At 40.0% G+C, this 121,896-nt stretch overlaps 1 protein-coding gene across 2 annotated transcripts; it reads left to right on the top strand.

Annotated features, from left to right (window-relative positions):
* Window positions 1-18,400: 18,400 nt before the first annotated feature.
* On the top strand, window positions 18,401-120,043 carry LOC140481263 (short transient receptor potential channel 4-like). 2 transcript variants are annotated; one of them, XM_072577169.1, is made up of 11 exons: window positions 18,401-19,004; window positions 71,852-72,256; window positions 77,185-77,703; window positions 92,389-92,725; window positions 99,118-99,257; window positions 100,948-101,270; window positions 108,380-108,575; window positions 109,143-109,349; window positions 109,475-109,516; window positions 114,508-114,597; window positions 115,203-120,043. In XM_072577169.1, exons 2-11 carry the CDS (start codon window positions 71,879-71,881, stop codon window positions 115,956-115,958), a joined length of 2,988 nt encoding a protein of 995 aa, XP_072433270.1. In that variant the 5' UTR covers window positions 18,401-19,004; window positions 71,852-71,878; the 3' UTR covers window positions 115,959-120,043. The 2 variants fall into 2 exon arrangements, with proteins under 2 accessions (XP_072433270.1, XP_072433271.1); XM_072577170.1 differs by lacking the exon at window positions 18,401-19,004 and adding an exon at window positions 20,764-21,072.
* The last annotated feature ends 1,853 nt before the right edge of the window (window positions 120,044-121,896 follow it).

Below are 121,896 nucleotides of genomic sequence, written 5' to 3' on the forward strand. Positions count from 1 at the left end.
ACTTAGAACATTAATTAAAGATTGTGACTTGCTATTTGTGTTTTATGGTATTGACCAAGGCAGTACAATGACTTAGTGGTTAGATCAATTATGTTCAGGGACTCTCTAGTCCGAGGTACAGACAGACATTTCTGTGGCCAGTAGTGAAAAATCAGAATGGTGTGTTGCTTCCCTGGTACCAGGATCAAGGATGTCTCAGATAGGGTGCAGAATGTTCTCAAAGGGAGAGGGGCCAGAAAGAGGTCATTGTCCACATTGGAACCAAGGACATAGGAAGGGAAAAGGTCGAGATTTTGAAGGGAGATTACAGAGTTAGGCAGGAATTTAAAAAGGAGGTCCTCAAGAGTAGTAATATCTGGATTACTCCTGGTGCTACAAGCTAGTGAGGGCAGGAATAGGAGGATAGAGCAGATGAATGCATGATTGAGAAGCTGGTCTATGGGAGAAGGATTCACATTTCTGGATCATTGGAATCTCTTTTGGGGTAGAAGTGACCTGTACAAGAAGGACAGTTTACACCTAAATTGGAAGGGGACTAATATACTGGCAGGGAGATTTGCTAGAGCTGCTCGGGAGGATTTAAACTAGTAAGGTGGGGGTGTGGGGGGTGGGACACAGGGAGATAGTGAGGAAAGAGATCAATCTGAGACTGGTACAGCTGAGAACAGAAGCGAGTCAGTCAGGTCAGGCAGGGACAAGGTAGGACTAATAAATTCAACTGCATTTATTTCAATGAAAGGGGCCTAACAGGGAAGGCAGATGAACTCAGGACGTGGTTAGGAACATGGGACTGGGATATCATAGCAATTACGGAAACATGGCTCAGGGATGGGCAGGACTGGCAGATTAATGTTCCAGGATACAAATGCTACAAGAAGAATACAAAGGAAGGCAAGATACGAGGAGGAGTGGCATTTTTGATAAGGGATAGGATTGCAGCTGTGCTGAGGGAGGATAATCCCGGAAATACATCCAGGGAAGTTATTTGGGTGGAACTGAGAAATGAGAAAGGGATGATCACCTTATTGGGATTGTATTATAGACCCCCTAATAGTTACAGGGAAATTGAGAAACCAACTTGTAAGGAGATCTCAGCCATCTGTAAGAATAATAGGGTGGTAATGGTAGGGGATTTTAACTTTTTGAACATAGACTGGGACTGCCAGAGTGTCAAGGGTTTAGATGGAGTGGAATTTGTTAAGTGTGTACAAGAAAATTTTCTGATTCAGTATGTGGATGTACCTACTAGAGAAGGTGCTAGACTTGACCTACTCTTGGGAAATAAGGCAGGGCAGGTGACTGAGGTGTCAATGGGGGAGCACTTTGGGGCCAGCGACCATAATTCTATTAGATTTAAAATAGTGATGGAAAAGGACAAACCAGATTTAAAAGTTGAAGTTCTAAATTGGAGAAAGGTCAATCTTGATGGTATTAGGCAAGAACTTTCAAAAGCTGATTGGGAGCAGATGTTCGCAGGTAAAGGGATGGCTGGGAAATGGGAAGCCTTCAGAAATGAGATAATGAGAATCCAGAGAAAGTATATTCCTGTCAGGGTGAAAGAAAAGGCTGGTAGGTATAGGGAATGCTGGATGACTAAAGAAATCGAGGGTTTGGTTAAGAAAAAGAAGGAAGTATATGTAAGGTATAGACAGGATACATGGAGTAAATCCTTAGAAGAGTACAAAGGCAGTAGGAATATACTTAAGAGGGAAATCAGCAGGGCAAAAAGGGGACATGAAATAGCTTTGGCAAATAGAGTTAAGGAGAATCCAAAGGGTTTTTACAAATACATTAAGGACAAAAGGATAACCAGGGAGAGAATAGGGCCCCTCAAAGATCAGCAAGACAGCCTTTGTGTGGAGCCACAGAAAATGGGGGAGTTACTAAACGAGTATTTTGCATCAGTATTTACTGTGGAAAAGGATATGGAAGATATAGAAAGTAGCGAAATGTCCATATTACAGAGGAGGAAGTGCTGATGTCTTGAAATGCATAAAGGTGACTAAATCCCCAGGACCTGATCAGGTGTACCCTAGAACTCTGTGGGAAGCTAGAGAGGTGATTGCTGGGCCTCTTGCTGAGATATTTGTATCATTGATAGCCATTGGTGAGGTGCTGGAAGACTGGAGGTTGGCTAACATGGTGCCACTGTTTAAGAAGGGTAGTAAGGACAAGCCAGGGAACTATAGACCAGTGAGCCTGACATCGGTGGTGAGCAAGTTGTTTGAGGGAATCCTGAGGGACAGGATGTGTATGTATTTGGAAAGGCAAGGACTGACTAGAGATAGTCAACATGGCTTTGTGCATGGGACATCATGTCTCACAAACTTGATTGAGTTTTTTGAAGAAGTAACAAAGAGGATTGATGAGAGCAGAGTGGTAGATGTGATCTTTATGGACTTAAGTAAGGCGTTCAACAAGGTTCCCATGGAAGACTGATTAGCAAGGTTAGATCACATGGAATACAGGGAGAACTAGCCATTTGGATACAGAACTGGCTCAAAGGTAGAAGACAGAGAGTGGTGGAGGGTTGTTTTTCAGACTGAGGCCTGTGACCAGTGGAGTGCCACAAGGATTGCTGCTGGGTCCTCTACTTTTTGTCATTTACATAAATGATTTGGATGCGAGTATGAGAAGTATAGTTAGTAAGTTTGCAGATGACACCAAAATTGGAGGTGTAGTGGACAGCGAAGAAGGTTACCTCAGATTACAACAGGATCTTGATCAGATGGGCCAATGGGCTGAGAAGTGGCAGATGGAGTTTAATTCAGATAAATGCGAGGTGCTGCATTTTGGGATAGCAAATCTTAGCAGGACTAATATACTTAATTGTAAGGTCTTAGAGTTTTGCCGAACAAAGAGACCTTGGAGTGCAGATTCATAGCTCCTTGAAAGTGGAGTCGCAAGTAGATAAGATAGTAAAGGAGGCGTTTGTTATGGTCAGAGTATTGAGTACAGGAGTTGGGAGGCCATGTTGAGGCTGTACAGATCATTGGTTAAGCCACTGTTGGAATATTGCGTGCAATTCTGGTCTCCTTCCTATTGGAAAGATAGAATATAGAACATTACAGCGCAATACAGAGCCTTCGACCCTTGATTTGCGCCAACCTGTCATACCAATCTGAAGCCCATTTAACCTACACTATTCCATGTATGTCCATGTAAGATGTTGTGAAACTTGAAAGGATTCAGAAAAGATTTACAAGGATGTTGCAAGGGTTGGAGAATTTGAACTACAGGGAGAAGCTGAACACGCTGGGGCTGTTTTTCCTGGAGCGTCGGAGGCTGAGGGGTGACCTTACAGAGGTTTATGAGGGACATGGATAGGATAAATAGACAAAGTCTTTTCCCTGGGGTGGGGAGTCCAGAACTAGGGTGAGAGGGGAAAGATATAAAAGGGACCTAAGGGGCAACCTTTTCACGCAGAGGGTGGTATGTGTATGGAATGAGCTGCAAGAGGAAGTGATGGAGGCTGGTATACTTGCAAAATTTAAAAGACATTTGGATGGGTATGTGAATAGGAAGGATTTGGAGGGATATGGGCCATATACTGGCAGGTGGGACTAGATTGGGTTGGGATATCTGGTCGGCATGGACAGGTTGGACCAAAGGATCTGTTTCCATGCTGTACATCTCTATGACTGCTACCTCACAGTGCCAGGTACCTGGGTTCAAATCCAGCCTTGGACAACTGTCTGTGTGGAGTTTGCACATTTTACGTGTCTGCATGGGTTTTCTCCGGCTGCTCCAGTTTCCTCCCACAGTCCAAAGATGTACAGGTTAGGTGAATTAGCCATGCTAGATTACCCATAGTGTTCAGGGATGTGTAGGTTAGGTGCATTAGTTAGGCATAAATGTAGGAAAATGGGTCTGGGTGGGTTACTCTTCGGAGGGTCCATGTAGACTTGTTGGGCCAAAGGGCCTGTTTCCACACTGTAGAGAATTTTGGATTCTAAGATTGATTGGCTGTTGAGAGGATGCACAGAAAGCTTGTGGAGTTTCAGCTGTTTGCACCTACTTTGTGTAGGATTTACACTAATACAGGCACAGACAACATGCAAATAGCCAGTCCCAGGAGACATCCATGTATCTCCCTCTAGAGGCCAGAGGTAGCTGTACAATAAAGTCTGGTAAAATTTGGGACATCTAAGGGATTGGTGCCCTTCACTGCAACTGGCCTGATTTTCAAACTGGTCATTTTGTGTACAATAAATCAAGCTTCCTGCAATTAGGAGTAAATCTTACGATATTCCTTCTTTTTATCTCTCTCTCTCTACTGGGATTGTTCCTAATTCTGAAGTAGGGGCGGCCAATGATTGATACCCAGTAATGATAACAATGGCACTCCACTATTCACATCTTGTCAATTGAAATGCTCTTGTGTCCGTCATGTTTGTTTCCTGCTAGCTAGCCAATCTTAGATTCTTGTGAAGCATTCTCTCTGAACCAGGAACCTTATTTTGTGAATAACATTTGGTGAGGCACCTTATCAAATGTATTTGGGAAATCCAAGTGGACCTCATCTACAGGTTTATTCACACAACCTGTTGGTTTCTCAAAAAATTCAAATAAATTAGTGAAGCACAATTTCCTTTTTCACAAAACCCATACTGAATCTGCTTGATTGCATTGAAATTTTCTCAGTGATTTCCCTCTGACAGTTGTTCATCTAGTTGTAGTTCTGCCTCTGTCTCATCAGTACTTGAATTACATTCACTATTTTCCAGTCGGTTGGGATATCTCCAGAATTTAGGGAACTATGGAAAATTAAAACCAAAATCATCCAGTTTCTCAGCAGCCACTTCTTTTCAGACTACAGGGTGAAGTCCATAAAATCCTGGAAATATGTTAGCCTTTGGTTTGAACAATTTTCTCAATCCCCTTTCTTCATAATTGTGATTGCTTTCCATTTCTCCCTTTCACCCCTTGATGCCAGTTCCTATACCATAGATGCTAATTGTTGCAGTGCTTTGGGTTGGGTAGGGCACTGCTGGCAGCTCATCAGAACCTGCCATCCTGTTGGAGTGAGTTATCATTCTCCTATTGTAATTTTACTTTTCCACGTTCTCTCTACCCACATGCACATTTTAAGTTGAATTTTGAGTCCTTGGCTTGTCTGCTGCATTTGTTTCTCACAATTTGACTGAAACTACCTTCTAGTATAAAGATTTTCATAATCTCTATCCCTAATTTGCTTCTCTACTCTTAAGGGACTTTATCTTGTGGCAAAGCTGTCAATATTCACTATTGTATCAATTGAAATTGTCATTTAATTAAAAACAATTTCTAGTTTCCACACGTAACAGTTAATATAGATGTGAAAACTGGTGAAGGTCTTCTTAACTTATCTACAGTGTTTGAAGATGGAAATCATTTGAAATATCTTTGATTGATATGAAATTCTACCTTGCCAAACTTTTCTTGCTACTGTTATCCTTGAAAACATTTGGCTTTAATGAATTAAGTTTACAATGCTGCACTAAGTCAAATTCACTTCTAAACATCATCATTGGTTTTGAACAACTAATTTCACATTTTTGGAATGTTAAGTTTCTCCAAAATGATGGACATTATATCAGTTGTCTTATGCAATAATTTCTTTTTACAAAAGAATTGATTTTGAAGTTTCACTGGGTGTCTTAATTCATGGATTTGTAACAATATTAACTGTGTCTCCTTAAAATCACTGAAGGATGAAAGATGATGAGTGAATTTTCCTCTTGACTTGTTGTCTGTGAGAATTCTGCAATGTAACTGGCTGCTTGTCATGTTTGATTGGCATCAGTATTGCTAGACAGCAGAAATAATCAATAATTGCTATTTGAAATCAAGTCAATGTCAGGAAATGTGAAATTCATACCAAATGGATCACTATGACTTTGTTGAAGATTTTTTTTTGACTCAGTCTTGAGCACAATCTCTTCCACACTCTCCATACCTTGCTGGAAAAGACCATTTTAAATCAGGAAAATGTGGTGAAAGATCCTGTAAATTAACAGACATCAAATTAAAACTTTTCTGCTTGTGTCCTCCTGGTTCTGCCACAATATTGATCATTTCTCAGTACTGCTTTCACAGTGTTGTTGTTGCTGCTGCTCTTGGCTGTGGAGATAATGATGGTGTCTCCTTATCTCTACTTGAGCTCCAATCTCCCGGCTCCAACACCCTTTCCCTTGCAATTTTTCACCACAGCTCCCTACAATTTTGGAAAATCTGTTGAAAAACTGTGCTGTCCCTTACCCACTTTCAGCCACGTCCTCCAATTTTAGCAAGCTCTGTTTTCAGAGCTGCTCTCAAATGCAGAAATCTGCCACAAAATGCAGAAACATACTAGATTCTTAGGGGGCTTAACAGGGTAAATGTGGAAAAGTTGTTGCCCTTTGTGGGAGAGTCTCAGACCAGAAGGCATAATCTCAGAGTAAGGGTTCACCCATTTAAGAAAGAGATGAAGAGTTTTTTTTCATCAAAGGGAAATGAAATTGGTAGAATTCTTTAGCAAACAAGGCTGTCAAAGCTCAGGTATTAAATTCAATCAATGCTGAAACAAACAGGTTTCTACTCAGTAAGAGAATCAAGGGTTATGGGGATAAGGCAGGGATAGTGATTGGAACCATGGCTATGTAGATCTCATTGATTGAGAGACTCTTGACTGGAGTTGTTAACCTGGCCAATCAGGGAGCGCTGGCTGACAAATTTAAACAGAAGATTCAGAAGTTCTCCTCAGTCCATAGTCTGCCTTTGAGCTAGCTAGTCACAGCCCATTTACAGTGCATATGTGAATAAAGGCTGGTTGTTTGATGGGATACCAGCCTCTGTGCAATTATTTCAGTGGGGATGAGAGAACACAGTACTTGTCTGAAGGAAATTTGCTTGCAACAGTTGTCTTTGAGTTGGGGTAAGTATTTCTAGCATCATGCCTTTATTTGGAAAGCTTGAATCATTCAAACCTGCAATCGAAGTCTGGGCCCAGTATCTATTTTTTTCAGGGCAAAAGACATTGCTTTTCATCTCACCGAATGAGTAATCCTTCTGACAGGTTGCTGACCCAAGGCATTTTTGGTTATTATAGGCTTAACTTTCTCCGAAGAATTTGACACTAAAAGCTGTCAAGAGTTGACAGATTTAGTTAAGGAATATTATGACCCTAAACCTCCTCTAATTCTGAGACACTACCAGTTTTATTCGGCTGTTCAAAAACCAGGGGAATTCGTATCGAGATGTTTGACAAGACAACTGGCAGAGGCAAGTGATTTTGGGTTAACCCTGAATGAGATGCTGAAAGACTGTTTAGTATGTGAGATTAATGACGTAACCATGCAAAAGCACCTTCTAGCTCAAGTCTAGTTGAGCTTCAACAGACACTACAATTGGTTTAATCACTAGAAATTGCTGCAAATGGAGTACAGGATCCACTGGGCATTCTAATGGTAGTGGACCCCCTCACATGTCCAACTGAGCTTGGGGAACACCACTTGCGAGTAGGCAATTGGAAAGCCTTACTCAGGGCATATTGCAAGTGGAGGGACCCTAGATCAGCCCACAGCAAAACCCCACAATGATGCTGAGCCTCTGCAAAATGGCTAAAAAGTTCTTCAGGATACAGGCCAGTGAGCCATTGTAATTGCTGCCGGTATATAGACTGAAGACAGCAAATTAGTCCTATGAGGCCTAATGTGTGAGCGAGAGAGAGAGCTCATAGACTAGTATTCAGAAGAGCGCACGCCCTAGAGAGTCTATCTACTTTTGTGTTGGAACAGTTAAATTGCTTAGCAACATCCAAATCAGAAACAATTGAAATTAATGTCTTGTTAAATGGTCGCCCAGTTCTCACGGAGGTCGACACTAACAGAGCTGTATCAGTGGTTTCTGTATCAGTGGTTGCAGAACCACTCTTTAACAAGATTCATTCAGGGATCCAACCCTTACGTTTGTGCAAAATCTTGGCCAGACTGAGAATGTATGCTGGGGAACTGTTACAAATTAAGGGTATGACTTCAGTTCTGATCTCCTATGAGAAGCAGTTGGTGCAGTTAAAACAGATTGTAATGACTCAGGGCCATGCCTATTGGGGTGTAATTGGTGGAGAAAGAATCATCTAGATTGGCTCAAAACTTTTTGATTACAAGATGGCTGCCTGAGCGAAATTCTAATGAAATATTTCAGAGTTTTTGAGGAAGGACTTGGGACTATTAAATAGCCAAGACCACTTTACAAGTTGATCAGAGAATAATTCCCCAACTTTGAAAGGCCTGCCTAGTGCCATATGCCTCACGAGCAAAGATAGAGGTGGAAATCAGGAGGCTGGAAAGCGGAGGAATCATTAAATCAGTGCAGTTTGTGGAATGGGCAGCAGCGGTCGTACCGATTGTGAAGTCTGACAGCTCAATTTGCCTTTGTGGGGATTTTAAGCAAATGGTAAAGCACTTCTCGTAGCTGGATAAATACTCAAGCTTTCACATAGGGGTCTTGCATGCAAAACTGGCAGGGGTGCTGTTTTTCATAAAGCTGGACATGAACCATGCCAACATGCAACTGCAACTAAATGAAGAGTCCCAGGAGTATGCCACCACTAATACCCATAATGGTTTGTACCAATATACAAGACTGCCTATTGAGGTATCATCAACCAGTGCCCTTTTCCAGTGGACAATGGAGAACATTTTATAAGAGCTACCCCAAGTTGCCATTTATCTGGATGAAGTGCTAATAACTGGGAAGACCAATAAAAAGCACTTGGAGAACTTGGTTTCTCCCAAGTGGGTGTACACCTTTGAAGGGATAAGCTGTGTGTTCCAGGCACCCCAAGTGACCTACTTGGGCTGCGGAGACAACAAGATCAGGTTATATCCATCGGGAGATGAAGTGAGGGTGATCAAAGGTGCCCCGGCTCCCATGTCTGTACCGGAGCTGAGGCCTTTCCTTGGGTTAGTGAATTATTACAGAAAATTCATACATGTCCTGCCCTCCATCTTGGCACCCTTACACCTACAGTTGAAAAAGGGTCAGCTTTAGAAATAGTCACATAGCCAAAAACTAGCCTTTAGGGATATGAAGCAGCTGTCATCATCTAAGCTGTTGGCACACTACAATCTCAAGCGAGATGTGGTACTGTAATGCCTCTCCAAATGGTATTGGGGTAGTGTTGGCTCACAGATGGCCCAATCAACAGTGTATGCTTCCTGGCTTTCGGACGATGTTAAATGCAAATACACCCAGATTTAGAAGGAAGGTTTGGCGGTCATCTTTGGTATGAGCAAGTTCCAACAATGCCTTCACAGATGTAAATTTGTCATAGTAAGGGATCACAAACCCTTGCTAGGGCTACTTAAAGAAGACAAATTTGTGCTGCCCATAACTTCTGGTTGAATTCAACAGTGGGCTCTGATTCTCAGTGCTTACCCATTACCAGTTGGAACACCATCCGGTGGCAAATAGAGACAGGCTACCAGTGGTGCCACCCTGGAAAAATGCATTCTGTTTTCAAATTTTCTGGACACCCTTCTCATCACTGATGACAATATCTGACTGTGGACACAGAAATATTCCATTCTGGCAAAACTAAAACAGCTAATGATGTGGGCAGAAACAGAAAGGCTATCACTACCAGGAATAAAATTTGCTCCATATTACTATATGGAGCAAGAGTGATTGGCCTGAGTAAAGTTTGCTGCCAGATACCAGCTGAAATCCAGCAGGGGATCATCTAGGGGTTTCCAAAATTAAGATATTGGCAAGAAGTTCTGTCTGGTGGCCAGGATTGGATGCCAACCTAGCTACATTGTTGAGGCAGTACCCACAGTGCCAACAAAGACAAGAATTACCACCAGCAATGTCCCCACATTCGTGGGAATAGCTGGGTAAACTCTGGATTCAGTTATATGTTGACTATGTCAGTCCTATCATGGGCTCAATTTTGCTGGTCATTTGTGGATGCCCAATCAAAGTGGTTGGATATGCATTGACTTCATTTGGTAAACTCAGGAATGACAGTTGAAAAAAGTGAGCATCATTTGTAATTCCCAGATGAGATGTCACTTGCCAGCAGGAATTTGAGTAGTTCCAAAAATTGAATGGCATTCAGCATGTTCGGACGGGTCCATACTATCCATCGTCCAATGGTCTGGCAGAAAGAATGTACAGGGATAGGTCCAGCAGAATTGCTAATGGGGAGAAGACTTTGCACTAGGTAAAACCTGTTATTCCCGGATCTCAGCTGGGTGGGGGATGGGGGGAGGGGAGAGGTGGTGAAACAGCAGCAGGAATGCCAAGACCATCCACACGCCTTCTCTAAGTGAGAGGCACAGTTCACATCAGTGGATGAAGTTTGGTGCTGGAGCCACAGAAAAGACCTTGCATGGGTACAAAGTGAGGTTGACAGGAGGCCAGGTCCTGTCACATACAAAGTTTGGGTAGGTGAGGCACTCCTGACCAAACATGTGGATCATCCAAAATCATGCGCACAGGGCAGGAGCAAAGCACACCTGACCCCTCAGAAAAGTCAGAAAGACTGTCAGAAACTGTGGGTTCTCTGCCTCCATCTAGCATTGAGGAAGCTTCAGAATCTGAGATGGATGCAACCTTGATACTGTTACTGCTGGAAAAAGAAGGAAACTCTCCCAAGATGCTCCAGGTGCAAGAGATGGGCTACAGCCTGGTACATGCTGCCTGAATCTGAATCCGAGTCAGAGGAACCGGAGCTGGAGCAAAAATATCCCAGGAGAAGCTACAAGAGAAAGAACAGGCCTACATACCTGGACACAGGGGGTGGAGGGATAATCTGATGGGAACAATGGCCAGATGGATCTAATTGATTATGAGATCCTTGATTGGCCCAGTTTAACAATCCTGATCAGGGAATCCTGGATCACAGATAGAAACAGAAAATGCAAAAGGGTTCCTCAGGCAAGGAACTAGTTTTGAGCTGGCTGATCATAGCCCATGTACAGTGCACATGTAAATAAAGGGTGACTTGGTGATGGGATACCAGCCTCTGTGCAATTAATTCAGCAGGAAAGTGGAGTTAAGAATTATCAGATTGGCCAGGATCTCATTAAATGATGGAGCAGTGAAGCATACTTAATGGGCCAATTGGCCTACTAATGCTCCTATGTCTTATGGTCTTATAGAAACTCCTCAAATAAGAGACACCCACCAAATACTGATAGGACCCCTGATGATTCAGCACATTTGATGCTGCATTCCACATTTCTTTGTGCAGCTGTGATCATGCAATGTAATGCAGCGCCAGTACTGTGGCTAGTGATTTGACGTAATAATTGTCGTACAGACAAATTTGAGGCGGGCCCTGAGAGACCCAAATCCTACTTTGTAAAACTACTAACCATTTTGGTGCAGTTCCCAGCTTTTGAGGAATGGAGAGGTTTTTTTAAAACTCCCTCATAGCCTCAGAAAAACTCCTCTAGCTGTAGTCACAAGCTATGCAAACACTCAGTCCTAGTCACACAGAGGAGCTTCACTGCAGAAACTGATGCTGGGTAAAAACATTATATACTGCACAATTAATAGAGTATTCTGTTTGACCCTTTTTGGACCAAAGTGGATGACCTCACATTTAAGTCCTTTTTAGAATAATTGAATCATAAATAGATAATAGTACACAAAGGAGCAATTCAGTCTGTGATGCCTATTTACCATAGTTTTGGCTATCCACTTCATAGATTAGTATTTCTTTGCAATTTTATGCTTTCATCTGAGCCACCTACAATGCCACTTACCTCTGTTCCACAGGCAAATATGTGGATTTCTATCACATGATCTAAGTCATCAATAAATACTGCAAATAGTCAAACCCTCCACACAAACTATTTTGGGACACCACTGGGCACATATCACAAATTGGAATGCTTGCTCATTATCCCTTCTCACTGTTTCATCATCTGACACAGCTAATTTCTGAGCTAGGTTACCATTTTGTTAATAATGTTACCAGTTTTAAAAAATAGTTTTGGCTGCCACATACAATATCAATAAAGTTACCAAATATGACAATCAGAGACATATGTTGTGTAACAAGCACTGTTGTAATGATTAGACTTATTGCAAACTCTGAATTAATTTTAGGTGGTAAGGTCAAAGCAACACCAGAAATCATTATGGAGATCTTGGTCTTTTTCAATCAAGGAATAATCAGCCTTTCAGAGTCATAGAGTTATACAGTATGGAAACTGCTTCAGTCCAACTTATCCATGCTGTCCATCTCGTCCCATTTACCAGCATTTGGCCCATTCCCCTCTAAACCCTTCCTATTCATATGCCCATCCAGATGCATTTTAAATGTTATAACTATAGCAGCCTGCATCACTTCCTCCTCCAATACACACACCACCCTCTACATGAAAAAGGTATCCCACAGGTCCCTCTTAAATTTTTCTCCTCTCACTTTAAATCTATGTCCTCTAGTTTTGGACTCGCCCACCCGAGGAAAAAGACCTTGGCTATTCACTCTATCCATGCCCCTCATGATTTTATAAATATCAGTCAGCCTCCGACACTCCAGGGAAAAAAAAACCCAGCCTATTCAGCCGCTTGCTATAACTCAAAACCGCCAGTCCTGGCAACATCCTCATAAATCTTTTCTGAAATCTTTCAAGATTGACAACATCTTCCCTATTGCAGGGAGACCAGAATTGAATGCAGTATTTCAAAAGTGGCCTAACCAAAGTACTGTACAGCCACAACATGACATTCCGCAACATGCACTGACCAATAAAGGCAAGCATACTAAACACCTTCCTCACTATCCAGTCTACCAGTGACTCCACTATGAACCTGCACCCCATGGTCTCTTTGTTCGGAAACATTCTGCGGGATTCTACTCTTAAGTATATAGGTTCTGCACTCATTTGTAACAGTACACAGTTATCTATATTAAACTCCATCTGCCACTCAGCCCATTTTATCAAAGTCCTCTTTTACTCTGAGACAACCTGTCCACTACATCACCAATTTGGTGTCATCTGCAAACCTACTAACCATTCCTCCTAGATTCTCATCCAAATAATTTATATAAATGACAAAAAGCAATGAACCCAGTACTGATCCTTGTGGCACAGCACTGGTTACAGATCTCCAGTCTGAAAACAACCTTCCATCACCACCCTCTGTTTCCTACCTTCAATTTTATATCCAAATGGTTAGCTCTCCCTGGATCCCATGTGATCTAACCTTGCTAATTAATCTACCACGTGGAACCTTGTTGAATGCCTTGCTGAAGTCCATATAGACAATGTCTGCTGTTCTGCTTTTATCAATCTTCTTTGTTACTTCTTCAAGAAACTCAATAAAGATAGTGAGACACGGTTTCCCATTTACAGAGTCATGTTGACTATCCCTAATTAGTCTTGCCTTTGTAAGTACATGTAAATCCTCAGAATCCCCTCCAACAACTTACCCACAGCTGACTTCAGGCTTAACAGTCTATAGTTCCCTGGCTTTTTCTTACCACCTTTTCTAAAGAATGGCACTACATTAGCCATCCTCCAGTCTTCTGACACCTTACCCACGGCTGTCGACGATACAAATATGAACACTTTTCAAGATATCACTAATTTACTTTTCCAAGTTTTCTAGCTTCCAAGTCCTTCTCCACAGTAAATACTGACACAAAGTACTCATTTAGTACTCATTTAGTATCTCACATATCTTCTGTGGTTCCACATCTTGACCACATTTTGATCCGGAAGGTTTTGTAAAGTTCACCCAACTCCCCAAAGCTCATAATGAAAAACCCCACATTAAACTATAAAGAATTCCCTTCCTCAGCACAACATGCAACACCATCTATTCTGTTCATAATACAACTAACTGCATTAAACCGTGATACAGTAGAGAAAGAAGCCATTCAATCAATTGTACCTGTTCTGGCTCTGTGTTAGGAATTATCGAACTAGCCTCTTTCTCCTTCACTTTCCCCATAGCCCTGTAATTTGCTTTACTTTGATCATTTAACCAATTCCCTTGGGAATATTACTATTGAATTTGTTTCAACCATCCTTTCAGACAAGTGCTGGTCATGGGTTTGTAGCAAAAAGATTAGCAGTTCTAATACTGATTGCTGGCAAACACCACTACTCCCTCAAGTACGAAAAATAACTATTTATTACTTCCTCTGCCATAAGAATTTTGTATCCATGCTGCCAAAGTTCCTCTAATCCAATAGGGTTTACGTTTGCTACCAAGCCAACCAGGTGGTACTTGGCAAACATCTTTTGAAAGTCCACAGTTGTGACATTAACTGCACAACACCGACCAACTCTCTCTGCAACTTTGTGAAAAATCAGTTGTAGATAAAGGGTGAATACTCAATATGTAAATAGTCAACTTTCTTCAGCATTGACGTGAAAGATCACATGGTAATATATTCAAAGAAATTATTCTATGTATAATCTCATATTAAGCTTTTGGTGTAAACTATTAGCAGCATATTAGATAATGAAGTAATATTCTCAACACTTAAGACTTAGCAGCATTTCTAGATCCTTACCCTGGCACAATTTTTTTCTGAGACCCATCACCATACTAACAGATGGTGATAATGAGCGACCAAACCAGCAGCAGCAGAAATGCAGCCAGAACAGCACTGATAGAAAAGCCAGCAACAACAGGTTAGAGCAATGGGAAGATGAAGGAAAAACTCTATGACTGGAAAACAACCATAAGTAGAGTGATGGCAAACACAGGACACCGCAGGAGACAACTTGAGTAAAAGAGAAGCCATGGAACAAACTTTCAGGCAAGTGGAATGCCCAAACCAAGCTGAGAATTGATAAAACTGGTGTAAACAGTTCATCAAGTATAGGGATGCTTTGGGAGTACTGGCTAAACTAAACACAGACCCTTCTCGACGTAAATGCTGCCGACTGCAGGTGACTTTTTTTAATGAGGCAGTGAATAAGAAAACAAACCACCACAAATGAAGATATTATGGGCCTTCTGATGCTTATTTTAGCCTTAGATAAAGTATAATCATGGAAAAGATGAAAGTTCACAAACGCCCACAAAACCCTGATTAGATTACTTACAGGGTGGAAACAGGCCCTTCGGCCCAACAAGTCCACACCGCCCCACCGAAGTGCAACCCACCCATACCCCTACATCTACCCCTTACCTAACACTACGGGCAATTTAGCATGGCCAATTCACCTGACCTGCACATCTTTGGAGTGTGGGAGGAAACCGGAGCACCCGGAGGAAACCCACGCAGACACGGGGAGAATGTGCAAACTCCACACAGAGAGTCGCCTGAGGCGGGAATTGAACCCGGGTCTCTGGCGCTGTGAGGCAGCAGTGCTAACCACTGTGCCACCATGCCGCCCTGGAGTATAGATTCCTCACCAATGTCTTGTATCAATTAGCAGATAATTGTGAATATGGAAACCTAAAAGTTAATCTGATGAACTGCATCATGGTTTGAAACTTGGATGAGACCATTTTGGATTTTAACAGCCAAGGGAAAAATTGACATGAGTAAAAGTGGTGCAATTAGCAAGGAAAGCAGGTGAGAGAAGACAGAACAGAGTTGCTATTTGCAGCAACAGAGAGGCTTTGTGCAGAAAACCAACTGAGACAGTATAGTTTGTGGAACACAGACATGAAAGTGAACCTAAGCTGAAGCCAGGAAACTGAAAAAAATGTTGATCACCATTACTTTATATTCTTGCTGCGGCAGGTAAAGTTCCTTCGGTGTAAACGTTGTCCTGCCAAAAATATGGAGTTGTTATTCCAACAAGAGGAGAGAACATTTAAAAGTATTTGTCATAGCAAAGAGAGTTAATTGCAAAACCAACAAGAAAAACCCCCCTGAATAAGTAATGTTCAAGACAGAACAGCCTAAATGCAGTTAAATAAAATTCTTGAAAGAAATAACCAGATACAAGGGAAATTATTAGACAGCTGAAATAAAAGTAAATAAGTATGAAGTAAACTTCAAGACATGCAGTTAAACAGGTGTATCGTGCTTTTAGATACAGAAAAATGGCAAAAAGAAGACTTCTTCCAGCCATTCACTATTCAGCTACAGAGACCTGGAGGCATTCCACATGAAGTACAAGATCTCTTGACTGCAACACCATTATATAAAGGAAGAGAAATCACAGATAGCCTGTACATGATTCAAATCAAGGGTCTTCATAACTAAGCAGAAAAGTTTGTACAAAATTACAAATCATTTATAAGATCAAGAATTAGGAAGCAGAAGAAAATAAAACTGATTCAGAATAGAATTCCCAGAAGTATTTGATGGCCTTGCAAATCTAAGTAAAACCAAGCAGTTCAGATTGAGATCAGATGCTAAAGCAATATGTGCTTCTTCATTCCAAGGAAAATTCCACATCAAATTATTAAAGATGATAAAGCATGAAATTGAAGTAATGTTACATTAGGAAATGATTTCACCAGTGACAAAACCAAGCTTTGATGTTTCATGGTACCACTATCAAAATGAAACAGATCACATGAATTCATGCAGACCTGCTAGAATTAAACAAATAGTGGATAGGAAGAGCCACCCAATGGCACCAATGGTTGAGGTCTGGTGAAGCTAGCAAAAAATTACAATTTTCATTAAACTTGATATACATAGATCGAGAAAAAAGCATTAGCAGCTGCAATGTCATGCATTAACATGTTCAGATTATATTTTAGTGTTGAGGTTTACCATTGAAAGAGATCATAAATAATTGGTAACATTGCTCATTGCCAGTGAACTGGTGAAAATGCTGGTGGAGGTGCAGAGATTTCATTTAGTTTTAATGAAGTACAATACTACAGTCCAGTATGCCCAAAGAGAAAACATTAGCGTGAACACATTGCCAGGTATTCCTCCTCAACAAGCAGCTCGTGGAGACAAAAACTGTTATTAAGAAGTGGTGTCTTGTACTTCTTCAACTAAACTAACAAAGTTGAGAAGAAATTCAGAAATCTCAGAAAACAGATGAAAGGTGTGTGCAAATTTGGCATTGATGAACAGCCAGAATATATTCTAAGTAATCACATTTTCAAACAATACTTGAAACAGTGAAGACATCTTAGTGACGTAAATGATATGTTGATGTAAAATGAGAGATTAGTCATTCCTAGTATTCAATCTCAACATTATTCAGAGGTTTACACCAAGGTCACTTGGTCATTACAAGTGTCAAGATAGAGCACAAAGTTCTATATGGTGGCCAGAACTTTCATTTTAATTACACAAAAAATGCATAATCCACTATCATAAACAAAACAAACCACTTAGTTTCCTCACTTTCATCCAGATTGTGGAAATGTCTCACCATGGTTCTTTTTGAGCTATGGGAAAATATCCCTCATCATTATCAACTATTACTCAAGATGCATTGAGGTCCAACATTTGCATGGACTTATCGTGGAAGGTGTTATTACCTTCCTCAAGGATTTTTTAAAAATGCATTGCATTCCACATATAGTTATTTCAGATATTAACCTATAGTTTGCCAATTAATGTTTCAGAAGCTTTGCAGAATGCTATAGATTTGTGCATATCACCAGACCATCTAGATACCCACAGGCTAATGGAGAGGTTAAGAGTGGAGTGCTTGTTGAAGAAAAAATAAGATATTGATTTATTATCTTGCACCACAAAACACGGTCACACAATTTTTTTCTTGGCAGAAGACCATAGTTTGAACTCATTGCTTCATACCAAATATTGTGGTAATAGCTAGACAGCTAGTTCAAAAAAGGTAAAAGGTGTATTAGACAAATCAAACAGAAACTACAACCACATTTTAGACATTGCAGTATGTATGAATCTAAGATCAGAATCATGAAGGCACATGGAAATGTGGAAATTTCCTGGAATTTTGGAAATCCTGGAAATGAAAATTTGGCCAGAGTTCAGATCTCATAGAATTGGTCAACGTACATAGCCTCAATGGTGTAATTAGTTAGCAGAAATTAGATGAAAAATATTATCAACGAGTCTCTCTAGATCCTTGCCTGGGGCACAACCTCTCACCATGATAACAGATTAGTCAACACAACACTGTTTTCAACACACCTGTGCTGATATTCACTCGTTAGTCACTAAGTTTCTCAATTGCCCCTCAAGAGTTCTTGGCTGCCCAAATTAAAGTGAGAAGCCTGCAGTTGCTGTGTTGGATCTTTCTGCTCCTTTTTTGGATGTAACATGCGCACTCCTCCCCAAGGGCATGTGTTTTCCCCAAAGTGGGATTCGGCGGTTTATTTTGGCTCTTGGAAGGAAGTCTTCCATCCGACGTTCTTCTGCCAGGCTGGCCGAGAAATCTGCCCGGCTCAGCACCCCCTCAGTGGAGGGAGGGGACAGAGAGAAAGTGGTGGAGGGAGTTCCCCTGGTCTTGCCGCCGCTAGTGGTGTCAGTACACGTGCGCATTGCCGGGGCTTGAGGGCGGGAAGGCAAGGAGCGAGCTGTCAGCCGGGGCCAGGCACCCAGAGAAGAGGGAGACAACTGCTGACTCACCTTACAACCAAGTAACACTACATCCCCCCCCCCCCCCAACCAACGCCGAATGAACAGTGAAGGCAGCTCCAGGCTTCGAGGAGGGTTCCTAACGCCTACGTTGGGTGCTGCTTTTTTCCTCCTTCTTCTTCAACAACCTCATCCTCTGTGTCTCCCCTCCTCCTCTGGCGAAAGTACAGATGAAGAAATTCTCACTTTGTGCGTCGCTTCGTTGGGTTTGGAATTACAAAACGCGATGATAAATGTTAAAACAATTGAAGTGCCCGACACTCGTGAAAATGTGGTAATGTCGTTTCGCGGGGACCGTGTGAGCACCTGAAGCGAGAGCTCCCTATTTACAATAAAGGAGTTACTGGGGGACAAAAAAAATGTTTCAAGGCACGGAAAAAAGAGCCGGCCACTAAAGTGTATTTTACGCCCCCTGAACAGATATTCGATTGTCAGGATGTGAAACATTGAATACTGTACCAAAAAAAAACAAACCTGTGTGTGGACACAAACATAACACGATGCGGCTTTAGAATACCAAGTAAGTGGTTATCTTCAGGTTGTTGTCTCTGCATTGTACAAAGTCACAAAAGGGCTGGGTGGAAATTGTTTGTTTTAAATAAAATTGTTGGATTCTGTCGCCTTCTTCGGACACTTTAGTATTTTTTTCTAGCGCATGTGCCCGCGGAGACCAAAGAGTTGTGTGAAATTGGGGGTTGGAGGTTCGGGAAATGGGGGAGAAAGAGAATTTCCATTGCATCTGATGTTTATGTTGAATGCCGAAATGCATTTTTCCCCACATTGTTCATCCTTAAATACCAGCCTTAGTTTATTACATTTTCCAGTTAACATACATTCCGCCAAAGGATTAGTTTATCGGAATAATAAATGTCCATTGACTTTATGTCGACATTTCACATACGATTAAACTATTATATCAGTGCGTCAATGTCTGCTGTAAGCTGTTATTGTTGGTGAAGGGCGCCACCGTTGGACATTACTGTATCCCGTTCTCAATATTTGCCTTTTTGCCTGCACTGGTAATCATGCTAAATTTGGGGATTCCGTTCAGTATGTTCAGTGACTTAACCAAAGAAGAACGAATGTATACATTATTTATAACGCAGTCCATTAAAATCGAACGACTGTGTCAAATCATGTGCATTTATGAATCAGTTCAGAAAGTTATGAATCAACAGAGGAAACATAAAACTGGACACATTGTGTTTTGAATTGTTTTGTAATATGACAGGATAGACATGGTTGGTAAAATCAAGGAATAACTTTTTGTTTTAAATGGGTGTCGCCTCTGTCAGTCTTTGCTAAATCGGATACATAGTGAGGAATACAAGGCTGTGTTGAAGTTAACTTTGTTAGCAGCCAGGTTCGTTGTTAATTCGTTATTGTATATCTGTTCCCTAAACACTGTCTACATGGGTCTTCCAAGAAATATTTTGCAGAGCCTCAGCGCAGTAACTCACTTCCACAGAACAAATTCATTATCGTGTGCAGGACAGAAGCAGTTTACTTGGGAACTGTACAGGGCTATCGTCTACAGCGAAGAAAGTATTCCAAATTGTTTATTCTTTTCAAAAAAACGCACAGTGTAGTAAATAGCTTTGCTTATACGAGGAGGCGGGGCGGAGGAAAACCACGGTGGGAATGAAATGAATCTATCTTTTGGATATTTTCCCTTTGGCAAACACTGAATCTTGAAGACAGAGCAGTAACGCTTGAAGCTGTCATTCCTAAACCTGGTTAGGTAAAATTTTAGAAACAAAAAAAAACAGAAATTGCTGAAAAAAAGACTCAGCAGGTCTGGCAGCATCTGTGGAGAACAAACAGAGTTAACGTTTCCGGTCCAGCGGCCGTTCTTCAGAACTGAAGAACTCTGATTTCCCACCACAGATGCTGTCAGATCGGAGTTCTTCCGGCCATTTCTATTTTTTGATTCTGATTTCAAGCATCCGCAGTTCTTTCGGGGTTTTTTTTTAAAGCCGGGATTTCGGCCAGCCATTGGACTTGAAATATCAGACGTGTGCTGGAGTTTAGCATTGGTTTTATCAAACAATTGAAGGATTTTGGTATTTAGCCTGGAGCCTGTTAAGGCAAAAAATCCATTTTGGAGCATCCAATCTCAATCCCCTGATGTAGTCCAATGGAAAAAAAGCTTAAGTGGCAATTAATGCTATAGGGTTAATATTATTACTGCGTAATGATAATGGATGAACATTTTCGAAGGACCTATTAACAGATTTTAATACCCTTTAATGTAATAGTGACGAAGAGTTCACTTTTGGAACGTGTTTGATGGTATCTGAATTCCCCTAAAAGCGTTGAGCATTTGTTGCCTAATGCCACTCCGTAATTTCTGGATTGCTGTGTGCTGCAGCACTCAGACTTCTACAAATCACTGTGCACAATTTCAGTGGCTTTCCAATAATCGCAAGGAATGTTTGAACTTAGCGCTGAATGTTACGGATGGCTGCTCATTGCTCGTTGCCCCAATTCTGAGACCCATTAGAAATTCAGAATGTTAGAATTTCGGATGTGGATCCGCAAATAACTCCGGTTTCTGCCCGACCGAAGTGGCCTGTGCATTCACGAAAGTAAGTGCAACATCTTTCTAATACCCCCCCCCCCCCCCACAACCTTGCACGCAAACTCCCAAAGAAAGCTCGATAAGCGGCGAGAGCGGACCATTCGTAATTTATTGCAATCGTTTGCAAATATAGGGGTGGAGATATCTACCCAAGTATAATTTCTACACAGCACGCTATACTGTATTTTATATTTTTTCTTAATTCGTCGAGGGAATTACTGCCATCCATTATAGATAAAATTTGCTTCGTGAAGCATGCGTTCAATTGAAAACTCATTTTGAGTACTTGCAGTCCCAGTTCTAACCGTAGCTAGCAGTGTAATGTATGTTTTCAACGTCAAAGGGTGCTACACCAGATGGCGGATACTCGCAAGTGTATGTGAAACCCTATATATCTACTCATAAGATACCTAGAATAGTAAAATCTGACAAACTCCTTCAAAATGGTTTCTGATTGTTTTTCGATTTTTTTTCTGAAAACTGAAATTAACTTTTCAGAATTGTTTAAAAACACACAATTGGCGATGACATTCACACTGCCCACTGGATAATTGTTGTGCCATTTCACGTATTCACAAGTGTTTTTTAAAATCTTTTGTCTCTCCTAAAAGTAGAGTTGGGTCTTTGTGTCTAGTGGTGACTCTGGGTTAAATTTGGATAGTGGAATCTGAGCATGTGCATTATGACTACTTGGCTAAATATAGCAATGCCAATGTCCTCCTTTGTCTGTTTGATTTTCAGTTTGGGGTCACCACAATGCCAGGTGATTAACCTCCCATATGTGTTCTTCTGTCAGCTGTTCATCTTTCTTTCTTGCTTTGTCTATGACTCTCTCTCTTGTCTGGCCTTAAGTTTTCTTCTCTTTCCAGGCAGTCTGATTTCCATGACTCATTTTGCCACATTACTCCTCTTTCTCTCTCTCTCTCTCACTTACCACAGCAGACAACCATACAATTACAAGTTTTTCTTGCTTCTACAACCTTCAAGGAAACTTGGTTAACCAAGGAAGTTAAGGATAGTATCAAATTGAAAGAAAATCGTACAATGTGTTAAAGAACAGTGGTAAGCCAGAGGATTATAATTGTTTGAAAAACCAATGGACCATGACCAAAAAAAACAGTAGAGGAAGAAAATAAACTCTGAGAGTAAACTAACAGTATTACTGACCTTCTTTAAATATGATAAAAATGAAGAGAGAGGTCAAAGTGAATATAGACTCCCAAAGAGAATGAGACCGGGGAAATAACAAAAGACAACGAGGAGGTGGCAGAGGAGTAAATACTTTACAACAGTCTTTATGATACAAGGCAGTAGCTTTCCAAAAATAATAAATAATCATATGACAAAATGGAGGAGGGCGAGGGGAAGGGGAAAGAATAAATGCAACAGCTCTCAAGACAATGAAAGTATTAGGATTATCAAGGCTGGGACGTACAGATGTTTAATTGTTCGGAACTCAAAGGTGATGGTAAAAAGATAGGAAAATGGAGTTGAAGGTTATCGAATCATCCATGATCACATTGAATTGAGGACCAGACTGGATGGACTGAATGGCCTACTTGACTGCCTGTGTGGAATTTGTATATTCTCCCCTTGTCTTTGTGATTTTTTCTGGGTGCTCCAGTTTCTTCCCACAATCCAAAGATGTGCAGGTTCGGTGGATTGAACATACTGAATTGCCCACAATATCCAGGAATGTGTAGGGTAGGTAGATTAGCCATGGGAGGTGACTCTGGATGGAATGCCCATCAGAGGGATGGTGTGGACTCAATGAGCTGAAAGACCGGCTTTCACGCTGTAGGGATTCTATGATTCAATATACTCCACTGTCTTATGGTCAATAATGGGGCTGAAGGCTAGTAAGTCCCCTGGACTTGATGGGTTGCACTTAGATTCTGAAAATATCCTGAGGAATTGTAAAATTGTGAGTGTTAAATAATGCGAGGGACACTGTGGGAATAAAAGTAAGGGAGAAGGACTGTGATATAATCAGAATCTTTGGTCGATATGCCACTTTTTTCAGTGGTCTGTTAGATTTCAAAATACATAAATCACCAGGGCCATATGAAATGTATCCCAGACTGTTGAGCGAGGAAATAACAGAGGCAGTAGCAATAATTTTCAATTCCTCTCTGGTCATGGTAGAGGTGCCAGAGGATTGAACAAAAGCCAATGCAATACCGTTGTTCAAGAAGGGAGATAACAATAGGTCAGTCGGTCTAAACCCAGTGGTTGGGAAACTCTGGAAGCAATTTTTGAGAAGATTTATACCTCAGGTTAATGACAAGTATGTAAGTTAACTCACTGAGCTGAAAGATTTGTTTTCATACGTTTCATCACCATACTAGGTAAGACCAGTAAAAATCTCCGATGAAGTGCTGGTGGTATGCCCAGCATCTCTATTTATAGGTCTTCGTTACTTAAGGTGGGTGATGTCATTTCCAGTTCTTTTTTTCTCAAGGGAAATAGATATGATCTAAATCAATGTGTTTATTGATGGAGTTCTGGTTAGAATGTTATGTCTGTATGAATTCTCGTTCATGTCTTTGTTTCACCTGTCTTTGGATGTGTGTGTTGTCCCAGTCAAAGTAGTGTCCTTCTTTGTCTGTGTGTATGGAAACTAGTGATAGTGGGTCATGTCTTTTGGTGGCTAGTTGGAGTTCGTGTATCCTGTTGGCAAGTTTCCTGCTTGTTTGCCCAATGTAGTGTTTTTTACAGTTCTTGCATGGTTTCTTGTAAATGGCATGAGATTTGCTGGTGGTATCTAATGCATCCTTTAGTTTCATTAGTCACTGTTTAAGTATGTTGATGGGCTACCATGATGCCAAGGGGTCTGAGTAGTCTGGAAATCATTTCTGATATGTCATATGTAAGGTAATATGATATGATATGTAATGTGATATGTAAGGTAAAGTGGCTATAGTTTTTGGTTGCATTGTATCTGCTTGTTTGGGTTTCTTTCTGAGGAATCGGCAGATTGTGTTTATTGGGTATCCATTTTTCTTGAAAACATTGTATAGATGTTTTTCTTCTGCTTTTTGTAGTTCCAAGATGCTGTAGTGTGATGTAGCTCATTGAAAGAAACAAACAGAGCTGCATCAAGACATTACTACAATGAGCTATGTCACACTGCAGCACCCTAGTACTACAAAAAGCAGAAAAATATCTGTACAACATTTTCAAGAAAAACGAATACCCAACAAAAACAATCTGCCAATTCCTCAGAAACAAACCCAAAGACGCAGACACAATGCAACCAAAAACTATAGCCACATTATCTAATATCAAAGCCATATCAGAAATGACTACCAGACTACTCAGACCCCTTGGCGTCTTGGTAGCTCACAAACCTACCAACACACTTAAACAGTCACTAATGAGCCTAAAAGGATCCATTAGATACCACCAGCAAATCTAACATCATATACTAGAAAGCATGCAAGAACTGTAAAAAAAAACTGCATTGGACAAACAAGCAGGAAACTTGCCAACAGGATACACGAACTCCAACTAGCCACCAAAAGACATGACCCATTATCACTAGTTTCCATACACACAGACAAAGAAGGGCACCACTTTGACTGGGACAACACACATATCGTAGGACAGGCAAAACAAAGACACGCATGAGAATCCTTAGAGGCATAGCATTCTAACCAGAACTCCATTAATAAACGCATCAATTTAGATCCTATCTAGCTTCCCTTGAAAAAAGAACCGGAAATGATATCACTCACCTTAAGTAACGAAAACCTATAAATAGAAACGCAGGGCATACCATTAGTGCATAACCAGACACTTTCACTGATGACATTGCCTAGTATGGCGACAAAATGACTGAAAACAAACCTTCCAGCTCAGCCGGCTAACTTACATACTTATAATTGGAAGTAATTCTGAGGGATAGAATTAATCTCCACTTGGTGAGACAGGGATTAATAAAGAACAGTCAACCTGGTTTTGTTAAGGTGTGGTCATGTCTGACTAACTTGTTTGACTTTTTTGAAGAGGTGACAAATGTGTAGATGACAGCAGCAATTTAGTGATTTGATTTAGACTACTTGGACTTCATCAAGGCTTTTGATAAGGCCACTCTTGGGAGACTGATAGCACAGCTAAGAGCCCATGGGATCCAAAGAAATTTGGCAAATTGGATCTGGAATTGTCACAATGGCAAGAAACAGAGAGTGAAGCATGAGCATTGCTTTTGTGATTGGTAGCCTGTGTCCAGTGGAGTGCTACAGATATCAGTGTTGTGGCTCTTGCTGTTTGTGGTACATATATAAATGACTTTAGATCTGAATGTAGGAGGGTTGATCAGTAATTTTGTAGATGACACAGAAGTTGTTGGGATGATAATAGTAAGGATGATAGCCTTAGATTACATGAGGATACCGACAAGCTGATCAACAGCAAATGAAATTCAATCTGGATAAGTGTGAGGTGGTGGAATTGGGCAGGACAAAAGTGCAAGGGAATAAATTATAAACAGGAGGACCGTAAGAACTGAGGATCAGAGGAACCTTATGTGTATGTCATCCAGGCTCTTAATAATATAATCAAGCAAAGTCAGCATGATTTCATGAAGGAGTAATCATGCCTCAAAAAAAAATTGCATTTCTTTGAGGAGGTAACAATATTTGAATGTACAAAAGACATTCATTAGGGTTTCCTTTGTAAAAACGAAGGATAACTCAGGATATATTATGAGAGATGTTAGAAATCATGAGGGTATGAAAACCAGCATAAGGGCACTTTACCTGAATGCTCGTAGCACTAGTAACAAGGTTGATGAGTTAACGGCACAAATCATTGCAAATGCATACGGTTTAGTAGCCATTGCGGAGACATGGTTACAGCATGGTCAAGACTGGGAGTTAAATATTCAGGGGTATCAGACTATTCGGAAGGACAGATAGGAAGACAGGGGAGGTGGTATAGCTCTGATATTCAAGGACGACATCAGGGCAGTGCTGAGAGATGATATAGGTTCTATGGAGAATAAGGTTGAATCCATTTGGATGGAAATTAGAAATTCTAAGAAGATAAGGTCGCTGATAGGCATAGTTTGTAGGCCACAAAATAATACCATCACACTGGAGTGGGCAAGAAACAAAAAAATAACTAAAGCCTGTATATATGGTACTGCAATTATCATGGGGACTTTTAATCTACACGTCAATTGGTTGCATCAGTTCAGTCAGGGTAGCCTTGAGGAGGAGTTCTTTCAGTGTATCCGCGATAGTTTTTTAAAACAGTATGTAAGGGAAACGACAAGGGAGCAAGCTATCCTAGATTTGGTCCTGTGTAATACGACAGGAATAATTAATGACCTCATCATAAGGGATCCTCTTGGAAGGAGCAATCACAGTATGGTTGAATTTAAAATACAGATGGAGAGTGAGAGATAAAATCCAATGCCAGGGTCCTGTGCTTAAACAAGGGAGACTACAATAAAATGGGGGAGGTCTTGGCTAAAGTAGACTGGAAGCAAAGATACTGATTAGTGGTGCTGGAAGAGCACAGCAGTTCAGGCAGCATCCAACGAGCAGCGAAATCAACGTTTCGGGCAAAAGCCCTTATTCCTGATGAAGGGCTTTTGCCCGAAACGTTGATTTTGCTGCTCGTTGGATGCTGCCTGAACTGCTGTGCTCTTCCAGCACCACTAATCCAGTGTTTGGTTTTCAGCATCTGCAGTCATTGTTTTTACCTGGAAGCAAAGATTGTATGGTGGGGCAGTTGGCGAGCCATGGACGACTTTCAAAGCAATTTTCCAAAGTGCTCAGCAAAATTATATTCCAGTGGAAAAGAAGCACTGTAGGAAAAGTGATAATCTGCCATGGGTGTCAAAAGAAGTAAGGGAAGCTATCAAATTGAAACAGAAGGCAAACAAAGTGGCCAAGAACAACTGGAAACTAGAAGATTGGGATAACTTCAAAGGTCAAGAGAATGCCACAAAAAGAGTTATAAAGAAAAATAAGATAGAACATGAGAAAAAACTATCACAGAATATAAAGACAGATAGCAAATTTTCTATCAATATATAAAATGAAAACAAGTGGCTAAAATAAATGTTTGCCATTTAGAGGATGAGAGGGGGCATTTAGTTATGGGATATGATGAAATGGCCGAGGCATTGAACATGTATTTTGTATCGGTCTTCACAATGGAGACACTAATAACATGGCAGTAATTGACAAAGAGACGAAGGTAGGTGAGTCCATGAAAAGATCAGCCATGATCTTATTGAGCGGCAGAGCAGGCTCGAAGGGCCGGATGACCTACTCCCACTCCTATTTCTTATGTTCTTATAAAGGTACAGTACGCAAGGCTGTTTTACAAGATAAGGGCCCATGGTGTTGCAATAGTATATTAGCTTGGAATAGAGGGTTGGCTAACTAGTAAAACAGAGTAGGAAAAGGGGGGGGGGGGGGGGGGGCTATTTTCAGGATGACAAACATGTAACCAGTGGAGTATCACAAAGATCTCTGCTCTGGCCACAATTTATTTTAATGCTAGGTCAATGATTTGGATGACGAGAGTGTATGTACTATTGCTAATGATACAAAAATAAGTGGGAAGGCCAGTGGCGAGGATTTACAAAGATTACAAAGGAATATGTAAATGGATAAAAATCATGGGAGATGGAATATAAATTGAGAAATCTGAGGTTATGTACTTTGACAGGAAGAATAGTGGAACTGAATATTATTTAAATAGAGAAAGACTGCAGAAATCTGAAGCACAGAGGGTTCCGGGGGTCCACCCTTTCTGCAAGAACCACAAAAAGCTAGCATCTAAGTTTCACAGGGAATGGGGAAGGCAAATGGAATGTTTGTGTTTATTTCAAAGTGAATGGAGAATAAAAGTAATGATGTCTGGTGAAAACAAAGAAGATGCTAGTCAGACCACACTAGCAATAGGGTGGCATTGTAGGGTAGCACGGTGGCTTAGTGGTTAACATTCCTGCCTCACAGCATCAAGGACTCAGGTTCAATTCCAGCATTGGACAATTGCCTGTGTGGAGTTTGCATGTTCTCCTCATGTCTGCTTGGGTTTCTTCCCACTGCACAAAGATGTGCAGGTTAGGTGGATTGGCCATGCTAAATTGCCCTGTACTGGCATTAACCATGGTAAATGCAGGAATATGGAGACAGGGTGAGGGGACTGTATCTGCGTGGGATGTCTTTCAAAGGGTTGATGCAGATTCAATGGCCAAAATGGCCTCTTCCCACAGTGTTGGGAATTTATGATTCTGGAATACGAGACCAGTTTTGGCCCTGTGGAATGATATACTGAAATTAAAGACAATCGAGAGAAGTTTCACTAAGTTGTATCTGGGTATACAGGGATCTTCTGATGAGAGTCAAAGTTATAAGCACGAAAACAGATCTTTTGGTCCAACTTTTCCATGCTAGCCATATATCCTAAACTGATCTAGTCCCATTTGCCAGCATTTGGCCCATATCCCTTTAAATCCTTCCTATTCATGAACCCATCTAGATGCCTTTTAAATGTTGTAATTATACTCATCTCCGCCAAATCCTCTGACCTGCTGGTTCACTGGCGGGTCCATACCCGTGAGAGGTCCTTCAGCTGTCCCAAGTGCGGGAAGGCCTTCAGCAATTCCTCCTCCCTGCTACAGCCAACAAGCAAAACTACAAAATACCTTGCAAGAACTGTAACAAATGCTACATTGGACAAACAGACAAAAACTAGCTACCAGGATACATGAACATCAGCTAGCCACAAAAAGACATGACCCTCTCTCATTAATATCCTTACATACAGATGAAGATGGACACCATTTCAACTGGGACAACATATCCATCTTAGTACAAGCCAAGTAGAGACATGCATGAGAATTCATGAAAGCATGGCATTCCAACTGGAATTCGATCAACAAACACATTGACTTGGATTCCATTTACCACCCCCTGAGAAAAAGAACAGGAAACGACATCTCCAACCCAAAAAAACCTAACCACATAAATAGAAAGCAAGACATAACACCAGCACTTCACCGGAGGCTCACTGAATATATTACCTAGTACGGTGACGAAACATCTGAAAAAAAATTCCAGCTCAGCGAGGGTGGGTTACGCTTCGGCGGGGCGGTGTGGACTTGTTGGGCAGAAGGGCCTGTTTCCACACTGTAAGTAATCTAATCTAATCAAACTTACATCCCAAACCTGAACCTGATCTACAAATCTTCTCAAAACTTGCTAATTTATTAATAGTATGCCACCTTGATTACAGAAATATACTGTTTAGCAAAGTACAATTTATATTTTAATTTCAATAATAGTCATACAACATGGAAACAACCCCCTCGTCCAATTCGTCCATACCAACTAGAAATTCTAAATTGATCTCGTCCCATTTGCCACCATTTGGTCCATATTCTATTCATGTACCCATCCAGATACCTTTTAAATGTTGTAATTGTACCTGCCTGCACCACCTCCTCTGGCAGATTTTTCCATACACGAACCAACAACATCCTTTCTATAACAGGCTGAGCAGACCTATTCGCAGTATTCTAAAAGTGGCCTAACTAGTGTCCTGTACTGGCCTCAATGTGACATCCACGTAATAGTTTTGCCGTTTCTGTGGCAATCAGCCAATCCAAAAAGGAATATACATTTCTCAAATCTTATGATCTCTTGCATCTTTTTTCAAAGAAAGTACTTTGCATTTGTTTGTGAAAGAGAAATCCAATGCAATAGGAAGGCATTTTTCCCTGGAAGGTCGGAGGCTGAGGTTATAGAGGTTCATAAAATCATGAGAGGCAGAGATAATGTGAATAGACAAGGTATTTTGTCAGGGTAGGGGAGTCCAAAAGTAGAGGACATAGTTTTAAGGTGAGAGAGAAAAGGTTTAAAATGAACCTAAGAGGCAACTTTTTCATGCAGAGGGTGGTACATTTATGAAACAAACTGCCAGAGGAAGTGGTGGAGGCTGGTACAATTGTTGTGGCATTTACACTGTATAAACTTTAGAGACTGCATTAAGCTGGAAGAGAGTGAGTGGGGTCAAAGAGAATGGAAGAGAGGGAGAGAAAAAGTAACAAAAAAGATTTTTTTAAAAATTAACCAATACTTGAGACTGTTTAATTTTTATCCATGTTAATTGGCTGAAAAGATATTTGCTAATTGCTATCTTATACCTAGTTAAAAATCACACAAAACCAGGTTATAGTCCAACAGGTTTAACTGGAAGCACTAGCTTTCGGAGTGTCACTCCTTCATCAGGTGATTGTGGAGGGCACAATTGTAAGACACAGAATTTATAGCAAATGTTTACAGTGTGATGTAACTGAAATTGTACATTAAAAAATACCTTGATTGTTTCTTGAGTTTCTCATCTGTTAGAATGACCATGATAGTTTCGCTTCTTTCATTGTAATGCACAGAACTTAAAACCTGTTGGACTATAACCTGGTGTTGTGTGATTTTTAACGTTGTACACCCCAGTCCAACAGCGGCATCTCCAAATCATAATTTATACCTGTGTGACATGATGTTAATTAATTACACTGACAGAGGGAGAGATAGCAAAAGTACTAATTGTCATGCATTATTTGAAATGAGTGAGGGTGTAAGCACAGATTTGAAGGTTTTGAGTCTCTATCTCTGAGGCAGCAGGCCTGTAATTCCAATCCCACCTGCTCCAGTTGTTTGTTGTAATGTTTCTGAATAGGTCAATTTAGAAAAATCTAAGGACAGTTCCAGCAAAAAGCCACCGTTAGCTTTATGTTGGGAGGCAGTAATCTCACTGGATTAGTAATTCCAAACCTCATGCTAATGTGCTGAACTCTTGGCTTTAAATCTCGCCATGGCAGTTAGTGAAATTTGAAATTGGTACAAAGCTGGTGGGAAGAGGTAATATCAACTTAATAGCACAATTCGTAAAAAGTGTGCAGGGCAGAGAGACCTGAGGGTGCCTGTTGTAGATCTTCAAAGACAGTGGGAGATATTGAGAGAAGCAGTGAGACATCTTGAAGTCCAAAAATAGAAGCATTGATTACAGAAGAAGGAATGATATGCTGAACCTCTATCAAGCTCTGGTTAGGCTTTGACTACAATATTGTGTCAAGTTCTGGTCATAGCACTTGATGAGACGTGAAAGGTGTCAGGTGATGTAGAGGAGATTTAGCATATTGCTTCCTGTGATGGCATTTTAGCTACAGGCTTAGACAGAAGGAGCTAGTGTTATTTCCCTTGGAGGGACTGATAATGTTGAAGATGGGGGAGGCTGCAGAAGAAGGTGGACCAGCTTGGAAAGTGGGCAAAGAAGTAGCAGATGGAATTCAATGTCGGAAAGTGTGAGGTTATGCACTTTGATAGGAATCATTGAGGTGTAGACTACTTTCTAAATGGGAAACGATCCGAAAATCTGAAACACAACTGCAATTAGGAATCTGAGTTCAGGATTGTTTTAAAGTTAACATGCAGGTTCAGTCGACTGTTAGGAAGGCGAATGCAATGTTAGCATTCATTTTGAGAAGTCTAGAATACAAGAGCAGTGATGCACTACTGAGGCTGTATTCGGCTCTGGTCAGACTGCATTCGGAATATTCTGAGTAGTTTTGATTCCAACCGATCTCATGAAGGATGTGCTGGCCTTGGAGGGGTTCCAGGGGAGATTTAAAAGAATGATCTGGGAATGAAAGCCATGTCGAATGAAGAGTGGTTGAGGACTATGGGTGGAGTTTAGAAGAATGAACGGGAATCTGATTTTGAAACTTACAGAATACTGAAATGCCTGGATAGAGTGGAAATGGAGAAGATGTTTCTACTAGCAAGAGAGACTAGGACCTGAAAGCAAAGCCTCAGAGTGAAGGGATGACCCTTTAGAGCTGAAATGAGGTGATACATCTTCTAAGAGGGTGGTTAATGTGTGGAACTCACTGTTGCATAGGAAAGTGGAGGCTAATTTGTTGAGCGTGTTGAAAACAGATATGTTCTTGATTATTAAGAGAATCAAAGGCTACAGGGAGAAGGCGGGAGAACGGAATTGAGAAGCATACTAGCCACGGACAAATTGCTGAACAGATTTGATGGGCTGAATGACCCACTCTGCTCTTCTATCTTATGGTCTTTAGTCTTGGAGCAAGGGAGATTGATACCAGACTGAGAATGGTATGCAAGATTATGACAGATTTTGAGAAAGTATACAAGGAAAAAATTTTCCTATTTCAGATGCCAAGATCAGTGATAGGGAAGCACATTTGAGGTTTTGAGCAAAAGATATTTGGACCATGAAGAGGAAGAACCTGCTTATGCAGTGGATTGTAATGACCTGGAAATGACAATGACTTGGAACTCTCAGGCCATGTGGGTGTGGAACCAAAGATGATTGGATTCAAATTACAATTAGGTAGGCAATTAAAGTAAATCTGCAGGAATAGAGTAGGAAATGGGACTAATTGTATTGTTCTTCAGAGAACTAACATTGTATCAATGGGCCAAATGGTGGCCATCTGTGCCATAATGACTCTCTTGAAGGAACTTGAGCCCTTCTCCCCCATTGGATAATTTGATGGTGGGGTAAAATTCTTGCAGTTGGATGGGCAGCTGACTTGTGGGTACATCACTGCCCTCTGGTCTCCACTGATTAAGTTCATGGAGGGAAACTCAAATACAGCATTAATTGAAGCCATGATGTAGTTCATGAATGTCCTCTTCAGGTCCTCAATCTGCCACTGTTGGTATTAACTCAGCACTGAGCACTTGATTAAGGGACGCAATATCCAGAATGTCAAGGTTCACTCTGAGGCACTGTGCTGGCACCTTCTCCCAATCTCCTTCCCTACATCCACCCTTAACAATTCCCATGTGACTACCGACCAAACTCCATCATTTACATGAGTGTGAGCTGAATTTTGATCGTATATAAAGACTGCAGCTGTAGACTGACAAATCTCTGGGACCCTGTGGGCTTCATTCTCAGGGTCTTTAAAGAAATGATAATGTGCGACAAGATGTGTTGATGTTAGCTTTCCAAATTGTATAAATTCAGGAATGCTTTCATCAGACTTAAGTCGCAAATATAACCATTTTATTCAAGAGGGAGTGAGACAGATAATAGGAAACTTCCAGCCAGTTAGCTTGAAGGTTCTAGTGGCTGAAGTGTTGGAATTGATCATAAAGGAGTTTATAGCGGCATTAAAAAACAAACTCAAGGTTTAATCAATTTATTAGACTTTTTTGAAGGAGTAACATGCACTGTGAATAAAGGAGGCCCAGTGTACTATATTTGGATTTCCAGAATGCATTTGATAAGGTGCCATATGAAAGGTTGTTGCAGAAAATAAAAACTCATGGTGTAGGGTAAATATTCACATGGATTGAAGATTCAGCTGACTTGCGGAAAACAGGCTGTGTGCATAAATGGGTCCATACCAAATGTGATATGAATGGAGCCTCTCACATGTCTGTGCTGAGGCCTTAACATTTTATAATTTAAATCAATGACTTGGATGAGGGGAGAAAAGACGTAGTAACTAGTTTCCTAGTTGAAACAAAGGTGAGTAGGAAAGTACGCTGTGTAAAAGACCGAGTTTGCATATAGATATTGATAGTTTAAGTGGATCAGCCAAAATATGGCAGATAGAGTATAATATGGGAAAATATGAGGTTATTCACTTTGCAAAGAAAAGCAGGGTACTGCTTAAATACAGTATGACTGTAGAATTCTAAGACACAGAATGATTTAGCTATTCTGGTGAATGAGTCACAAAACACTGGTCATACAGGACATTGGTGAGACCACATCTCAAATACTGTACACAGTTTTTGTCATCTTATTTAAGGATGTCATGGAAATTAAAGTGACTTGACTCAGATGCTAGCAAGAGCAAAGAAAATGCTTTATTAAAAACTGCATGCAGGGCCAATGCACTTGGCAGAAATGCCTCGTGTAAGGGCTTCGAACCAGATTCACATATTCTTCTTATACCATTCTTATCACCCACTCAAGGACAAGGGCTGGGAACATTTGAATCCTTGTTTTTTCCATTCCCTTGCTATGGACATAACTGTCTTTATGTTTTCCTTAGCTCAAATCTGAAATCGACTGCTCACAACGCCAGTTTGAATGTTTACAAAGTTCCGCAGAGACAAGCTGTCCCTCGATTGCAGACTTCAGCAAAGTTGCAAAGTGTCAGAAAAGTTTTAAATTTAGTAAAGCATTCTGTTTCAGATTTCAGAGTAAATGGATTTCAGAGTAAATGTTAATTTTGTTAATTTTCCATTACATAGGACAGATGTGATATTTTGGAGTTGGTTCAGTGGAAGTTTAGCTGATTGATTGATACCTTGTATGAATATGTTGCCTTGAGGATAGGTTGGACAGACTGAGCTAGACTCTAGTGGAGTTTAGATGAGCGAGAGGGGGTTTGGTTGTAGTCTGTAAGATACTGACAAGTCTTGGCAAGGTGGATGTGGATAGGATGATTTCTCTTATGGATACGCCCAAAACTAGGGAAATTGTTCTAAATTTAGTGGTTGTGGGATAGAGATGAGGGGAATTCTTTTTCTCTTAAGGATTGTGTGACTTTAGAACCCTCTGTCTTAGAAGGCAGTGGAAGCAGGATCATTTAATATTTTAAAAGCAGAGGTCTAATGATTCCCTTGACTGACAAAAATGTGAGATTATCACGTTAGAAGTTGGAACACAAATAATTTAGCCACAATCTTGTTGAGTGGTGGAGTCGGCTCAAGTGGTTGAATGGCCTACTTCTGCTTCTAATTCATATGTACATTCATAAATAGGTTGGAGGTGAATGGGTGAAGGACACAATGCTTGAGCAAGTACAAGGTATAATTTGTATGGAGTCCTTGCCAATAAGCAGGTCTTTTTCTAGAATATAATTAATGTAAGGGAACTTCCTCAAAGCTATGACCTCAATTTTACATTTTAAAGGCTGATAAGCATGTGTTAAGTCCGCTAAGGTTCGGTTTTACTGTTAATCCACTTCAAAGAATCCTTTTTGCTGTTTTCAGCCTCGATTTTTTTTTTACAATCTGAATTTTCTGTTTAATTTTTGTAAAATCCATTTTGATCTTTCTGATGCCAAATACACAGTGGAGTGGAGACAATTTCGAGGGTAAACCTACCAGTTTCCAGTTTGCAATGAAAGAATTTAACGGAGCTGTTATGTTACTTCTGCTGTTACAGTGGAAGCTGGTGTTGCTTCCATATTTTTCCAGAAGCAGCAATGACAACTTCAGGAGACACTTCCAATTAAGGTAACCCTGCTGCTGCTTCACTGAACACTCATAGTCTGGGGGAGGCCGGCACAGAGGCTGTAGAAACATTGCATTATAATGGGAACTCATTATAAATGTGCTGCATGTTCTGATTTTGTTTTATCTTTTAATACTTACTGTCAAACTCCAGACTTTATTTTGGCTGGAAGAGGGGAATTGCAGAGCCCAAATCTTCTATTTTATTCCAAGTTCAGCCAATTCTGTGGTCTGGAGAAGAGATGCATGAACAGTCTCTCTTTTCAAGTTATTTTCAGGTATTGCTTGCTGTATTTCTTGTAAAAAAAATTATAGGATGTGGGCATTCCTGGGCAGGACAACATTTATTGCCCATCCCTAACTGCCCTTGAGAAAGTGGAGGAGATTTGCCTTCTCAAAATGCTATGGTCTGTATACTACATTTGGGAAGGGAGTTGTAGGATTTCAATCTAGTGCCATTGAAGGATCAACAATTATAATTATTAGTCAGGATAATATGTGGCATGGAGGGCAATTTGTAGTGCTAATATTCTCTTCCATTTGTTGCCCTTGACCTTGAAGGCTGCAGGTTTGCAATGTGCTGTTGAAAGAGCATGGGTGAATACTGCGGTGTGTGATGTATCTGGGCCCCCTGCTGTCAATGTGTCATTGGACGAGGAATTGAAAGCTGAATGGGTTTGATTGGGGAGGGGCGGGGGGGAGGAGTCAAGCAGGTGGCTTTGTCCTGGTTATTGTCAAGCCTCTTGAATGTTCAAGAGGCACTCATCCAGTGTAGTGGAGATTTTACCATCACACTCCTGACTTGTGCCCTGCAATGTTGGACACACTTTGCTGAGACAGGATGTGAGCTTCTCGCTGCAGAATTCATAGTGTCTGTCCTCCTGTTGTAGCTGTCCTATTTAAATAGCTAGTACAGTTCAGATTCTGGTCAATGGTAACCTTTCAGCTAGTGATACTAACTGTCAATGGGAAGACATTTGAATTTTCTTTTGTTGGCAATGGTCATTTCCTGGCCTTGGATGATGCTTGCAAATTATCAGCCCAAGCCAAGGTGTACTTATAACTTTGATCTTGCTGCATATGAAGTCAGGCTGCTTCTGATGTAAGGAGCTGTGAATAGAGTTCAGCATTGCAAAACCATTATTAAACATCTCCACTTCTAATTTTATGTAGTTAGGAGAAAGGCGTGCGGAAATTATTAATTAACCAGCTGAAGAAAATTGGGCGAAGCTCATTACCCTGCAATATGCCCTGTGACTGAGATGTTTGACTCTCAATAACCGAATTTATCTTCTTTTAAGATCGGTCTGACTTCAACTCAGAAGCGGTCTCCCTGATTCTCATTGGCTCCTTTTTTCACTGTGGATTCTTCATACTGAAATAACTCTACCGAGACTGGTATCCACCCTTTATATACACGTGGAGAGAGCACTTCACACTGATCCAACTGGCACGGAGCCAGCTCTCAGAGCAAACAGAACTTTTGATATGCTTGTTAAAACAGGAGCAAGGGCTCCTTGATTGAAACCAGATTAACAGCACCAATCAGGGAACTAATATTCAATAAGGTCCATCTGGTTGACCTCGTTACAATCACTACAAACCTCCCCCTCTGAGTCCAGAGGCCAGGTCTTTTTTTTGTAGCTCCTCCTGGAACCTTTTAGCACCAGGTCAGTTTCCTCCAAGTCTGCCTCTGATATGGGCTGCACGTAACACACAGTAGCTCACCGCATGTGTCAGGAGTGTCTTGGGAGAAATTCATTCTCCTCTTCAGGTAGGAAAGGTGTCAAGGCAGTGACATCTGCCATGTCCATTTTCAGATTCTGAAGTATTTTTAATGATTGATGGAGAGGGAGAAACCATGGATTCTGGAATAGTTGGATTTGTGGTCGAGGGTCCTGTCATGTTTTTCTCCCGCACCATTTGCAAATTTGCAGCTTTCATATGTTCCATATGCTCATTCAGAAGTGTTGCACCTACCCAAACGTGATGCGTCACTGGGTATGACTTCACATCGATCGTGCCTCTTACCCATGCAGGGCCATTCCTGGGGTTCCTACACCAGACTTCATCCTTGAAGTAAACTATCTCTCTCGCACAACGAATTGTTGTGTCTGGCATTGGTCTTCCTGATACCATCTCACACCACCCCCAAGTGTTGATGTGAAGGTGCCAGGATGAAGGCCAGGTTATGTATGAACTTTCCATAATAATTCAGCAGCCCAAGGAAAGACCTAAGCTCTAGTACTGATGTGGGAGCTGAGGCATCTTTGATTGCCCTCTCTTTATCCTCCAACAGGTGTAACCCGGTCTTGTCAACTCTTTAGCACAAGTAGGTAACTTAGGATGCCTGGAACACAAATGTTTCCCTTCTAATGTATATGCCCACCTGGGAAGAAACATATCCAAGTTCTCTCAGTGCTCCTTATTGTTCTTCCCTGTTATTAGCACATCGTCCAGATAAATAGTGACTAGGGGTAGAGCTTGTAAAATGTTCTCCATCGTTTGTTGAAAAATTGCACAAACTGATGATACTCCAAATTGTGGTCTTATATATCAGTACAAACTTTGTTGGTATTAATTGTAGCATACATTTGGGAATCCTCACCTAACCCCATTAACAAGTATAGAAGGCTCATGTCCAGCTTTGTGAAGGACAGCCGCCCCCATCCACTATTTTTGCATATAAATCCTCTGTGTGAGGGATTGGGTATTTATCCAGTTGCAAGAAGTGGTTTGCAGTTTGTTTAAAATGCCCGTAAAGGCAAACCGACCCATTGTTCTTCGCAATCAGTACAACCGGTGCTGCCCATTCTGCAAACTGTACTGGTTAGATATTTGCTTCGCTTTCCTGCTTCCTGATTTCTGCCTGTACTTTTGCCCCGAAGGCAAATGGTGACCCTGCCAGAATCATGGGAATTGCTTTCTGGTCAATGTGCAAGTTGGCCTTGGCTCCTTTGATAGTCCCTAGATCTTCCTGAAAATCTTCACTCAGGCAGCCATTTCTAACCAAAAAATGTTGACCCAATCTGGGTGAACTTTTCTCAACTGATCTCACGCCATCAATCTTGGCCTGGGCCTTTTACTACAGTCAGTGCGAACTTAATCAGTTACTTCTCACAAGAAATCAGAACCAAAGTTGTACCCCTAATCTATGAAGGTTCCTTGATATAGGTTCTCAGTCTAGCTGAGGTCTTGTGTAAATGTAGAGGTTGGTGGCTAGAGTGAATTTTGTTAAAGACTGACTCTTCAATCACTGAGATGGCCGAGCTGATATTGTCCTCCATTAGTACCAGGTGACGATTTAACCAGATGTTTATTTTGATTGGTTTTAATTTGGATGCTGCTAAGCAAGTTAACTGTTCCAAGTCAGATGTAGGTGGACTTCCCAGGGTGTGTACCCTCCTGGATACTGGCCTAGGAGTTCTCTTACTCCATTAAGGTCTAGTGAGACTCTTTTGTTGTCTCAGGTCCACATATCAGCAGCAACTTTAGTGGCTTGTTGGCCCAGATCCGGAAAAAAGTTTTAACCATTTAGCTGAGACTTGGCTTTTTTTATTGAGGGAGAGGAGTTTGCTGTGGGCTGACAGGAGAGTAAGTTTGAGGGAGATATGCGTGGAAAGGTCTTTACGCAGCCAGTGGTGAGTGCCTGGAACACGTTGATGACGGAGGTGGTAGAGGTGGGCACAATAGCGTCATTTAAGATGTATCTAGACAGATAATGAATGGGCAGGGAGCGGAGAGATACAGATGCTTAGAAAATAAGCGACAGGTTTAGATAGAGGATCTCCATGGAGGGCCAAAGGGCCTGTTCCTGTGCTGTAGTTTTCTTTGTCCTTTGTTCTGATCTAGAGTCCTTCTGTTCAGATAGCCCTGAGTCAAACTATGCAATTACCTTTACTGAAGTGGTTTTCTGCAAGCTCAGTCAGACTGGCAAGGATGTCCACTCCCATTGAAATACCCTGCAACTCACATGATCTCCTTGTCACATTTTCCAATAAGAAAACCACTTGTAGTGACTGTTTGAAGTCCAGTTGGGCTTCAGCTAGTAGGTGCTTTTGCAAGGCTACATCATTAATCCAAAATACCAATGGTCTCTCAGCATTTCATCAAGCATTAAACCAAAGTCACGTGCCTTTGCCAGTCAACTTAACTTAGTCAAAAATCTCGATGCAGATCCCTAGGCTTCTTGAGTTGCCAAGTAATACTGATTGCTTATCAGAATTCCTTAACGAAATCTGTCAAATCTTGAAATGTTTTCATATCTGGTACCTTAGGAAAAGTTAGGCTCTTTTAACCAAACATTTTGTGGATCCACAAGCTGTCGGGAGCATGACTTGATGCTTTTCATCTGCACCAATGTCATTTACCCAGAAAAAAAGTCAAGGATTGAACAAGTCAAGCTTCCCAAATAACAGCATGCTGCCAGAAATACTTACCACAACTCGAAGATGACTTTTACAAGTGAATTTCTTCAGGAGCTTGCTTTTCTCTTGTCGCCACTGAGAACATTCCACAGAGACTGCTATTCCGGCACCAAGTCACCCTTTTTTTACACAAGGAGAGTGCTTGACACTGATCCACCTTCCTCAGAGAAAAGAGAACTTCTGACACTCCTCTTTATTTCTGTCAGCCAGGGCTCCCTGATTGTGACTGTTAATCTGGTCCAATCAGGGAACTCCTATTCTGTGAGGTCCAGCTGGCTGACCTCATTACACTGCTGTAATGTCTGGCTCTTGATTTTAATTTAACCTTTGTACTAGGCTCCCCAGCTAATAAGGTAAAAACAATGACTGCAGATGCTCCCCAGCTAATAGTTGAATACCTTGAAAATTTAAAGCAAATAACCTTTTCACTTTATAATTTCTAGCATATACAATCCTAGTTGAAGCATGATGTCAATCAACTTGTTAATTTAGCTCTTTCGATGTATAGGGCATTATTCCAATAGCTTTTAAAATTATTTTCTGTACTTGCTCATGAGATTTTAACAATCTAAGTGCACACATCTCTAAGTCTCTTTTGGAGTTCAAATGTTACAAGATTTTCACCTTGGAAGTAGCTCATTCTACTCTTTTTTTAGGTCACTAGTAGATTATCTCACAATTACGTGCATTTAAGTCATTTGTCACGTTCTTTTTTCCCATTCATTTAGCCTGTAAGTATTTCCTTGTAATTCTATGCCTCTACCTACAATACTTTCAAGTTGACCATTGGCACATTTTAGGTATGTTTCCCTCAAGCTAAACACCTAATTAATTAACAAATGTGATTGATAGTTTTGGCCCAATACAAATTCTTACAGGAAGCCACCAGTCACATTGGTACCTGCTCATTATAGTCTGTCTCCCACTACTTGGTTAATTCTCTAACCAGGACAGCCATTTGTCATTACCTAACATTGAAGCTTACGGAACTAATGTGTTGAGTAGTGAACTTTCTCAAATGCCTTCTGTAAGTCTATATTACAAACCTTACTTCTTCATAAAAAGGATGCCTTGCCCTTTACTAATCTATGCTGGCTCTTTATAATTTGCTGAAATATCTGAGTGTTCAGTCACTCAACATTTAGTTATGGACTCCAGTAATTTTCTGACAGTTGATTTTGGGTCACCTGATTTACAATGTCCCAATTTCCTGTTCACAATTTCCTTACATGGTGAAGTGACACATTTCCCAACGTTTTACCTAAAGGAACCACTTCCAAATCAAGAAACCTCAAGAACATTATACGTATGGCACTTACATTGTCCTTCAAAATACTGGAATGGAAATGATCTCATCCTGGGAATTTTGCCATTTTTGTGGATCCATATTTTCTTTATTACTAATACTTTGTGTATTTTAATTTTAATGGATCTTTGTTCCTGGTCACTTTTTTTTCCCTTAGTGTTTCCATCATTTTCACTTCTATGTCTTGTGTGACTATCAGCCCAAAATAATTATTCAGGTTACCTGCTATTTTCTTAATTACAGAGGACCGCATTGCAATTAATGATTATTGTTGTTCCTAATATAGTTGTCCAGTGTTTCATGTGTTGGCTTTTTATACTGCACTTTTGAAGCTGTCATTATCTGTTTTGTAACTTTTATTCTTTCTTGTATCTTTTCCGATTACCAGGACTTTTGGTGTTTTGCTATGCATTTTTGTTTGCTTATTCTTTTAGGTTTATGCTGTTTCTTGCCTCCAGTTGTTCATAGCTTTTTTATTTGCAAGTGGTAATCTTGATCCTTATGAATAGTAGCACGTTGTATTTTTGAAAGCTTCCCTTAGATTTTGTATTTTTTACCAATTGTGAGAGTTCCCCATTTTAGTATGGTCTGTCTCTATCATCACATAGGAGTCAGCCTTAACTAAATCTAGAAACTTAGGTGTTGGTTCTAAATGGGAAATGGCTTCAGAAATCTAAAGCATAAAGGGAATTGAGAATTGTAATTCAGAATTAGGGATTAGGAATAGTCAATTTGGCTTTGTTCGTCGGAAATCATGTCTCTCAAACTTGATTGAGCTTTCTGAAGAAGTAACAAAGAGGACTGATGAGGGCAGAGTGGTAGATATGATCTATATGGACTTCAGTAAGACATTTGACAAGGTTTCCCCATGGGAGACGGGTCAGCAAGGTTAGATCTTATCGATTACAGGGAGAACTAGCCATTTGGATACAGAACTGGCTCAAAAGTAGGAGACAGATGGTGGTGGTGGAGGGTTGTTTTTCAGTCCAGAGGTCTGTGACCAGTGGAGTGCCACAAGGATCAGTACTTTTCATAATTTATATAAATGATTTGGCTGTGAGCATAAGAGGTATAGTTAGTAAGTTTGCAGATGAAACCAAAATTGGAGGTGTAATGGACAGCAAAGAAGGATACCTCAGATTACAAGAGGATCTTGATCAGATGGGCCAATGGGCTGAGGAGTGGCAGATGGAGTTTCATTTAGATAAATTGAGGTGCTGCATTTTGGGGAAGCAAATCTTATAGGACTTATACACTTAATGGTAAGGTCCGAGAGAGTGTTGCTGAACAAAGTGACCTTGGAGTCCAGTTTCATAGCTCCTTGAAAGTGGAGTCCCAGGTAGATAGGATAGTGAAGAAGGCGTTTGGTATGCTTTCCTTTATTTGTCAGAGCATTGAGTACAGAAGTTGGGAGGTCATGTTGCAGCTGTACAGGACATTGGTTAGGCCACTGTTGGAATTTGCATGCAATTCTAGTCTCCTTCCTGTCGGAAAGATGTTGTGAAACTTGAAAGGGTTCCAAAACGATTTACAAGGATGTCACCACGGTTGGAGGATTTGAGCTATAGGGAGAGGTTGAACAGGCTGGGACTGTTTTCCCTGGAGCGTTGGAGGCTGAGGGGTGACCTTATAGAGGTTTACAAAATTATGAGGGGCATGGATAGGATAAATAGGCAAAGTATTTTGCCTGGGGTGGGGAGTCCAGAACTAGAGGGCATTCATTGGTTTAGGGTGAGAGAGGAAAGATATAAAAGAGACCTAAGGGGCAACATTTTCATGCAGAGGGCGGTACATATATGGAATGAGCTGCCAGAGGAAGTAGTGGAGGCTAGTACAATTACAACATTTAAAAGGCACCTGGCTGGGTATGTGAATAGGAAGGGTTTGGAGGGATATAAACCAAGTGCTGGCAGGTGGGACTAGATTGGGTTGGGATTTCTGGTCGGCATGGACGAGTTGGACCGAAGGGTCTGTTTCTGTGCTGTAAATCTCTAATTCTCTCAGGGTTAGCATACAGGATTAGTTGGCAGTTAAGAAGGCAAATGCAATGTTCGTCTTCATTTTGCGAGGAATTAAATACAAGAGTAGGGATGTTCTGCTGAGGTTGTATAAAGCTTTGGTAAGACCATATTTGGAATATTATGAGCAGTTTTGGGCCATGTATCGAAGGAAGGATGTGGAGCCCCAGAGAAGTTTGACAAGAATAATCCTGAAGAGGAAGGGCTTGTCATATGAGGAGTGGTTTATGACTCTGGGTTTGTTCTTGGAGTTTAGAAGAATGAGGGGGGGATCTCACTGGAACCAGTAGAATACTGAAAAGTCTAGATGGAGTGGACATAAAGATGCTTCCACTTGTAGGAGGGCACAGCTTCAAAGTGAAAGGACAACCCTTTAGAATTGAGATGAGGAGAAATTTCTTCAATCAGAGGATAGTGAATCTGTGGAACTCTTTGCTGCAGAAAGCCATGGAGGCTAAGTCATTGAGTGCCTGTAAGACAAAGCTAGATATGTTTTAGATTAGTGAGGGGATCAAAGGTTATGGGAAGAAGGTAGGAGAATGGGGTTGAGAAACCTATCAGCCACGACCAAATAGCTGAGCAGATTCGATGGGTTGAATGGCCTAATTTTGCTCCAGTGGCTTATTGTCAGTTTCATGTTTCTCTTTTTTTAACTGTACCAAAGTCAATTATGCTAAGATCACTATTGGGTAAATTTGCAGAAATGTTTAGATTATTAAATACATCTGACTTGTTTCTCATTACTAAATCTAATTTGACATACCCCTACTCTCTTGTTGGTTCTGGGACATGCTCAAGGAATGCTTTCTGAAATTCTGACCTGTGAGTGGGACAAGTTAGAAGCAAGAAAAAAGGCAAGGCAGAGATGGAAACAACCATAAAAAGTGAACTGAAATAGATAAGAAAGAGAGTCTTTTTTCTGACTAGCCATGCGTAATTCTAAGGTGGGTCTGCTAGTACCAGTTATTTATCAATTCCAATGTTAAATTGCATCTATGAATCATCAACCCAATTAATTGTAAAACGTAGGCTCTTCTGATTCTAATTACACTGTTCCTCAGTATTGTCTGCCTCCCATTTTTGAATCACCTACATATGCATGCCCTTTTTTACATGTGCTTTATATTTGTGTTGTTATGTTTTGGCATGTTTACTTAGTTTGGAAATGTTTGAGCAGGTGTAAATACAGATTGAATGCAGACAAAATAGGCATGAATTATTAGCAAGCTTATTGTTATTAGTTATCTATTATTCACTTGACAAAAGCTAATCACAACAGAGACCTACAAAATCATACTTTGTTAAACAGGAAGGTGTGGGTAACATGCATGTGTAACGATTCAATCTGTGGCCAGTGATAACTGGAAGCAGAGTTACACCAGCAATGTGGTAGCATCTTCAGTGAAATCAAATGATGATAAATGATAAAGGAAACAGGGCTTTTAGATGAAATCTCACCTGCAGTTTTATCCTTTAATCCAAATGTGTCACTAGTAACTATTTATTGAAATACGTTTTGAAAAAATTACCTTGCTTTGACAGAGCTCCACATTTCCAGAACTGATCAAAGGATGGTGCGGATTGAAAGAACCTTATTTCCTTGTTGCTTGCTCATTTCAGAAGTTCCTTCCTACATTCCTGCTCTCAAATCATAGAATTCATCTGTTCTTGCAAGGATTTTAAAGATTAGAATGACCTTCCTCTAAATCTTCACATCTCTAGTGAAAACAAATTCAGTACTAGATGTCTACTCTTATAACTTTGAGTTAACCTGACATTATAAAATGTTCAAAGAAAACTGGTATGCGTGTCCTGTTGGAAATACAAGTTGTTTGATGTTAAATAAAATATTCCAGACTGGGTCTCATTGGTGATGTAAAGAATCTGGAATAACTTTACACCTTATTAAAAATATGCAGAATATATCATAGAATCAGATATTACAGCTCAGAGCAGGCTCTTCACTGATCCGGACTCTGTATGTCCCACTTAATCCATCTCCTCTAATTTTGCTGTCCTGTCTACACACTTGTTTATATTTCTCTTTTTCACCAAATTTAAATAACTGAAAAGGCAGTTATTATTGATATTGCCTAATATTTGTGGGAAAAAATTGCCTACTCCAATCATCCAAAAGTTTTAAAATATGTCAATGAATTAGCTTTCTTGATAAGAGCTTCACATTGACTTGAAATTATACAGTAAAATGTCAACCCTTTATATGGAATTGAGGGACATCCATGTATCGTAGATATTTGTTTGGTTATTCCTTGTTCCTGTATTAATTATTAAACACATACATTAAAACCATCTGGCATTTTTTTTTAACTCAGTATGGATGCTCAACTAACTTAATTTGCAGGTTCACTTATTTTCTAAATACCAGGAAAACATTGGCATCCTTCAGTCACTTGACACGGTGCAGTTATTTCTTTGATTCTAATTTATATTCCATATGACCCTTGTTGGCAATTTTTGAGCAGATTTTTATGCCATGCAGGAGTGTTGACACTGATTCACATAGGGTAATTTCATTGTAAACTTGCAGTTGTTATTGGTGCCCATTTTCCATCATAAAGTTAAAAACGGAGTATTGTTTTGTAACACATTTTTTGGTGGGGGTTGTCAGGTGGGAGGATAGTGGTTAAGTATTCTGCTATCTTCCTGTCTCCACCCTAATGAAGCCTATTGTTGGAAAGGCCGTGTATGACTTTCTTGCTCTGCCACCAATGGAGGCATCGTTTATCCTTCCTTTGGAGGTAAGGATGAGATTACTGCAGGGACCATGACAACCAAATACTCATGTAGTTGCTTGTGGTTTCTCTGAGGAGTTAGGGACCTTGAGCAAAGGCACTTACTCCCTGTTTGGGGAACTTTGTATCAAAAGAAGGTGAAGCTGCTGAGACCCAGTTCTGTGTCCTGATTACCAACCCCTTTCCCTTAACCCCATTGCATGACTCCCTCAACCTGCCATTACTTGTGTTGTCTGGAATCCAGTTTGGGTTGAGTGGGGTATTGACAATAGCTTTCATATCCCCAGTGGTGTAGCCATTCAGTAGAGCTGCCAGCCTATAATTGATGGAATAGGTGGAACCTAGGTCCTTGATCCTGGACAAGGCTCACCAGTTAATTGCCTGAATGGTATCTAATGCAGTAGATCATTGCTAAAAGAGTCAACACAGGGCTCACATTCTCCTCCTGGCAGGTAACCTGTTGCTACATAAATCTTATTTAACATACACAATCTAGCGCCAGACTATCTCCTATACCTTACCCCCATTGCTTGCTCAACAACAGTGTAAACCCAGCAGTGCAATGATTTTCAGTATCTTCCTCCTTAAGTCTAGCAATTTTTTTTTCCTGTGGTAAAACAGTTCTTTTCCCAAATAAGATCAGAATCAAAAGCTTAAATAAAATAAAAAGATACAGTCTTTACACTTTGTTCCTTTTACCAAAGTAGACAATCTCACACATATACCATCTTCCATGCTTTTGCCCACTCAGTCAGCCTGTCTAAATCTCCTTGAAGCCTCTTTGCATCCTCCTTTCAATTCTCTTTCCTGCCAAGTTAGAAATATTACAGTTGGCCTGCACATCCAAATCATTGAGACAGTTTGTGAATAGCTGGAGACTAAGCAGTGATTCTTACAGTACCCTGCTGGCCGTGGCTTGCCAACCTGAGAATGATCCATTTATTCCTACTGTCTGGTTTCTGCCTGTTAATCAATCCTCAATCCATGCTAGTATGTTACACCCAATCCCAAGTACTTTGTTGTTTAGTAACCTCCTGCATTGGAATTTGTCCAAAGCCATCAGAAAAATCCAAATACAGCATATCCACTCATTCCCCTTTATCAACTCTGCCAGTAACACAATTTCCCCTTCATAAATCTATGTCAACTGTCAAATCAAACACTAAGTTTTCAAAGGCAGCATAATTGCTCAGTGGTTAGCACTGCTGCCTCACAGCACCAAGGACATGGGTTTGATTCCAGCCTCGGATGACTGTCTGTGTGAAGTTGGCACACTCTCCTGTGTTTGCAAGGGTTTCCTCTCACAATCCAAAGATGTGCAGGTTAGGTGAATTGGCCATGCTAAATTGTCCATAGTGTTCAGGGATATGTAGGTTAGGTGCTTTAGTCAGTAGGGGAATGGGTCTGGGTAGGATACTCTTCAGAGGCTTGGTGTGGACTTTTGGGCCAAATGTCTTGTTTCCAAACTGTAGAGATTCTACGAAATATCCAGAAATCCTATCCTTGACTATAGTATTTACACTATTACTGACATCACACTAAAAGGTCTGTAGTTCTCTTTTCTCTCTTCATCGTTTTATGAACAGCAGGAATATATTTGCATCCTGCCAATTTGCAAGTACTTTTGCTGAATTCTAAATTTTGAAAAATTATTCACCAGTGTATCCATTGTCTTTGTAGGTCTCTCTTTTCACTATTTCAGGTGAAGGTCATTGTGGCCTGGGTATTTATCAACTTTCATTCCCATTAATTTCTCCAAGACTTTTTTTTCTGATAATAATTTTCTTTTACTTCCACACTCTCACTAGACCCTAAGGTCTTGATTATTTCAGAGTGACTTTTAGTATTTATCTTTGTGTAGACACACACTAAGTACTTTGTAACTTCTTTTCATTTTTTCACATACCTATTGTATAATATTCTCTTTATGTGTGCAATTGACATACATTTGTATTTATTAATATTTTCATCTTTACACCCCTATAAAAGCTTCCAGAATTCATTTTATGTTTCTTGCTATTTTAATTTTCTATTCTGACTTTCTTTATAAATTTTGTGATCCTCCTATAGTGAATTCTAAAATTCTCCAAATTCTCAGCCTTACGACTTAGTATATCTGTAGCTTTCCTTGCTAACCATGGCTGTCCAGCTTTTCTTGTTGAGTATGTTTGCCTTAAAGGAATGCATAATTTTTGAAAACCTATCATTAATTCTTTAAGTACTAGTCACCTTCCATTACCATCAAATCTTTTTAATGTTGCTTTCTTATCAGCTAGTCAACATCTGCTTCACATCTTCAGAATTACCCATGTTAGATTTAAGACCTTAATTTTAGATTGAACTGCATTCTTGTTCAAATTTAATGGAAAGTTTCATTGTGTTCTTTAAAGGGTCTTTCACAACAAGATTATTATCTATCCCCTTTGTCATTGTATAATTCCAGATCTAAAATAGCCTGTAACCCAGTTGATTCCTCACAGTGTTACTCTAGAAAACTAGCTCAGCCATGTTTCAAGAACTCTTCCTCCACAGCGTGGTGCTGAAATGATTTACCCATTTCATATGTAGATTGAAGTCACCCAGGGTTACTGCATATCCCTTTCAGTTTTGTATTATACCATTGTGTTTTTTTATATTAGACCTAATATTATACTTAGATGAAAAGACATTTTAATAATTTAAAATAATTAACACATTTAATTACTGGCACATGAAAACAGCACATACATAAAAGAACAGTTATTAAGACTTAAAGATAAATGTATTCGCACTGTTCTGTTTTAATGCTGCTGTAAACCAAATAAATATTTAAACTGATTGCTTCATATTAGCAAAATCATAGAAGGGTTCTTGTAAAATACATTTTTCTGCTAGAATAAGTAAGGGTATGTAATCATTGCACCACTTTTGTTATTTCTAATATGTAATGGATCGAGGTGATCCACCTTGTACGAGGCAGGATTTATAAAAGGCCATTTTGTCCTATCAATGACATCCTGTAACATTGAATTATGGTGAAATATTTTCAAGAATCATTTAGGACAGAAGTATGGGAGTTAATCCATCGTGCCTGGACCATATTAATTAGAAAACTGGTTGGAACTTCCTAAAATTACATCCACAAATATAAAAATCAGTGTTTTCAAATATTTGAATAAATCTATCTGAGTGAAGCTTGAAAGACTTTATATCATATTTTACAAAACCATCTGCACTTTCTTGTTTTGTGAATGGATCTTTTTGAAGCACAGAGTCGACACTGTTCCTTATTAATTAATCCATCATGAAAATTAATTACTTTTGAATTTCGAGTCAATAGGAGTCACTACCTCACTTTTTAATCAAAAGTGATGGAGACATTTACAGTTTGTGATTAATGGGTAAATTCAATTCATTAAAGCCACGCTGGAGTGTTGAAATGAGTTGCTCTAAGAAGCATTATAGCCATTTTGTTTTGGAAATGTATTCATTTGTCATGCTTATGAAATCAAATTCCTAGTAAAGTAAATTAAATAACTTACAAAATTGGGATTTAGATATGTTTCAGCTGATTCAGACATGTTGTCGAGTAATTTAAATTTAGCAATGTGAAGTTACCAGTTTTCAGCTATACACGGGTAAACAAGCTGCCAATCCAACTGGAAAACCCATTTATTCTAAATGTGACTGCCTTGAAGAGGAAAAGTAAAATATATAATACCAGGTGTCTAACATGGTTTTAAAAATAGCAGTTTTGTATAGAAGATCGAGGATCTCTAAGAAATCAGAGATGGAAATTTCTAAACATTACAGTTGGTGACTTAAGGATGTCCTGATTGATTCAGTCTATTTTTCCCAAAGCTGCAAAGTATTATAGTTATGTCTTAGATATTTTACTGCTGAATCATTCAAATCACCTGGCTGAAATATCTCAGGTTTTACTGGAAATACAATTGCTTACATCCAAGAAATAACACACCCTTGCAGAGTCACCAGCACATGTATTTCTGTACAGGCTCGGGAAACCAGTTGGAAGCAACATAATTTCATGTTGTAAATAACTTCTGCAATATCCTCCATATCATGATAGTCCTCACATGGCGATAGTCACATGCACTGCCACAATTTTCTGGGAGATGTCATGGAATTTTAAAAAATAAATATTACAGCCGAAGTCTTATGGTCATGTTACTCTGACAACAGCAATGTATATACATGCAAGTGCATATATAGACATGCCTATAGACAATGTACACATTGCAACAACATTGATTGTTTCCCTGCCTTCATCATGCCTTAATCATGCAACAGCATTGCTTTCATGAAATGTAGCAGTCAGCAGAGGTAGAAGTGCTTACCAGTCCTGGGACCTTCCAACATTAATGCAGTGGATATCATATTTAAATTCTCGCAGCACACCATTTCAAATCAGCAAGCCAAGAACAGCGTATTTCTCCACCACCAATCCAAATGAGAAAGCTCACACAGGGAAATTGGAACCCCAGTTCATGGACAGGGACCTGGAGTTCCTGGTGGAGAGTACATGATGAGATGTTAATAAATACAAATAGGGCTCTTGCCACATAATAGTGAGATTCCCTTCCAGCTGTAAAAGCTTTTAAGGAAAAGTGAGACAATCCTGTCTCTCAGTGTCAAGAAACCAATTTCTCCCATTCTCATATCTTCTCAATTTTCTCACCATTGCTCTCATCATCAGACACTGGGAAAATTCTGTCAAATGTTTCAGCTGTGGCTTGTTATTTTTCAGTTGCTTGTGACAGCTTTCATGTTGCTTTGAACATTCCTGTGTATCTCTGGCAGTAATGTTTTTACAACTTTTCGACCTAAATTTCAGTTCCATACCTGACATCATGTTACAAGATTGCTCTGCTGCTGATATCACATTACAAGTCTGCAAGACAAAAGTCTGGTTTGTCCAGTGACTCTAACAAAAAAGACTGCAAGATAGATTGCCCAATCATTGCCTCTTAGTAAGGTTAGATGACCACAGCAAGCTGAGAGGCACATTAGCACAGTGATGCATTTGATTTCAAATACTGGGGGTCAGGAAGGCCACTAATTTCTTCAACTTGTAAATTAATTCATCTTTTGTTTCCATTCTTATTATTTTATTTGCCCACTCACTCAATCCTTCAACAACTTACATTTATATACATGACAATGTCTCCCCATGCAAGGCTCTGTTTCAAACTACCTTAAACTATTCTCTCCTGTTTATTCTGCTGCCAAATAGGGGACATTCATATCACTCAGCCCCAGCCCTATATTAGCTATTACCCAGACAGATATGTACTATCAGAGTTACTCGACGAATCACATGAAGCACAGAGAATGCATGGTGGCTCAGTGGTTCACAGCACCAGGGTCCCAGGTTCGATTCCAGCCAGTGTGGAGTTTGCACATTCTCCCCGTTGTCTGCGTGGGTTTCCTCCCACAGTCCAAAGATGTGCAGGTTAGGTGAATTGGCTGTGCTAAATTGCCCTTAGTGTTAGGTGCATTAGTCTGGGGTAAATGTCGGGGAATGTGTCTGGGTGGTTTGCTCTTCGGAGGGTCGATGTGGGGGGTTGCTGGGCTGAAGGGCCTGTTTCCACACTGCAGGGAATCTAATCTAATCGAATCATCGTGTAATACATAATGAAGTGAAGGGAATGCCAATGTTTGCTTACAAACTGCAGTGGCAGCAATGTGCCACTGTGAAGTCCAAATCTCTGGGCTCATGAACTGAAAGGACTCTAGATTTAACTTTACATTTGGCAGGTTGCACTTCCATTTTCTCGCTCTCTGTGCTTCAAGTGTTTCATCGTGTAACTCACCGCATGATCTGATAGTACATATCTGTCTGGGTAATTGCTAATATAGGACTGGGGCTGAGTGGTATGAATGTCTCCAATTTGGCAGCAGAAAAAAACAGGAGAGAATGTTTTAAGGTAGTTTGAAACAGAGCCTTGCATGGGGAGACATTGTCATATATATATAAATGTAAGTTGTTGAAGGATTGAGTGAATGGGCAAATAAAACAATAAGAATGGAAACAAAAGATGAATTAATTTACAAGTTGGAGAAATTAGTGGCCTTCCTGATCCCCAGTATTTGAAATCAAATGCATCACTGTGCTAATGTGCCTCTCAGCTTGCTGTGGTCATCTAACCTTACTAAGAGGCAATGATTGGGCAATCTATCTTGCAGTCTTTTTTGTTGGAGTCACTGGACAAACCAGACTATTGTCTTGCAAACTCGTATCAGCAGCAGAGCAATCTTGTAACATGGTGTCAGGTATGGAACTGAAATTTAGGTCGAAAAGTTGTAAAAAAGTTATTGCCAGAGACATAGGAATGTTCAAAGCAACATGAAAGCTGTCACAAGCAACTGAAAAATAACAAGCCACAGCTGAAACATTTGACAGAATTTTCCCAGTGTCTGATGATGAGAGCAATGGTGAGAAAATTGAGAAGATATGAGAATGGGAGAAATTGGTTTCTTGACATTGACAGACAGGATTGTCTCACCTTTCCCTGAAAGCTTTTACAGCTGGAAGGGAATCTCACTATTATGTGGCGAAAGCCCTATTTGTATTTATTAACATCTCATTTGGATTGGTGGTGGAGAAATACGCTGTTCTTGGCTTGCTGATTTGAAATGGTGTGCAGTGAAGATTTAAATGCGGTATCCACGGCATTAATGTTGGAAGGTCCTAGGACCGGTAAGTACTTCTACCTCTGCTGACTGCTACATTTCATGAAAACAATGCAGTGGAGGATGGTTGCATGATTAAGGAGGTGAACAGCAGAGAATTGTGTGAGAAAAGTCAGCAGGGTTCACAGTCAGAAACCTTCCATGAAATTCCCAGAAACTGACATGCTCAAAAGGCTCACCACCAACTTCTCAAGGGCAACCAGGGACTAGGAATGCTAGCTGACCAGTGAAACCCAGGTCCCAAGAGTGAATGCAAAATCTATTCTAATTTATTTTTCCATCCTTTGTCCATAGGCTCATATGCAATGGCATTACAACCTCACATCTAAATACTAAAGTGTTATGAGGGTTCTGCCTTACAGGCAGTGAGTTCCATTGGAAATCTTTTTTCCTGGCGTCCCCTCTAAACTTCTTGCCCCTTGCCTTAAATCAATGCCCCATGGACATTGATTCCTCCATCAAAAGAAAATGTTTCTTCCTATCTACCCACAATTTTATACATCTCAATTATGACTCCTCCAGTCTCTTCTGCTCCAAGAAAAATGACCCCAGCTTATCTAATCTTCGTAACTAAAAATCTCCAGCCCAGGCAACATCCTAGTAAAACTCCAGTGCATCCTCTCAAGTGCAGTCACATTCTGTCCTATAATGTGGATTCCAGAAGTGCAGATAATACTCTAGCTATGTTTTATACAGTTTCAATATAACTTCCTTGATATTAAAATTCATGCCTCAGCTCACAAAAACCTTAACCTCTTCATCTACCTGACTTGTTAGCTTAACATTGGGCATGCACACCAAGGTCTCTTTGATCTTTGGTTATTCTGTTACCTTGTCTGTCTTATCCAAGTCCATCATCTCACAATTATCCAATTGAATTACTTTTTTCACAGATCCCATCTGACTAGCCTGCCTATATCCAACTGTCATGTTAGGTTATCTTTCTCTCGTCCTTCGTACATTGATCAACCCTCCTACATTCAAGTCTAATGTGTGCCATTGACAGCAAGGACCCCAACACTGATCCCTGTGGGACCCCACCGGACACATTCTTCCAGTCACAAAAACACCCTTCCACTATCACCTTCTGCTTCCTGCCATTCACCCAAATTCAAATCCAAATAGCCAACTTTCCTTGCATCCCATGGGCTCTTACCTTCAATTTTGGTCTCCCATGTGGGAACTTATCGAAAGCTTTGCAGAAGTCTAAGTAGACTCTAAGTAGGCATTGCCCTCATTTACACATCTGTTTAACTCTTTTAAAAATTGAATAAAGTTGGTCAAAAATGGCCTCCTCTTAACAAAACAATGCTGACTGTTCTTGATTAATTCTTCTCTCCAATTGCAGATTAATTTTGTCCTTCAGGATTGCTTCCAATAGTTTTCCAGCACTGCATATAGGCTGATTGTCACTGATTGCCAGTGACAGATTCCTGGTTTACCCCTTATTTGTTTCTTGAGCAACAGGACCACATTGACTATCCTCCAATCCTCTGGTATCACCCCTGTGGCTAGAGAAGAACTGAAAGTTATTGCCAGTGCCGCTGCTATTTCTCCCTTGCTTCATTTACAAGACTTGTCTACTTTTAAGTTTGCTCAGCCACTCAGAACCTTGTCTCTGTGCTAGTTTATTTAAGTATATTGCAGTTCTTCTTCCTGATTTCTATACATACGTTGACCATTTCACTAATGAACACCGACATATCGTATTCATTTAGAACCCTACGTACGCCCTCCAGCTTCCAGAACAAATAACCACTGTGCCCCCTACACTTTCACTCGTTATTATCTTACTCTTAATGTACTCGTAAAATAACTTAAGAATTTCTTTTATTTCACGTGCCATTATTTTTTCATGCCCCTTTTTGCTCCCCTAATTTCCTTTTTGTAAGTTTCTTCCTGCACTTTCTCTACTCCTCTAGCACTTCTGTTTTGAGTACTTGATATCTGTCACAAGCCTCCCCTTTCCTTTTAATCCAATCCTGTATATCTCTTGATATCCGCAGTTTGCTGGATTGTTGTTTCCACCCTTTGTCTTTATAGGCCCTGTACTCTCTCTACATCCTTCTTGAATGCTAAGATTCAATGGCTGCTACATTTCATGTTCCAACTCTGATCAAAATGAAAGGTGATATGAGGTAAAACTGGCATTTTTCAATATGCAATGGCAAAGTTACAATCTTGTGACAGATTATCTTAACAAGCCAGAGTGACTAAGCATAGCTACAATCCTATCACTGATTGGGAGAAACTGTTTCAATGATTATTCTATGGTAAACCTCTAAAGAATGAAGAAAGGCAGATGACAGAAATTTTGAAAGCCCTGATTGCACACTTTGAACCCAAGTGAAGATAACTTTTGAAAGGTACCATTAAACAACCAGAGATGTTTTATTGTACAAAGAAAATCATGTCATCACTAATGAATTGAGAGGAGAATATGCAAGACGCTAAGGAATTCAGTCAAGTCTGAGGCACCTGAGAGATGTGCTCTACTGGATGAACATTAGCAGTGAAATGAAGGACCACATCAGTAAGTGCAATGCGTGGAATGAGTAGTAAACCACCGATGACATGCAAAATATCAGACAGACCATGGATAAAGCTGTAAAACTCTTCATTATCACAGGAACTGATTATCTTATCACCTGACCAGCTGACTTCAGTAACTATTGGTGAGATTGTAGAATGCCTGAAAACACACACATTCTATGGCATTCCTGACATTGTGCTGAGCAAGAGTGCTGCTCAGTTCACAAGTGAATAATTCAGCCTCCTCATAAATGATTGGGAAATAGAACACCGTACTTTCTCTCTACACTAACTCTGTTCAAATGAAAAAGATGACATGGAAGAAAGCAAACAAAACCAACACAAACATATAAAAGGCAAGTGGAGAAAAACATTCACTGAAAGCATGGAATGTAGTTCAACACCAGACTGATGTCACACTGCATACAAACTACTTTTCTAACAGCACAAAAGCAACTGATGCCAGTGATAGGACAAATCAGTACTGACAAGATCAAAGTGAAATGACAAAAAGCTAAATTTCATTTTGACATCATTGCCAGAGTTGAGCTTTGGCGAACCAGTCAGAGGACAAATCTTCAATGTTCAAGTGATAACCTGAGATGTGCATGGAGCAGTTTCATGTTGATCACTTGGGGTGGACGTGAACAATCAGATTTACTGTCGTAACCACAAGCACACGTAGACAACTGGAGATGCTGCAGAAAGAGGCTGACTCACCACTTGCACAACCCATCAATCACCCATCATCTTCAGAGATCCACAGTACCCAACAATGGAAGTGCAACAACAACAGCAGGTGCTGCAGTAACAGCAAATATTACGGACACAACACTCACCAGGAAAGGAATATCACGCAAATAAACAGCCAGTGACAACATTTACATACCAAGAGAAAACTAGCATGATTTAATGGCTACATGATTTAATGGCTATATGCAATGCATGTGCTGAGACTGATGAGAATAGCAGACTGCCAAAACATGAAAACAGTTGTATGAACAGTGGATAACTTGGGTATCTAAAAATGGAAGTGTCTTTGTACTTTTTCTGTATGAAGAAGGATATTTGTGATAAAATGCAACACCTTGCCCTCTGACTTGTCATAGTCATTTAACCTCCCCTGACAGGTTTATGGTGCTAGATGACTCCCTTCTGTCTGCAGAGGTTAATACCGGTTACATGTGACTCTAGATAGGGAAGTATGTTGTTTGAGGAATGTCTGAAAAAATATGTAGTAGAAAAGTTGTGATAAACCTGAGTACACTGGCTAGCATTCACTTTATGACTGTATGTGTGAACGTGCATTATGCAGAGATGTGGTTTGTCTGCTCTGAATATTGTCATAATTGCTGAGAGACCCAATTCTTACATTTATATAGCACATTTAATAACCTCTTGAGATTCCAAAGAGCTTCCCAGTCAATGAAGTACCTGAAGCATAGTTAGCTTGTTATGAAGTAGGTCAAAAACCTTGTCCTATTGGTAAGATAGGATGTCATAGAAAAGAAGGTCACTTGAAAAATGTGTGAGCACTTGACAGTGTTCCATATTATTAATTTGTGCTACAAGAACAAGGTGATACAAGTGCTATTAAGATTCATTAATTGAAAGGGAACATTTTGAAAAAGAAAGAAAATTGGCCCTTTATATAAGTATGCGCTTTCATAACTTCAGGAATGTCTCAATACTTCACAGTCAGTGAAGTACTTTTTGAAGTGTAGATGCTATCATGATGCAGATCATCACGGCAGACAAACATCATGGAACAGCAAAGTTACAGAATCAGCAGTGAAATAAATGACCAAGTAATTCGTATTTTTAAATCATGTTGTTTGAGGGACAAAAGTTAATCAGGATACTAGGAAATCTCCTCTACTCTTTTTCAAAGTACGTTATAGAAGCTCTACATCAGTCTGAGGAATAGATCAGGCTTACTATGTTGCCTGAATTCCTTCAGTACTTTACCAAAAAATCAATCTGAATTGTGTGTTCAGGACTCTGCACTACTACTGAATCCATCCATTTACATCTGCACTCCTGATCCAAAATTACCGAAAAAACATCCTGCATTTACAGGACTGCCTGCAATATCTATTTTCAAAATAATTATCTACATATAATTTGTTTTATTATTATTTACAGAATTGTATGTAAAACATTAACAATAAACTTCTGTTGAAACGTCAGTACTAAATCATTTATCCTGAGGTCTGTGCCTGGTGCTACTTTCTGGAATAGAGTAATTCATCATGAACTTCATTGTTTATCCACATCAAGTCAGACAGTTTCCCCGTCTTCATCTTAAGTGTAGCAGATACATAACATTGCATTAACATCCTTCCCCTTCTCATGTGCCAAACGTTCTTCCTGAAGTGAATTCGGTGCTTTTCATCCTTGCACATGATGCTGTATTACATCCCATGTTGAAGCAGGTGCTGCACTGAACATTACATCTTCCCTAAGGGATTCTTGAGGACAAAAAGGGATGGGCAATAACCAATTGCCATGAATGATTTATTTTAATTGTTAATAGTGCAAGAAGTTAGTCCCCGTTTAAGCCATTGTTTCGAATTCAGAGCATAAGTGACTTCTGACCAACTAAACCTTTGAAAATTAATGATTAGTTTATTGATCTTTAACTAATTAATAGGCATGGTGTTTTTGACATTTGTTTTTTGAATGGTGAATTAAATTTTATTCACTTTTATCCCACTTCAATGCTAAACTATGTTCAAAATATTCTTTGAGCTAACATTAATAAAACATTAATTTAAACACTTTTGCTGACAAATTGGACTCCACTGCTGTGTCTGCTGGTGCTGATGCTGGTGGTGGGAAAACTCCAGAGGAGGAATTTGGTAAGGAAAGCATAGCCTGGAAATTGCAAGTGATGTCTCCAAAATGGTGAAAGTGTGACCATTTTCAGCACTGGTAATGAAGTGGAGGAATCAACATGTGAATGAGCTGTGTACTGCATGTTTTGGGCATCCAATCTGTGCAGATAATGCCTCAAATAGGTGTCACTTGGAATGCTTGTGTGGGAAGGCTATGACCCTGTGATTACGCCATTTGTACTAAAAGCCGACCCACCATCCTTAATAGAATAACGAGCTGTAAGGCAGCCATCTGTGAGGCTACCTCCAGTAAAATAACTCTCCTGGTCTCCCTTTTGACAAGGATGCGCTTGCGACACTTGTTCCCAAACCCTGGGTATAACCCTGCCCACTGATTTCTGCACAATGGAAGCCAAGACAGGGACCAGATAAGGCTGCATTGCAGCAGAATTTTAGCAAGAAGCCACACTTGCATAATGAAAAGGACGGACTCCAATTTTTCCATGACGATCTATGCCACAGTGGAACTGGATTGTCCCATGATCCTTGATAGTGGTTGATAGGTCTGAAAAAACAACAAGCATCTTGGTTTGCACTTTCTTCAGAATTCTCCCCATTCTATGCCACCCCATTTCAGTCCTCTTCTGAGTCCTATAAAAAAAAGAGGTCATTTACAAACCTACCCTTTGGCACAAAAACTATCCTTTTCACTGGTCGTGCTACAGCCTACTCATTCCCACAGACCTGCCATGTGTTTCCTAAATTTACTGCCCTATAAATTATGACACCGCGAAAATCTGAGCTGGCAGTGGTGAATGTCAGATCAAACGATGAGGCTTCTTCATCAGTGGTGTGATGTTGCTATCTTGCCCATTGAGGCTGACAAGAAAGATGGTTCTGGGCTCTCTCGAATCAGAAAATCTGAACGATTACACTGCAAAAGGACTAGAGTCACAGGTCTTCAGCTTTCACTTCATGCCAAGTATCAGGATGAGAATAAGGTTGAGAAAGAATAGTAACAATCTGTGTTTTTCAGTGAGTCCAGATTCTGTTGCAGCCAGCTACACTTGCAGAATATCTGCCCCTCCATAGGTTCCCACCACCTTTGCTGCCTCCTTTCTATTGCATGCTACCTTGTTCTGCTACAGAATGAGAAAATTCTTATAGATTCAGATTATTGCACAATATTTGATATTGCCTTACATGGCTGAATAAATGGGTAGAGTGTTCAGCAAGAATGTATAGAAAGAGCTGGTAGCAACATTGGGATATGTGTGTTATGGAGTCATAGAGATATACAGCACAGAAACAGACCCTTCGGTCCAACTTGTCCATGCTCACCAGATATCTCAACCCAATCTAGTCCCACCTGCCAGCACCCGGCCCACATCCCTCCAAAACCTTCCTATTCATATACACATCCAGAAGCCTTTTAAATGTTGCAATCATACTAGCCTCTACCACTTCCTCTGGCAGCTTATTCCATACACGTAGCGCCCTCTGCGTGAAAACGTTTCCCCTTAGGTCTCTTTTATATCTTTCCCCTCTCATCCTAAACCTATGCCCTCTAATTCTGGACTCCCCCACCGCAGAGAAGAGACTTTGTCTATTTATCTTATCCATGCCCCTCATGATTTTGTAAACCTCTATAAGGTCTTCCCTCAGCCTTCAATGCTCCAGGGAAAACAGCCCCAGTCCGTTCAACCGCTCCCTATAGCTCAAATCTTCTAATCCTGGCAACATCCTTGTAAGTCTTGTCTGAAACCTTTCAAGTTTCGCAACATCCTTCCAATAGGCAGGAGACCAGAACTGCACACAATATTCCAAAACGTGGCCTAACCAATGTCCTTTACAGCCGCAACATGACCTCCCAACTCCTGTACTGAATACTCTGACCAAACATTGGTGAGGTGAAATGTCTGAATATAATTCCTGAACCCTGACTGCTTGGGACTATCGATGATGTTATGGTGCATTAAACAGCCATACAGATTGGTGGTGCGGTTAGTATGAGATGACATTTGAAGGTATGTATGCTGACCATGACTACCTGCATAATATAATTGAATCTTTTCTGGCAGTGCTACCAGGTTTTCAAGACCAGTCTTCTTGCATTGATTTGAGATGGTCACTTAATTCCATCAGCGACAGCAATAATGTTCTGAATTTAATGAGGGCATGAGGCCCGAAAGCCATCGTCAAAGCTATTGGCACCCCAGCCGATCTGATTGCCAGGGATCTGAGGGAATTATGCCCTCAGTCAGCACTGGGAACCTTGCTGCTGGGACTTCCAGCTCCACAGGGAAGATTTGATTCCAGGACTTCTCCAGAAGGGAAGACATCCCACCCCTGAGAGCTAACAGCCAAAAAGACTGTTGCCAGTAATACGATTGGATTTTCAACATTGTGAGGTGATCAGCATCAACTTTGATCCAAGTGGGATTCTGCTATGTTGCGTTCATGTACAAATCTATCATTAATTGAGTATTGTAGAGAATACCTAGTTATATATGTTCATTTTTTCCATTTAACAGTCCCTGCAAAGTACTTTGAGATATTTAAGTGTATAATTGCAAGTAATTTTCTGTGAGCATTTTTATGATGTTCTAAACAAATACCTGAAACTCAAAAATTAGTGCAATAATGATATAGGAATCTGCAAGCAAAGTAGTATTTTTTGTAAAGGTGCTGTAGCTTTGGCAGGATTATACAGTTGCTGAATGTTGCATATTGTGTGAAGAAGCAGCAGTGTGAACATCAAATGGCTCGTGGGTGTTAAGAGAAGCTGCTATTGATGGTGGAATGAAAGGTTGTGAAAGAGGTTAATGCTGCTGTCAGATATTACATCGGCAAGTCAATGAGTTCAGCATGGCATGGCACAGGGCAAGGAGGTCTAAGGCATAATATATGAGCACTGGCAAACTAGGTGGATTAAAGAAATTTCAACAGTAGCATTATATTATAAAACCTAATATTATAGCGATTAAGAGTCCTGAATTTCATTGCAGTTCTTGTTTTTTTATTTCTCACGTGAGGTAAATATTCTAGAATGTACTGTTCATCACTATGGAAAAGTTTTAACTGACTTTCAGCATGTTCTATGTCTGGATGCACACTTCTTTAAACATGATATGTTGAACACAATGGCTGGAAGTTTCCGGGCCCATTGGCGACAGGCAGTCATGTGAGAATGCACATAAAATGGTAGAGGAAGGTGTGGGTAGCGTTTGAAATGTTCCCATCACATTTTGCCAGATTTTGTAAAATTGGCCACCAGTTGGGAGGCTGATTGAGCTAAAAAAAAAGTTGTTTAAATGTAGCCCCAGCCACTTTCAACTCCAGAAGCAGCACCATATCTCTCCAGTATTTCAGCGAATAAAATTAAAGCTAAATGAAGAAATTTAAAGCAGATGCTGTGGTATCCCAAAGCTTAGTTCAAGAAGAATTGAGATTGGATAATATACCTGGTTATCTTTGGCATTTGTCTAACATCAGTATTGGTGGTGACTGTTTGATCATACTTTCATTCATAAAAGTTCAACCTTATAAAAAAAAGCATTAAAGGAGAATCATTATTTAAAATAGTTCAATGGTACAAGTAAGTGAAAATTACATTTACAGAACATAACAGAGTTAGTAGTATGAAACAATACAAAGATGCTAATTTGTCTGATTTTTACAGGTACTAACCACCTTAATATCTACTTAACTTCAGAAAACTAAGCCATACTTCTTGAAGATTCATGAAAATGAAAATTAAACTGTCCCAGTTGAACTGATATCAATATTCATAAAATTGATAAGTAGTGCTACAACAAATCTGCGATAATTGAATACTGTGATATCGCAAATTCTGTCAATAATATACTGAGTTCATGCTACTAAATTGATGTGGAATTTTAAATTTGTCACTTGAACTTGGGAATACTTATTGCCAGAACAAGTGAGCCATGTCATTTGTCAGTACTGCAGATCTTAAGAATCGATACATGATATTGGTATAAAGCTGTAGCTTTGTAATTTTGTTCCATGATACAACTTTTGTTTGTCTTTAACCCTTAAGTGATTTTCTTTCAGTAGGAAGGTCCAGTAAAAAAACACACAAAATTCTGTGGAGCTTTGCATTAAAATTATTGCTGGTTCTTGGTATTTAGTTTAATATTTAATGAATTGCAAGTTAGTAAATGGAACATGCAATAAAATCACTCAGGCTAAATTTATCACTGGGACAAAAGCAAGATACTAAAAATGCTGGAAATACTCAGCAAGTCTGTCAGGTTGATGTGCAGTATCCTAACAGCAGTTTCCTTTACCAGGAGCACATGAGAAACCAGAGGCCCACTGGACAGTCAATGCTATCCTGTGACTCATGGTTCTGATCTTTCCCCACCTTGGTATGTATATAGCTCACATTGGTATGCTACACCCATACCAATGTGTGTAGCAAACTTGGACCCATTCTGCCTTACAAAGTGTCACTGTTCAGCCCTTAGGGGTGATTAAGCAATTTTCATTTCAAGACTCATCATGGTCTGCTGCATCTTTCACATCCTCAGAGCAAAGCTTGATGAGCTTCAGAGGAAGGAAGGAGTTTACCATTAGATTCTCCTTTCCAACTGGGTTGTCTGTGATCAGCACACCTGGCTGCAGTGCCAGTGAAAGACATCATAATGCCCCATTCAAAATCAGACCAACACTGACAGCTTGACTCTTGCTGGCCAACACAGGACCCGCTTGGTTCCGATGCTAAATTAAAAGCTACCACAAAATAAACAATCTAAGCTACCATATATACTTGGATGAAAGCCATGTTTGTGAGATCAAACTTTTTGACAAACAGTAATGGGTTGACTGATGCATGTTTAATAGGGTCAGCAGGTTGAAGTCCATGGTAGGGTGAGAATTGCAGCATTAGGTGCTGTATCTATTTTGTGTTTATTATATTCAAGCAACTGAAAGATAAGCCGATTTATACCAATCTATAACATTTAACTACAGGCATCTACCACTTAACTCAACTGCACCTCAGTGTTTCTTTGCGTCAGCTCAAGTCCCCATGAAAGCCCTCCACCTGCTGATAATTAATTGCAACTGATATACAATTGACATCGTAGAAGGCTATTGTGCAGTGGTAGTACCCCTACTTTTGAATTATGAGGCCTGGGGGATTCAAGTTCCACCTTTCTAGAGGTGTATAATAGATTGATGAGTAAATAGGTACAATTGACATTGCGACCTTCCACGCATAGAACAGTGGAATATATTAGAGGTTCTGATTTTGATGCCGTTCAAATTCAACAAAGAAAATGATATGGCTTTGGATGGGGATATTAATTTTCCAATTGGCCTTTCTTCATCCTTGTTGTATGGAAAAAAGGATGATTAGGAAATACAAGCAGTTGGCAGACTATCAGGTAGGAGTGCGAGACTGGGAAGCTAGCAAAACAGCTCCCTTTGATACATTTCACCACTTCGAATGGCTCTAAAGGGTGGCATAGGGTGGAAGTATATTAACTACCTGCTCAATGGAAGACAGTAAGCAATTTGCATTCTCAAGGCCCCTTTAGGCAGGATTTGGGAGGGCTTTTAAGCAGCAAAGTGGCCTTCCACTTATCGCAGAGGATGCAAACTCTCCAAGGATCTGGCCCTTTGGCATTCTGGGAATTATTAAAACTTGATGTCCTGTTCAGTGAGGAGATCCTAGTTAGTAAAAAGTTTTAACACTGGTCATTCCCCTAACTGGGGATATCAGAAGCTGTGATGCTGTCCTTAATAAATGCTGAGTGTGAAGGCATGTAATCAGGAGACTATCCCTGGGATAATAACTCCTGCAGTCTGACTCCCAACCAGAATGGTCCTTGGATCACATTTGTCTCCAGTGTCAGGCTCTAAAAAGCCTCCATATTGTAGTAGACATTTGTTCCGTACATACAGAAATAGGTGCTTATCTCAGTTTGTATACCAAATGTTTTTCTTACTGTAATTTTTTTGAATGAAAATGGTTTAAAAGGTTGCGCTTCTCTCTGGAGGCTTTTGGGAGATGTATTCATTGTGGAATAGCAGCAGTTTGTTTCTATGAGATAGGAAGATTAGAATTTGTTACTCAAAGCCTCAGAGGCCAACCCATTCTACGTTATGAACAGGGAAGACTTTTGTTTATTGATTTGCACTTATTGGTAATGTCAAGCACCTTAGCCAGTATGTAAATGACTGACATTCAATACTCTATTAAGATGTTTCCACAATGCAACAATCCACTGTACGAGTCAATATTGTACAATTTATCAAGATGTCTGGTTGGTGATCAGGACAGTCATTCCCTCTGACACAATTAAGGTTTCCACACATACACAAAATGAAAACACATTATTTGGTTAATGTCAATACAAGAAATCTCACAAACAGGATGCAAGTGTTCTGACTGCAATCCTGTCCCCAGAATTGAACTAGTGAAGCCCGCAGAGTAATCCAGCATGACACTTCAGAAGCATTTCAGCTTGGCCTGGGTTCCAACAGGTAGTATGGGAAAGATATCAACTACCTGCTGAATGAATTAAGAAGGATTAGGAGGCTCACAAGCAGCAATGTGCCCTCCACCAACTGTAAATAAATTATCCAAATGATATATAAACTATCAAAGTCACTGGACCTGAAATGCTAACTCTGCTTTCGCTCCACAGAAGCTGCCAGAGCTGCTAAGTTCCTCCAGCAATTACTCTTCTTTTTTCCTTCAGCTTTCTTATTTTTTGTTTCGTTTGTCTTATATCAAGAATAATCGCAATGAAAAGGGTTTGCTACCTCAGGAAGTCAAGGAGATTGGCATTGAAGACCAAGAAGCGAAGCATCTTGGTCTCTGGGCAAGAGGATATTGGATTTGAAGGGGAGGATGGGGTTCAGGGCAACAGGCAGCCAGAGAAGCATGATAATAATTATCATTATTAAGTAAAGTTACTTGAGTCGTGTCTGTTCACCTGACCCTACCATCCCACTTGTTTTCAAAAATTAAGTATCGGTTTACCTTGACTACTTGCAATTATATAGTGCTTGCAACATAAGCATTTCAAAATTCTTCATGAAATATAAGGAACGGAATCTGGAGCAAAATAATGTGACACATAGACGGGTGCCAAATACTTTGGTCAGAAATGAGTTTTGAGGAAGTTGTTCAAGGAGGGAGGTTTGGAGAAAGAAACTTTCACGAAAGTGATTCCAGAATAAGAGTCTGAACAAGGTGAGACATTAAAACTGAGGTTATGTTTGTTCTCTCAGGTAGATGTGAAGGATTCTATGCCACTATATGAAGAACGAGGAAATTCTCTCTCACATCAATAATTACCATTTGAGCAACACCAATTCCCAATTGTTGTTATTTATGACCTTGTCTTATGCAAATTGACTGCTGGGTCTTTTACATTACAAAATTAACTCCACTTCAAAAGTATTTTATTAGTTGCAGAGCGTTGGCAATATCTCGATGTCGTAAAGGGTATTATGTAAATGCAAGTTCTGCTTTTCAACTCCCTCTCCACTCTCCAAATGGTGTAAATGAATATCCAAAAGGTAGAAAATATACCTGCAGTAACACCTGACTTTGGCAACTTCTGACACAATCTCTTTGATGTTTTAGTTCTTCTCTTTATAACATCAAAGTAAATAAATTATCTAAGAAAATTCCCCAATTTGGGAGTAAACTGTGCCTTGAGCAAAATTGAGTAAATCATAAATTACTTAATTCCCACAGAATTAAAATTATGAAAGAAATGTCATCCCTAATACACACACACAACACAGATACATCACACAAAGTTACTTGCTATGGTGACCTCTGCCTCAGGAATAATGTTGCAGTTTTGAGGCTGTAATCATTTTAAAAAGTACAGTGTGTCTTCATTGAAATATGGCAATTCAGAGAATAATTCAAAACATGCTCATTCCCTGTTGTGTTTCCTTAAGACCATAAGACCATAAGACATAGGAGTGGAAGTAAGGCCATTCGGCCCATCGAGTCCACTCCGCCATTCAATCATGGCTGATACGCATTTCAGCTCCACTTACCAGCGTTCTCCCCATAGCCCTTAATTCCTCTGGACAACAAGAACCTATCAATCTCGGCCTTGAAGACATTTAGTGTCCTGGCTTCCACTGCACTCCGTGGCAATGAATTCCACAGACCCACCACTCTCTGGCTGAAGAAATGTCTCCGCATTTCTGTTCTGAAATGACCCCCTCTAATTCTAAGGCTGTGTCCACGGGTCCTAGTCTCCTCGCCTAACAGAAACAATTTCCTAGCATCCACCTTTTTCAAGCCATGTATTATTTTGTACGTCTCTATTAGATCTCCCCTTAATTTTCTAAACTCCAATGAATACAATCCCAGTATCCTCAGCCGTTCCTCATATGCTAGACCTGTCATTCCAGGGATCATCCGTGTGAATCTCCGCTGGACACGTTCCAGTGCCAGTATGTCCTCCCTGAGGTGTGGGGACCAAAACTGGACGCAGTACTCCAAATGGGGCCTAACCAGAGCTTTATAAAGTCTTAGTAGTACATCTCTGCTTTTATATTCCAACCCTCTTGAGATAAGAGACAACACTGCATTCGCTTTCTTAATCACAGACTCAACCTGCATGTTTACCTTTACAGAATCCTCGACTAGCACTCCCAGATCCCTTTGTGCTTTGGCTTTATTAATTTTCTCACCATTTAGAAAGTAGTCCATGCTTTTATTCTTTTTGCCAAAGTGCAAGACCTCGCACTTGCTCACGTTAAATTCCATCAGCCATTTCCTGGACCACTCTCCCAACCTGTCTAGATCCTTCTGTAGCCTCCCCACTTCCTCAGTACTACCTGCCTGTCCACCTAACTTCGTATCATCGGCAAACTTCGCTAGAATGCCCCCAGTTCCCTCATCCAAATCATTAATATATAATGCGAACAGCTGTGGCCCCAGCACCGAACCCTGCGGGACACCGCTCGTCACCGGCTGCCATTCTGAAAAAGAACCTTTTATCCCAACTCTCTGCCTTCTGTTAGACAGACAATCCTCAATCCATCCCAGCAGCTCACCTCGAACACCATGGGCCCTCACCTTGCTCAGCAGCCTCCCGTGTGGCACCTTATCAAAGGCCCTTTGAAAGTCTAGATAGACCACATCCACTGGGTTTCCCTGGTCTAACCTACTTGTTACCTCTTCAAAAAATTCCAACAGGTTTGTCAGGCATGACCTCCCTTTACTAAATCCATGTTGACTTGTTCTAATCAGACTCTGCTCTTCCAAGAATTTAGAAACCTCATCCTTAATGATGGATTCTAGAATTTTACCAACAACCGAGGTTAAGCTGATTGGCCTTGATGATAGGGTTCCCCTAGTATATTTTTCCTTTAAATTTATTTTCTTTAAACACAAACAGAAGGTCCTATATCAAACAGTGTTGCTGAGAGTTCAGTTGGCACATTGTTTTTTCAAAATTGGCTTTTTGTTTGGACATTGCCTTTTATATAACTAAGTTTCTCTGACACACAGTTATTTTGTTCTGAAAAATCCAAATGTTTCATAGGTGATTGCAGGCTTTATTAGTGATAATGGGTGTGAATTGCTAACAGTGCTTTGATTTACCATTTGCCATCTTTGTGAAGCTATAAGGCATCTTATCATATTGTCTGGGAACTATTGAGTGATCAAAGATGCATTAAAAGCTTCTGCTGCTGTGTAGTACACAGCTTCATTCACCTTTTATACAGCCATTCCTGTCCTGAATGTTGAACAGTCCTGACCTGATCCAGCAATACAGAGTCGGAGAGCTATACAGCACAGAAATAGGCCGTTTGATCCAACTTGTCCACACCGCCCAGATAGTCTAGTTCCATTTGCCAGCATTTGGTCATATCCCTCTTAAACCCTTCCAAATCATGTACCCATCCAAATGCCGTTTAAGTGTTTTAATTATACCCACCTCCACTGGCAGCTCATTCCATACACATGCCACCCTCGGCGTGAAAATATTGCCCCTTATGTCCCTTGTATATCTTTCCTCTCTCACCTTAAAGCTGTGCCCTCTAGGTTTGGACTCCCCTAAACAGGGGAAAAGACCTTGGCTGTTCAACCTAACCATTGTCCCTCATAATTTTATAAATCTACAAGCCTCAATCAGATTCCGACACTCCAGCCTATTCAGCTTCTCTCCATAACTCAAACCCTCTAATCACAGTAACATCCTTGTGAATCTTTTCTGCACCCTTTAAACTTTAACAATTTTGCATGTGTTTACTGTGGAAAAGGACATGGAAGATAAAGAATGTAGGGAAATAGATGGTGACAGCTTGAAAAATGTCCATACTACAGAGGAGGAAGTACTGGATATTTAATATGCATAAAAGTGGATAAATCCCCAGGACCTGATCAGGTGTACCCTAGAACTCCGTGGGAAGCTAGGGAAGTGGTTGCTGGACCTTTTACTGAGATATTTGTATTATCGATAGTCACAAGTGAGGTGCCAGAAGACTGGAGGTTGGCTAATGTGGTAACACTATTTAAGACAGGTGGTAAGGATAAGCCAGGGAACTGTAGACTGGTGAGTCTGACGTTGGTGGTGGGCAAGTTGTAGGAGGGGATCCTGAGGGACAGAATGAACATGTATTTGGAAAGGCAAGGACTGATTGGGTCAATATGACTTTGTCTGTGGGAAATCACGTCTCTCAAACTTGACTGAGTTTTTTGAAGAAGAAACAGAGGATTGATGAGGGTAGAGCATCAGACATGATCTATATGGACTTCAGTAAGGCGTTCGAAAAAGTTCCCCATGGGAGACTGGTTAGCAACGTTAGATCTCATAGAATACAGGGAAAACTAGCCATTTGGATACAGTATTGGCTCAAAGGTTGAAGACAGAGGGTGGGGATGGAGGGATGTTTCTCAGACTGGAGGCCTGTGACCAGTGGAGTGCTACAAGGATTGGTGCTGGATCCACTACATTTCTTTATTTATTTGAATGATTTGGATATGAACATAGGCGTTCATATGAACATAGGTATAGTTGGTAAGTTTGCAGATGACACAAAATTTGGAAGTGTAGTGGACAGTGAAGAAGGTTACTTTGGAATACAACAGGATGTTGATCAGATGGGCCAGTGGGCTAAGGAGTGGCAGATGGAGTTTGATTTCGATAAATGCGAGGTGCTGCATTTTGGGACAGCAAATCTTAGCAGGACTTAATGGTAAGGTCCTAGGGAGTGTTGCCTAACAAAGCAACCTTGGAGTGCAGGTTCATAGCTTCTTGAAAGAAGAGTCGCAGGTAGAGAGGATAGTGAAGAAGGCATTTGGTATGCTTTCCTTTGTTGGTCAGAGTATTGAGTACAGGAGTTGGGAGGTCATGTTGCAGCTGTACAGGACATTGGTTAGGCCACTTTTCAAATATTGCGTGCAATTCTGGTCTCCTTCCTATCGGAAGGTTTTTGTGAAGCTTGAAAGGGTTCAGAAAAGATTTGCAAGGATGTTGCCAGGGTTGGAGGATTTGAGCTATAGGGAGAGGTTAAATAGGCTGGGGCTATTTTCCTTGGAGCATCGGAGACTGAAGGGTGACCTTATAGAGGTTTACAAAATCATGAGGGGCCTAGATAGGATAAATAGACAAAGTCTTTTCCCTGGGGTGGGGGAGTCCAGAACTGGAGGGCATAAGTTTAAGGTGAGGGGGAAAGATATAAAAGAGACCAATGGGGCAAATTTGTTATGCAGAGGGTGGTGCATGTGTGGAATAGGCTACCAGAGGAAGTGCTGGAGGCTGGTACAATTGCAACATTTAAAAGGCATCTTGATGGGTATATGAATAGGAAGGTTTAGAGGGATATGGGCAGAGTGCTGGCTAGTGGGACTAGATTGGGGTGGGATGGCTGGTCAGCGTGGACGAGTTGAACCAAAGCGACTGTTTCCATGCTGTACATCTCAATGACTCTAACAAACTTCTTACGGCTGGGAGACCAGAATTGAATGCAGTATTCTAAATGTGGCCTAACCAATGTCCTGTACAGCCACAGCATGACATCCCAACTCCTATACTCAATGCACTGAGCAATATAGACAAGCGTACCAAATGTTTTCTTCACTACTCTGTGTACCTGCGACTCCACTTTTCAGGAACTATGAACTTGCACCCCAAGGTCTCTTTGTTTGGCAACGTTCCATGAAGTGTATAAGTCCTGCCCAGATTTGCCTCACCATAATTGCCGCACTTCACATTTATCTAAATTAAACTCCACCTACTACTCCTCAGCCCATTTAATGAAGGCCCCATTGTATTGGGATAAATTTCTTCACTGTCCCCTATAAGTTTGGTGTCACCTGCAAACTTACTAACCATATCTCCTATATTCACATCCAAATAATTTCTGTAAATGACAAAAAGCAGGTAACCCAGCACCAAACCTTGCGGCACACCACTGGTCATAGGCATCCAGTCCAAAGAACAATCCTCTACCACCACCTTCTGTCTCCTACCTTCAAGCCAATTTTATATCCAAATGGATAGCTCTCCCTGGATTTGATGTGATCTAACCTTGCTGACCAGTCTCCCATGCAGAACCTTGTCAAATGCCTTGCTGAAGTCCAAATCAACAACGTCCACCACTCTGCCTTCATCAATCTTCTTTGTCACTTCTTGAAAAAACTCAGTCAAGTTAGTAAAACACAAATTTCCACACAGAAAGCCATGTTGACTGTCCCTAATCAGTCTTTGCCTTTTCAAATATATGTAGATTCTGTCCCTCAGAATCCCCTCTGATAACTCACAGGTCGATTGTTCCCTGGCTTTTCCTCACCCAAGATGACTGATACAAATATTTCAACAATGGGCCTAGCAATCACTTCCCTGGCTTCCCCAAATTTCTGAGATACACCTAATCAGGTCCCAGGGATTTATCCAACTTTATGCATTTAAAGAAGTCCAGCATTTCCCCCTCTGTAATATGGACACTTTTCAAGGTAACACTGTTTATTTCTCCAAGTTGTCCAGTTTCCATATCCTTATCTACAATAAACACTGACATGAAATATTTGTTTAGTATCTCACCCACCTCCTGTGGTTCCACATGTAGATGGCCTTGTTAATCTTTAATGGACCCTCTTCCTAGTTACTCCTTTGTGCTTAATTTAGTTGTAGAATCTCTTTGGATTCTCCTTAACCCCATTTACCAAAGCTATCTCATTTCATTTTTTTGTCCTCCTGATTTCCCTCTTAGTATACTCATAAAGCCCTTATACTCCTTAAGGGATTCACTCAATCCCAGCTATATATACCTGACAAATGCCTCCCTTTTCTTGACCAGAGCCTCAATTTTTTTAATCACCCAACATTCCCTACACCTACCAGCCTTGCCCTTCGCACTAACAGGAACATACTGCCTCTGGTCTCTTGTTATCTCATTTCTGAAGCCTTCTCACTTTCCAACTGCCCTTTTACCTGCGAATAACCTCCCCTAATCAACGTTGAAAGTTCCTGCCTAATACTGTGAAAATTGGCCTTCCTCCAATTTAGAACTTTAACCTTTAGATCAGGTCTATCATCTTCCATAACTAACAAATTAATAGTAAAAGAAAAAAACTTCTAGAATTATGATCACTGTCCCAAAGTGCTCCCCCAATGATACCTCAGTCACTTACCCTGTATTCTTTCTCAAGAGATGATCAAATTTTGCTCCTTCTCTTGTAGGTTCATCCACATACTAAATAAAGAAATATTTTTGTAGACGCTCCACAAATTCCTATCCATCCAAGCCAATTATAGTATGATAGTCCCAGTCTATGTTTAGAAAGTTAAAATCCTCTACCATTGCAATGCTATCATTCTTCCAGATATCTGAGATGTAACATTAAGGTTATTTTCTTCTGATTTGATTCTGAAAAGAATTGTAACTATTATTATGAAGATTATACCAGTCAGTCTGTTAAAATTATATGTATGCTTTCTTTTCTTTAAGAGACAAGGCTTTGAAATGGCATGAACTATGGCTCAGCTGTATTACAAAAGAAGTGATAATGCACCATACAGAGACCGAATTTCTCTTCGAATTGTGAGAGCAGAAACTGAACTCTCTCCTGCAGAAAAGGCTTACCTGAGTGCTGTTGAGAAAGGTGATTACGCAAGTGTCAAACAAGCTCTTGAAGAAGCTGAGATTTATTTTAAAATCAACATCAACTGTATTGACCCTCTGGGACGGACTGCACTTCTCATAGGCATTGAGAATGAGAACTTGGAAATTATTGAACTTCTTCTGAGTTTCAATGTGTATGTAGGAGATGCCCTTCTCCATGCCATCAGGAAGGAAGTTGTTGGAGCTGTTGAACTACTATTAAATCATAAGAAACCTAGTGGAGAAAAGCAAGTAAGTTGTCTCAAAAATAAAGTGTACAGCATGTATGACATATCTGAATTGAATGTTACGGGGCCAAGCTTTTGTTTTTAAAAACAGCGCATTGTTTTTAATCTTGAGGTTCCTCATTATAAAGTGCAGTCAAGATGTTCAGAATTTTGAATCAATACGAGAAAACGCATTGCCTAATTTATTCTGCTACCATAATATCATATTTTAAATCTGACCCAAAACACTGATAAATGGAATAATAAATCAACCAAAGGAGTCAATAAGACTTTTGTTAATTACACTCAATGCACAATTTGAATGGCTTTCATATTTTAATAAATAAGGAATCAATTATTTACAATTATTTATTTTAGTGGGTTATTATTTTGGACCTGAGTTAACAATCAAATTCATTTAAGCTTGTTTGAATATAGCTGCTGTGTATTTAAAGGGTATAAACAAGGAAAGAACAGACATAGAAGCAATTTGGGTAGAATTAGTTGTCAGTAATGGAGGTAAGCTATCATATACATTCACCCACGTAACTGCAAAATGTCTTCAAACTGCTGGTTTTGCATGTTTAGGTTCTTAGGAAGATATACATTGCCCAACGAAATAAAAGTTCCATTGACATTGCCATCTGGGTAGTCTCATGATATGACAATATTAGCAAACAATCTCCAGTAATTAGTTTATGACAGGCATTGCTGAGGTGAGAAAAACCTCCAATTCTGGAAAGTTTGGGTACCCAAAAGTCAAAATTACCTATTCCACCTTTCTACTCCAAGCATGCCAGGCATGACATGTTGTGGAGGCACCAGTGTTGGACTGGGATGGACAAAGTTACAATTGACACAACACCCAGCTTATAGTCCAATTGGTTTATTTGAAAGTTCTAGCTTTCAGAGCACTGCTTCTTCCACATGTAGCTGTGGTTTGCAAGCACTGCTTAACCTGGTGCTGTGTGGTTTTGGATTTGACATGTGATATAGTAGCGACTCATGTACTGTGCTGCAAAATGTAATTTTCAGAATTAAGTCTACATAACATGCATTGGAATGAATCAATCTAATATCACCTCCTGATGGAGCGTCTTTCATTGGTTTATTGTTTTCTGTCAGTCATAATGGTCTAGGATTTGCTGTAGCAGAAACCTCATGGAGGGTTACAAGAGTTAGATTTTTTTTTCTGCCCACTTTTTAGTTCTAATTCATGAGCTACAAGTTGTTGGATGTGTGATCAAAAATGTATTTAGAACATCTATGACATTAAAAGATTATTCACTTACCCAATTAAGTATCAGAATAGGGAATGAAACAATGAATGAGGGAGATGAGGGAAATAGAATGGATTGCAATAAAATTAATTATGGTGGAGAAGTGCAGAGAAAGAAAAACAATTGAATCGAGAGACAATAAAGATACAGAAAGAAAAACATTGGAAACAAACCTTTAGAAACCTGTTGGAGTGACACTCCATGGTTTCAGTTGTTCCCTTTCTCAACCTCTAAGTTTAAGTGGCATTTCAGTGGCACAGATTTTGTCTCAGAAGGATACTTAAGTCAGGAAATAGAATTCCTAACTTTCTGCAGTGACTACATTTTTGTGTATTTGTGGTGCAAATCAACAATATTTCAAAACTTGGGGAAATTGAGAATGAGAGGTGTTTGTGTGGCTAACATCAGAGCTCAACAAATCTTTCAATTTGTGATAGTTTACAACCCATTCTGTTCCCCCCCTCAGTTGGCATCCTCGCTAATCTCTTCATGTAGATGTCTCCTAGAAATTCCTGATCTCTATCCCTGGCTGTGGCTCAGTGTTACAAGTATGGCTGCTAAAAATACCTGCATCTGGGAAATGGATATCCAAAATGCTCATGAACCACTGCCATTACTTTTAGCAGGACCTAAGGAGAACCTTTTTCTTTTAGGCATGGTTCTTCTGCTTTTGTTCTACTTCTCACTTCTCCAATAAGGTTGGTGCAAACATTTCAGGATGCTGATATTTCTCTGATGAGAGATCTCTGGCTGAAAACATTAGGTCTGTTTCTCCTGGATATTGCCTCGGCTGCTGAGTATTTCCAGCATATTTTATTTTGCTTCTGAAAGACTGAGAGGTTCTTTTTTTTTGCTGGAACATACAGTATAAAAATAAAATCTGACCAAGATCTGCAAAGGTATCAAAGTTTCTGGTAAGGAGAATAGGGAATAAAACTGATTGGTGTGCTGGGAATTAAGGCATGAGATTGCCACAAAGAGGGAGAAGGGACTTTTTTTTCTAAATGGGATAGCTACAGTATGGAAATTGTATCAGAAACAGAATCTATTGTAGGGAAATTGAATCAATGCTTAATAAAAATTTATAACATTTTATGGGATAAGGGAATAGTAATAGAAATAAGTTAATAGCTCATTTATAGTATCAAGACATATACAATGCACCAGATGGTCAGCTATTGTAGTGTAAGCTCCTATTAGATTAGATTAGATTACTTACAGTGTGGAAACAGGCCCTTCGGCCCAACAAGTCCACACCGCCCCGCCGAAGCGTACCCACCCATACCCCTACATCTACATCTACCCCTTACCTAACACTATGGGCAATTTAGCTTGGCCAATTCACCTAACCTGCACATCTTTGGACTGTGGGAGGAAACCGGAGCACCCGGAGGAAACCCACGCAGACACGGGGAGAACGTGCAAACTCCACACAGTGGGTCGCCTGAGGCGGGAATTGAACCCGGGTCTCCGGCGCTGTGAGGCAGCAGTGCTAACCACTGTGCCACTGTGCCGCCCACTATGTTGATGATTAGTTATAATTCAAGTCATAAAAGGCTATAGATTGAATTCTTTACTGGAATTTAAAGTTTTCAAGGATTATAACCAGTTTAAACATAATTGCTTCATTCAGAGGATAACAAAATGGTCTCACTGGGTCTCCCACTTGAAATGGCTGATAACTTGTGTGAACAGAATGTCTTTTCATCTCTGAGACAATTAAGTGGCACTAGGTGAAATGGAGAGGAAACATCAATGTAGTTATCTTCAGTATGTGAGAGAACGTTTACTGAACATCCAAACATTAGATTTAATCAGTCAGGGGTGAAGCCAAGAGGCAGTTTTTTCACAAAAGCTGGTGGAATTTTCTCCCTAAAAGTTCTGAATGTTCAGTCAATTGAAAGTGCATGTAAATGAATTAAGGTGCAGTTTAACCATGGTCTCATCGTATGCTGGAACTGTTTTGCAATCTAGATTTTCACTGGTTCAGTGAAAGTTTGTGTTAAAATCCAACAGTAAAATCGCAGTTTTAAAATCTTGCGTGAACCGCGTAATCAAGTTGAGCAACAGAACATAACATTTCAATACTTTCTTTCATTACCTTGAGGTATCTAAGAAAAGAAGTCTTTGTGTAGTTAAATAATATTGCTGAAAATGTGTTTATCACAAGCATTTACAATAAGGCCGTCTAGTCCTTCTCCAGAGTAACTCATCTTGAAGTCATTAAAATTCTTTAATTGAACTGTATTGAAATAATTATAATTTCACTGTATACATTAGTCATTTTCTAATAAAATGAACTAATCTTTGGTAAGATAGAACTCTTGAAACATATAAACCAGTATTTGTGCTTCTAAGAAAATGTGTATCATCTGAAATGTATGCCTTAGTCAGTGCAATGACTGGAGTCATTCAGTTCTGACCTTCAGGGAGGGCCAGTTTTTTTGGGGAATTAACTTTGAGCCAGTATGAAAAATTGCAGAATTCAAAATTATTAGCCCAAATCTTCTAGTCAGTTGTACAGAGAATATGTCCAATATTCACTGCTACTTAATCAGACCACTTACCATTTTACACTGGAACTTGTGTAGCAAGGATGCTTGTGGAGCAAGGGTGTGGGGACAGACACCATCAGGAGATAAATTGTTGGATATAAATACAGTGTAGCTATGACCCCTTTTCTTGCTATGAAGTAAGACTGTGCCCCTTCATATCTATCTTTAACACATTGACAGCTTCATTAAAACAATGTAAATCAATCTCTGAATCTGCACAGACTCATACACTGATCAATGCTCACACAACCCATTCACGATGGGCCATGTTTATACTCACCCTCACCCTAACAATGCTTGTGCCACCCTCTGCTTTCCCCCAAAATCAAAATACTTAACTCATCTGCCTGACACCACACTGTGGAGCGGAGGGCATGCGTACATGGAAGGGTGTGAACATTGTGATGAGGAAGTGTTGGTAGTTAGTGGAGAACATGACTGTGGGTATTTTTACACTATAGTATATAAACTCCTATGTTGAAGATTAGTTACAATTCAAGTCATAAAAGGCTTTAGATTGAATTTGTTATGGGAATGTATAGCTTTCAAGGATTATAACTAGTTTAAATTTAATTGCCTCATTCAGAGGAGAACAAAATGGTCTCACTGGGTCTCCCACTTGAACTGGCTGATAACTTGCGTGAACAGAATGTATTTTCATCTGTGAGACAGTTAATTACATTTGAAAGAATATGTTGGTAAGTTTAAGGACTTTTACATGGTTACTGAGCAAGCTTGTACAGAGAAAACAGTCTAGCTCTGTATGGTTCTATCTCACCCACTGCAGCTAGAATCATAGGGCAGTCTGGGCAGAATAAAAACAGCCGTTGGAAGTTTAAAATTCCTGTATAAGTGCAATACATATGCATATTTTGGGACTTCATTAGGAACCCAAAATGCATTAATGGTATGAATTAGGTTGAAAGCATCTTCTTATATTGGAAGATTTGGGCCAGTGTAAGTGGCTTTGGAAGTAACTACTTGAAACTTAAAAATCCACAACAAGGTGCATTGGTTCAGCTAATTTCTGCTCCAGTTGTACTGATATAATAAGAGAAAAACTGATCAGGGTATGTTCTGCTCACAATGATGCACTTCCTATGTTTTTTTTCCCACAGGTTCCACCAATACTACTAGATAAACAGTTTTCAGAATTTACACCAGATATTACACCAATAATTCTTGCAGCCCACACCAACAATTATGAGATCATAAAGCTTCTTGTGCAGAGGGGAGTGTCTATACCACAGCCTCATGAAGTTCGTTGCAACTGTGTGGAGTGTGTTTCCAGCTCAGATGTTGACAGTCTACGTCATTCTCGATCAAGACTGAACATATACAAAGCCTTAGCAAGTCCATCTTTAATTGCTTTGTCCAGTGAAGACCCCTTTCTGACTGCATTTCATTTGAGCTGGGAGCTTCAGGAACTAAGTAAAGTGGAAAATGAATTTAAATCTGAATATGAGGAATTATCACATCAGTGTGAATCATTTGCAAAAGATTTATTGGACCAGACAAGGAGCTCCCGGGAATTAGAAATAATACTTAATTATAGAGATGATAATAGCATTCTGGAAGTGCAGACGGCTAATGATCTTTCCAGGTTAAAGTTGGCAATTAAGTATCATCAGAAAGAGGTAAGAATACTGGAAAGCAATCATTTATTATTTAACTTGTGTGCCCTGATCACAAGAATGTGCGCAAGAAATAAGTCTGTAGATGGGTCAGCAACTTCCAAGATTTAATTAAATGTGGATTCATGCAGAATTAAATTGCAGAGGCTCATTTTATTCTCTTCCACTTTCATACTTAATGCCTAGTAAATTAGTACTGTTAAGAGAGAAGTGCAAGTTAAAGAGAAAAATACTGCAATTGTTTATCTCGGAGTAATTAATATAACAGTATCAAAGTAAGCACATTACAAAAATGGAAATTTTCACCAGGGCTATATAAATTGGATTGTTGTAAGCTGTTGTGGGTTCAAATTACGATAATTAAAATCTTGAATGTATTTTCTCTCTAGACACAGATCAGTAATAGGATGCAGAGGAGAAAGGAACATTTGGTCCATTGAACTGTCATCATTCATTAATTATTGCTGCTCCCAATGCATTTCACATGATTACTATAGATATCAATCACTATTTTTAAAACAGAATTATAATTGTCAGCATTCTACATTCAAGACAGTTTATCTGGCATTTTCTCCTGGGGTCTCAGGATCATCTGTCCAATTTAGCCAGGGAATCTTTTAATTCACTCACAGGGATGTAGGTGTTGCTGGCTGGGCCAGTGTTAATTGGCCATTCTTATTTACACTTGAGAAGATGGTGGTGAGCTATCTTCTTCAACCACTGCAATCTATTTAGTGCAGGTAAACACACAGTACCGTTTGGGATGGAATTCCAGGGTTTTGACCGAGCACTGAAGGAATTTGATATATTTTCCAGCCAGGATAGTGAATGGCTTGGAGGGGAACTTATAGGTGGCGATGGTCCCATGTATCTGTTGTCCTTCTAGATGATAGTGGTCAAGGGTTTGGATGGTGCTGTCTCAGTGAATTATTGCAGTGCATCTTGCAGATGGTACACACTGTCAACATTTTGGAAATAGTCCTGAAGCCTTGTGCTCTGGCAGTACTTGTTCAGCAATATCCAACGAGCAGCAAAATCGATGTTTCGGGCAAAAGCCCTTCATCAGGAATAAAGGGCTTTATTCCTGATGAAGGACTTTTGCCCGAAACGTCGATTTCGCTGATCGTTGGATGCTGCCTGAACTGCTGTGCTCTTCCAGCACCACTAATCCAGTATTTGGTTTCCAGCATCTGCAGTTATTGTTTTTACCTTGTTCAGCAATAACCTGTTCAGCGATGCCCAGATTGTATTCCACCAGGGCCACTCAGCTACTAACTTCATTACAGCCTAGACAGCTCTTGACATCAAGGCCGTATTTGACCAAGTATGGTATCAAGGAGCTTGATAGCACTGTTTAAAGTACCTTCATTCACTTTAATCAGATTAAGGATAGACTGTTATAGCAGTAATTGACCAGGTTGGATATGTATTGTTTTTCCCAAAACTAACAAACCTGAGAAGTTTTCCATATTGTCAGATAGATGTCAATGTCATAGTTTTACAGGAACAACTTGGCAAGGAAGATGTCAACGTCCAGAGCACAGGACTTGAGGAATATAGCCAAAATGTTGTCAGAGCCTGCAGCTTTTGCAATATACAGTGCCTTCAATCATTTCTTAATATCACATGGACTGAATCAAATTTGCAGAGAAGTGGCATCTATGTTGCCGTGGAAATACCTTAAACTGGGAAGAATCACAACATCAAGAAATGACCCAATTTAGACTCCTGCCTCAATACCCTATTGGTTATCATTGACCATAAACCTACCTAGACCAGCCATATACATACTGTAACTACAAGGGAAGGTTAGACACTCGGAATTCTGCAGCCTGCAGCTCACCACCTGACTTTCAATGCCTCTCTACCATGTACAAGGCCCAAATCTGGAGTGTGGTGGAATCCTATCACCTGCTTGTATTACTGCAAGAAGCCTCTAACATTTAAGAAGCTTGATGTTATCTAGGACAATGCTACCGACTTGAATGTACCCGCTCCACCCCACATCCATCTCATTCAACTAACTTACACTGAAAGACTGAAGCGACTGAAGTATACCCTTGAGTTTAGAAGACTGAGAGGGGATCTAATTGAGACATATAAGATTATGAAAGGATTGGACACTCTGGCAGCAGGAAATATGTTTCCACTGATGGGTGAGTGCCGAACCAGAGGACACAGCTTAAAAATACGGGGTAGACCATTTAGGACAGAGATGAGGAGAAACTTCTTCACCCAGAGAGTGGTGGCTCTGTGGAATGCTCTACCCCAGAGGGCAGTGGAGGCCCAGTCTCTGGATTCATTTAAGAAATAATTGGATAGAGCTCTCAAAGATATTGGAATCAAGGGTTATGGAGATAAGGCAGGAAGAGGATACTGATTAGGAATGATCAGCCGTGATCATATTGAATGGCGGTGCAGGCTCGAAGGGCTGAATGGCCTACTCCTGCACCTATTATCTATTGTCTCTTGTCTATTTAACACTCAACGTCTCACCCACCAGCCTTCCTATCCATTGTCAGTGATCTGCAAGGAATGGTCAGTTATGGTTTCATATCTTAAGAGACTGCAATGGGCCTGCTTTCATTATGACATGATAGGTCTATGTTTAAAGCCCCATCATTCTGTGACAGTGAAAGAGAAAACTATCACAAGCTGATCCCTCTCAGCTCACTTGTTTCACTGAGATAACGTTCAACTGAAGCTCCGGGGAGTCACCACAATGATTTAGGCAAATTAGGTAGCTGACATGCACAGATGGACATAATGTATCTTGATTAATTGGATTGTTTGGCACCTTTTTGAATATTGTTCTGTAATATTAGCATAGGCTTAACTATATAGAGCTTTACATTTGTGTATATAGCTTACAACTCTCATAGTCCAATTATGGTAATGGCCCTAAACCTTTACCTTACAAATGCAATAATCAAAAGTCCCAACAGTGAGGAACTTTGGGAAGATGTGGGTAAAGAAACATGTAAATTGACTTTATGTGTCAATGTTTGGTTGCCTTTCACTGGACTCACCATCCTGTTCCACTCTTTCCTGAGCACACGCTCATCACAACAACTTCATAAGCAGTAAGAATTTGTTTATTAAAATACAGCAAAACACATCAATGATAGAGACCTTTCCTGAGCTTTATTGAAGAGCAATTGTCACCTCCTGTATGCAATGGTGAATTGACACCAGACTGATTGAATAAAGGTGCCTAGGACAAAACTGTAACTAACAAAATGATGGAGGCATTTACGATTGCTTCTTTTACTGTTGTGTTCTTCTGGCTGAAATGAAGTAGAATCATGGAATGGTGCAGTACAGAAGAGGCCTTTCAGCCTATTGAATCTGTATCAGCAAATGCCCACTACTGCCTACACTAGTATGACTTTCTGGTACTAGGCCCATAGCCTTGAATGTTATGACACTTCAAATGTTCATTCAAGTGAAGTTGCCTGCCACAACTACCCTCCCAGTCAGTGCATTCCACACCCCTACCACCCTCTGAGTGAGAGAACGTTTCCTCAAATCCGCTTTGAACCCCCTGCCTTTCACTTTAAAATTGCATCCACTGGTTCTTGGCCCTTTGACCAAGGGGCACAATTTTATTTTATCCATTCTATCCATGCCCCTCATAATCTTATACACCTCAAGCAGGTTGCGTCCTCCCCCACTCTAACCTTCTCTGTTCTAAAAAAAACAACCTGAATGTATTCCTTCTTCCTAGCTGAAATGTTCCACCCCAGGCAACATTTTGGTGAATCTAAATGAAAACCGAAGGAACGGCGGATGTTGGAAATTAGAAACAAAAACAGAAATTGCTGGAAAAGCTCAGCAGGGCTGGCAGCATCTGTGATGAGAAATCAGATCTCCTTTGCATTTCTGTCCAGTGCAAATCATATCCTTCCTATAGTGTGGTGGCCAGAACTGCACACAGTACTCCAGCTATGACCTAACCAAAGTTACCCTCCCTGCTCTTATAATCTATGCCTTGGCTGATAAAGGCAAGATACCCTATTAACCTGTCCAAACACCTTCAGGGATCTGTGAACAAGCATTCCAATGTTCCTGTGTTCCTCTGAGCTTCCTCGTGTCTTGTCTTGTAAGTCAGCACATATCCTGAGAAACCCACAAAAAAAGTGCAACTTTAAGAATTTTGAACGTGTTTTGTTATTTAATAAGATTATAGCCCATTTTGTACTTCAGCTCTGCAACTCTGTACAATGTCTGCAGCCCTTGATTCTATTAATATCTAAAACTCCAAAAGCATTTGTTGAATGGTCTTAATGACTAAACATCTCCATCTCACAGGAGTAGAGTAGATTTACAACCTTTGAAGAAAGTTCTTACCATCATAGTCTTTAATGGATTACCCGTTATTTTGATGCTTGACCTCCAGCTCAAGATGCCGAGACAGGGGAAACTTCTTCCCAGAATCTACTCTTTCAACCTTCTTGGAAATTTTATATGTTTCAAACAGATAATGTCTCATTTTCTTAAATTGCTTGAAATCAAGGTACATCTAAATCTTTACTCATCTGAGGGAATCTCTGGTGCAGTTATATACTTCCTTTGACAAAGAGACCAATAATCCCTGAAGCCATCATATGTAGATAGATGCATTGAAATTAGAAGCAAGAGTAGGCCATCAACCCTTCAAACCTGCTGACCATCTAACTCATTCCTCTGTTGCTGTTTTCTCCCCATTCCCTTGATCCCATTAGCCCTAATAACTAGCACCTGTTTGAAAAACATTCAATTATCTTGGCCTCAGCTGCTTTCTGTAGCAGGAGATTCCAAGGCTCACCCCTGTCTGCAAGAACTTTGCAGTGTGAATACTGATGAGTGACTATCTGTTTGATTCTGTCATAGAGTACAGCTTATTCAGCTCCAATCGGTATTCCTCTTAAGAACAGATGTGTTTTAAGACATCTACCTTCTTCCCCCCACCCCCCACGCCCCCCCCCCCTCAAATAAAGGCCTTGCTCATAAATTCAAATGCTTGGAGGTTGCACTATTCTCTAGAGGTAGTCATGCAAAATAACATAAGAGGAGGACGGCAGCAATGTTGGCCTGGATCCATACATACAACAGCTGGAAAAAAAAACCATAGTCTCACTGAAGATGTTACCATGTATGGTGACGAAACGTCTAAAATCGAACCTTCTGTCTCAGCAGCAAACCTACATGCAGAACCTCAACCTGAGGTACAAATCTTCTCAAAACTCGCTAGCAGCTTCATTGGAATGAAGACAAATGAGGCTTATTGAGAGGGTACCACTTCCCTTTGATAAGATACAAATAGATTTTATTTCAGAGGTCTTAACCTCTTAGACTATTTAATGATGAAGTTGCATCCACAAAGAAGAGCAGAGGAGTAGCATCATTGAATTGTAAAGGTAGGATGTTAGCATCTTGTATGCACAAGCTCAGGAAGAAAGGGGATACATTGATGGAAGAATGGCAGAGTAAAAATGCATTTCTTTGAATGCCTCACAGAAGGTCTACTCTAATTCAGTGAAAATCCCTGCAGAGCCCACTGTTTACATTTGAAGATTCACAGCTACACCTGCCAGGCAGCAACTGGAGTAAATATGAAAAGACAAGGTTTAAAAGGTCAGAGTTTCTTACTGTCTCAACAGACAGGATCACTGGAGCTCAAGACGAAGGATTTTATGGGTTCTCAAAGGAAAGTAGAACATTATTGTGAGGTTTCAGGATTGGTGGTGAATGTTCCTGTTCCAGAGTCGATAAAATGTGGCGCTGTAGAATGCACAGCAGGCAGCATCTAAGGAGCAAGAGAGTCGACGTTTCGGGCATAACCCTTCACCAGGACAGGAGAGGGTAAAGAGGACTGTTAACAAGTATGGGGAATGGGGCTCAGGAAAAGGTCGGTGGGATGGCGATAATGGACAAAGGTCAATAAGAAGTGTGGAGCAGATAGTTGGGAAGGAAGATGGACAGGTAGGTCGGGTCAAGAGGGCGGAGCCAAATCAGAGGGTTGGATCTGGGATGGGATGGAGGGAAGGAAGATTTGGAAACTGGTGAATTCAATGTTGAGGCCATAAGGTTGTAGGTTCCCAGGGCTGAAGATGAGGTCTTCCTCCTCCAGTTTGCAGGTAGTCTTCTGTAGGTGGTGAAGGAGGCCCAGAATGGATATGTCATTGGAGGAGTGGGAGGGGGAGTTGAAATGGATGGCCACGGAAAGGTGGGGTTGGTTGATGTGTGCAGGCCAAAGATGTTCCTTGAACCGTTCTGCAGGTTTGCGCTGGGTCTCTCCGATGTAGAAGAGACCTTATCAAGAGCAGCAGATGCAATAAATGATATTCGAAGATATGCAAGTAAATCTCTGCCAGATTTGGAATGATCCTTTGGGGAGAAAGTGAGGACTGCAGATGTTGGAGATCAGAGCTGAAAATGTGTTGCTGGAAAAGCACAGCAGGTCAGGCAGCATCCAAGGAGCAGGAGAATCGACGTTTCGGGCATGAGCCCTTCTTCAGGAATGAGGAAAGTGTGTCCAGCAGGCTAAGATAAATGGTGGGGAGGAGGGACTTGGGGGAGGGGTGTTGGAAATGCAATAGGTGGAAGGAGGTCAAGGTGAGGGTGATAGGCCGGAGTGAGGGTAGGGTCAGAGAGGTCAGGAAGAAGATTGCAGGTTAGGAAAGCGGTGCTGAGTTCGAGGGATTTGACTGAGACAATGTGGGGGGAGGGGAAATGAGGAAACTGGAGAAATCTGAGTTCATCCCTTGTGGTTGGAGGGTTCCTAGTCAAATGAGGCGTTCTTCCTCCAACCGTCGTGTTGTTATGGTCTGGCGATAGAGGAGTCCAAGGACCTGCATGTCCTTGGTGGAGTGGGAGGGGGAGTTAAAGTGTTGAGGCACGGGGTGGTTGGGTTGGTTGGTCTGGGTGTCCCAGAGGTGTTCTCTGAAACGTTCCACAAGTAGGCGGCCTGTCTCCTAATATAGAGGAGGCCACATCGAGTGCAGCGGATGCAGTAAATGATGTGTGTGGAGGTGCAGGTGAATTTGTGGCGGATATGGAAGGATCCCTTGGGGCCTTGGAGGGAAGTAAGGGGGGAGGTGTGGGCGCAAGTTTTGCATTTCTTGCGGTTGCAGGGGAAGGTGCCGGGAGTGGAGGTTGGGTTGGTGGGGGGTGTGGACCCACGAGGGAGTGTTTTTTTCGGAATGCTGATAGGGGAGGGGAGGGAAATATATCCCTAGTGGTGGGGTCTGTTTGGAGGTGGCGGAAATGACGGCAGATGATATGCTGTATACGGAGGTTAGTGGGGTGGTAGGTGAGGACCAGTGGGGTTCTGTCCTGGTGGCGGTTGGAGGGACGGGGCTCAAGGGCGGAGGAGCGGGAAGTGACGAACTGTTGAAAAGTTCATCCACTTTACCAACACCTTCCACCCCGACATCAAATTCACCTGGAAGATATGTGGAACAGTCCATCTTCCGCAGCTACACTGGCACCACACCCCACCTTTTCCTCCACTACATCGATGACTGTATCGGCGCTACCTCGTGCTCCCATGAGGAGGTTGAACAGTTCATCCACTTTGCCAACACCTTCCACCCCAACCTCAAATTCACCTGGACCGTCTCAGACTCCTCCCTCCCCTTCCTAGACCTTTCCATTTCTATCTCTGGTGACCGAATCAACACGGACATTTACTATAAACTGACCGACTCCCACAGCTACCTAGACTACACCTCCTCCCACCCTGCCCCCTGTAAAAATGCCATCCCATATTCCCAATTCCTTCGTCTCCGCCGCCTCTGCTCCCAGGAGGACCAGTTCCAATACCATACAACCCAGATGTCCTCCTTCTTCAAAGACCGCAATTTCCCCCCAGATGTGATCGACGATGCCCTCCATGCATCTCCTCCACTTCCCGCTTCTCCGCCCTTGAGCCCCGCCCCTCCAATCACCACCTGAACAGAACCCCACTGGTCCTCACCTACCACCCCATCAACCTCCATATACAGCATATCATCCGCCGTCATTTCTGCCACCTCCAAACGGACCCCACCACCAGCGATATATTTCCCTCCCCTCCCCTATCAGCATTCCGAAAAGACCACTCCCTCTGTGACTCCCTCGTCAGGTCCACACCCCCCACCAACCCAACCTCCACTCCCGGCACCTTCCCCTGCAACCGCAAGAAATGCAAAACTTGCACCTACACCTCCCCCCTTACTTCCCTCCATGGCCTCAAAGGATCCTTCCATATCCGCCACAAATTCACCTGCACCTCCACACACATCATTTATTGCATCCGCTGCACCCAGTGTGGCCTCCTCTATATTGGGGAGACAGGCCGCCTACTTGTGGAACGTTTCAGAGAACACCTCTGGGACACCTGGACCAACCAACTCAACCACCCCATGGCTCAACACTCCAACTCCCCCGCCCACTCCACCAAGGACATGCAGGTTCTTGGACTCCTCCATTGCCAGACCATAACAACACGACGGTTGGAGGAAGAACGCCTCATCATCCGCCTAGGAACCCTCCAACTACAAGGATGAACTCAGATTTCTCCAGTTTCCTCATTTCCTCTCCCCCCACCTTGTCTTAGTCAAATCCCTCGAACTCACCACCGCCTTCCTAACCTGCAATCTTCTTCCTGACCTCTCTGCCCCCACCCCTACTCCGGCCTATCACCCTCACCTTGACCTCCTTCCACCTATCACATTTCCAACGCCCCTCCCCCAAGTCCCTCCTCCCTACCTTTTATCTTAGCCTGCTGGACACACTTTCCTCATTCCTGAAGAAGGGCTCATGCCCGAAACGTCGATTCTCCTGCTCCTTGAATGATCCTTTGGGGCCTTGGACTAAGGTTAGAGTGCAGCGATTATAACTCTTACGGCAAAAGAGGAAGGTGCCAGGTGTGGAGACAGGGTTGGTGCGGAGTATGGTTCTAATGAGGGGGTCACAGAGGGAACAGTCCCTATGGAATGCAAATGGGGGGAGGGGAGGAGGGAATATATTTTTGGTGGTGGGCTCTGACTGTTGGTGGCAAATATGGCGGAGAATGTTTCACTGGATTTGGAAATGAGTGGGGTGAAATGTGAGGACCAGAGAGATTCTATCCTTGCTGTGTTTAGGGGGGGGGGTTTGGTGTTTGAGGGCAGAGGCGCAGGAGTAGGGGGAGATGTGATTGAGGGCATTATTGATAACAGGGAAGAGGAAATTAGAGTCCTGGAAATAGGAGGTCATCTGGGATGTCCTGGAGTGGAATCACTCATCCTGGGAGCAGGTACAACAAAGGAAGTGGGAGTAAGGGATTGTGTTTTTATTTTGGGGTGGGGGTGGTGGTGAGATGAGATGTAGTCAAGGTAGCTGTGGGAGTCGGTGGGTTTGAAGTAGATGTCACTATTAAGTCGGTCGCTGGAGATGGAGAAGTCCAGGAAGAGAGGGAGATGTCAGAGATGATCCAGGTGAATTTGAGGTCAGGGTAGAATATATTGGGATAGTAGATAAACTGTTCAAGCTCCTTGTGGGAGCATGAACCAGTGCCAATACAGTCACTGATGTAGCAGAGGAAAAGGTGGAGGATGGTGCCAATATTGCTGTGGAACTCTTTGTGCTCCCACAAGGAGGTGGGACATTTTATCCACTACACCAACACCTTTCACCCTGACCTTAAATTCACCTTGACCACCTCTGACACCTCCCTCCCTTTCCTGGGCCTATCCGGTGACTAACTTAATTACTTCAAATCCACCAACTCTGACTCTGCTCTGCCTTCTTGACCTGATCCACCTGTCCATCTTCCCATCTATCCACTCTTGACCTGCTGTGTTTTTTCCAGCACCACACTTTATAAACTCTGATTTCTCCAGCATGTGAAATCCTTACTATCCCCCAATTTTTCTGTTCCATGCAGTTTGGGACAGAATTATAAGGATCTACCTGCACATCCCTGTCAGTGTCATCTCACTGTGAAGCTGAATCCATAACTTCTCTACTTTTTAAGGATTCTGGTCTTTGATCTGAGAGAGTATCATAGTAATCCAGTATATACAAGAACCAAAGATCTTGCGTTTGACAAGATCTACTTCATGGAATGATGAAGCTAGGCCATATAGTGGCATATATTCAGGTTCAAGTCTTCAGTGTGTCTGATGGTTAGGAATCTTAGGAGAAGAAAAGACTCATCTTCATCTCTTACAATTGGAGAGAGTTCATCATAGTTAATTCAAACTGGAGGAAAAGCTGAGAGTTTTATTTTACAATATGTGATCCAATCTTCTCAGTGTAGAGCTTCAGTAATGGGAGAAAGCAGTTGAAAGCCTTCACAAACTGACATTTGATGTCCTTTAGATGAAAACTCCTGTTCTTGGGTAAATTGTCATAAACTAGTGTACTCATCATCTGGGCATGTATTGTTTTCTGCCTGGACTGAAACTTCTGGTAGATGTTGTAGAAGACCTAGCTGTACAAAGCATGTCAACTTAATCAGGGTGTGTTCCATTCCATAAGATGTGCATTAGCTCCCAAATGACTTTCTTACTGTAGATGAGTGTTGCTTCAAAATTCCCTTTAATTCAAAGGATGTGGCCACCAAGACCCTGGACTCTCACATTTGATGATCAAAGGCATACCGTGTGAAGCCATTCTAAACTGTTATGGGTTCAGTAATAACTGCTCCTGAGTCCAGAAAACAATGTAGTAATAAAGTTCTTGAGTTGCTAAGTTACTGATTGATCATTTTCAGTAGACCAACATGGGCAGGAGTAAGGCATTCAGTCCTTTGAGCCTGCCCTGTCATTCAGTACAACCAATACATCCCACATCCCTGCTCTATCCTTGTAAACCTGTACTAGCCATGGTGACACATGCCATCCCTGAATGTTATGGGCAAATTACCATGACTAATCTACCTAACCTGTACATCTTTGGACTGTGAGAGGAAACCAGAGCACCCAGAGGAAACCCACGAAGACATAGGGAGAATGTGCAAACCCCACACAGACAGTTGCCAGAGGGTGGAATCAAACCCAGGTCCCTAGCACTGTGAGACAGCTGTGCTAACCACTAAGCCCTGTGTATTTGAAGGAATGTAAAATTACTATAAACTATCTAATAAATATTTCAAGACTATCCATTGCCTAAGTACCATTATGTTTTTTAATATCTTGCCTCCTTCCACCTCAGCCAGTTTTGTCCTCATATTTTCACAATTTCCTTTGTTCACAATGAACTAACTGGCACCAGTGTGAAATATCCAAATTCTAAACATAATGCAAAATTATGTCATACCATTGTCACTTATCCCTAAAGGTCATTTTACAAGAATTATTGTTAATTATCCACTCAAAGAAAAGGAAAACGCTACAGATGTTGGAGATCTGAAGTAAAAACAAAAAGTGCTGGAGATCTTCAGCAGATCAATGGGGAGAGAAATAGTGAGCTATTTATGAGAAACCAGTCTTATTATTAATTAGCTTTTTTCTACTGCACACTGTAGATCTAGAACAGGCAGTCTCTAATCACAATGTTAATATACTGCTCTCAAAAAAACACACTTCAGAAGCTCATCCTTCACAGTATTAGTGTTCATTTAGGTTACTAAGTCAACATGCATACTGAAGGCATGCTTCTCTAGTCTCCGGATTAGTACCATCATACATTACAATGGCTAAATAAACAACTGCCAATGTTGGCTGTCATCTGCTGTTTCTTGGCTGCAGCCAAGCAGATTCCACATTTTATTTTTCTGACATGAGACTCTTCCTTTCTAATGTACCTAAGCCACCCCTTAGGAATGCAACACCACTGTTGTCTTCTTGCCTATCCTCCTGACTATTGAATATCCTTCAATATTTAATTTCAATTTTGTCATGGTTCTGTAATGGTTTTCAGAGCATACTTATGAGTACTCTACCTGTACCCTTTAAATCATCTACCCTTTTGTAAATGCTGCAGATATTCAGGAAGAATGCTCTTCACTTTGTATTTTTGACTTTTCACCTTTTGTTCGCCTACATGGAATTCCATTTGACATTTTTCTGCTTCTTGTTACTAGCTTTACTTGCCTCCAATTTGAACAAACTAATGTAAACCCTGCCCTTCAGCACTAGCAAATCTCCTTGTGAGGATATTAGTCCTGGTGCTGCTAAGATGTAAATCACATAATATGTACAAGTCCCACCTTCCAACTACCTCAGAAATCTGATGACCTCCCTCCTACCACAGCCACATCCTCTAGCCACATGATTAATCCGTCCTGTTAATGCTATGCTCACTAGTGTGTGGCATGGGACTTGTACTGAGATCACTGTTCTTGACATCCCCTTTTTTAATTACCTTTCTGCCTTCAGAACCACATCTTTCTTCATTCCTATGTCATTGATATCAATGTGGACCATGATTCTGGGCAGTTTACTTTCTTCCAGAGAAATGTCTAACAGTCACTTTAACACAATCTTACCCCTAGTGCAAAGGAGGCTGCACACCTTCCTGGAATCCCATTTACTGTTGCAGAAATACCCACCTCATCACCATCTATGGAATCCCCTTTCTCCATTGCTCTCACGTGTTTCTCCTGCCCTTCCTATACATCATCTACTTGTAGAAATCAAAATCTTTTGTGCTGCTCCACTTCAAGCATTCAATCTATCCTCATCTATTTCTTCATTCCATTTCTTATTCAAAAATAATAGTCCAAAAATAATATTTTCTGCAGAGCTGACCCAAAAGGGCCAGAAGAGTCAAACCAATCACGCAATAAAATCAGGATGACTGCATTCATTCAGTATCAGGAAGACTGGGCCACAGCTCAGACAGTTCATATGTGAATTGAGGTTGGTTGGAGCAAAATTTGGAGCAGTAACAGGAGATTAATAATATCTATTTTCTGTATTTAAAAGCAGCAGGTTGGTCTACAAGTAAGTGCTAAATGGCTATGCTGCAATTTCCAAAGGCTTTTGTTCAATGGCTATTGAAAGTCATATGCACAGGTACTGTTTTACTTAATTCCATATACTCAACACAGTGGAAAATAAATCAGAACACAATGGCAATTCTTTTGTGTCTGGGTTTTTCGGGCCCATCATTGGATTCTATAATTTATGTCTGATCTGTGAATTCAATACTGATAGTCCTCAAGATTCAACAATGCAAAGTGGTGCTTAATGGAATAGAGATCCAACTAACAACATAGAAAATAAATCTCTTGTCAGATCTTCCTCAAAGTACACATTTGCAATTGGTGCTCAGTGCCCAAACCATTGCTTGGTGTCCAGGCATCATAGAAGGTTTACTCCTGGTTAATAAACAAATTGGGATTTGCCAGGAGGATCTGGCAAATGAGATCAGGGCAATCTTCTACCTGAACTCCATTATCTCACCCTGAACCACAGTATTTGACTTCTTAAAAGTCCAGAAAGTTCATCTAGCCCTAAATATGGACAATAAACTCATGTTCACAGTTGTGCTATAGTTAAGTCTAAGCATTCGGTTTTGCAATTTAACTTGCTTCTAGTTGACATCTGCATGGTATTACCACAAAAAAAACGAGCTAAGACTAGACTTAAAACATCCAAACCCCTTTTTGTTTTGTTGTCCTACTGAGACAGAAATTCCTCTGGTTACTATATGTGACAATAGTCTTAATTTACATCTCGAGATTTACTCCACTAAAATTCTGAGAAAAAGACCAACTGGAAAATTAATTCATTTAGAATTATGTTACTGTACATATTAGCTAGTGGAATTCTTACTCTGCTTTGTGAAAGGTTTGCTTCATTGTGCACTCAGTCCTGGTCATCTGCTAATTTGCTATCTGCAGATTAGTTATGTGCAAGACCTTTTCCAGACCCCATCAGGCTTTCATCCACACCAAAACAATTTGAAATGCCTCCAAAAGAGCAGAACATGCCTCGACATATTCCTACATTCATCTGTATATTCCTATGTGCACTTCTCCCACATCATCTGAGTTTGAGCATCCACAACCCACTGTCTCGCCCAGTTCCACACATGGTCTGCTTTGTTAAACATGGAGTAGTCCTTCTTGTTACATTGGAGAGGGCCTTAATTGTATGTGCAATTATTATTAGCTACAACAAAATGTACCCCACCCCTCATAGACAGTGAGGACTAAGTGTGCATTGTTTAATGGACCAGTGGAGGCACACCACTTCCTAGTCTAATACATGGTTTAGTATGTTCCCAGATTTATCATTTAATCTGTACTGACTCGATCTTTTAGCAGACTTTAGTTCTGTAAGATTACTCAAAGTAGCCATGTCCCTAGGTAAGGAGGAGGTGAAAACAGGTCATTGTCAATCACAACCCAATGCAGGAAACTTAGGATCAGATTTTGATGTGATCCTCTCCATGAGTGAATAGATTGCGAGTGCTTAATGGCTGGAATCTCACATGAAGAATTTTGGTGACAGGTTGGTGCCAGTGAAACGCAATCTTAGCCATGAGTTACTAGGGTGACAAGGCAGTACAGTTGAAAATGCTTTATTTTAAAATTCAGTTTTTGACATACCTTAGGTTGCTAAACAAATGTTACAACTATAATATTATGCTGATTTGTGCATTAACCATCTGAGCTGAAGTCCTGTATGTCTTTAAATTAATTTCAAATGAATTTATCCTACTCAGTATTTTTTCTTCTGAATTATGTTCTACATTTTAAAAGTGTTTAATTCTTGCCTTTTCTTCTAGTTTGTCGCCCAGCCAAACTGTCAGCAACTCCTTGCTTCCCGCTGGTATGATGAATTTCCTGGCTGGAGACGGCGACATTGGATCGTTAAATTCCTGACCTGCATCGGCATCGGACTGCTATTTCCAGTTTTTTCTGTGTGCTACTTGATAGCACCAAAAAGCACATTAGGCCTTTTTATTAGAAAACCATTTATTAAGTTTATCTGTCATACTGCATCATATTTGACTTTTCTTTTCCTGCTGTTGTTGGCATCCCAGCACATTGATCGAACAGATTTAAACATGCAAGGTCCTCCACCAACCATTGTTGAATGGATGATACTTCCCTGGGTGCTAGGTAATTTATTTGCATGTGATGGATAATGTGTAAACTAGTAGGAGAAATTCCTCCCCATTGCCCACTTTAAATTCCAATCAATATGTGAATCTCAGATGCATCGAGAGTCTGGAGAGCTGAGGTGTGTAGTCTGTTAGATTCAGTTTTAAAATTTACTGAGTTTACATAAAAAGGACAGCCTTTTGTGCCAGTTACAAGAAGGCACCAAACATTTGTGGATCCATGACTTAGAGGAGTTTATAGAGATTGCACCTTGATCTTCACGACTTTGTAAATCTTAGAGCTTCTAAACACCCTCAGGTGAATATAATAATTGAAGAATGCAGACAGTTAACTGCCAAGCAGTGGCTAAATTTAAAAGGAATCAGGTTGACTCTGATTGATCAAGACATTCCTGTGGGAAGTGAAACAGAGAATTACAATCACACATTTTGTCAAATTGAAACAGGTACAGTGTGTGTGTCTATTCATTCTAACTGCAAAGAACAGGGTCCTGTGAACTAATGTTTGTGACTTCCAGTACACATGAGCACAACAGGGCTAACCCAATTGACAAACTAAAATTGTTTATCAGGGAAATTCTTTATACAATCAGGACTATTTAGCAAATGTTGTCTAATCATGGAGTCACATCTAATGTTGGATATTGTGTGGTGAGTTTGTAAGTGCAGACTGAGTGGGTATGGTCAGTACTTTCATGTTATGAACAGCATCAGGGATATGCTGTTTCATACGCTGTACTAGATTTGGACTCAACTGGCTACATATATACCATCACACTAAGTATATATGTCGCATTACTTATTGGTGTAGTAGGCAGAATCTGTCTTTTTAACATGAGAACTACTTCCTTTCCATCACTGCTGGTCATCACTGTTGCTGCTGCATTGGACAGTGTGAAACGACTAGCTTTATGTCAAACATTTGCGATATCTTTCCAGTGTGATCAGTCTCAAAGACTGGGCAGAGTCAACCTGCCTCATTTAAAATCTAAACAATATTTGGCAGTTAACTGCCAACCGTCAACAACCAGTGCATTCTCCATGGAAATACCTCTACCATTCAGGTTCTACTTGTGAACCCATTAGCACACCCCTCTCATGCAATATGGATGCTGTTTTCTTATTATATTGTATTTCTTGCAAATTGTCCAGGTGACTGCAAGGGGAAAATCTTGAAAGCAATTTATTTTTTAAAAGGTGCAGTTAGCTTCAGTGTCTTGGATTAAGGAGAATATAGATTACTCAAGGTACTTACCACTGATCTAGTTACTTCAACTGGATAGCCTGTTAGCACACAGGCACAGTAATTGATTAGGCTTATATTATAGACAATATCCACTTTAGTAAATTAACAATTTCAAAATGGGAAATGAGAAAATTGGATTTTGAACATGTATAAAAGAGAGTTGGAAAGATCTTTTTTAAAGTTAGCTATGTGAAAGAAAGAAAGAAGGTAGAATCCTGGAAGCAGGGTGAGAATATAGAATTGGGCTGTTGGCAGTTGTGAAAGATAAGCATTATTACAGGCTGCTTTAACTTGCTATGTAATTCAACAGTAAAGATGAATAGATTGAACAATAGCTTTGGAAGTATAAATTTTACGTTCCTTAGTCCTAAGTCACATCTTATACATTTTAATTTTCCAGAATTTTTCACTATACTGAATAGATCAATTTAGGTCACAGAACACCGCAGGTTGCAGATATTACAAGGGATAGATTTTAAAATGCTATCAATCACGCAGTGCGTTTAGGACTTGCATACTATATCTTGATTACACTTAATGACATTAGCATTAAAAACCGCAACTGAATTGCGGAAAGTTAAATTATTGAAATGGTGGCTGCAAACTGGGGTTGTATTGATAGATTTCATGCTGGGAAATTGAAATTCATCACCTGCCAGGAGCATGCATTTAAAAATTACCATTTAAAAGGCAAAAAGGTAAAACTGAACTACAAACAGCTTGATTTGTGGCTTTATTTTCTCATTTCATTCTATAATTTGTCATTAACAATATAATCTGTTCTGCGATTTAAAACCAGGACCTGGAAATTTATGGATGCTCATTTTTAGGCATTACACCTGAATAGTGAGAATCGAGATGTCCCTGATAGTGGATCTTTGGTCATTTTACAAAGCAAGAACAGCCAGTCAGCAAGAAGACTGAGATTAGACACCTTTGCATTGTAGCAGTTCTTAAATAAGTGAAGTGAAGGCTAAGGCTGACTGAAGGCCTGAGGCTGGTGGAATGATCAAAGCCCAGGAGATGCAATGAATTAGAACTGGGGTGGGGAGGGGGAACAGAGTTGCAAGGAGGGATTCAGCAGCTGAAGAGAGGGAATTGCAGTCTGGACAGGAAGCTGAAAGATGGAGAGTAGTCTTGGGTGAGTTCAGAAATGATAACAGTCTGGGGGATTGTCAGAAGCAGTATCAAACTTTAATCAGGAAAATCCCTGCTCCACTCAGCTCTACAGGCAGGCCTGAAGTTAAAAAAAATTACTATCATTAGCAGGCAGGTCTGAGGTCTAATTTGACCCAGTGTACCTGCATCACACTAATGTGGGTTAATTCAGGGATGTCATATTTGAAGTCCTAGCTTCAAGCAGGCATTAGACCGCTTATTTGTATAATGTAAAAGCCCAAACATTTATTTCAGTCATGGATGATAAATGCTTAGTATTCCTTTCCCAGTGAAGTCACATTTAAGTACTCAAATAAAAGCAAAATACTGTGGGCGATAGAAATCTGAAACAAAATAAAAAGTGCTGAAGAAACTCAGCATCCCTGGTAGCATCTGTAGAGAGAGAAACCGAGTTAATGTTCCAATATGACTCCTCTTCACTATGCCCTTCCCCTGAAGAGTAGTCATATCAGTCTCAGATCTCTCTCTCTGTCTCTCTCTCTCTGTCTCTCTACAGATACTGCCAGAGCTGCTTTTCAATATCTGAGTGCTTCCTGGTTGCAATATCAGAGATCTGGTATGACAACCAGAATCAGAAAAGTGAGTGCTGCAGTATTTATAGGTCCCGATACTTAATTAGCAAGGGCTTAGAAATAATTCTGCATAACATTTGGACACGAGGCTTACCATTTTCATGTGAAAATCCTTTTTCTGCTATTCTTCTGGTGGGAAATCATTAACTTGTCAACTGTCTATTTTAATTCCAATAGAACAACCAGAAAATAGCATACCTAATTTTACATGATTAACTTACATAGTTGTATACTATTTCCACTGAAAACCTTTAATATAAGTCATGTTCAGTCCCTAAAGGTTTGTAACCAGCTAAACAATACTAATTGTTTCTTTATAGGTGCTGCATAGTTTTCTCTGTCATGTCACTTGCCTGTGTCACTTTGTGGCTTTCTCCTTTCATCCACATAACATATTATATTCCCCAATTTAGTGACAATTGTAAACTTGTATATTTTACACATTATTCCTTAATCTAAGTCATTGATATGTACCGTGAAAAGCCCAGTACAAATCCCTAGGAAATGTTACTCATCACATCCAGCCAATCAGATTGCACCCCCTTCTTCCTTCCTCTCTTCAAACTAATATTAACTCATGTCACACCATTGCTTTACAATTCTGTGCACTTCCATTCTTGCTGATAATGTTGTATTAAATTACTTACCTGTGGTCTGAAACACAGCAATGATGCTAATCCTCAGGTGTACCAGCATGCACACCACTTCCCTGGTGGCACTGCTGTTCAATAAAGCTTCCAGCCTCCAATTGACTGACAGTTCTTGGCAGATGGGTCTTCTGCAACTGGGAAAACCTGATTCCTGGGAAAGCCTGCCACTGTTCAATTAAATGCCTGAGTGGAACTTAACAGCAGACCTTCCCAAAAAGAAGTGTAGCAGGTTCTTGATGTCTCTCCAGCGAGTGGTTGAGACCTCTGCCACCTCCATTAGCTACTATCTTCCATTTCTCTGGTGATAGATTCCAGTAACTTCCCCACAACTAATGTTAAGGTAGCAATTCATTTTTCTTTTCCTTATATATGGATTGACATTTCTAACTTTAATCCAAAGGCATAATTCCAGAATTTATTATGCTTTGCATAGTTAAGTTTCATATATTCAATTTCCTAATATATTTCTTTTAATATTCTGGGAAGAAATTATCAGATGCTCGAGAGTTCTTTGTCTCCAGACCCATTATTTTCTACATTACCGTTTATTTACATTAAATCCACTAAGTTCCTCCCTTGGATTATTTTTAGGTTCCCTTGTATTGCTGGTATTTTGTCCTCTTCCTTCACTGTGAAAATGGATACAAGGTACTCATTTAACAGATCTGCCATTGCCACATTGCCCTTAGTAGTCTTTGCTGTAACTGCCATTTAGTGCCCATTCTCCTTCACTATGTTCCTTCTCTTAATAGATTTAGGAAATAATTTGCTGTAGCTATGACACCCCTTGTCCAATTTATTTTAGTATTTCTTTTTTTTGTGCCATGTAGTACTTGTAGTTATTGTTGCTTTTTACAGCTCTCCCAGCCAATTAATTTTCACTTCTCCTTACATTTGTGTGACCCTTTTAGTTCAGCTTAATTGTTTGCTGTGGTTGCTTAATTACACAAATGGAAACTATGCCTTTTAGGGGTATGCACTGGTTTTGTGTCATCAAAAACTTATTTGAATACTTCCCACTGCTTGTATGTAGATTTATCCATTAAACATTCAACTCAGTTCATTACTGCTAATTAATTTCCCATTTTTGTAAGGTTCCCTCACTATTAGAAATTTCAGTTTGTGATTCTTGCTTCTCTTTGCAGGTTCTAATAAATAGATTTTGATTTTTAAAAATCCTGTTTTTATTTTTTAAAAGCTCAGTTTTTACTATTGGAGCTGTTCTGCTGTTCTTAGTCTTAAGTGAAAAATAAAATCTCTATTTATAAAGATGTTTCCTTGAACTCTGATTATGCATTACCTCGCCCTCCCCCAACATTTCCATCCTATGAGACCATTACTAAGAAGTCTGTCATTATTCAAACAGCTCTTTGTATATATGTTCTTTTTCACTTGGCAATAATATCTTTTGTTCATGACAAAATTCTTATGTTCATTTCCTTTTCCAGTATGTATCAGGAAATTAATTCTTTCTATCCATTGACTTCAATGCGTGTACACTGCCAACATACACTTGAAAATATTACCCCATTGCATCAAGACCATTATACAGATCTGCTGGTAACCTGTAGTTGGATGGATGAGACTTGTCATGTATATCACTCCATTCCTTATAGCACAGAGGCTTAGGTTAGAAATATTGATTTAAGTACAATGTAAGATGTCAAACTTACACATTGGAGAACTGAAGATACTGATGCTTCTACTGATACTTTGCTTGTAGTGTTGGGTGTGGTTTGGTGGATCTCTAAGTCATAAGAGAGTGGGTTCAAGTCTGACACCAGAAACATCGGCACAAAACTGAGTTGACATTTCAGCACAGTAATGCTGAAATGCTGTACTGTCAGAGGTCCTGTCTTTTATATGAGACAGTAATATCAAGTTCTGCTTTCTCTCTAGTGAATGTAAATAATTTTATGTAATCATTTGAAGAAAAGGGAAGTTCCCCCTGGTGGTCCTACACAATATTTATCATTCAATGTTGAGAAATATTTACTCATGATGTAGACGTATCCTTGCTCCAGTACGCAAATTGTAAACTTCTCTCAGTTATAAAGAACTCCAACATTCTAATATTGGAGTATATTCATAAAGCAGTTTTGCTTTGTTGGCATAATGATAGCAATGTTCGGAAAACTCCAAATAGAAATCCTAATAGAGCTTATACTTTATTATATTGTTGCAAAAACAGTATCGTTTAACTAAAATCTATCTAAATTTCTTAAATCAAAACATTTAGCATGGTCTGTTGAAATCAAACTTGGCTTTGCCACAGAAGTGGTAGTCTGGGGGAATGCAACAACCACCTGTTTATAGGGTGCACCTGATTTTCATTTCATAGATTTCAGTGAAATGTAAAACCAGATGGGTTTCATGCTGGATAGGAAGCTTTCTCTGCCAGATTACTAGCAGACAGTGAAGACCAACATCTACCTACTGTTCTTAAAATTATTAGCAGAAGCAGACCATTCTTATGCACTAAACTAATGTGTATTTGGTTTTAACCAGTCCATGATTTTAGACTTATTGCTTGTTATTCTGACAAAAAAAGACCCTTCAAAATTGAATTACTGTGAATAGTCTTTCTGAAACCTTCTCATAATTTGATAAATTTCAAGCAGATGGAAAGATAAATAAATGCAGGAATATGATTTTAAGTCATTTAACAAAGGGACAGCTGGCTGGGTCATTCGCAGCTTAGAACGTACATTTTCAGATTATTCTTTTTTCCATTTGGCGACAGGTTTCATTTGGGGTGAAGTAAAACAAATGTGGGATGGTGGACTTCAGGACTACATACATGACTGGTGGAATCTTATGGATTTTGTAATGAATTCTTTATATCTAGCAACAATTTCTTTGAAAATTGTTGCTTTTGTTAAGGTAATTACTTTATTTACTTACTTCGTTCTTTCTTAACAGCTGAACATTGCGATAACTTCTTGGATTATAGATACGGTTGAGTGAAAATATTGATTCCAGCAGGTTACAGATAGGAAAATAAAAGTAAATCAGAGCACCAAAACTCTTGCTTAATTTAGCTTGGTAATGGGTAAAAGAAAGAGGAAAGGGCAAATGCAATAAAGTAAGAGGAAAGAAACAGGTGAGATTGGGAATTTTGGTCGTGAATGAACAAAAACAAGAATGAAAGAGGAGCTGTAGAGCAAGGAAGATAAAAACAAACAAAGTGAGGAAATGGAATTGAAAAGATGAACAATAAAACAGCTGAAAGGTGTGAAAGTAACACCTGAAAGTTAGAATGGAGAGGAGAATGAACAGATATAAAGAATGGGCATGTGTAAATAAAAGTGAAAGAAGAGAGAGACATTAATAATAGACGGGATAAGAAGAAAGCAGAAAGAGAGAGGTATAAGCAGCAAAGAAAATGAAATGTTATTTGGAAGACCTTTTGCTAGAAGCATTGAGCATGACATGCTTCATTGACTAGGAAACATTTTAGTGGAATCAGGCAAATAAAAATGAAGCAGTGCATAATTGTGTTTCTAGCCTTTTACCACAACAACATTTTGAAGGTTTGAGGATAGCCTTTCTGAGTTCCTGCCTGATACATGCTCACAATATGTGTTATATCTCACCACATGCAAATACTTAAATCTTAGCTTTAGTTTGTAATAAACCATGATTATTTATATAAGCTTTAATAAATGAATTTGATCATATTACAAAGCTGAGGATATGTTAACTCACGGGTGGTTAAATTTAATGCTTGGACTTCATTGAATATATTTAATTTATTTTGTTTTTGACCTCTTCAGTTTTGTATTTATCTGAATTGCTAAAGCAGCCAGCATGTCTGTTGTATATTCAACATTCGTGTTTCTTTCATTCTTTGACAACATCTATAGTTTAAGCAGCTTTGCTGAACCGTCTTAAATTTCTAAAATATTAAAAATAAGCAGATTAAGCAGTCCTGCTCAAAACTGTCCATCAAAATATAGCATTATACTTCTGCAAAATCAAACACTCCTTATCTATCAAATCCTTTATTTTGAGCTCTATTTTCCATCTTTAACTTAACAGCATCCAGTAATTAAACAGGAGTTTGAAGAAAAGATTACCCTGCACATCATTTCTAGATCAATTAAAAACAGTGATTTTCACAGCAGTAATCATTAGGCTTTCAGAGAAATAAGATATCGTTTTGAATGTAAAAATGTCTAAAAATACAACATATATAGTACCTGTAAGCACCCAGACACTATGCTTAACAGCTGTTCCAATAAATCAGTGAAACAGTAAGAGAAGGCAGTCGTTGAGTCTGTCATTTGTGGTTTGATGCCCATGTCGATGACAATAATTTAGCCGCAAATCATTATGTTTTTGTATTTTGAAATTGATATCTAATATATGATAATAACTGTAGACTTTATATTTAGACTGCATAGGTCAGTAAAACAAAACAAACGTTTCTTTAAACAGAGATTATTCCAATCATTTTCTGATTTGTACAATGGAATATTTTATTTTTGTGACAGATAAATAGTCATTGACCTTTATCAATCTGATTGAAGTTGTTACATGTTTTATACTGACACTATTATTTTGTTTAAAGTACAGTGGTTCACGCCAACGGGAGGATTGGGAAATGTGGCACCCTACCCTTGTTGCTGAAGCATTATTTGCTATTGCAAACATCTTCAGCTCCCTTCGCCTAATTTCACTTTTCACTGCTAATTCTCATCTGGGACCTCTCCAAATATCTCTTGGACGTATGCTGTTGGATATTTTGAAGTTTTTATTCATATACTGTCTGGTGCTACTAGCTTTTGCAAATGGTCTGAATCAATTATACTTTTACTATGAGACAAATGCTACAGAAGAACCAAATAACTGCAAAGGAATAAGGTGTGAAAAACAGAACAATGCCTTCTCAACGTAAGCATATTTATTTTCTTTTGATTTGCAATTTACAGTTAGATATTCATTACAGTCATGAATCTGTACCGAAATCTCCAGTGTTCATTGTTGTCTTACAAGAGAGTATGTATTAAAAAAAAATCCCTTCATATCTAGACATCTTTTGCATTGAAACTGTAAGAGACATTCTGTATTCAAATATTTCATTCTTACTGTTGAATAAGTATTTTAATGGGGTGGGATGAGGTGAGGGTGAGGCTGGGAATTGAGTGAATGATCTTATAAATAGAATTTGTGCCTTATTGGCACAAGGGTAATTCATTATTTTATAGTCAGACCATACTAGGATTGCTGGAGGCAGTCAGTGACAATATGTGAGCATAGTTTACCTTGGAACTGCATATTCAGCATAGTAGGCATGCCAAATGGGTTTATAGAAGGCCATTACTTAAACTGATCTGTTTTTCTACTGATTCAAATTGATCAATATGATGGAATTTTTTAATGTTTGGACTTCATTGAATATATTTAATTTATTTTGTTTTTGACCTTTTCAGTTTGGTATTTATCTGAATTGCTAAAGCAGCCAGCATGGCTGATAGATTGTTGTTGTAAAATGTTACTGCTGGCTGTGAAACCATGCTCTAATTGCAGCTTTCAGGAGAAAAGAAATAAGTGACTGAACCTTGTCTTAATGGACTGAATTTAAAAATTTTTTTGGCTGTGCTATTTTCAGATGTTTCATGGAAGGCTTCCTGCTGTATCTGATGGTGACTTTAGTTTTGCAATTTTCCACTGCTCACATAATTAATTATTCATCCAATCTGTATGGCACACTCCTCATTCAGTTGTGAGACAATGGGTTAGAATTAGTTGGCACTGCTGGAACATTCATCAATTTGCACCTTGCACACTATATTTATATGCCAGCTGAGCACCATTTCATATACTTGGAACCAAAAGCTACCTTTTACAATGTTGTTCTCAGCATTTATCATTAAAGATATGCTTCAGAAAGGGAAACTGTTTCTCCACCAAGGACATAGAGGTGTTGGTGAATGGGTTGGTCAGCACAAGTGAAGCGCTGTTTCGTCAAGGCATAGAAAGGAGGCCACACCACCAGATGTAGCCACCCTGGACAAAAAGAGTGATCTGGTCAATTTGATATCCCAGGTGAAAGAAATGCCCAGAAATACCATAAGGATAAGTGCCCTTTTCTCTTTCATATTTTACACTCTCTCTAACTTTGTCACTGCTCACAGCTCCCACCAAGTCAACATTTCTTACTATTACATGACAGATCTCCAACCAATGGTTCTGATTCCCCAAAACCATTAATCATTCCTGCCCTCTGTGCTTCCCACTCACTCAATGGGAACCCTTTCAACACCCACACTGCTAATAGTTCATACAAACCTTTTAATCACGTTCAATCCCTCCTTCAGTCTTGGTACACAAGATCACAAGGACAAAGGCAGACAGTGGGATGGTTGACATTTTTGTGTTCAGTGCCACCATACCCAGAGTGGGCAAATGTGATTCTTTAATCTATGAGGGACAGGCCTCCACTTGTGAGTGAGGTAAGGCCCGTCAAGGAAAAATAGCATTAAACAATGAGGCAACAGGGTGGCTCAGTGGTTAACACTGCTGCTTCAGAGCACCAGGGATACAGGTTTGATTCCACCCTCGGGCCACTGTCTGCGTGGAGTTTGCACCTTCTCTCTGTGTCTGTGTAAGTGTCCTCTGGGTGCTCTGGTTTTGTCCCACAGTCCAATGATGTTCAGTTTAGGTGGATTGGCCATGATAAATTGCCAGTAGCGTCCATGGATGTATAGGTTAGGTGGATTAGCTATGGGAAATGCAAGGTTATAAGGTAGGAGAGTGGACCTGGGAGGGATGTTCTTCGGAGGGTCGGTGTGGACTTAATGGGCTGAATGGCCTGCTTCCACGCTGTTGGAATTCAATAAAATACAAACACACAGTTCAAGACATCTGTTATCATTGAATACTGGATACTGATGTTGTGCAATGACCAACTATCCAGACTAAAAGTCCTAGCCACAAGCAATTTTGGCCATCTTGTTTAACGTTTAAAATAAATCGTAGTAATGTATTTCAAATGCAAATAATCTCAGACGAACTGTAAAATTTCACCTTCAGTCCACAATTCACAATCACCTACCATTGTGTTTACACAAGGACCTACACATTTCACACTTTAGACTGGAAAATATCCACACCATAAGCTTATATGCAATGCTATCTTTCTTAGGTACTGTGTGGGCTGAGGGTCAAGGGAGGAGTCATTATTAATGCCACATTTATAGTCTGCTGCTGCATGTGTGCCAAATGGCTTGCGCAGCATACACCTGACTCCGGTCACATAGAGACATCCCACTGCCTTCCTTGTCAGAGGCCTTCATGTGCCACTATTAGAATATATTAGTTGAATGGTATTTGTGTGTGCTGCAAGTGCTGTGTGAGTGCATTATTGAGATTCTCTTTTACTTCTGATATTCCCACATTCGTATGAACCATTCCCAAAGGATCCAGGTACAGAAGCTATTGACATTCCTGTGTCCGCTGCACTCATCCACAGGAATGGATGAGAAACATGCACATCTGGAAACCTGGGACCAGCATCAAACTCTAGTGGATGTTGTGCAGCCTCCTAATGTAGACTCTCCAGCCACAGATGCCTTACTGATGGTAGTGAAATGCAGGAGAGTCACAGTTCCTCGTCATCCATGGAAAGCCATGTGGATGAGAGAGGGACAATACAGAGAGGCACTGTAATCTGTTTAAAGATGATAGAAGACTATATCGTGATGTCCAGTGTATCTGTAGTGCAGCAATTTCTTCCAAAGTTTAAGGCCAATGAAAGGTGTAAGGTGACTCACCAACAACATGTTCCTGGGCAAGTCAGATCTGGGAGATGTTGTCACCACATAATGCAGTCAAATGACACTGCTTAAATCTTCGAATATTTTGCTCCACGAAACTGGCAAATACAACAAGGCTATGTGATAGATGATGAGGATCTTCAACAGCACAGAATTGTGCCAACTAGGGAAATGAGGATGTTCATCAGAAGGAACTGCATTTTCGTCATCTTAGAGTGCAGCAGTGTCAATCAAAGTGACTCAGGCTGTACTTCTATGGAGCCACTTTCAATAGTACTGAGTTGTGTAAAGTCCTCCTTCACCGACTGTTAATGTTTTGATACTACAGAGACAGCATCCCCTGTTTAAGCCCAACTGTAAGTGCAGTTTAACAATCTTCTTCTGCACTTCCTATTGTTTAATAAGACTCAATTATAATCTCATGGATGCTTTCATAGCGTCTGATTGAATCGTAGTAAAGCTTCTTGTTAGTATAGGCACTAGGGAAAGAATAGCCATCATTCAGACATTGTTAGAACATTGTATGGTCCTATGGATGGCTAGCCTCTCGAGCCTGACCTTAAAATTGCAACTAATTGACAGTCAGTTATAGAGCTAATGATAAAATGTTACCATATATTTTAAAATGTGATAACCTGCTGACAATAAAGGTTCACCTATGTCACCTAGGTGTTGCCAACAGGTTTCTTCTTCCTTTGCCTGCTGGTACATCTAGGTACAGTCCTGGGCACCAGAACTGGAGTGGAGAGAGCTTGCCTTATACTGGAGCCTGTTTTATAGTGGAATTTTGGATGGGAGACCATGAGTCATCTCTGGCTAGAGACCCCAAACATTCTGGGAAGTGTCCAGCCAGATGCAGACTCCTCCTTCTCAGCTTGACCTCTCACAGAGTTGGAGGTGCAGGGACCTCTGGAGCATCTGAGGAGAGACTTTTGGGATACTATGTGTATCTTCCTCTACCTGGGTGCTTACTGGCTTTTCTCATTGTGAGGAAGGGGCACTTGAAAATGAGGTCAAGGACCTTTATTCACTCTCTGTTTCCATGCTGTTGGTGCTGAGTATCAATTGCTACAGCACTGGAGTTCAGATCTGTGCGTAAAATTGGCAGACATTGTATGCTGGAGATGGGTATATATGACAGGCGATAAACATGTCCAGGGAGACAGCCAAATGCATGCATGCTGGAACCAGCAAACTACCAATAGCATTAGTGGAATCCTCCAACCTTTAATCCAGGTTTCTGACTGTCTCCGACAAACCTACCTTTGACTCCTTTCTCAGCATATTAATGACTGACACCTGGGGTTTACTACTGCCTGGTGCTCAGCAAATACCTGGTGTCCGGTGGTCTTCTCACTATATGTGGCATTTCTTTCTCAGCCAGCCACACAATCTTGGCCATGATTTACTCACCAGAGAGTGTGCACTTAACTTATCTCACGAATGTACCCACCAAGGTATCAGTAACTGAGCTGGTGGAGGGTGCAGGACACTAACCTTGACAGTGAATCTTTTGAAGAATCTGTGGCTACTTCATCAGGAGGTGGATGAGGAGATATTGGCTGGAGGATCTGCTCTCCTCAGGATGGAAACAATGTGGAACTGTTGGTCTGTGTTGAAACCAAGAGAAGGAATAAGTAGCAGCATAGGTGTGGTAGTTTGGATATCTTGAGAATCCATTCACAATGGTGGTAATGTGATAGTAGTGCCAAAATCTTATTTGGTTGATAGGACATGGAAGTCTCAGCACACCCATGCAGCCTCCTCAGCAATCTCCATTCTCTATCGTACACTAGTGCTTTTCCTTTTTGTATTAGGTGACAACATGAATGTCAGGCACCCAACTTTGGCTCCTATTGTGAGTCATTTTCTTTGTGGTGAGACAAAGGTATGGATTGGGTGAGGTAAAAGTGGCTGGCACTGGCTGTCAGTAGTGGTACAGGTGCAAGCAAGTTGTTGAGTGTCATGAATGAGTGAGTAGAAACCACAGAGGGCATTCAGGGTTAGTAGTTTAGGATGTTGGGGTGGATGAGAACCATTGAAGACAGATGCCGCATGCAATGGTGAAAGTGAGAGACCATGAGATTTGATGGGAGGTGTATGCAGTTGCAGAGTTAATGAATATGAGGTAGCAGAGAGAAGATGGTGGCATTCACCCATGTAGAGCACAGAAGATCATTAAACTTCTCGTACACTGCTGAACATTCCTCAAAGTCTTGGACACTGCACCAAACTGGGTAGCAACTTCAGACCAGGCTGTCCAAATCTAGGTCATACTGTCATTTGCAGGTTTTCAGAGAACCAGATGACCCACCTCTCAAGCACCTTGTTCACCAGAATCTTCAGGACCCTGTCAGCAAATCACAGTGCCACCTAGTTTCAATTGATCAGCTCTGGAGGTATTGTTCTCACACTGCAACTGTGAAAGGCTATTCCTGACTTGTAGCATTTGACCAGGTAGACACCTGGAATTTAAATATATTGCCATTGACGTGAATCTTAGAACATCCTGGCAGCAGTGAGCATTTCAGCCACTAGGTAAATGCACAATAGCATGAGGGCAGTGCCTGAGAGGCATGGTGTGTACGCAATGAGGTGAGGAGCAATCAATTGCATGAGAACTCATAAGAGTGCATAGGGAGAAGCCCTCCATGGAGCTATGAATTTTTAGTTAAATTCACTGCAATTATTTTTGGCCCCCAGCAAAAACTGAATGCTCTATGAGCCAACTCAACTCCTCACCCTGACAACCATCTGATTCTGACGGCTTCCAGCTTTCCAAAGTGAGCTTGCAACTGCATATTTATGCCATCACTAAGGCTGCCTAATTCCACCTCCTTAGCATCACCAATTATGCATCTTCCTCAGCTCATCTGTTGTTAAAACCCTCATCATGCCTTCATTACTTTTTTGTCTTGGGCTTTAGACCACATTCCTGGCAAGTGTTCACTTTTGATTTTTCACAAAGATTAAGTTATTCAAATTCCTTGTGCCCATGTTGTAATTCACACTAAATCTTATTTACCCATCACCACTGTGCTCACTGGTTCAATTTGTCTCCTCATTATGCAACTCATCAACTTTAAAATTCTGATCTTGTTTTCACCTTATTCCAAAGTCTCACACCTCACTAACCTTTGTATCTCTCTAGCGCCTCAAGCATAGAAGGCACCTCCATCTCTCCAATTCTGGAATTGAGTGTCTAATAATGACCATGAAACTTGTTGATTATCAGAAAAACCATTTTGGTTTACTAATGTCCTTTAGAGAAGGAAACTACCATCTTTACCTGGTCAGGCCTATACGTGGCTTGGGACCCACAGCAATATGGTTGACTCTTAACTGCCCTCAGTCTTAGGAATGGGCAATAAATATCAGCTAGTGACATCTACATCCTGTGAATGAATTAAAAAATGTAAACATTCCCAATTTTAATTGCTCCATCAGTGACTGTTATGACTTCAGCTGATGAAGCCTAATTTTTAGAATTCTCTCTCTCAATCTCTCCACCTTTCTATGCTCTACCTTCTTTTGTTTTCCTTGTTTAATACATGCATTAAAACCAACCCTGTGGTTCACACTTTGGAGCATGTGCCCAGATATTGCCCACTGTGACTTAGTGTCAAATTTTCGTTGATAATACTTCTGAGAAGACAGGTGCCTGAGAAATACTTTATTTCACTAAATATGCAATATAAATATAAGTTAAAAATATATTTTCTTAACCGTGAATTTTGTTTATGGGGCAAGTGTAAAATAATAGTTAAATCTTTTAAAATTAAAAATTACTTTCAAACTCAGTTCAGTAGACAACAGTTAATGCAAGATCAATTGTCAGTTCTGAGATTCATAGAATTTTCTTAACCAAAGAGTCATCAAGGGGCCAGTAATTCAGTTGGCCAACTCAAAATAAGGCTAACAGAACAGGATGCAATCCGAATTCCAGCTGAGGTAAACTTGGGACCTGTCTCATTGTCTTTATCTGTACTAAAATCATAGCATCTTGTCAGTAACCCTCAAATAATCAGGGGTGCCACCAAAATAAGACAAAAGCTGAAAAACAAACATGAAAAGATTTGGGACCAAGGCAGGTGAGGAGTATGAAATTAATTTGCAGATCAGCCATGATTTTAATGAGCTGCAGAATAAACTCAAAGGGCTAAATGAACTTCTGTTATTCCTGCATCTCCCATGCTCATAAGCTCTAGTTCTTCTTCTTTGCAGGCTATTTGAAACTCTTCAGTCACTGTTCTGGTCAATATTTGGTCTTATTAACCTATACGTGACAAATGTGAAGGCTCGTCATGAATTCACGGAGTTTGTAGGTGCCACTATGTTTGGAACATACAATATTATCTCACTTGTGGTTTTGCTCAATATGCTGATAGCTATGATGAACAATTCATACCAACTTATTGCGGTGAGTTCTTTCTGGTTACCTTCTGCAGTTAGAAAGAGAATTAGTTGAAAAATTATATATTTCATACAAGAGAACAGTATAAATCAAGGACTATTTATTAGTTATTAGAAGTGTGAAATAGAAACAAAACTTGTGTTTGGGCAGATTGGCATTTAAAAGAGAAATGACTATTTCCAATGCGACCCACTTGACCATTTTTGATAGTAAGCAAAATATTGACCTTTCTTTCTATTTTTATATATTGACCATGCTGTGGATATTTCCCATACTTTATACGTTATTTATGCTTAAGCTAAATCAATTCAAGCTTGCAGTTAAGGGAGATGTCAAAATTGAATTACCATATAGGCTTAAAATATGATTGAGAATTAAATTGATCAGAATTACAGAAATAATTAAATAATTACCGTGAGAAGAATAAGCATTTATTTCTTTGGTGACAGTTTCAACACCTGTTTATAATTAAATGATGATGAAACATAAATTTGAGTAGAGATTTGCAACTCATGTAGGTCCGAACAGTACCAGGTATAAATATCATCATTAAAATTTGTTTGATTTGTTTAGGACCATGCAGATATTGAGTGGAAATTTGCAAGGACAAAGCTGTGGATGAGCTATTTTGAAGAAGGTGGAACTCTTCCAACTCCTTTTAACATTATTCCAAGTCCAAAGTCTGTGTGGTATTTAATATCATGGATGCGAAGACATTTATGTTTCAAAATTCTCTGCAAGCAAAAGCGAAAAAAACCTGAAAGTCTTGGTTCTCTCGGGGTATGTAACTTATTTTCTTGCTGCATATTTAGTTATATTTTAATATGGAGATGGTAAAACATTCTTTGCATTTTCACAGCATATTGCATTATTTACTCACTTGTATGTTTCACCTTATTTTCAAGAGGCGTGCAGCTAACAATTTGAGACGAAATCATCAGTACCAGGTAAGGAAATGTTAAAATACATTTAGCTTCTTACAATAGTTAAATTTTTAAAAAAGCATCTGATCATATGATGCCAGATCAGAATATAAGATGTGAGTAGGGCACACTAAGGCCATAAAGAAATTCATTGTGTGGGCAATAATATTATAGCTGGGGTTTCCTGTTTTTATTCGTTCAAGGGATTTGGCATCACTGATTAGCTGAATATTTAAAACCCATCTATAATTCCCCTGGAAAAAGTGGTAGTAAGCTGGTTTCTGTAACTGCTACAACCCTCTGGATCTAAGGGCACCAAGGCTTTTAAGGGCTGTTAAAAAGGGAGTTCCAGGATTTTGACCAGTGACAAAGAAGAAGTGGTGATATACTTGCAATTGAGGGTGGTATATCATTTGGACAGAAACATGACTACGATCGTGTTCCCATACATCTCTTCTCATTGTCCTTTGAAGCAGTAGAGGTCATGGATTTGGAAGGTGCTATCAAAAAAGAGTTGGTAAGTTACAGGGAGTGCATCTTGTAGATCATGCACAGTTCAGCCCCTGTATATTGTAGGTGAAGATAGTGAATGGTGAAGGTGGTGGATGACGTGCCAGTCGAGCTGACTGCTTTGTCCTGGATGGTTCTGAATTTCCTGAGTGTTGTGGATCTGTATCCATCCAGGCAAGTGGATGGTATTGCATCTTACTGGTAACTTTTGCCTTGTAGATGGTGACTAGGTATTGGGGGCAGTCAGACAAGGAGTTGGTCATCATAGAATTCCGTGACTCTGACCTGTTTTTGTAGCCACAGTATTTATTCGGCTGGTCAGTTCAGTACCTAGTCAATGGTAATCCCTAGGATGTTAATGAAGGGAAGTATGAGGACCTTAAGAATAGAAAGGCGGAATATTATTTTTTAAAAGCTAAGAATCTTGTAAGTATTGACATTCAGAGATACTTGAGTGTACTGTTACAAGAAACACAAAATGTTTGCATATATGGCACAGCAAGCATTTAGGAAGGCATGCAGCTGTATTGCAAGGGGATTAGAGCACAAGAATAATAATGTCTTGCTCCAGTTGAATGGACTTTTAATTTATTTTGCATCAAATTTTGGTTTGTTGGACAATTTGCCTGAATTTCTCATATGAAGACTATAAAACTATAGATGTCAGAGCTCCTATGTATATTCTTTTGGAGGCACAGGAGTTGGACTGAAGGAGGATTGCAAAGGGAGTGCATTTATTTTAAATTTAGAATATTTGTTCTCCCCTTTCCTTTAGCAGGTCTCTATAGAGATTCAGGTTTCTGCCTTACTTTGTGTCGTTCCTGGAGGTGCTAGACTTTGGCAATATGCAGGACCACTCTGGAGCTACTCCCAGGCTATTTAAGCAGGAAGTGGAGACTATTCCTCAAGCAAGTGTTCTTTAACAGTTTAATATCAAAGAAATTACTGTCCCCTTGTCCCGATTGCCTTTAGAAAGTAAATAGTCCCAGAGGTCCACCATAGGTGTACTGTCTTCCAGTTTAGAGATCAGCTAATCTCCCTGGTATTCAAGTATCCTGTAGTCAAGGGGCTGCAGTAGTGTGCTCAACGTTCAACCACAACACACTGTCTTCATATTAATTAAAATTAGCCCTTCAAATGGATTTGACACCCTGTCAGAAACATGAGTTAACCAACTAATTCAATCTGTTGACCAGCCACTCCATAGCAGTGAGTCACATGTCAATATCTTTATCGTTGAAGTTGGTGTAGCTCAAAGTTTCTGCAACTGAAACAACCTTTTCATTTTCTCCCCTCACCCACTTTTTCAGCTTCACCTGAAAATATGTATCTTCGAACCTGACTGTATTCCTTTTTCTTGATGAGATCAATGAATAAACTTTGACCCCATGTAAGAACATTCACCCGATCCAAAAGACACCTCAGTGCAACCTCTACCATGGTCCATCTTCAAATCCACTTTACCTAGACTTGAGAAAGTCTTCATTTGTGGTCTTTGTGATTTCCAGGCTGAGCTTCACTTACTTTTTACTTGACGGTGGCCCAGATTCCACCCTGAACAGATTCTAAATCATCCAGTAACCACATTCCACCCTGCACTGACATTCGTTCAACTTTCAACTCTGCCCTCTGCAAACTACATTAGTTTTGGTGCCCTCCTAAGCTCACCCCACCCTACATCTGCAGCATTCTTGAGCACTAAATTCCTTCATGTGCCATAACTTTTAACTACCTTCTGCAATTCTTGCATCCAGTGCAACACTGTGGCAGGGTGAATCGTTAGTCATTACATGTTTGATAGCTTTACCTTCTAACATATCTTCTTACTTTTACTGATCCTCTGAAAAGGTACCTCTTTATCTCCTTGGATATTCCTGCTTGATTTCCAGTCCTCTTTTATACTGCAACATTAATGATGCGTTAGATTAGTGGGACGATATAAATGCAGTGCGATGGTTAGCTTAAGGTGCACTGCGAGTTATGTGAAGAGAATAAGAGCGGAATCATGATGTTCAATCACTAGACCATATGGCAATGCACTTTAGAAGCTAATAGAATGCCGGATTACAAAGCCTGAACAATAAAGCCTACAGAAACTTTGCATAGATTTACAATCTGCTCATGAGATCAGAAACTGGATATTTGTACAAAAGCAAAATACTGCAGATGCTGGCAATCTACAATAAAAGCAAAAAAGGCTGGAAATGCTCAAACAGAGAGAGAAACAGAGTCAATGGCTGGATTCAGTAAAGCCTATCAGAGCGAGAATTATCACAGAAGCCAGGAGCACAGAATTAGAAGTATCTGCAACAGATTCCAGACATGTTGAAAAGTATCTTCAGTTAAGTTATGGACAGGAAGGGCCTGATGAGGGAAATCCAGGTCATCAGTGAACCACTTAAAACCACTGGATACGATCGCACCCCCATTGCTTGGAGGTGGGAAAGGCATTTACTTAGGCATACCTTAAGCCTGCCCCCACCTAAATTAAATTCTGGGAGGGAAGGCCCTTAATTAATATTTCTTCCCCACTACCAATTGAGATTAACTGGTTCCTAGCAATTATTTACCTGTGGTTTGGTTCACCATGATCCTCGACCCTGCTGTCTCAGCAGCTAGGGCCTCCCATTGGCAGTGAGGCTGCTGGCCGCTGATTGACCAGAATTCTCAGTAGGCAAGACTACCACTGTTGGGGTCTTAATTCCAGGGGAAGTCCCTGCTGGTGGTCTTGCTATTGCCAATGGTATGTGAAATGAAAGGCCTTCCTGAAAAGAGAAAATAAGTGTATCTAATTGGCTCCTCAGGAGACACTCCTGTTGCCTCAACAAGATTCTGCCCATTTCCCTTGAACCTGTTAGAATTTGATGCTGACTCACAGAATTAGTGGGAGTTGGAAGACTTTTCATAGGGGTTACTCAGTAAATCATGTTGGGTTTCTCTGCATGTACACTCAGGGGGCTAGTGAAGTTTCTGAGGGATAATCAGTCACATGGAGTCTTTTCCTTCGGAATCAATGGCATTCCCATGAGTTCTTCGACAAATGGAGGAGACTGCATCACTGGAACAAAATCCAACCCAATGTTTCAGGTTGATTATGAGCCTTTATCCTGATGACGTTGATTGGAAGTTTTCATTCTTGATGCCCATCCTGAATTTGCTCAGGCATTTTAGAGACCGTTTAAGGATCAAGGACATATCTGTGACTCCATATCCACAACAAAGGATGGCACATTTTCTTCCTGGAAGGGCATTAATGAAAGAGATTATGCATTTTTACAAAACTTGATTGTTTCACGATGGCCATTACTGAGGCTAGCTTTCAATTCCAGATATTATTAATTGAATTTTCACCTCCACCAGTTGCCTGGCTGGCATTTGAATCTGTGTCAGAGCAGTAATCTGTGGCTCTGGATTGCTAGTTCAGAAATTCATAAGTTCACTGTCTTTCCCCAAGTAAAAAACTAGTCTAGATCTCCCTTTACCTGAGTTGAATTATAACAAGGCGAATAGAATCTTATGATTTACCATAGCAGAGCTAAATACAAAAGTAGGGAAGTTATATGTGAGTTATAGAGGGGACTGGTGAGGCCACATCTGGAGTATTGTGCACAGAATTGGTCATTTTATTTAAGAAATATGTAGATGTGGACAGTTTGAAGGCAGTTTTACTGGATTAATGCCTGAAATAAGAGGGTTGTCTTAAAAGGAAATGTTGGACAAGCTAAGCTTGTACCACTGGACTTTCAAAAGTAAGAGGTTACTTGATTAAAATGTATAACATCGTTGATGAGAGAATGTTTCCTCCTTTGGGAGAATCTAGAACTTGGGGTTACTGTTTAAGAATTGGGTTCATCTACTTAAAACAGAGACTAAGCAAGTTTTTTTCCTCTAAGGGTCATTAGTCTTTGCCAAACTTTCCCTGAAAAGATGATGGAAGCTGAGACCTTGAATATTGTTAAGGCAGTGGTAGATTCTTGTTAGCAATGGAATGGAAGGTTATCAGGTCCGGACAGGAATGCAAATTTGAGGTTACATTAAAATCAGCCATGATCTTATTGAGTGATGAAGCAAGCTTGAAAGATTGAATGGCCTACTCCTCCTAATCTGTATGTTTGTGTGGATGGGTGTGCAGTCATTGGTTGTGCACAACCCTTGCATAAAGAATACTGTACTCATGATAATCACAGAGAGCAAAAAACTGTAATGCTCTTCCAGTATAACTTGATGAATATTTTTTTCTGCACATCCACTAAATTAATGTTTTCTTCTAACATCCATAATTTCTCCAATCTCTGGCTCATAAACTAATGGCATCTTAGCCATATGTGTTTACCAAAGAGTTGTAATGGAACCCTTTTATTAATATGTCTATGATGAATAATACACTGGCAAATGATGTACTAACATAGTCATTTGTTTAAGAGTGTTGACAATCTGATATTAAGCCAACTTTGTTTGATCTGTAAAATGAACTGGTCCCTATTTTACCTGTTTCTGTCTTTCAGGAAGTTATAAGGAATTTGGTAAAAAGGTATGTTGCTGCAATGATCAGAGATGCCAAAACTGAAGAAGGGCTGACTGAAGAGAATTTCAAGGTAAATGTTTCACTATGGGTCACCAAATGCAGTACTTAGAAAAGAATTACAGTGAGAGTTGCAATAGTTTAAAAGTTTGTAACTTTGACACCAGTTGAAAAGAAATTATGATATCGTACCACCAGAAAAGCAATTTTGTAAAACTAACCGGAGTAGAACAGCTATAGTGTCACTTCACAGAGTGTAACTACTTCTACCTTTTAGCTACTGGAAAGGAAAATAAGAAATCTTCATTATTCTAACTTATAAAGTAGCTGACTTGCATGGCATGACCAATTTAGAATTGTTAAAAATGTGTCTATGCAACTGGTTGGATGTGTATACACTATATCTGTAATGCCACTGGACGTCAGTTACTGTGGTACAATATCTTTGGTGTAAAATGCTAAAAAGGAACTTCTAGTTTTTAGTAATTTTTAGTGTTACCTGAACTTCATTTGCATTCTGGCCTGCCCAGTGTGTTTGAGCAACTTGAAGTTTCCTTGATTATTATCAATTTGAGAAGAAAAGTGTGAATGAAGAAGCATTAATATTTTTGGCAAATAGATATTTCTAGGTTTGGCATCAGAGTACTTTAAAATAAGTTACGTTTGCTGTGATTCTAGGAGCTGAAGCAGGATATTTCTAGCTTCCGCTATGAAGTTTTGGGTCTTCTGAAAGGAAACAAGGTTCCTGGTAAACAGGCCACGACCTTTAGCACAGCATCTCGAATTTCAGATCTAAATGAAGTTTTTAAGGCTGAAGATCGAACAACTGATCACATGACTGTGTCAACAAAGAAAATAACATGCGCAAATGAACAGAAGAACAAACTGAGCTTTTATGATTTGACATCTTTAGTTTGTCCAAAGACAATGTCTAAGTTATCAGATAATCCAGCAGCATGTAACACTTTGAGCAATGGGTCCACACCAAAAGCAACTGATATATCCAATGAAAAACAAAACAATAAAAGTATTGTTAAAGACTCAATCAAAAATTTAGGATTCTTTCGCAAAAGAACAAAACCATACAATGCAGAGCAGAATAGCAATAGGATTTACACGGTTTCTGAGGAAATTACTCAAGAGGAAGACCGTCTCAGAAACAAAGAAAGCGACTGTGAGGACAAAAGAAACATGGACCAAATGGTAGTGAGTGAGAATAACTCAGACATAAAAGACCTAAAAGTGAGTAGCACATGGAAGCCAGAAATGGAAGAAAAGATACAAGTACTTTCACAAAAACAGTCTTCAGATGGAAACACAAGTGCTCGCTCACTAGAAACAACAGAGGATACTCTGACACATGATTCAGGGAATGAAGACAGTGCAAATCAATGGACTGTGACACAGGGTGATTATGTGACAACTAGATTATAATAGTATTTATTTTGCAGATTGCTTTTGAGAATATTAATAAAGGAATTATATTGAGAAGACATGGTAAACCTTCATGTTAGCAATGCTTGTTTCTTTAAGTTATTGATTATTTTATCAATGCTCCTGAATGAGTCTGTAAGACTCTGGAACAATGTAATTGACAATCTCTAATTTATATGGGTAGAAATCAGGGAGGAACAGTTGATATTTCCTAAGAAATATTGCAGCCATTGAAAGTGGAAGACTAACTGCTATCTGTAGTACCCAATGTTTTAACCTTCTTTCCATTGCTAAGCTTAAAGTAATAATTCAATGTAAAATTCTGTCGATTAGTTTTCAGGTGGTGCATACACACCACTTGGAAGTATGCATCTGGAGACTGTACTAGAAATGTAGATGTCTTTTCTAATTTTTTGGATGTTATTTGGCCTAAGCACCAAGTCAAGAGCACATTATGAATGTGCAGCATTGGGTTTGCTAATGTCATGAGCCAAATATCATGGTAAAAAACTAAGCACAAACATTTACTAAAATATATCACTGTAATATGATCAGGAGACTGCTTAGGTCCTCTGGACTATTCTGCAATTCAGTTAGATATTTGCTGATTTGTACCTCAGCTATATTTGCCCCTTTGCTCCAAATCTCTTGTTTCCCTAAACTAATAACAACTTATTTTTCTCAGCCTTGAAATCACCAATTGTCCCAACATTTACAGCAATTTTGGAGAAGAGTTATACATTTTTCCTATCCTTTTGAACTAAATGCTTCTCAATTTCACGGCTAAATAACTCAACTCTCATTTTAAGGTTATGTTCTTTATTTCCCCTGTTAAGGTATTAATAATATGCATAACCAGCCAATCAAATTATTTTAACATTTTCACCATCTCAGTGAGATTACAATCTCCTATATTCAAGTATATAGGTGCCAAATTTATGCAACATTTCCTCATAGCTTAAGCTTCCAACAGTATGTTTTGAACATAATGAAGTCTGGCTTTGGCTTTGAATCTGGTACTATGTTGTATTCCACAACGACAGATTATTAATATGTTATAGTAAAGGATTTAGGTTTTAAATTGAAATTGTGGCAGAAATATTTGCAGATGGAGAGCAAGCATAGAGCAGTGACTTGGATCATGATGTGTATCAACCAGATTTCACCTTCTTTATATCCATAAAGACAATTTCTCTTGGTGGTAAGGCCACATTCCCAACTCATTCTCATAACATACCATCACTATTGAAGAATAGCAAGCAAACTTTCTGGACAGGGTCCCACATTGTCAGATTCAAATGGAAATCAATGCAATAAATAATTTTTTATGTTCATAATAGCATTACTCAGAAATCTGTCTGAGTCAGCAGAGTGAGTGTTTGTGGTGCAGTTATTGGTGTAAGCGCCTACCCCATCAACAAAATATTTATCTCTCTGCAATTTGGGGCAGCATTAATGTAAATACAAATAGCTGGTGGAAGCACTATCCTGTCCACAGCATTTCTAGCTAAAATGTTGGCATACTTAAAAATTCTGAATCTATTATGTGCAATTCCTAACCCAAACTTTGGCAACATTAATATCTTCCTGCTAGCATTAAAGCCGAAGGTGCATAAGAAATACCTCTGAGGCAATTTTACTTCACCCTTTTTAATTACATTGTGAATGTTTGGTTGGGAGTAGGATTGGAAAGTTAAATAATTATTTATTTTCCCTGTTTCCATTTGCATCATCCCTACTTGCTGCCTACATTCAGTTATTCCATTAATTTATTAAATTTGGTTAGAGATGCCTCAAGGGATGCATTTTTCTCTACAGGATAGGTCTTCCTGCTGACATCACCTGAGATGAAGAATCCTGAGAATTCAGACATAGGGGTGGTCATGTCTAAACTAGAGTGAAACTCCACATTGGGCATCTCAGTATATGTCCAGTACACAAATACTGGAGTTACTGGACTATCTAATATAATTGTTCGGTCCTTAGTATTGACTCTGGATTCCTTGAAGTCTCACGGTATCAGAAAAAGTTTATGTTCGGAAATTTGTTAGTTATCATTACTGCCTTCCCTCCACTGATGAATCAGTAATTTTGTATGTTGAACATTACTTAGAAGCACTGCTTATAGCAAAGACACAGAATATGCTCTGGATGCAAACCCTCACTGTAAACAAAAGTAACTAATTGACTCAACTATTGATCAAACTGTCTGAATCCTGAAGAATACAGCTTCACAGTAAATAGAATCATCATTGAATACTGAAATATTGATACATTAAAATACTAGTGGAAGTGAAATAATTATCCATGTCTGTGTATATAAGGATCTCTACTACCGTCTTATAATGTGCAATAGCTTAGTGTAAATTATGAAGTGTTGTCCAAACTCTAAAAATGAATAATTTTGAATAGTATCCCAGAAACCAATTAAAGAAGATCTCTGCATGTCATCCCAAAGCAGTTCCTTTAACCATAAAACCAATAAACAGGAACGTCTTTCAATTGCTCCATATTATATCATAGCCCTAAAGTAGGGATCATCACCTGGACTTTTATTGGGGATTTTTCTGATGATCCAAAATGGCAGGAGAACAGCGAACCCTGCACAAATTCCTTTGAATATATATGTTTGGTCATCAATCAAATAACCGAGGAGGTCAAGATTGATAAATCTAGGACACTGCGTTTATTTTTAATTAAAGAGTTGTCCTAAAATTGACAAATTTTGACAGTTTCAGCTCCGAGAGGCCTTAGTTTTTACTGAAACAATGAAACAGGATTTAGTAAAAGGTGTCTTAAATGTTACTGATGTAAATTGGAGATGCAAAACAATACTAAGTTATCACTGGTTTATCACTTTTTGTTAGAATTTATGTCTTCAATACTTGCCATCCTCACTTGGATTGTATTTCTTTAAAGCTGTTACATCTAAGTTCCCACAAAAGTCCTGGTATTTAAAGAGAAACCTCAACCATCTAAACCAGTAAATCTTCATATATAATTATTGCACTGCTGTTGGCTAAAAACACATTTTCTAATTTCTGCCTCTATTATAATATATAATTTAATGTAATGTATGATTAGCAGCTGAGCTGCAGAGTTTACTGTGGCAATCTCATCTTAATTTTGTGATTTCATGTTTTGTTCTTAAAACTCAACGACTCAAGTGCCAAGAATTTAATCATGTTAATTCATGAACAGTGCTGAACTTAATACTAGTTCTGTACCGGTTGAAGTGGCTCTGAAGTTGACCAATAAACTCATTTAATATTCATTTAATATGCATTAGCCACTTTAAAATAAATGGACTAACATGTTACAAAAAATGGCATGGAACAAGCTCTTGGGAAAATATATTGGGTGCTCATCCACAAGAATTTCATGATTAAGTTCATCCATATCTTGTTTCTTTATAATTTTAATCTCCTTAATGCTTATTGGTAATAAAACCAAAAAAATACACGCTTGCATTTGACTAAGATTAAAACTGCATTGCTCTGTTAGTAATTGGTCATCAACTTATACAATGTGAACATTACTTGCATGCCCCTCTGAACTTAAAATGCATTCTGTACACCGAAACTAAATGGATTCCTCTGTCAAATACAGTAAATGATAACAGCTACTAGCCCTTTGGCACTTTCCACAAGAAGGTCTGCATTCTCTCTTATCAACAAGTAAAAGTGCCTTAAATTCTACCCTCTGTTGTGCACCTTGCTGTAAGATTCCAACTTGACATTTGTTGTAAGCATTTAAGGACTTTTCAAACTGTAAATGTAATGATAATGTTGGCTCACTGTTTGATTCCAGAGATTGGATTTTCTTATTCCCGACATCGCTCTTGCTAATGTTGCCTGTCTACTACTTATTTACATGCATTAACTTGTTGGTTCAATAATATACATTACTTTTTATTAGATTTTGACCAAACCACAGTAGTAAATTTTATTCATCACACAGGTTTCTAATAAAATTTGGCATGTTGTGAACTTTCTTTACACTGTATTTTAAAAATGGCATTTATACAGCACTTTACCACATGTCTCAGAATTATCCCAAAAGTACTTCACATCCAATAAATTATTTTGAAGAGCAGTGAATTTTTTTTGTGAACAAACACAAAAGCTTCCTAATAATGTCTGTGTTAGATCATAACATTAAAAGCATCAAGCTATACTTTGGTATTTTCAACAGTTTGGCTGTAGCTCTGAGTCACATTTTGAAAAAAAAACTGATTATACTGTTCAAAACATTCAATGTGAAATTCAGATTGGGAACATCCATTGTCTGGGTGCTCTTTAATATCCACTGTGTGGTGCGTATCCTCACTTCTAGCCTACATGGTGAATGTGTCATCATGCACACAATGAACAGCTGCTGGAAAAATGCAGGGGCAGGCAGATCATGACATCAATCAGTATAGAGGGCTAACTTGCAGTTCATGTTATGACTGAAATGGGAGGACAATGCGACTGTTTATTTAGCCACACTACACCAAGGGTCACAACAAATAATTTAACATCTTACCAAGTTCCTAATTTGGATAATCATGTGCTTTCTTGGTATTAGACGTAAAATAAAACTTGAAGACCTGGCCAGTACACAATGTTGACATTTACATGCTTGAGTCTTCTGGATCCATGTATGTCCTGCCTCAGGAATTTTGGTACAAACTTTTAATACCTCTTGATGATATTTGGATGGTTTCACTATTTGGTGAACCACCATTCTATCATCATCCTAGATTTGTGAAGAGGCTTTCAATTCTTCATGAGAATTCCATTTCTAATATAATAGCATTTTGTAATTCACCTTGCTTCACCTTGAGCTGTTTGTGTCACTTTACTGATCTTTGATTGAGGCTCAGCAAACTGGTTGAAAGAAGACTTAATGACCATTTCCTTAAAATTATCCAAGTTCTCAAAAAAGGTTTAAGATAGCCTGTCTCAGCACAAATTGGACATCTTGACAATGGAATTTCTTTAGCCATTGCTCAGGTTATAGCACAAATAAGATAAGTTCCTATGTCCGAAAAAAATCTGCATTTGCTCTTGTCTCTTAGACTTTCCATGGTCTCTCCTTGACTACTGAGGAAACTTCTGCCAGATTGTTCCCTCGGAGAAGGTCAACTTAATCTAGAGGTAAACTTTGAATAACTCCAGAAGTTACCATTCCAGATATTATGTCACTCCAAGGTGCCCGATACATAAACATGGTTATATACACCCTACAACTACCATTCAACAAAACCATGATATTCATGTAACACTGTAATGGAAAAATTATACCGTTCCCCCCAAATAAAGTTTGTGTCTCTTATATCCTTTGTGCTTGTAGGTTTTCTTACCGCATTTGAGGAATTAGGAGTTATCTTGCTCATGAGAAGAACTCTCCATAACTCGGGTATTTTGTTTCCTTTAGGTACATTCACATCAATGTTTGTACTTGATCTCACAGCGACAAGTGGAGCTGTAACTTGGCCTACTGCACTGTCAGTCAGAGTTCCTTTCTCTGTGCTGATCTAATATACCCAAGTAAGTCCCCTGGATCTTCGCCACAACATGCAAAAATCAGCATGAAGTGGAAACATTTCATACATCACTTCCACTCTCAGTCTGTTCCTTTCTGGCCTGAAGAGATGCTGGGGCGTTCCCAATTGTCTTCGCATCGCTGGCTCCTTGCCTTTTTTTCACGTCCCCACCAATTCTTTATGGGTTTACAGGGATATTGGATTTGAATTTGTGAACCAAATCATAAGGCATCTCGTGTTTGTCTTGCCCTAACGAAACTGGTTCAGTCTGTGAGCTCCTTCTGACAGAGGAAGGGAATTTTTAAATTGTTCCAAAAGAATTATTTCAATAGGGTCTTCAAAAGTCTCCACCTTTAATATCTGCATCTGACAATCACAATTGATTTTCTTGACTGTCAAACTCTAAGA

This window comes from Chiloscyllium punctatum, chromosome 9 (genome assembly GCF_047496795.1).
Source record: "Chiloscyllium punctatum isolate Juve2018m chromosome 9, sChiPun1.3, whole genome shotgun sequence".
Classification (NCBI taxonomy): Eukaryota; Metazoa; Chordata; class Chondrichthyes; order Orectolobiformes; family Hemiscylliidae; genus Chiloscyllium; species Chiloscyllium punctatum.

Excerpts from the sequence above, each read along its gene's own strand:
- LOC140481263 (XM_072577169.1), top strand. The coding sequence starts at position 71,879 with ATGGCTCAGCTGTATTACAAAAGAAGTGATAATGCACCATACAGAGAC. Across the intron at positions 77,704-92,388 it reads TTAAGTATCATCAGAAAGAG|TTTGTCGCCCAGCCAAACTG; the intron begins GTAAGAATACTG and ends CTTTTCTTCTAG. Across the intron at positions 99,258-100,947 it reads AAATTGTTGCTTTTGTTAAG|TACAGTGGTTCACGCCAACG; the intron begins GTAATTACTTTA and ends TTTTGTTTAAAG.